General features: G+C 39.9%; 2 protein-coding genes and 1 pseudogene across 2 annotated transcripts; 1 reads left to right on the top strand and 2 right to left on the bottom strand.

Moving 5' to 3' along the window:
• Nucleotides 1–6,127: 6,127 nt before the first annotated feature.
• LOC139457386 (neural cell adhesion molecule 2-like) lies at nucleotides 6,128–10,858 on the bottom strand. Its single transcript, XM_071238790.1, has 4 exons — nucleotides 10,828–10,858; nucleotides 10,350–10,718; nucleotides 9,272–9,571; nucleotides 6,128–6,441 (listed from the first exon to the last, which is right to left on the bottom strand). The coding sequence occupies exons 1-4, from the start codon at nucleotides 10,856–10,858 to the stop codon at nucleotides 6,128–6,130; spliced, it is 1,014 nt and encodes a 337-aa protein (XP_071094891.1).
• Nucleotides 10,859–12,016: 1,158 nt separating this feature from the next.
• LOC139457385 (uncharacterized) lies at nucleotides 12,017–43,259 on the bottom strand (annotated as a pseudogene).
• Nucleotides 43,260–61,398: 18,139 nt separating this feature from the next.
• Nucleotides 61,399–62,391, top strand: LOC139457384 (uncharacterized). The gene is made up of 3 exons (XM_071238789.1): nucleotides 61,399–61,488; nucleotides 61,704–62,003; nucleotides 62,098–62,391. The coding sequence occupies exons 1-3, from the start codon at nucleotides 61,399–61,401 to the stop codon at nucleotides 62,389–62,391; spliced, it is 684 nt and encodes a 227-aa protein (XP_071094890.1).
• Nucleotides 62,392–117,020: the final 54,629 nt, after the last annotated feature.

Below are 117,020 nucleotides of genomic sequence, written 5' to 3'. Positions count from 1 at the left end.
GTGCATGGTTCTACAGTAACTGCGTTATATACCTGTAATGCATGGTTCTACAGTAACTGCGTTATTTAACTGTAGTGCATGGTTCTACAGTAACTGCGTTATATACCTGTAATGCATGGTTCTACAGTAACTGCGTTATTTAACTGTAGTGCATGGTTCTACAGTAACTGCGTTATATACCTGTAATGCATGGTTCTACAGTAACTGCGTTATTTAACTGTAGTGCATGGTTCTACAGTAACTGCGTTATATACCTGTAATGCATGGTTCTACAGTAACTGCGTTATTTAACTGTAGTGCATGGTTCTACAGTAGCTGCGTTATTTAACTGTAGTGCATGGTTCTACAGTAACTGCGTTACATACCTGTAATGCATGGTTCTACAGAGGTTGTGTCATATACCTGTAATGCATGGTTCTACAGTAGCTGCGTTATATACCTGTAATGCATGGTTCTACAGTAGCTGCGTTATTTAACTGTAGTGCATAGTTCTATATTAGCTGCGTTATATACCTGTAATGCATGGTTCTACATTAACTGCGTTATTTAACTGTAATGCATGGTTCTACAGTAGCAGCGTTATGTACCTGTAATGCATGGTTCTACAGTAGCTGCGTTACATACCTGTAATGCATGGTTCTACAGTAACTGCGTTATATACCTGTAATGCATGGTTCTACAGTGATTGCGTTATATACCTGTAATGCATGGTTTTACAGTAGCTGCGTTATATACCTGTAATGCATGGTTCTACAGTAGCTGCGTTATATACCTGTAATGCATGGTTCTACAGTGATTGCGTTATATACCTGTAATGCATGGTTCTATATTAGCTGCGTTGTTTACCTGTAATGCATGGTTCTACAGTAGCTGCGTTATATACCTGTAATGCATGGTTCTACAGTGATTGCGTTATATACCTGTAATGCATGGTTCTATATTAGGTGCGTTGTTTACCTGTAATGCATGGTTCTACAGTAGCTTGGCTACACCCATGTAATGTCTAGTGCATGGTTCTACACTGAGTTCTCACGTAATTAAGCTTAGTGGATTTCTCGTTGGTTCCTTATTCAAGTTAAGGCAACGTAGCTTTACACTGAACGGAACAGCAAATAATGTGCCTACAGTTCACCAATACTCTCACCTCGCCCAGGTATTCAGAGGACATTTTCTTATGTTATGTTATCTAATGTCGCCCTCATATTATATTGTCAGCTGCATTAAATACACTATTAATTAATGATCCAGGGCACTGAACAAGAAAACAATTCTTTTCCTTCATATCGATTTAATCACATCATCACATGATGAACACGAAAAAGTGCGACATGAACCAATCAGTGTGACTTGAACTTGAAATATACGACAACGCTATTCAAATCGATTTGGCAGTTTGAATGCCAAGTTTAACGTGCTGTAACGTCAAGAACTGGTCAAATGAACGTTTGTTTGTTGTTGAACGCAATATTCCAGCTGTATGACGTTGGTCTTTAAATAATACATTGAAAGCGTGTATAGTCAGTCATAGAATATAAAGTGTTATAAGAATTCATACTAGTTATTTTGCAGTTTGGGATTGTTCTTTGAGTAATCAAAAGCAGGGATAAAAGAGCGCTTTAGTTTAAGTGTGTTTTGAAAAATACTGAAGTGACATTTTAAAATAAATTTGCATCCGATATTGAAAAGAAAACATTTCAAGGCGACGAGGAAATGAGAAGAGGAAATGAGAGATGACACAGATTTAAGTTTGAAAACCCTATTTCCCTCATTTTTCCGTGTAACGAGGAGACACATGTGCATTATATGACAATATCACTGTGGTATGAATCATTTAACATTAAAAATCAACAGATTATAAGGTAAAATAGTGTAATTTTAACACTTTAACATTTTAACACCAACATTCGGCATTAATGTTCTCACATATACATATCTTATATAAAAAAACTAATGAAAAAGAACAAAAGCAATAAAGTAACATGTTGGAAAGATAGACTGTATTAAATATATACCATTCCCTAAATCTGCACAGTGAAAGAGAACATGGTTGGTATAATCACCCATAAAACAAGGAACAAAAGATTACTCTATTTACAGATATGGCAACGTATACTATGGTTGTCTGACTGACAGAGGCAGCGACAGTAACAAATGAAACAGGATTATAATATAATATAATTTCATATCATATCATATCATATACACATAAAGGAGTTTTGACAAACACAACATCTGGATTCTGTTTTATATATATCTAATACTTATACACCTTATGAAATCACTTGTTTTATCTATTATATACCATGTATATATACATATACACACACATACATACATACATACATACATACATACATACATACATACATACATACATACATACATACATACATACATACATACATATACATGTACATGTGTGTGTGTGTGTGTGTGTCTGTGTGTGTGTGTGTGTGTGTGTGTGTGTGTGTGTGTGTGTGTGTGTGTGTGTGTGTGTGTGTGTGTGTGTGTGTGTGTGTGTGTGTGTGTGGATGCATTCTTCTGGTTCGAAGTCATCGATCCACTGCATCCATCTCACGTCACCCTTCATCTGCTGCTGTTGTTGTAGTCTCGTAGTAAGCCCAAGAGTCAGCAGTAGAATTTAGACCCGTGGCTTGACTTTGACCAACTGACATCCTCGTCATTGACTGTATGATTGTGGAGCTCGCTGGTGGAACAATATTCTCTGTCACTCACTCCTGGCAGGTAGGCAGCTTGCCTGTGGTTTTGTAATAGAAGAGGTATGAATTATGGGTAAAGGAATGTAGGAAACAGCGGTTTCTCATTCAACACTTGAACACTGGGGACATTCTATTTCGATATTAGGGGCGGTCGGGTGGCCTAATGGTAAAAGCGTTCGCTCATCACACCGAAGACCCGGGTTCTATTCCTGACACGGGTACATTGTGTGAAGCCCATTTCTGGTGTCCCCCGCCGTGATATTGCTGGAATATTGCTAAAAGCGGCGTAAAACCATACTCACTCACTCACTCACTCATTATTTCGATAATCAAATAATTTGACTTTATACTTTGAAATTGAATTATAATATAAATGGAACATGAATGATATGTCTGTCAAATGTGTAGCCCAAACGATATACATGTAACGGAAAACCCAACGCGTTCACGAATCATTAAAAACGCTAAGTGGTTCCGTAATAACGTATATAGTTTTAATAGTTTTATATGTGGTGTAATATGGTTTGTTGTTTGTTTGTTGTTTAGCGCCGCAATCAGCAATATTCCAGCTATATGACGGCGGTCTGTAAATAATCGAGTCTGGACCAGACAATCCAGTGACTTACATCATGACCATCGATCCACGCAATTGGCAGACGATGACATGCATCAACCAAGTCAGCGGGCCTGACCACCCGATCCCGTAAGTCGCCCCTTATGACAACCATAGTCGCATTTTCGGCAAGCATGAGTTGCTGAAGACCTATCCTACCCCGGATCTTCACAGGTCATGTTGTGTAATAAGTTCAGTAAGAGACGCATTCTTTGAATCATTTGCCTGAAGTAGTCGAATGTTTATTAGATCGCAATAATACAGCATTCAATGTCTAAAGATTTATTATTTGGAACCAGTTTTAACTTTATTACTGATTTCCCGAAAGAAGAAGAACCGTGACACATTCCATATGTTTATGCAATGAAACAATCGTGTTTTTTGAGACAGATAACTTCTTAGTACCTGATGCTGGAGAAGGACAACCGGACACCCTCGGCAAAGACTGTGGCGTAGGGAGACTCGTTGCTGACACTTGACGCTCTGTTGTTCCGTACTGTCAGGTAGGCAGCGTACCTAGAGGTGACAAACTTACAGTAACAGAAATATTATATGAAAAACAAAACAAATTAATTACTCTTCCTCTGAACCTTTTCATTAAATGTCAACTTTTACTAAGTCAAAATCCTAGTGTTGACGAACTGAATTTATCGTTTTATCTTTTATTTGTTAGATAAATTGGACAAAGATCTGTTGACCCTTAAGGAATGTACATTCTTTATATTCTGTTGTGATATCTGTTTTATTTACCTTAATTTCCGATTTTCTGAAAAGCAAAACAAAGAACTATTACCAGTTACAAAGTAGTATAAAGTCCAGTACATACATTCGGCAAGTGTCACTGTTTTCAGGAAATATTTCTGTGATTACTCTGTGATCTTCCAAAGATCACTGGCACTTTCAGTCAAATGTTTGCAGCTTCAGTCAATGCCAACAACTTCCCGCTCACTCTCCTGCATCTATGTATCAGGCAGACAACAGCTTACCTCTCACTCTCCAGCATCTTCGTATCATGCAGACAACAGCTTACCTCTCACTCTCCTGCATCTACGTATCAGGCAGACAACAGCTACCTCTCACTCTCCTGCATCTACGTATCAGGCAGACAACAGCTTACCTCTCACTCTCCTGCATCTACGTATCAGCAGACAACAGCTACCTCTCACTCTCCTGCATCTACGTATCAGTCAGACAACGACTTACCTCTCACTCTCCTGCATCTACGTATCAGGCAGACAACAGCTTACCTCTCACTCTCCTGCACCTTCGTATCAGGCAGACAACAGCTTACCTCTTACTCTTCTGCATCTACGTATCGGGCAGACAACAGCTCACCTCTCACTCTCCCGCATCTACGTATCAGGCAGACAACAGCTTACCTCTCACTCTCCTGCATCTACGTATCAGGCAGAAAACAGCTCACCTCTCACTCTCCTCCATCTACGTTTCAGGCAGACAACAGCTTACCTCTCACTCTCCTGCATCTACGTATCAGGCAAACAACAGCTTACCTCTCACTCTCCTCCATCTTCCTATGAGGCAGACAACAGCTTACCTCTCACTCTCCTGCATCTATGTATCAGTCAGACAGCAGCTTACCTCTCACTCTCCTCCATCTATGTGACAGGCAGACAACAGCTTACCTCTCACTCTCCTCCATCTATGTATCAGGCAGACAACAGCTTACCTCTCACTCTCCTGCATCTATGTAACAGGCAGACAGCAGCTTACCTCTCACTCTCCTCCATCTTCCTATGAGGCAGACAACAGCTTACCTCTCACTCTCCTGCATCTATGTATCAGTCAGACAGCAGCTTACCTCTAACTCTCCTGCATCTATGTATCAGTCAGACAGCAGCTTACCTCTCACTCTCCTGCATCTATGTATCAGTCAGACAGCAGCTTACCTCTCACACTCCTCCATCTATGTAACAGGCAGACAACAGCTTACCTCTCACTCTCCTCCATCTATGTATCAGGCAGACAACAGCTTACCTCTCACTCTCCTGCATCTATGTAACAGGCAGACTAGAAGAACCACAACGGAGACCAGGAGGACACAGGTGACAGTGTACCCGACGATGTGTACTTGGACCCCGTCGTCTGGACCTGGCGATGGATGCATGGTATCAGATAGATGTGTTGGACTCGCATAATTTGTAATCAATTGTATTATTAGTGAGGTTGTATGATCATATTCGATAAATGTTACACTGTATCAAGGGAGTCAATGACAGCGAGGCTAAAACAAAGTTTGAAAAAGAATTTCAAAATGTTGATATGCAATGTTCAATGTTCAGTATGCTATGATATGACATGGTATGATATGATATCATTTTTTGTGTGTGTGGAAAAATGCAGTAAATGAGTGAGTGAGTGAATTAAAAGTTAATGTCGTGTCGGCATTATTTCAGCCATATAGCGACGAGACCAAGTTGATATATTCACAATCGAGTTATTCATGCAAAGTAATAGTTAAAAACAATTCATGAAACATATTTGAGCATACTATATTTAAAAACAATTCAAGGAACATTTTTTAGCATAAGAATGGATTAGGATAAATATCTTCAATACAGTTGTGTTTTTATTTGATTTTGAATCAACAGTTTGTTGAAACAGAATGTTTGAAACATTTTTGGGGAAAATCTGACAGTGAAGTATTACATTGGAGTGATGTTACTATCAGATTATAGCAAGGTCGACTTTCTAACCAATATTATGGGTGTTCCGGTAAGACGAGGTGAAAATGTAATAAGTTATTACAGGTTTTATCCAAATAAATGCTTGTATGTTACAGGTTCTGATACCAAGGTTTATCACCAGCAATGTTGGAGATGTTGAAAACGTCCTGCATCAGGCTCCGTGACGTGTTCCCATGTATGTTGTTGACGTGACAGATGTACTGTCCAGACACAGATCTGTCTACAGCTGGTATATACAACACAGCCTCCCTCTGTCCCGTGATCACCCTCTGTCTGGATGTGTCCCACCAGGTCACAGTGCAGGTGGGGTTACAGTCAGCAGAACATCTCACTGTGGCAGGTTTCCCTTCTTCTGCCTTTAGCCTGCCACTAGCGCCGTTAAACTGTATCTGGTCAGGTCCATCTGTGAGCAATCGAAATTGAAAGTCGAAAGATTAATATGTCGTGGCCCACTGATTGACATCAAGCTCATCACACGCATTAAAAGAAGATCCCGAACAGAGTGAATTAGGCTGAAATTGATTTCTCTTGAAGGTAAAGCCAGATATAAAGGGAGGTTATTCAAGGTAGAGGGCGCAACCGTGAGGGGTATATATAGGAATTGTAAGGCCCGGGTAGTTTAATCTCTCCTGTGGTGTCGCCGTTACAGTGCGGTCTGTTTATTTTATGTTTATGTCCGGTGCATTATGGTGATGAACATTTTCTGTTTCTGTGAAAATTTCAATGCAGAGTAAATGCCTCGGCGTGTGCCACAGGGAAGCCACACTGTGTGTTTGTTGTTTATATCTGGCTTGACGAGGTTTGGAAGAGAAGCGTCATGGGCGTCACATGTTCAGGGACGAATCAAGGTGTCTTTTAGATCTTATGGATGAGTCGTTTTTGGAGGGGTTTACAATGGCTTACATAGTTAATGATTGAGAATATTGTAAGGTCTAGTTTGAAAGTTTCACTACATAGCTCTGTAGAATCGACGCTTTAGTATAGTAACTCAGCCACCGGGAAATCCGTTTAGAATACATCTTTTCTTCCCAGAATTTTAACACGTGCAATAGATATCCTAGGAACAATAATATGCCACACTGTAAACTATCAGAATATGAATCAGTAATGGGAATTATGTTGTTTGGACTTGAAGACATCGAGCATTCTCCCGTCTTTGTAGAACTATAACATATACATGAAACTGATAACCATAAGTGTTGTCTGAATAAGGAATGTATGCTGTATGTATGGAATACTGTAAGGGACATTCTCTCGATCTCGCATTCTCGCGATCTCGACCTTTGGAAACGAGGTAAATATGCCGAAAACACGAGAATGCGAGATCGCGAGAACGCGAGATTTGGCCAAAATCTCGCGTTCTCGCGATCTCGCATTCTCGTGTTTTTGGTACATAGCCATTTTTGTCAAAAGTCGACAACGCGAGAATGCGACATTTGGACATGATGAAAAATCTCGCAATCTCGCAATCTCGACTTGTCAAATTAGGCCACAAAAACACGAAATCGCGAGAACGCGAGAATGCGACATTTCATTTTCTTGCGATCTCGCGTTCTCGTGTTCTCGCGTTTTAGACACTGTCCGTGCGCATGCGTAATATCATAAGGTCTGACTGTAACATACAAAACGCTCTTCACATGACCCGGTGGTATTCGACTATCATGTTCATGTTTGAATAGTCCACGTTTTCATCACAACTTTATTCTTGTTTAATGGCACCCCTGATCATTGGAACACATCTCCGTGACACTAAGCCACCGTGTAATCCGTTTAGGATACATCTTTTCAAAAGATATTCAAGCAACAACAATATACTACATTGTAAACTATCAGTATATTAAATAAATACTGATAAACGAAGGCTTCTTTAAACAGTTCCATTCTACAAGCACCGTCTCCTTGAATCAATATCTTGTTGTTGAGATGTGAAATTGTCAGCATCTAGTATTCTCCCGCCTTTGAAGACATATACTATTTACAAGAAACTGTTAACCACAATTGTCTTGTTGTATGAATAAGGAATCGGTACCACGGAATGAACTGTTTTCAGCAAGATATCGCTCAGTTGAGGTTAGGTCAACCAGGTATATGCTGTATGTCAGATACATAATGCTCTTCATGTGACCCAGTGGTGGTACTCGACTATCATGTTTGAATGAATATAAGCAGGAACACGATCCAACATTCTTATCATAACACGACCACATTCTAAACAAACAGATCAAAACAGTATCGACATAAATGCCAAGGTAAACATTTAAAGCCAATGTTGGTTGGTAAATGACCACTACTCATTCAAAATGTCATGAAATTTGTTTATGTTGAGAGGGCAGTCGGTCTCATGATCATTTGTATCGTTTGTTTGTAAGGATTTTAATATGTGACCTTGTTTGGAGCTTTGTGTTTTACCATGCTAAAACGTTCTCTAAAAATGCGTATTTTGGCTCTGTAGTAAAGTTCGCTGAAATAACCAGCCTGGGGAATATGAACTCACGCATGTATGTCACTCGTAATGATGACATCATAATTCGCCCAATGCATGTAATTTAGTATTGTTTTTTTTGTATTCTCTGTATTTATGCCAAGTGTTAAATGTCTGTCTTTGTTGATACATGTATTTAAAACTGTGTGACAAGAGGGATGACCTCAACAATCCAATAGTCAACATTCCCTTCATGTCGGGCAATATGCCCGCAGCTCCTTGGTGTCTACATTTCACAACATTTAAGTTACAATCGAGCATGATCTTTCTACCAAGATTTCAAAAACCTTCATGCAACGCTTGCTCTGAACCTGTTTGTCCAATGTTATAACATCAGCAAAGCTTGTCAAAACGTTTTAGGGTAAATATGTGCCGGATTTCCAAATCTGATGCATCAGTGACAAAAAGAATGTCTGATGCAATTTTGACTTGTAACATATGTTACCGTGTTTTGTTTCAAGTGAACAATTGACTTGACTTTGCATGTGTTTGTGACGGGTGCCACCGGTGGGGCAGGAAACGATTATCTTTTCGCAAACACCTGGAATCATCACTTTATATATATTTGATAGTAATTCATAAATATTTGTTTGTGATATAGTCGGAATCGTACAATCGACAGTTTTTGGCAGATCTTTTTCATGGCTATGGAAAAAGTTTTGTCGCTATTATTTACAAAAAATGTCCCTCAGCACCAAAGTTGAAGTATATTTTGTTTTTAATACCCAAAGCAAAGTAAGTTCTTACTCACAGTGAACCTCCAGTACATGTCCGTGACTCCAGTCAGACTCCAGCCTCTCCTCCACAGCCTGGCAGGTGTAGATGTCTCCCTGGTTCTCTCTGATGATGTGGGTTATTGTCAGGACATCTCCGCCTGTGTGAGACCCGTCACCAGATTCTAGCAGGGTCCTGTTCCTCCTCCAGGTGTAGGTCATGTTCAGTGGGGGGTGGTCCAGGGGCAGACTGTGGGAGAAGGAGGAGCATGTCAGGGTGACATTCTCACCTGATACAGCTGAGGCAGGTCCTGTGATGGAAGGTGTGGTCGGCTTCTCTGTTAAAATATTAATATTTCAAAATTAAACAAGGGTCATAATACTGAAGCGTTTTATATATCAAGTACATAGAGTAAGTGAGTGAGTGAGTGAGCATGGTTTCATGCCGCTTTGAGCAATATTCAAGTAATATCAGGGCGAGCGACACCAGAAATTGGCTTAACACATTGTACCCATGTGGGGATCGAATCCGGTTCTTCGGCGTGACAAGCGAACGCTTTAAAAACTTGATTACCCATCGCCCAATGTAAATGGAAATCGAATTAACAATGATTTATCGTGATAAACTACGGTTATAACGAACACGCTTATAACGAACTGACGGATATAACGAACTACTTTTTTGGTCCCGACTATTTGCTGTTGTTATGCTGTATATATGCTTATAACGAACTACGGTTAAAACGAACTAAAATTAGTAGTCCCTTTGAGTTCGTTTTAACCGTACTTTACTGTATGTTTTTTCGGGTGTCTTCATTAAGCTATGTTAGGGTTTTACAGCGATAATACCCATGGCACACTTTCCGTGACACAGCTGCACAAGACGTCGGCTTCTGCAATACCTCTCCTGACCCATTAACAGGTTGTGTCCCGCTCCTGTCCTTCCCCTCCTGACTGTTTTACTTCCTCGTCAACTCTATGTGTCTGCTGTTGATGATACTAGCAATATAAGCGTTACGGCGATACTTTTAAATGTTTTGTTTTCATAACTGCAATGTATTATAAAACACATTCATTTTTTTAACTAATATTCTGTGAGTCTCATAAAATACTTACGTGATACGACGAGGACCTGTCTACATCCAGGTACCATCTGATTTCTGCTTCCTTGACAGTAGTAAGAACCAGCGTCCTGTATAGTAACATTGTAGATGGTAAACCTCAGCTGTCCGGTCTGTGATGGGTCCTCCCCTATGTATCTGATCCTGGTCGTGTTGCCGGTGAGCCTGTTGTTGAGTACCCGTACCCGGTGTGACCTAGGCACGACCACTAACAGTCTAAAAGCTTCTGAACCATTCACCCATACGTAATATAGGGAGCTGACATTAGCTGGGTTCATGGTTATGTTAACATCGTAGCCAGCACGTGTGACTGTGTGGGGGTAATCAGCTGTCACGGAGGCCAGACCTGCACATAAAACAAATACTCATCATAGAAACTCATTGATAAATGAATATTGACAGTTGACAGAAAACAACAACATAAAAACAACTATATATAATGCCAAGTTCTGTTGACGAAGACAGATACATACCACATCCCGCCACAACGTAAAACAAGAACATAGTCGCCATGGCGTTCAGTTGATACTGACAGATTTCAGCTTCTGACGTACTATGAGAGTGATGTGTCACAAAATAGTTTCACTTGACTATTTCCGTATTGAATGAAGTATATCCTTGTTTACTCAAACAGTAGTGAATAGGCCAAGTACAGCTATTCCTGTATGGATGAATATTGAATGCTGTATTGTGATGCAACTTACTTGGCACCAGGCCTCTAAATGCTGTCGGGTTGAGTATACGTATATATCTAAATACTATGACTCTATAAGCCCTCTATTGTCCTCGCTTAATACTCTAATGCACTCCCAAACAAGGTGTAAGTGTAACTATTGATATCACATCACCAATATAGTGCAGGTGACTATAGTAGTGAACACATCTTCAACAGAGTTATAACTGGTGGCACTAAAGCAGAGCCAGTGACACTAAAACTGGGTGGCTGCTAAACGCAAGGGAGATGTACCCTCCATGTAAAGGGGGACAACTCAGTAGACACATGTGGATTTCAGAACTGAAAGTGTCTGCTGGAAGTTTTAATCCAAATCATGAAGCACAGATTATTTTTCTCTTTCTCCCCCTTTCTTTCTTTTCCCCATCTTTACTGTCTATACACAAGGTGTGCATGTATCCAGATGAACTCTGATTATGCTGACGTCTATTTTCTGTTATCTGAGCCAGGATCGTGTTGTTTTTCAGTATAATACTTTGTGATTCTGATAAGGTAAAGTCACTGTGTTGGACTGTATTAGCTCTCTATTGTTCACGCCGTATTCCAATGCACTCCAAAACAAGGTGTGAATGTAGCTATTAGTTTCACATCACCAATATAGTGCAGACGACAATAGCGGTGGTTATGTCTTCAACAGCTGGGGGCAACAATACAGAACCTGTGACACCAGAAATAGGTGGCTGTGAAATCAAGGGAAATTCACCACTGAAATTGTCTGCTTGTGGTTTAATCTTAATCATATAGCAGAGATTATTTTATCTAGCTTTCTTTTTCCCATCATTACTTTTTATCTGCAAAACATGCGCGTGTCCAAATTGGCAACAATTATGCTAGCGTCTATTTTCTGTCCTTTGTTGGGCGATACAGGCACGACACCTTGATGGCATACTGTTAATTATATCGTGTATGTTTGTCCTTTGTATTGCCCGTCATTCCGCCTGAAGAGCTATCCCAAGCTGGGCTCCGTTGACGGGTGCTAGATCTCTGTTGTACACCTTCCGTGCCGACAACATCCCACAGATGTCCTATTGGGGACATGTCAGGGGACTTAGCAGGCCAGTCCAATGTCCGTATGACATCTCGTCGGAGATAATCGGTGACGACCTGGGAACGATGTGGTCTTGCATTGTTATCTATCAATTCACAATGTCTACAGATAATTCTAGCAATTGGAACACAGGACGCACACTTTCGTCAACATATCGCTGGCCAGTTAAAAGTCCATTCCCAATAACCAAATTAGTGCGCCTGTCATGTGTGATACCGCCCCACACCATGACACTAAACCCCCCAACACCACCACCACCAACAACAACAACCCCCCACCCCACCCACCCATCCAAATACCGATCACCGAAATCGATGCTGTGCTAACCGTTCGCTCGATGCTACGTTCCCAACAACCTTTTCTGCCATCTGTGAATCGGTGGCAAAAAATTGATTCGTCTATAAACACGATGTAAGGCCAATAGACCACCCGAATCTTTACCACCTTTGGTGAGTTGTTAGGGTCACAGCCTTCACAAGACGCCTTGCTTTCACCTTCCTTTTATAGTATGGAATTCTCTACTGATGAGTGGAGCAGATCTGAATCTATTAAATAATGCAATAAATGTAATTAAACTAACTTTTCAAGGTGCCGTTTTTGTAAGGCCTGTCGCCCCCTGGTCTCATTTTGAATTGTGGTTTGATGGAATGTATGCATATGCTAATCTGCATATCACGTGACCAGACGTTTATTCTCATTTCAGAGCAGCCCGGCCTAATGGAAGCATGTCAGTGCGATTTACTTAATCATAAAAATACGCTATTTCAACTATGACAGTTAGGAGTATCACAATATATCTTCACACATTGAAGCGACCGTATCGCCAGCTAGCCCTACAGCCCTACATGGAGCCGCACAACCATTGTGATAAAGGATAAATATTCAAATCAAAATATATTTTTTTTACGTTTTAGGATATTTTTAATTAACTATTCTCCCACATTTGCAGTCTTGTAAAAAAAAAAACAGATAAAAAATATGCAATTTGACTGTATATGTATCCCCCAAATCGTCACATCTCGCTGGCCTGTGGCAGAAGTACAAGGTCGAGCACAATGAACTGTGTAGGATAGTGGATGATATCAGACCATATCTCCTAGGATTGCATTTTGACGTCATCAGGTACCAAGAAGTCACAATCAAATTATATCACTAAACTCTCTGCTGTTGAAGCGGGTTAGGTGTACTTTTTACACTCGAGACACTGGTTATTTCAGAGATGAACCTATTCTGTTGTAAATCTTGAGGTTGTTCATTAGATAGATTTATCTCCTATTCTACTATAAGATTATGTTGCTAACGCGTTCGTCTTTAAACGACATTTATCGATGTCTTATAAATGAGTCAATTTACAACCGAAAAGTTGTGTCTTCTAAAAAATCACTGGGTATAGTTAGAATAATGTCTCAACAATATGCTTTGTTTTCTTTCCTTATTTGTTATGTTGTTTAACGCCGTACTTAGCAATATTCCAGCCATATTGTGGGTGGATAAACATAATCGAGTAAGACAATCGACAAGACAATCCAGTGACTGACATCAAGAGCATTGATCTACGCAATCGGCATACGATGACATGCATCAACCCCAAGTCAGCAAGCCTGACCACCCGATCCTTTTAGTCACCTCTTACGACAAGCATGGGTTGCTGAAGACAATATCTGTCAAAAAAAAACATGTCTTGTACTTTCATCATAAGAGCATATATGTAGTTAGATATGTTTTGTTAGCGAGGACTAACGCTGAATTGTAAATTAAAACTTGTAACGTAAGTATTATTACCCTGCGAATATATGTCTTACAAAAAAAATTGTATGTGACATTTTCATGCTTTGGAGCAAGGCACATATATTAGTTTTTAATTTGTTTTCGACTTGTAACATCATTTGCACCTACAAAATTATATCAATGCAAAACATATACACATTTACTGTGATTTTGAACACAGAATATTTATTAATTATCTTTGAATGATCTCTGCTTTAAGGTATTCGTTCCATGGAGTGAGTGAGTGAGTGAGTTTAAGTTATCTCCACTTTGAAACTTGAACCTCAGTTATATGACGACGTTGTCAGCTTAATAAGTAAGAACAAACCGAAGTGTTACAAGAATCTTAAAAACTTTATTGAAAACCATGATCATACAATGTTGACAAACGTAGAAACATAAGCAGTGAGAATCTTGGAAACGAACCTAGCATCATGTGATCAGCCTATTATACCATTCGTCACCGCTCGCCCCTTTAAGTAACCTGCTAAAAACATAATCCTCTATCCATCATTACTCGTATATGATTTGTGCCAAAATACCACAAACCAATCACAATGCGCGTCAGGATTGAGGTACTATAATAAAACATAACCCAGGGTACTTTAATCAATTTTGACAATATGTGGACATTTAGTTTTTGTTTTAAAATGTGGATCGTTATTTCAGCATTACAAAGTATGGTTCTTCGGTTCTTCGGTCCAGAAAAACTAGAAGTAGTATCATACTACAAATATCTTGGCTTAACAATTTCATGTCGAAATTTATTTACAAAAGCATGTGAAGTACTTTCAAGGCAAGCAGATAAAGTCAATGTATTCAGCAAAGCAGTTTATTAGTCAGTTTAGTAATATACTTGTTGAATCGCTCTTTAGGATATTTGATGGTAAAATACAGCCAATACTGACGTATGGCTCGGAACATTGGGGAACCATATATCGCCACAGTATTGAGAAAATGCATACAAACATTTGTAAGTTTGTTCTTGGCGTCAGCTACCGGTCACCAAATAAGGCAATTTTAGTAGAATGCGGAAGGCATCCGATATATGTACACTATCAATGTAGAGTTATCTCATACTTGAAACGTTTGCTCAGACAACCAGATACATGATACTCTAGACAATGCTAGTACATGCTTAAGCGCCTTGATGAATTTGGGGATATAAACTGGGCCTCAGCTGTTAGAGAAATTCATGCCTATTCAATGTTTAAGATGGAAATAATACCAGAAATGTATTTAACAACTATTCGATGTTTATCTTTACACAGATGTTTAACGAAGTTCAGGTGTGGTATACATGCCCTCAAAATACATGCCCTCAATAACATCGATGTGCCCTTTTTGCAAATATTACCAAGAAGACGAATACCATATATTATTAATATGTCCAGTATATGAAGCTATAAGAATCAAATACCTGCCTAACTATTATTGTACGTATCCATCACAAAGAAAATTTGTAAAGTTTATGAACAGCAAAAATAGCCATATTCTTCTCAGACTTGCAGTTTGTGTTTACAAGATATTTGAAAGAAGGATAATACACTGAATATTAATAAAACTGTGTACACATATTCAGTTACAATCTAATCAGTATACAAGTGGTGCTCCACGACGAATTTTCCTACAACAAAATGTCATTGTACTATTGGCCTCATGGCCACACATACGAAATAAATCTGTCTGTCTGTCATTACAAAGTACATGGATAACATAATCTTGTGCAAATCCTCACCTGTGCGTTTGTTTATCTTAAGTTCAGATCACTCGACAACGAAATGTTCTTTTTCAGAAGTATTATGTTGTGATAAATATTTGAAACAGTGGTGCTCACAAACAAAGGTTCATAATCGGGACGCATCTATGATCATTGGGCCGCGGCAACAGTGAATTGCAGAACCTGGGGTGAATGGACAACCCGTGGCACTCACACTTGAATCATTAAGTGCCAAGTTACGTGTCTACTGTTTCAAATAAAAGCAAATATAACGATAAAAAAGTGACATGTCTATTGTTAAAGCGTAAATATTATAAAATATATTAAAAAAACATCATATTAATTTAACATCGAATAAAAAATTTTGTTTTTCACATTATTATTGTATAGCAAGTAAGAAGCTTCAAGCTTACAAATTACAGCCTGGCTCATAATGTATAAAGACTGCATTGCGCAAACGCAGCCGTTCACTAGATCTGCAATCAACAATCAAGTACACTGACGTGTTATATAAAAGGAGAAAATCGACCATTTCTCATAAATGTCAATGTGGTCCTCAGTTCGCTATATGGAAGCCAGCAAACGCCAGAGCCTCGCTGGTGGCCTTGTATCGCGCATCATGGTAAACTATTTCCTATAATGTTCCTCCGTGAAGGAAGCTGAAGGATAGACAAACATGTAGATGTGGAACTGTTCCCTCTCACGAGGCTGCATCTAGTACTGTGGTCCTCTGTAGAGGAAGCTGAAGGTTGGAAAGACGTGTAGATGTGGAACTGTTCCCTCTCACGAGACTGCACCTGATACTGTGGTCCTCTGTAGAGGAGCCTGAAGGGTGGAGAGACACCCCCTTACATTAATCTTCATCTGGTACTGTGGTACTCTGTAGAGGAAACTGAAGGGTGGAGAGACACCCCCTTACATTAATCTTCATCTGGTACTGTGGTCCTGTGTAGAGGAAACTGAAGGGTGGAGAGACATACCCTTACATTACTCTTCACCTGGCACTTAGGTCCTCTGTAGAGGAAGCTGAAAGGTGGAGAGACGTGTAGATGTGGAACTGTTCCCTCAGTAGTCGCTCATAATCATGCAGGGATAAGGCATCCTCGTCGTTGATGGCAGCACTGATGTCACAGGATAGCCTCTCGCCCACCACAGTGAGATATTCACCACACCTATTATTAGAACAATTACATCACAATTTAAAGATGACATTAACTTACACAGACGTATGCAGGTATGTTACTTAAATGCGGCTGGCAATGCAACCTATTATATGAAGTGAAATATAGCAAATTATCCATCTCGAACACAAAAACAACAACACCAGTTAACCCCTTTTGTACCAAAAGTACATTTGTGTGATTACCATCACAAGATGCACCAAATACTATCACTTCATCTTTTGCAACACATAAAACAAAATCCAGGCTCTGTTTATTCAGCGAGTGTCTTAGTTTTCTCAGGTAATTTGAGTAAAGGATGTTGTTTAACACTAGCCTGAGTGAGTGAGTGAGTGAGTGAGTGAGTGAGTGAGTGAGTGAGTGAGTGAGGTTTCACGCCGCTTTTAGCAATAGTCCAGCAATATCACAGTGGGGGACACCAAAAATGGGCTTCAGACATTGTACCCATATTGGGAATTGAACCCGGGTCTTCGGCGTGACGAGCGAACGCTTTAACCACTAGGCTACCCCACCGCCTCATTTAACACAAGAGACAGCAACAGGTCATGCATTTGGGGTTGTTCTAATGGTAAGTAGTTAAGCCGTATTGGATACATACTTCTCAAGCATTTAACCTGAAACAATACAAAATGTATGTACCTGATGTCTTGGTCATCTGAAAGTAAAGCAAAAAGAGCATTTGTAAAGTTCTGTAATAAAGGAATCTTTGTAATGTATTTTTTACTGAATAAGAACAACACTGGCAAAATGAGCCTTCAGCCTTTCTAGACATTTAAAGAAGGGAAACGTTTGTTTGTTTGTTTTTGTCTGTTGTTTCACTCCTTGCGTAGCAATATTCTGGCTATATGACAGGGTCTGAAATAATCGAGTCTGGACAACACTATCCATTGACTGACATCGTAAACATTGATCTGGGCAATTGGGATACGAGGACGTGCATTAACCAAGCCAGTGATTTTGACCGCCCGAACGCGTTACCTGCCTTTTATGACAAGCCTGCTAATAGGTTGAAGAAGACCAATTCTAACCAGGATCTTCATGGCGTGGCGTGGCGTGGCGTGGCGTGGCGTGGTGTGGTGTGGTGTGGTGTGGTGTGGTGTGGTGTGTGGGGTGATGAGACTAATGGTTGATTGCATTGTAAGAGAGTAATTTGTTTACTCACCTTTCAAGTCCTTGCAGACAAGAATAGCAACTGCTGCAACCACAACAGCCACAGCAGTGAGCATAACAGAGTAGACGGCTATGACAGGGACGATGTCGTCTACGTTTACGTCATCTTCTGGCGTAAGACAAAGGTGAATCACATGTTTATTCAAAAAGATAAGTCAATGCCTAACAATCAGGGACATTTTTTAAACATAGAGACTCTTCCTTTTATATTCCATGTTACTTTGAATATACAAATTGATATTCGGATATAGGCTATGTCTAGCGAATCTTTTATTTGTATACCTGAAATATCTTATGTGGGTGAACATTACTTATTTCAAGGAAACGAATTTGAGTCAACCACGATCCCTTTTAAGCTAATGCAGCCCTGTCTAGACCACAGATGTCACAACAACGAAGTTCAATAAAGGAAACGAATAATGAACAATGGCCATAACTTATGACGAGGAGTATGACCACTACAGCTAACAAACCAACTGAATCTTTTTCTCAAACATGACGTATTACACTACCCAGGTGATGAGTCATGATGATTCATTCCAAAGTGTCATAAAGAAGTATTATGACTTTTAAAATAAAGTACGTCCGCTGGTGTATTTGACTTATTCTACGATAGGTATAATAAAATCGTTATTGCTATCTTTTTGTTTTGAAATATTAAGCAATATATTTGACTCCTTTTGGTGCTTCTTGGCTTCAGACAGGAGTTAAATTGGCTTACAGAACGTCTTTCGATAAGTACCAAATACGGCAGTTCGAGTTATAGGGGCGTTACAAAATCGCATCAACAGACAACCTTTAGAGACCAACCTTCTATCTCCTGGTAGCTCCCTTCTTGGCCCTCATCCCGGGTATATGAGACCACGCTGATGAAAATGAAGATTTAACGTGATCGAAATAAGACGAAAAGATCGAGGCAAATTAACTGTGGAACACTATCAATTTACATTGTGCTCCATATTGCAGAGATGTAGTTTCGCTCTTATGCCATGCAAGGTCATATTACTGTACAGAGGTGAACAATCTATTCATTTCACTCGAATATCGATGGCAAATACTCACCGGTTATTAATGATTCCTCCCTCTGAAAGTTATAATGTTCTGCAGTTAATTATGTATAATAATGACTCTGCACTGATATAATAAAAATAAAGGTCCATCAGTGCTAAACTACATATATAAGCAAGAACTGTAATGATTCAAGACGACCCTTGTAACGTTAAAGAAACGTCATCGGAATTAATTCATATGGCGTTTGAAATACTAATGATGACTAACAAAACCAACCTTCTATTTCCTGGTAGCTCCCGTCTGTTTCCGTGTCCCGGATATACGTGACCACACTGATGTAAAGGATGTTGGAAGTGATTGAAAACGAAGGTACTAATCAAGGCAAACTCGTCATCAGATAATTTGTGATACACTTTCAGTTTAGATTTTGCTCGAAATGACATAGATAGTTTGGTTTTATAGTCATGCAAGGTCAAATTACTCTCTTTCAGATTATCCCGTTTGCCTTGGATAGCAGGTACTCACCGGTTATGGAAGTATCCCCTCCCTGAAAGTTATAATTTTGTGTTGATAATTATGTATACAAAATGTAAGATGAAATGCGATAGCTACACGAACTTTGCACAACGATATGTGACTGTTTACCCAAAATTGAGGAAAAGTGTCAAAGAAGTATTACTGTTGTCATGAAGGCAGTATAACTGTCGACTCTGAAGCTGAAGGTCCATCAGTGCTATACGTTTCTTCAAAGAAACAAGATCACGACAGAGAAGCAAAGCAATGATAAATGTATTAGGTGTTGTGTTATCTTTCCTATCTTAACAACAAAGAGGGTTTTGTCCATGAGATTGCCATAACATGTCCACAATTCCACGTATCCTATCGATCGTCACATGTTCATAGCAAAGTCATAGAAAAAGTGACAAACTACCTCTGAATGATATGAATCATACTTCATACAGTCTTTCTGTTTATCAATATTGTAGGTTTTGTAAGAGCGATGAAATCATGCTATGTTGATTTGAATAGAGACACAGAGAAGGAAGATATTTTCAAATAGAAACCACACCAGTTGCCTTTTGATTCACATTATCTAAGGTTTTCAAATAAGCTTAATTCATATTTATTCCTGTTACACCACATCTTCTGAAACACTGTATTTATAAGAGAGTACGGTCATTTATATGATCTCAGTTATAGTGTCTCTGAAAGGATATGAAACTCATCCATTTGACGCTGATCACAGATTCCCTTTCCTCAGGTAGTCTTGGTTTTGATCCTTGATGATTACTAATAATGACAATCAAGGACGTCTTTACATTTAATCAAAATTCAAACACAAGCAAAATTAACTAATGAGCTGTAGGATAGATCCACTTATTTAAATAACACAGGCTGATCATATCATATATTACTTGTTATGATGAAACACTTTCTGAGGTAAAAAGCAAGCTCATACAATTATTCATTACATTAAATAACATTTTGTGTTCCTTATGCATTGTTCTCAACTAGCAGTTATTTTATCACCATTCATTTGAAAGTGTTTACATTGATATTCTATCGTGACAACTATTTCCGCGTGACAATTCACTGAACTACCCACACACATCGCATAAGGTGATTACATTTATACTCCATGAAGGACTTTCAAGGACTAGCTTGTGTGGAATTTGCAGTTGTTTCAGTCGTGTAAATTAACCCACTTCTCATGCGCAGTTAATGTGACTGAGGGACGGCTTCTGATATCTTGTAAACAACACACCAGTGGTCAATAATTTGAACAACGACCCACACAGCCTGGTTAAATTCGATGTGCACGCATCTAATATCCTCCCATGTTCAAATAGGAGACAAACGAATTCTGTTTTTAATGCAGAGATTTCGAACGAAGATATGATACCTGTAAATTTCATTCGAACCGAACGGAATATCACTTTACACTCTCTCAGTATTTGTTTGTCAAGATTTCCGACGGAACACTGACACACTTGCTGGAAATACTGTAGGAACCGCAATACGTTATTCAACAAGTTGAATGAAAAAAGATCAATATTGGAATTTGCCAAACGAAAGTGAGGAAGAATTGCTTCTGAATAGGTATTTTCTTTTGCGGTTTTCTGCACTATCATGGTCTAACTTAGATTCGATACCGCCAGCGGACCAATAAGAATTGATGATTTTATAACGTCATGGTAGAATAGTTAATGTGACTCTCACGTTGTACTCAATCACTCTCACACTACACAGTATTACCTTTACGTGTCTGTTTTCTACAAACAACAACTATGACAACCACAGCGATGACGACGATCAGGACAGAACAGACAGCAGCCACAGGGACGAAGAAAACGTCGCTAACGTCGGTAACCTCATGTGCTGGAACATTCAAAATGGAAAGAATGCAGTTTGTCATGATTATAATGCCAGTGCCAGGTGTTCTGTATTTAACATGGCTGGCTGGAATATTTCATACCAGAGCCATTCCATATCTGCGTATTTTGGTTGGATGTGGTATTCTTTCATGTTATGCTTCTCAGTAGAGTTAGTGAATGGGTGAGAGTATGGCCTTACGTCACTTTCAGCAATATTCCAGTAATATCACAACTTCTTAGAAGACTTGAATCCAATATATAAGATATAAAATATGATGCCACTTGCGACGGTTATCTAAAATAACACTTTCAAGTGTCACTTAGTAATTGATTGATGGCTTACACTGCACATTCACAAGAACAACGTCACTGTCTTCGTCAACTCTACAGAACACAATACGTTCGGAAACAACAATGTCCTCAGTTGTGCAGGGGAAGTTGGAAATATACGGAAATATACCAAAAGTGTCGCGAATGTTGAGAGTCATTCGAACACTTTTGTCGAAGTAAAAAGTACATAAACAATGTGTTAGGATTTCTGTCGTCTGTTTTGCTTTTATTTGATTTTGAATTAACAGAATCATTTCTGTAATGTTCTTTTGCCACTAGCCTGTGTAGAAAGTTCTGGAAGCTAGATACACGATATAAGTGGGCGCGTGCCTATCTGTTCTTACAAATTTCAGCTGAAATTATGCACAGACCCGCTTATATGTGAAGATTACTTTTCACCCTGGATTCCTTGCCAAGGCCTATCTCGGAAGCTCGACCACTGTTGCGGCGTGGTGCTTATTATTATCGACATTATCATTTCCGTTGCTCACATATTTTATACTGACATTGAATAATGTACTACCATTCTATTGTGCATTGCCATTGTAATTGCTGTGATTTGTATTGATTTGTAAACTTAAGGAATTTTGTAATACATTTGCTGATTGTATATCATTTGTTAGTTGTTTGTTAGTTTCAAGTTCTTTTACGTACATATTTCTGGGTACACATATTCTTTCAATTTGGGAATCGACACATAACATTCTCAATAAATGGGTTGTCATAATGTATTATTTTTTAAATATCTGAGTATTCAAGTAAGATGAATGGAAATGTCATCAGTCTGTTATAGGTTTTATCCAAATAAATGCTGGCATGTTAATATTCAGTTACTAAAGTCTATTATCAGCAATGTTGGTTAAGTCTTACAGAAAACTTGCAGCGTCAGGTTCCGTGATGTACTTCCATGCGTGTTGTTGATGTGACAGATGTACTGTCCAGACACAGATCTGTCTACAGCTGGTATATACAACACAGCCTCCCTCTGTCCCGTGATCACCCTCTGTCTGGATGTGTCCCACCAGGTCACAGTGCAGGCGGGGTTACAGTCAGCAGAACATCTCACTGTGAGAGGGTCACCTTCTACTGCCACTAGCGCCGTTAAACTGTATCTGGTCAGGTCCATCTGGAATGTATGAAGTGCTCAGTAAGTCTACATTGTATCGCCAGATAACAATGGGAAATGCCACTGCACGCAATAACCGATCCAAAACCTGTCCAGTGATTTCTGAGAGACAAATGGGCAGTTTGAGAGAATACTAATATATACACGTGCAGTTTGTGTTTGTTATAAATTTGAAGAAGAAAAAAAAGTTACCTTAAACAGACGGATGGACCTACTGTCAACAGATGAATGAAACCCGTAATATAATTTCACGCAAGTTAACAAAAAAGTCATCGTCTGTAGGTGATTAGCAACAATGCAAATAACGTTTATATGTCATGATACCTGCAAGGAATTCTTTCAGGTAAAGTGTATTCAAGCAGAAAGTATTCTCAGACAAGGAATGCAAAGTGTTGCTTTGAAACAGAAGTAAACGGGGCGAGAGAAAAATGAGAGTAGCGCACAAATGGCAAGTAAAGATAAGGTAAGAGATCTATTCAGACACATTGCTAATGATCTCATATATGATGTGTTAATCCGGCATGGTCTTTGTATACCGTAAAGAAAGGTGAGACGTCCAAATCAATACCACGCAGTATAACGTTTTCAATGGATAGTTTACATAAATGAGAAGGCAAATGAAAAGTTGATGAGAGACAACAATGTGATTTATCATTTTAAAGTTTCACTTCATCGCTCTATAGAATCGACGCTTGAGTAAAGTATCTAAGCAACCGAGAAATCATTTTAGAATACATAGAATTTCAACCCGTGCTCTAGATATTCTGGGAACAACAGTACATTTGTATATCATATTGTAAACTATCAGTATTTGAAATCGGTACCGGAAAACGAATGCTTCTTAAAACAGTTCCATTCTAAAAGACCACCTCTGTGGTCTAGTTGTAGAGCGTCCGCCCGAGGAGAGGAAGGTCCGGGGTTCGATCTCCAGCTGCGTTATACCAAAAGCAGCACGTCGCTTTAAGTGCAATAATCTTGGACGCAACGTTAAACCCAATTTCACCTCGACTCCATTCTAAAAACACCGTCTCCTTGAATCAAATTGTTGAGTTGAGTTGTCAGCATGTAGAATTCCCCCGCCTTTGTAGAAATTTACTCAGTAAATGAAACTGATAACCACAATAATGAAATCAGTACCACGTAATGAACCGTTTTCAGCAAGATATCGCTCAGTGGAGGTTAGGTCAACAAGGTTTCGCTGTATGTTGTGTGGCTGTATGATACATAATGCTCTTCATATGACTCGGTGGTAGTCTACTATCATGTTCAGCCTTCATGTTTGAATTGTCAATCATTAATACAGCAGGAACATGATTAACGTTCTTATCGTAAAACCACCACTTTCTAAACAAACAGGTCCAAACAATATCGACTAATATATGTGCTAAGTTAAACATTTGAAGCCAATTTTGGTTGGTAAATGACCACATCTCAGAGAGTGCTGTGAACTTTTTGTAGTCATCATACATTTCGAATTCCCTTTTAAAACGCCTATGAAGCTGAAACCTTGCATGACTGATTTTGGCCATGGTGCCTTTAATTCCGATCCGACCCGACAATAAACTTTGATAATAATCATTCAGAACATAAACGTCCTCTGTAGACTTCATCAAATACAGCTGTTACAAAGATGTCGTTCAGAACCACAGTTGCAAAGACTAGGTATACTTCGTTCTCATACCTTAAACAAGGTAAGTTCTTACTCACAGTGAACATCCACTACATGTCCGTGACTCCAGTCAGACTCCAGCCCCTCCTCCACAGCCTGGCAGGTGTAGATGTCTCCCTGGTTCTCTCTGCTGATGTGGGTTATTGCCAGGTCCTCTCCGCCTGTGTGAGACCCGTCACCAGATTCTAGCAGGGTCCTGTTCCTCCTCCAGGTGTAGGTCATGGTCAGTGGGGGGTGGTCCGGGGGCAGACTCTGGGAGGAGGAGGAGCATGTCAGGGTGACATTCTCACCTGATACAGCTGAGGCAGGTCCTGTGATGGCAGGTGTGGTCGGCTTCTCTGTTAAACATATTGATCTTTCAAAATTAAAGCAAGGCCATAATATTGCATCACTTTATATACCAAGTACATAGAGTAAGTAAGTGAGTGAGTGAGTGAGTATGGTTTTATGTCGCTTTTAGCAATATTCCAGCAATATCACAGTGAGGGACATCAGAAATGGGCATAATGCATTGTACCCACGAGGGGATAGAACCAGGTCTTCGGCGTGACGGACCGCCTCTGTGGACTAGCGGTGTAGAACGTCCGCCCGGAGAGTGTAAAGTCCGGGGTTCGATCGTTATACCAAAAGATGTTAAAAGATGGTACTTGTTGTTACCCTGTCTGACGCTCAGCATGTAACACCGTCAAGAAGCAACAAGGAGACGACTTCAGAAACTGCAGGGTGTTTTTATTCCCAACGTAGTCTTCCCTGGACCACCTGAGACTGAGAGCTTGTCTGGGCTAGATGGGACCACGACAGGAACTGCAATGCCTTGTACTATGCTATCTATTTAATTTATCTGTCATCACCTGCTACATCCACAGTTGACATGTTAATAACTTTTAAGGTACACAGCGGCCTGATATAATCTTTAGTAATCGCTACTACCCACATGTGCAGTGATGCTAGTTCTATATCATAATATACGTACAATTATTAGTATATGTTATCGTGTCTTCTCTTATTAGGAATAAAGATTTCATTTGGCCATATTACCCTTGGTGCACTTTGTTACAAGCATTAAGGGGCTAAAACAAGGACTGGTCGGCTTGGAGTCAGTATACTGTGTCTGAGTGGGGTATGTACGGCATGGTATCTCAGTGAGCTAGCACTATAAATCGGCATCAGTCCGGACTAGTACAAGCAGCCACACAAACACACAAGCTCACGTGCATGTACGTCGCTACATAAGAGCAATAATCTTAGACGCGACGTTAAACCCAATTTCCCCTCACCTCACCTCACCTCACCTCACCTCACCTCACCTCACGAGCGAACGCTTTAACAACTAGGCTACCCCACCATGTCTCGACAATTATATTATTGCAATATTTGAACCACGTCATCTCTATATCTTATCATATGCAACACGTTGACTTTATTTCCCCAAATGTTGTCGGTTTTCCAATGTTATAACATAACGCAAATTAAATTGTCGAGATCCAGTTCAAATGTCTGATGAGTGAAAGTAAGATATATATTTTCGGGTTTTCTCTTCATCATGCTATGTCTTGGAGTTTAATTTGTAATCGATGGCAGGAGATTTTGAAATCCTAAATTCCAAAGGATAGCGATAGTCCCCATGTCACATTATCTGGGTAAAAACTGCACAGGTTATAAATGTGACGTCAATGATACCTAAACTCTCCTGGCCCATAACAAAGTAGTGTCCCGCTCATGTCCTTATTAAAGGTTTTACTTCCTCTAAAAATCAAACGGTCTGCTGCTAATGACAATACAAGCGTTCCAGCGATATTTTTTAATGTTTTGTTTTCATAACGGCTATGTAGTTTTATACGCATTCATTTCTTAACAAGTATTCTGTTAATCCCACATAATACTAACGTGATACAACGAGGATCTGCCAACATCCAGGTACCATCTGATTTCTGCTTCCTTGACAGTAGTAAGAACCAGCGTCCTGTACAGTAACATTGTAGATGGTAAACCTCAGCTGTCCGGTCTGTGATAGTGTGTCCTCCCCTGTGTATCTGATCCTGGTCGTGTAGCCGGTGTGACTGCTGTTGAGTACCAGTACACGGTGTGACTTAGGCACGACCACTAACAGTTTTACCGAACCATTCCTCCATACGAAATATGTGTTGCTGACATTAGCTGGGTTCATGGTTATGTTAACATCGTAGCCAGCACGTGTGACAGTGTAGGGGTAGTCAGCTGTCACGGAAGCCAGACCTGCACACAAAACAAATACACATCATAGAAACTCATTGATTAATGAATATTGACAGTTGACAGAAAACAACAACACAAAAACAACTATATATAATGCCAAGTTCTGTTGACGAAGACAGATACATACCACGCCCATACAGTCCTCCCGCCACAACGTAAAACAAGAACAAAGTCGCCATGGCGTTCAGTTAATACTGACAGATTTCAGCTTCTGACGTACTATGAGAGTGATGTGTCACAAAATAGTTTCACTTGACTATTTCCGTATTGAATGAATTATCTCCTTGTTTACTCAAACAGTAGTGAATAGGCCGAGTACAGCTATTCTTGTATGGATGAATATTGAATGCTGCATTGTGATGCAACTTACTTGGCACCAGGCCTCTAAATGCTGTCGGGTTTGGTATACATATGTATCTAATTACTATGACTCTATAAGCCCTCTATTGTCTTCGCTTAATTTATTACTTGCCCGTGAAGAGATCACCCGTTTAATAAACATACAGCTGTATTACACATTGTGTAATACCAAAACGCGTGCTTATGCACTCTCGGAACACGTTTCACGAACAAATATTGAAAGCTCTCAACATCCCTTGGCTTATTCAACGACATTGCGTGTGGAGATGATAGATCACTGAGAGGAGCTTACGCACACTCGATGACCCCAGCAACCTTGTTGCTAGGCTGACGTCACATGGCATTGTTTCGCCGAAGGATCTTGCAACAAAATTCCACAAATTACGTCATCGGGTATTGTGACGTGATTGTAAACTTTGAGTTGCAAGGCCCCGTTCCACAAGGCGATCGTACTGTAGCGCAACGACAGTCGTTGGTCTAAGTTAAAGTATGTGAGTTACGATAACCTTAACGCTACGATAATTTTGTGGAACGGACGCCTGAATTCTAAAGATGGACCGTTGTATGGTATATAATTCATACGTTTCAACTTTTGACATGTTTGAAATATTACTGTGTTAGGCTTAATTGGATTATGCCGTGGATCGTGTAGCTGTCAGCCTATTCACACTCAACAGTTTAATTCTAAAAACGTTATAAATGACAAGTAATAAATAAAATACTAAACTCGCTCCCGTGTAAAATCTTTTTTTTTTTCGCTCGTCAGATACCACAACTTTTCACTCGTTTCATAAAATTGGTATTACACAGGAGCTCGTTTAGTATTCTTTATTACTCTAATGCACTCCCAAACAAGGTGTAAGTGTAACTATTGATATCACATCATCAATATAATGCAGGTCATCTTAGTAGTGAACACATCTTCAACAGAGTTATAACTGGTGGCACTAATGCAGAGCCAGTGACACTTAAACTGGGTGGCTGCTAAACGCAAGGGAGATGTACCCTCCATGTAAAGGGGGACAACTCAGTAGACATTCTATCACGTGTGGTTTTCAGAACTGAAAGTGTCTGCTGGAAGTTTTAATCCAAGATACATACCACGCCCATACAGTCCTCCCGCCACAACGTAAAACAAGAACATAGTCGCCATGGCGTTCAGTTAATATTGACAGATTTCAGCTTCTGGTGTAATATTAGAGTGATGTGTCACAAAATAGTTTCACTTGACTATTTCCGTATTGAATGAAGTATATCCTTCTTTACTCAAACAGTAGTGAATAGGCCGAGTATAGCTATTCCTGTATGGATGAATATTGAATGCTGTATTGTGATGCAACTTACTTGGCACCAGGCCTCTAAATGCTGTCGGGTTGGGTATACATATATATCTAAATACTATGACTATATAAGCCCTCTATTGTCTTCCTATATTACTCTCTAATGCACCCCCAAACAAGGTATAAGTGTAACTATTGATATCACATCATCAATATAGTGCAGGTCATCTTAGTAGTGAACACATCTTCAACAGAGTTATAACTGGTGGCACTAATGCAGAGCCAGTGACATTAAAACTGGGTGGCTGCTTAAGGCATGGGAGATGTACCCTCCTCCATGTAAAGGGGGACAACCCAGTAGACATTCTATCACGTGTGGTTTTCAAAACTGAAAGTGTCTGCTGGAAGTTTTAATCCAAATCATGAAGCACAGATTATTTTTCTCTTTCTCCTCCTTTCTTTCTTTTCCCCATCATTACTGTCTATACACAAGGTGTGCATGTATCCAGATGAATACTGATTATGCTGACGTCTATTTTCTGTTATCTGAGCCAGGATCGTGTTGTTTTTCAGTATAATACTTTGTGATTCTGATAAGGTGAAGTCACTGTGTTGGACTGTATCAGCTCTCTACTGTTCACGCCTTACTCCAATGCACGTCAAAACAAGGTGTGAATGCAGCTATTAGTTTAACATCATCAATATAGTGCAGATGACAATAGCGGTTGTAATGTCGGCAACAATATAGAACCAGTGATACTAGTAATATGTGGCTGTGAATTCAAGGGAAATTCACCACTGAAACTGTCTGCTTGTGGTTATATCTTAATTATACAGCAGGGATTATTTTCTCTAGCTTTCTTTTCCCATCATTACTTTTTTTGTGCAAAACATTCGCGTGTCCAAATTGGCATCAATTATGCTGGCGTCTATTTTCTGTCATTTGTTGGGCGATACAGGCACGACACCTTGATTGCATAGTGTTAATTATATGGTGTATGTTTGTCTTTGATATTGCCCGTCATTCCGCCTGAAGAGCTATCCCAAGCTGGGCTACGTTGACGGGTGCTAGATCTCTGTTGTACACCTTCCGGGCCGACAACATCCCACAGATGTCCTATTGGGGACATGTCAGGGGACTTAGCAGGCCAGTCCAATGTCCGTATGACATCGCGTCGGAGATAATCGGTGACGACCTGGGAACGATGTGGTCTTGCATTGTCATCTTGCAGTTCACAATGTCTACAGATAATTCTAGCAATTGGAACACAGGACGCACACTTTCGTCAACATATCGCTGGCAAGTTAAAAGTCCATTCTCAATAACCAAATTAGTGATACCACCCCACAACATGACACTACCCCCCAAATGCCGATCATGGCGAATCGTTGTAACCGCTCTATGCTACGTCCAACAACGTTTTCTGCCATCTGTGAATCGGTGGCAAAAACTTGATTCGTCTGTAAACACGATGTAAGGTCCATGGCGCACAGCCCGTTCATGGTGTTGTCTAGACCACCCGAATCTTACCACCTTTGGTGAGTTGTTAGGGTCACACCCTTCAGAGGACGCCTTGCTTTCACCTTCCTGTTATAGTATGGAATTCTCTACTGATGATAGGAGCAGATTTGAATCTATTAAATAATGCAATTAATGTAATGAGACTACCTTATCAAGGTGTCTGTTTTTGGTCTCATTGCTGTGACATACCGTACATATGTTTCATCGCAAACTGGCTTCCACAGGAGCTATCACTTGGCTGAGATCCCAACACCGCCAGAAGCTAATTCGCATGTCACCTGTCCAGACGCTTCTCATGTTTGTAAGCAAATACGTTTAATATGATTTGAGAGCAGCCGGGGTAATGGAATTCTTTCAGTGCGATTTACATAATTATTAGAATACTACAACTGCGATAGTGAGGTGTTTGACAATATATCTTCACACATCGAAGTGACGATATCGCCATAAGGCTTCTCTGTCTGCACGGGGAGACGTATAACTATTGTAAACAAAAGTTAAATACGATATGGAAATAATTTTTCACGTTTTAGGATATTTTCGCAGTGACAGTTAACGAGTACCTCACATGTGTTGAACTACATGTGTAGACTTTCAAAAACTAAAACAGATGAAAAACATGCAATTTGTGTAATGAACTGAACGTGTATGTCGCAAATCGTCATATCTCGCTGGCCTGGGGCGGATGTAAAAATCAAAATGCGCGTAATGATTGAGGTACTTTAATAAAAACAATATCCTAAGTCAATTATGGCAATATGTATTCATTTAAACAGTTATGAAAAATATATATCATTTGGACATTGCAAAGTACACGCTTGAGAGAATTGTGTTGAGTGTTAACACAGATAGGACCATGCGTCATGAGAGATTCAAGTCCACACATTCACTTTACGGCCCAGTTGACATTGATATGTTCTTATAATGAGTTTTATCAATTCTGTTCCTTTTGCCTTGACAAACTGAATTTAATGATAATATGTAAGAAGCGACAAATATTTTCATATCTGAAATGGCCACTCGTTCCAAAACAAATATTCTCGAATATGACTGATTAACTTGATATTAAATATCATTACATACTAATGGTGATCAAATCAACTCATTAATACATACACATACATGTATATATGTTTCATCACATCTTTTGTATTATTTGTTTAATCAGGGCATGTCATACGGTGGTCTAGGTGAAACCCAGAAGGGTGGTGCTAACAACCAAATTATCATAATCCGGCCAAACAGGGATTCGAACAAACAATCATCGGATCCTGGTAAGTTTAAGGACGCAACAGCACACACCAAGCATTTAAACACTTATCTCTCTTGGGTTATTTATGAAGCAGATGAAGCGAGACATTAATCAATAGCTGATGATGAGCATGGGCGCGTCAGTTGATTTAAGAACCGATTTCGACAGGTTTTGAGTTATATCACGGCGTGTCATCTTAATAAGTTTTACAGGTCTTACAGTAAATTGCAGAGCCTCAGACAACTACTTTAAATGAATTATTAGGAGCCAAGTGTTTCAGATAAATAAAAATATAACGATCAAAGATGACCTGTGCAGGTTTGGTGGGGGTAGCGTTATGATGCGGGCGGATACCTCTCATCATGGCAGGACAGGTTTGGTCCATATCTAGGGCAATCTTACGGCTCAACGATACATCAACGAAATTCTCCCACCACACGTCCTTCCAAGGCAGCCAACGGCAACGGTGTCTTCCAGCAGGACAACGCTTGACCGCATACAGCACGGATCACAAGAGCCTGTCTACACAACAACAACAACCTTGATGTTCTCCCCCGGCCCTCCAGATGCCCACATTTGAAACCAATAGAGCACCTGTGGGTTGAAATTGCATAGACGGCTACGCCGACGTCAACCACAACCCCAGACGTTGCAGCAGTTGGCTTTTGCGTTGCAGGCCGAGTGGGCTACTATTCCCCAGGATGTGATACCCCTTCTCGTCTCTTCCATGGGCAGGAGATGTCAGGCCGCTATCGATTCCAACGGGGGACATACGTTTTCTTAATGGTATCTGACCTTCACCTTGGACTTTTCCTATGTACCGATAACTGAGATGACTACAGTCACCAAGTATTCTCTCCACAACATTTTGGCTCAGTGCCTTGTACTCTTCCTCGTATAAATGCATTTTCCAACCTCACACAAATTTGGCTTTGCGTTTCTTTTTTTGAGAAGTATATTAAATGAACGGAAAGTAGTGTGATTCTTTGAACAAACGGTCATCTTTTTTCCCTTTTTCATAAATGAAATGCCTAATTTGTAATACAATACAAAAAGATCACCAGCTAAAATAACTTCTTATATGCTCATGGGTATAGAATAGGTGGTGTTTTAATCACGTGTCTGAGTGAGTGAGTGAGTGGGGTTTAACGCCGCTTTTAACACTATTCCACTTATATACGGGTGTGGTGCTGACAAGCCTAAAAACATAATCGGGGCGAACCGGGATTCGAACCCACAATCATAGGTTTTTGGCGTGCCTTAGACGACTGGGCCAGCCGTGCCCCCAATCACGTGTCTGTAGTGTGAGTAAATCCGCACAGAAATTATGGAGGTTAAATATAACATGGAAGTAGCACCGTCCGTTTTCATTATGAGGAAAGGGAATACATGTATTTAAACTGATGAACTGACACTATTATTCTTTAATTATAATAATATAATATATATAATACATTTTGGAATCTAACTTGAGGTTGATAAATGTGTTCCTGTCAGAAATATTTGAGCGTAGAAAAGCATGATTAATGTTTTGCATGATAAACTAATTATCAATATATGCATGTCTGAGATTACGGATATGTGATTGTGGTGTATTTACGTTGGCTTGAGATCAACTTTGCCGATGAAGAACATGTGAGTTGTACATATGATCGAAACACCAGTCTATAAACCCTCTGCGCTACAATTAAAGGGGAAGTTATTATATTTCTGTCAGTAAAGTAATCAAGTGTGGGTTTATCACATCACATGAATGTTACAATCGTGAGAACAACGCATATCAGTTATAGAATTGTTTTGTGTGAAGATTTCCGTTTGGACCGGAACACTTAATGATGATTGTGATGTGAAACCAGGACATATTTCGCCACCTGCACCTGTCATTCAATAAAAAAAATGTAAAAAAGGCGACAGAGTAAACAAGACATATCAGTTGGTCTTCTCTGGTGGTCACTCGTTTAAAAAAAAATATACCCATATCAGATGAAGAAAGAGAATCCTGTTTTAAATGTCATTGTTTACGTTTTGCCTCGTACACGTACGGGGGCGGTCGGGTAGCCTAGTGGTTGAAGCGTTCACGCTGAAGACCTGGGTTCAATTCCCGACATGGGTACAATGTATGAAGCCCATTTCTGGTGTCCCCCGCCATGATATTGCTCGAATATTGCTCAAAGCGGCGTAAAACCATACTCACTCACTCATTCGTACATTTACGGCTCGGATCTTCCTGAAACTGGCATTCATTGTCCTCCACATTTCGTTCACCAAATATGAAATATAGAAACGTTAAAACGTATGAATGTGTTATGTGTTAACGATTGTGTTGACAATTTAGAATATCACCTGACGTATTCCATATACAGAGCCCATGGTAAACACCATGCTAGAAGCTTCATATACCACACGTGCTCTACAGGCCGCGAGTATTTGATGTTGTACCTGAACCGATGTGCGCCTGAAAGGTAGATGAAAAAGGATTAAAGTACATTTTCAACCGCAGTAATATTCATAATACATTAAGATCAATTTTATAAAATAATGAATTGAAAAGAATCAAATGATTTATATATATATATATTTCTGTGTTTGTGTGTCTATCGAAACTATATTATGACTATACCTTTCTTCCGTCGTCTTCTACGAACTGATATCACGACAACCACAGCGATGAGAACTATCAGGACAGAGCAGACAACGCGACAGGGACAGCGACGGATGGGGCAGCTTCAGCAGGCCCAGAATCAACAGCAGGAAGAACTAAAAGGTCATGGTGAAAATGTTCTTCAGCATTCAACTAAAAGTGGCAAAAAACGCGCCCTTACAACAGTACACTAAAGTCTTGCATTCTGTTTGAAAGTGCTCACAACGTTGTACACAGAGTCGTTAAACGCTGTTTCTGTTGTAAGTTATATGTCTTTTGAATCTGCTGTGCACTTGAAATACAAATGGGTATTCAGGCACACTAGCTGTTTTGGATGTGATCACTTATCGTTGAACATATATCTTGCAGCAAGATGTGTAGTACTCGTATTTTACCACGGTGTTTGTTAACAAAAACTGGTCGATTATTGTAGAAAACATCCAAGATGGCTTGCTTCTTATAATTTAAAAGAAATACTTGAGTTTGATATCACCGTGCGAAATGCACATGTTTAAATTAAACTGAAACATCTTTGGCCTTTAGTTCTCGAAATCATTAGCCTGAATATATATCCGGTCTTACAAAGAACATGAAAAGTTGGACTATGTATATGTGTTTCTGTTGTTTAAATATAAACTATGTAAAGAAGTCAATATTCTCAGTGGTACCGCCAGTCGTAAGCGACCTTTTCCTGACATCACACTTGGAAAGTGACGTGACGTCGTAGCAATTCTGTTCTGTGACATTTCATTCCCAATCACATTCTCGCTTACCAAATATTCGTATATTGCAGTTATGGGGTGTTTATAAAACTAACTGCTTAAATGGAAGGTAGTCTCAGATATTTCAATATTTATATGAACTTTTAAACTTTACCCTTAGAATTCGGTAGGAGATTGGTTGCTACCCACGGTACCAATAAAGGAGTGAGAATTCGATTCTATTCGTGTGTGTAGCATTATGAAACAATTATTTGATACATGGCAAATCTGTTCTTGAAGCAATGGTTGAAATCCACAAGAAAGCGTCTTTGCGAATACTTAATCTGCATTATTATTGAAGATAGATATTAAAAGGTTTATTATTTGTTTTGTGGGGGATAATGTTGTGTGGGTAGTACGTAGGATGTGATTCTTATCACGTTATGCAGTTTAATTTTAATATAATCTTACAATGCATATCCAGCGTCAGACTCCGTGATGTGTTCCCATGTATGTTGTTGACGAGGCACGTGTACTGCCCAGACACAGATCTGTCTACAGCTGGTATATACAACACAGCCTCCCTCTGTCCCGTGATCTCCCTCTGTCTGGATGTGTCCCACCAGGTCACAGTGCAGGCGGGGTTACAGTCAGCAGAACATCTCACTGTGAGAGGGTCACCTTCTACTGCAGACACGTTGTCTCTGCTGTCGTTAAACTGTACCGTGCCAGGTGCATCTGAATTAGACATAATCGAATCATATTTCTATCATAACAGATGCCAATATAACCATAATGTACTGTTGTTGTCGTCATCCCAGGTTAGAATGACTGTCCCCAGCAACCTATGCTTTTCGTAAGAGGCGACTATATAGATGGGTGGCCGTGGTGGTCAGACCCAGTGACTTGGTAGATCAGGTGGCCGTGGTGGTCAGGCCCAGTGACTTGGTAGATCAGGTGGCCGTGGTGGTCAGGCCCAGTGACTTGGTAGATCGGGTGGCCGTGGTGGTCAGGCCCAGTGACTTGGTAGATCGGGTGATCATGGTGGTCAGACCCAGTGAATTGGTAGATCGGGTGATCATGGTGGTCAGGCCCAGTGACTTGGTAGATCGGGTGATCATGGTGGTCAGACCCAGTGACTTGGTAGATCGGGTGGCCGTGGTGGTCAGGCCCAGTGACTTGGTAGATCGGGTGGCCTTGGTGGTCAGGCCCAGTGACTTGGTAGATCAGGTGGCCGTGGTGGTCAGGCCCAGTGACTTGGTAAATCGGGTGACCTTGGTGGTCAGGCCCAGTGACTTGGTAGATCAGGTGGCCTTGGTGGTCAGGCCCAGTGACTTGGTAGATCAGGTGGCCGTGGTGGTCAGTCCCAGTGACTTGGTAGATCAGGTGGCCGTGGTGGTCAGTCCCAGTGACTTGGTAGATCGGGTGGCCGTGGTGGTCAGGCCCAGTGACTTGGTAGATCAGGTGGCCGTGGTGGTCAGTCCCAGTGACTTGGTAGATCAGGTGGCCGTGGTGGTCAGTCCCAGTGACTTGGTAGATCGGGTGGCCGTGGTGGTCAGGCCCAGTGATTTGGTAGATCAGGTGGCCGTGGTGGTCAGGCCCAGTGACTTGGTAAATCGGGTGGCCGTGGTGGTCAGGCCCAGTGACTTGGTAGATCAGGTGGCCTTGGTGGTCAGTCCCAGTGACTTGGTAGATCGGGTGGCCGTGTTGGTCAGTCCCAGTGACTTGGTAGATCAGGTGGCCGTGGTGGTCAGTCCCAGTGACTTGGTAGATCAGGTGGCCATGGTGGTCAGGCCCAGTGACTTGGTAGATCAGGTGACCGTGGTGGTCATGCCCAGTGACTTGGTAGATCTGGTGGCCATGGTGGTCAGGCCCAGTTACTTGGTAGATCGGGTGACTGTGGAAGTCAGGCCTAGTGACTTGGTAGATCGGGTGACTGTGGTGGTCAGGCCCAGTGACTTGGTAGATCGGGTGACCGTGGAAGTCAGGCCCAGTGACTTGGTAGATCGGGTGACCATGGAAGTCAGGCCCAGTGACTTGGTAGATCGGGTGGCCGTGGTGGTCAGACCCAGTGACTTGGTTGATCGGGTGATCATGGTGGTCAGGCCCAGTGACTTGGTAGATCGGGTGGCCGTGGTGGTCAGGCCCAGTGACTTGGTAGATCAGGTGACCTTGGTGGTCAAGCCCAGTGACTTAGTAGATCGGGTGGCCGTGGTGGTCACTCCCAGTGACTTAGTAGATCGGGTGGCCGTGGTGGTCAGACCCAGTGACTTGGTTGATCGGGTGATCATGGTGGTCAGGCCCAGTGACTTGGTAGATCGGGTGGCCGTGGTGGTCAGGCCCAGTGACTTGGTAGATCAGGTGACCTTGGTGGTCAAGCCCAGTGACTTAGTAGATCGGGTGGCCGTGGTGGTCACTCCCAGTGACTTAGTAGATCGGGTGGCCGTGGTGGTCAAGCCCAGTGACTCGGTAGATCGGCATCATTCGAGGACGTGGATCGTTGTTCACAATTCCAATCACTGGCATGTCTGGTCAAAACTGGCATGCGTCATAAAGCTTGATTAATAGAAAATAAAGCCACATGGCTCTGTAGCTCACCTTTTGATGAAATCTATTTCTGACACTCCAACCGTATTTTTTGTCAATTATCTATAGTGAAATAAAGAAAGATCGGCGCAAAAGATTTATAGGAAAAAAAAAGAGAGCATTATTTGCCACACCCTTTGTGACAAAGATGTTGAGAGCAAATAAATGCCTTGACCAAATATGGTTTTCTTATAATCATTGCCAATTCCTGTGATCTGTGAATACGAATAAGATTTGTAGTTTCTTTGCAACATTTGAGTATTTATGTTTTAAATTAACACAATAACTTACAATATATCACATTGTTTTAAGCAAAGTAAGACATTTTCGTAAAGAAAAAGCTGCATGCCAAATTTTAGCTTCATCAGTCAAGCAGTATCAGAGGACTTAGTGTTTAGTGCATGTTAAAAGCGCAAAGGTCTTTCAACAGTGTCGGGAGTATTGGGGGGTCACAAGGTCATGTACCGTAAGTTGTCCGTCAGTAGAAACAAACTCTAAAGCAGCCAAAAGAAAAATGACACAAGGCCGTAACCGGATCAAAAATTAAAATATGCCCAATATTGCTGCATATCCAATTTCACAACGATACATGCAGAATTGGCTGAGTAATTAAATCCAAATGTTTATTGTATGAAACACCATTGACCCAAATACATTAAGTGCATACAATGCAGTACGGACTCATTTATAAATACATTCACTTACTTACATTTCTGCTTATTTGAAATATATCACAACAGATTTTAAATCTTGACAATTTGTGGTTGCAAATAAGGCGAACAATTTGTTGGAGTGAATGGCAACAGATAATGTGACCTGTAAAAGGCGGATTGGAATTCTGTGAACACTATTTGGCGACGCCATTGCTGGGATGATTCCTGCAAAGTTTTAGCTCCATGGGCCTTGTACTTCAGAGGAGATGTCACATACGCACAAGTGAACGAAGGACGGACAACGAATTACGACATATACTTGACCTTCGGTCAGGTGAGCTAAAAATCATCATTAAGTTGTGTCATGACTGGTCGCCTGAAGTAGGAAGTTGAATAAACCACCATGTTTGTACTCACAAATGTCACTGTACTATTTAAAGAAAACAACGAGAGGGATTTCACCGTGTACATATTGTTTACTTAAAATATACCTTTACATGTAGTTTTATAATTAAAAAATATATAAACACAAAGAGAAACATTATCATATTAAATGACATAAGCAGAATATACAAACATGCACCTTCTGTACAAGATACTTTTAATATAAATTCCACATAAACTAACTTCGACTCACACAGAACATTAAGATTGTATCCCTGACTCCAGTCTGACAGGACGCCCTCTTCTTCAGACTGACACGTGTAGACACCCTTGTCCCCCCTGGTGACGTTGTCTTTAGCCAGGACTGGGCCCTCCACGTGTATCCCGCTCTCCACCCTCCTGTTGTTTCTCCTCCAGGTGTAGGACGTGTTCAGGGTATACGGGTACAGAGACCGGTCTGGAGGAAGACTCCGGGAGGTGGAGGACGTGTTCAGGGTATACGGGTACAAAGACCGGTCTAGAGGAAGACTCCGGGAGGTGGAGGACGTGTCCAGGGTATACGGGTACAAAGACCGGTCTAGAGGAAGAGTCCGAGAGGTGGAGGACGTGTCCAGGGTATACGGGTACAGAGACCGGTCTAGAGGAAGACTCCGGGAGATGGAGGACGTGTTCAGGGTATACGGGTACAAAGACCGGTCTAGAGGAAGAGTCCGAGAGGTGGAGGACGTGTCCAGGGTATACGGGTACAGAGACCGGTCTAGAGGAAGACTCCGGGAGGTGTAGGACGTGTTCAGGGTATACGGGTACAGAGACCGGTCTAGAGGAAGACTCCGGGAGGTGTAGGACGTGTTCAGGGTATACGGGTACAGAGACCGGTCTAGAGGAAGACTCCGGGAGGTGGAGGAGCAGGTCAGCGTCACAGGACCACCTGATACAGGGTCGGCAGATGTCGTCCTGATGTTCGGTTGTGATTGTTTCTCTGAGAGCAACGGGACAAAATGACTATCTGATATCTATCGGCTTGTTGTATGACAGTGAATTTGGAGGGAACGAATGTATAAACACACTTCATTGGAACTCAAGCCCCAAGTGTCACAATGTCATTTGGATCTTTATTTGAATCGGTCGACGTGTCTTAGAACATTCCTGTGAAGATCGCGGATAAAAGGGATCTTGTCCTATAAGGCGAATGTCAATCTCTGGTCCGGACTCAATTAAACTCTTCGAAAAGAGAAACGCACAGGGTGTATGTAGTTAATTAAACCTGACTACACAAAGGATCCGGTATAAAAATTGCATATATGTTATTAGAAAATGTTGGTGGCCTGATATGCGACCAACGGTGCGTCAAAACGCAGCCATTGTCGATTTGCAATTACTTAAACGGCATTGTTTTCACACTTGTTCAAAAATGTCATGGAGGAAAACAGTTAAGCAAAATGCACGTGCAAGTTATTGCATTCGTAACTCGTGGTAGTGGCTATAAAATGGCAAGCTTAAGCCAATAATTTGTCATTCAATTGTCAACATTTTTCAAGTTCGAAAATGCCGCGACTCAGCGCTGCCGATCGGAACATGGCCATAGGACGTATCCAAAGAGGGGAATCGCAGTGTTCTGTTGCACGTCACTTCAACGTCCACCACATCTCTATTTGCCGCCTCTGGGATAGATACCCACAGTTCAATTCCACTGCAGACCGTCAGAGAACCGGCCGACCAAGTGTTACCACCCCTGCACAGGATCGCTACATTCGACTGTTCCAATCGGACCAGATTTCTTCTTCACCGGCGAGATGGAAGACAAGGTGTTTATCGTCGTCGAAATGAACGTTTTGCCCCACATTGTGTACGTTAATTTCGACAATTTCGGTGGCGGTAGTGTCACGGTGTGGGGGGCCATATCCTACACTACGAGCTCAGACTTGGTTGTGGTTCAGGGAAATTTGACAGAAAATCGCTGCATGAATCAAATTCTTCAACCTCACCGTCTTCCAATGATTGACCGCCAGAGGGAGATGTTTGAACAGGACAACGCTCCACCGCACACAGCTCTTGACACTGTAGACTACATACATAATGCTAACATCAACGACTTGCCCTGGCCGTCGAGATCTCAACCCAATCTAACACCTCTGGAATGAAGTCGATCGACTCGCACGTCAACGTCAGAACACGCCGCAGACTTGCATACGCGTTACAAGCATCCAGTCAGTGCCGTGGAGATGCAGAGCCGTGATTGCTGCCCGGGGCGTCACAAGAGATACTGAGTTCAGCGCAACCTTGTGGCCTTATGTGACATGAAAATTAACAGTTTTCAATGCCTTTGTACAACGACAACATGTGACTATCGAGCTCCAAAATCTCATATTTGTATCTATGATATTAAATTAAGTATATCGACTTTCTTTGGTACAATAAATTTACTATAAATCTAACTGTGCGTTTCTTCTTTTGAAGTGTGTATATACAGACCACGGTCATATCTGAACGGGGTATTCATGTGAAACTGCGGCATGGTGTCTCAGTGGCCCAGCACTATAAAACCGACATTAGCCCGGACCAACACACACACACACACACACACACACACACACACACACTGACAAAAGATCACAGTCAGAGTTAGCCGTAGTAAGTTATCCAGTGTATTATATCTCCAGAATATTACCTGGATAACCGAAGATGCAGTTTGCCACACAAATGAGTTGCAAGTACAACTGCCTTATCAACTATCTCTATCATGTTATCTCCCCACGACCACTTTCGTGAAAACATAGTGTCTTTAACCAAAATTCTAAACATACAATGAGAAAGATTTAAACCATCTTCAGTTATGGATGCATTTCCCCTTAGATCATTAACATGTCTGGTGCAATATTCTTTTGAGCGTGTGTATAATCAGCGTTCGATGTGAAATTGGCTATTTGCGGTATACTAATCATACTCAGATTATCTTGTTACTTACGCAGTACAATGAGAAGCTGAGTCCACGTGTTAGCAGACCAGTCACTGTCATAGGTAACACACTGGTACACTCCGGCGTCCTGCACGTCGACACTGTGGAAGAGGAGACTGACCACCGTCCTCCCTTGCAGGGATGTGACACTCAGCTGAATCCTTGTCCCGTTCACTGTATGTGTGTTGATAGTTGGAAACACATGTGTATAGTCAACCACGTCGAATAGGACCTTGGATTCATTAGGCCTGAGCTTCCCATTAGAAGGTGTGATAGACTTGATCTGAAACTCCGGAACTGATTGCTGCACATCCAGGACATGTGGACTCTTTCCCCGACACGGGCGACAGTGTTGTTGTGAGAGTCTGAAACAACACATAACAAACATAACGTACAATATAGTCCTCGCAACTTGGAATAGAATCATGAAATGTCACGATGTGAAAATAACCCATTCCACTGATAAAAAATATTACTTACAGTAATGACAAAAATTGCAAAATGCGCTTTCAAAAGAAATGTCCATTTTCTTAGCGATAAACATCATCACTGACTCTTGACTACGCAGAGGATCGACGGTCAGGTGTGCACGACTATATGTAGCATGGTGTTCAGTGTACGTGAATTACCAGCACGAACTGAAGGAAACGTAGGTGGAGATGTAGTATTTAAAGCCTATTTGCCAAGGTCACTGCTGTCTGGCTGTCTATTATTTACCGGACTGTAACCACGTGATCAAAACTCAATGATTATGTTTCGAGTAGCGAGGACTATAGACAGTTGGGGAAGTGAAATGTATGACAATAATCGCAATGACAGTTTCAAATCAAACTAATGTCCACAGCAGATTTAACATTACTAAATATAACGGTTTTTTTATCATCTGTATTGTGTGTCCAATAACAATTATCATACCTCCATGTCAAAATGATGTGGTCTGATTGGTCTTTAGGAGGGGAATACATTTCTCAGCGGGTAAATAAATCTCTTATACCCCGCCACGAGCAAGTCATGCATTATGTGAATTTCTGTGAGGCAGAATAAAAACCTTGCACACCGCTTCAAAGGAAAAAGTCAATGGAAGTCACGTGACATAGCGCAAGCTAACCCCAGCTCACTCGATCAGATGTTTTCTGTCAATTTAGAATTTGTTTTAACTCTTTACAATGTCATATTAAAACATAATGGTAAGATAAATTCTTTGCAGTTGTATCACTCAGGGTACATGTGGTTTTATGCGTCCCGTGTAAGGTTTTATACCACTCGCTTGCATAAAACCTACCGCGGGACGCATGAAACCACATGTACCCCGAATGATACTACTACAACTTACATTGTAAGCATGGGAGGCTGAACCATTGTATTGTTAATACATGTACATGTAATGATACTTAAAAAAACATTTATCGCAGTAGCCAACTATAAATACACTTATGATAGCTGTTATTGTGAATGCGAAGCGGCATGGACAAAAGTGCTTACAACACGGGGCCTATGTACAGATCTGAATATTCGTGTACTTCTGGGTGCAAGATCATCTCTTTGTAGATGCAGTAGGGGTGGCCTGACAGTTTCTTAGAATGTATTTCTATATCCTTGTCTGTTTTATACCTGTGCTTGTCGAGACGCGATTAAAGGGATCGGTGGTCAGGGTCAGTGATTTGGTTGATTGCATGTCATCAGACCCGTGAAGATCCTGGATAGATTAGGTCTTCAGCAACCCATGCTTGCCTCCACCCGAAAAAGGCGACTGTGCTTGTCGTGAAAGGCGACTAACGGGATCGGGTGGTCAGGCTCGCTGACTTGGTTGATGCATGTCATCGTATCCCATTACGTGGATCGATGCTCATGATGTCAATCAATGGATTGTCTGGTCCAGACTCGATTATTTACAGACTGTCGTCATATAGCTGGAATATTGCTGAGTGCGGCGTTAAACAACAAATCAACCAGCCAGCATGTCATCATGCCCCGACAGCAAGTACGTTGCTTATGGTATCAAGCACTGATTGACATTTTGCTGAATTACTACTGACTGTTGCGTAAACCAAATAACAAAAATTGCCTTTCTCTACAAACCAATGCATGAAAAAACAGGAATAAACGTTATGTTATGGCTTTGAACCATAACCCACTAGAATGTGGAATCAGATGTAAACACTTACCAACAAACTCCAGAAAGCCTCCATATAGAATTACAGACATTATTCTAGACAACGAATGTGTAAAGACATTTTGGAAACCATTTACATTGATTTAGTGTGTTGGCAGACAAAAAAATGAAATAGAAATACAATGTAGTTTGGAAAACCAGATGTAGTGTGTCACGAGTGTCATGAAATATCTCCGTGTAAACATGGGACAGAGTTCAAGACGCTATTAATAAGTTATACTTCCTGGAGTACACGAATATCGAATTTACACGTGTGACCAATCTAAATGGACGGTCTTATGAACAAGAGCTTCAGAAAGTAAACAAAAGTCTTACACATTGATTAGGACATTGAAAAAGTATTGAAGAAAAAACTAGAAAAAGGAGAGACGGTGCATCTGGAAAAATGCAGATGGGTTTAACTCTTGGTAAGATTGGCAAAAGTAAACAAGTGTGAATATGGGTATTAAACCATTAAATACCTAACAAAGTGAATATTATACGAATAAACATATATATTACAAACTTTTTCCCCCTTAAATCACCAGAAAGTGTCCAAATGTTAACTTACTCCTGGTGCATGTTTTACACACACACACACACACACACACACACACACACACCCAAAAAAAACAAAAAAAACAAAAAGGATCTTCGTTTCATCCCTGGACATCTTGGTAGGGTAATGTGATGTCTGAAGGATCCCACTGGCTAAAAGCCTCTGACTTTCAAATATACTGACACGTGGTCCCTTTGCATGGAACAGGTTACACATTAATATTATGATTATATCAGCACTTCATGCTTTGATGAAGGGAACAAGTGTTGCCTTGTATATTGAACAAAGTGTATAGACGTAGTGTTAACATGTCGTGCAACAATTTGTGACGTCACTACTAGGGCTGGTCAAAGCGTTCTAAGCCTAAGAAACAAAATCACCAATTGTGAAAGTGTTTCTTATTATATTTTTCAAACTAATCTCACTGCTTTTCAATACACTTCTCACTTCTCATGAAGATTTTCAATTCCAGTCAGGAAGAAGTTTTCTGAGCCACCCTGAAAAACCCATTCACGGCAGATTTGATGTCATCGTTGTCGTCATTGCACTTTCCACGAAGGTGTTCTTTCAGTTTACATAAACAGGTGGAAATCTCTCGGTGCCAGGCCTGGAAGATATTATTTTGTATGTAAACTTACAACTTGCCTAACACAAGGCTCGCACTTACTGTACAGTTACGCTATCTGGTCTGGCGAGTATGGAGGGTGAGGAAGCTCTTCGAACCAACATTGTCGCACAGCAGTCTTTGCAAGTCGAGAGGCGTGAGAAGAGGCATTGTGATGAAGTGGTAGAACTCCAGCAGTCAGCATTCCTAGCCGCTTTTCTTTGATAGAATCTCTCAGGCGATGAAGCACATCACCATAGTAGGTACCGGTGATCGTCTTTTGACTTTCTGAGTAATCAACAAGAGTCACAGCCTTTACATCCCAGAACACAGTGGCTATAGCTTTCTTCACTGATCTTGAGGACTTGAATTTCTTTGGTGCCGGAGAAGTGGAATGTGCCATTCTATGGATTGACGTTTCGACTCGGCATCAGAGTAGTTGGCCCTTGTTTCATCACTCGTTACTATATTTCATTTTGAATTTGACGAAATCCTCCTCAATTAGCGCTACATGATCTCTGGCATTGTCAGTTCTTTTTTCATTAATATCAGAATTAAGAAACTTTGGCACCCAACGAGCAGATATCTTATTCATCTGTAAATGTTCCTGAATCATAGTTTCAGTGGATCCATGAGCTTAGACCTGTATCTTCCTCAAGTTCAACAATGGTAATACGTCTATCTGAGACTAGAAGTTTTCCATCTTCTTGATTGAATCTTCACTGATGGAAGTTGAGGGACGTCCAGACCTAGGGCCATCATCAAGGCGTGTTCTCCCAGCCTTAAACATAGCTGGAATAGCTAGGGTACTTATCCCAATACATTTGTGACATACTGTCACGCATTTCTTGGTGAATACTTTTCTCAAGAGTCAAAAACTTGACGAGTGCTCGGTACTCGTTCTTTTCCATTTCTGTGTCCATTTGGACCGCTATCAGGTTGAACTGACTGTCAGTAATAATCCGACGGCCTCAACAGACCAAATGCAATGAACTACTCAAACAATGTACTACACTGATCAGTTCACTTTGTTATAGTCCATAGCTGACGTTAGTCAGGCTGAGAACGTTTTGACCAGCCCTCGACAAGCACGACTCACGTGGTCTCTCTATTTCTTCAACACTGCTGGCGGCCGCGTGAACTCCACATCATGATATGCCTGGTTTTCGATTAACTCAATATTTTTGAAGTTTTACTGAAATTATACCATCTGTAAATTCTCCCGATTATATATTGTGTATCACAAACTGAGTATAACTTCTTTGAGGTGCATTTGGAGGTTGGAATTCTAAGTAAGGATAAAAAATATGGATATGTATTAATTTAAGACATATAGTTATCACTTTCTTGATAACATTGTTAAAACCTACACCGAAACGCCGCTCCTAATTGTAATATCGAAGTTGTTCATCCAGATGTGTTATCCTTGCTTAAACTTGGTGTTCTTAAGAAGAAGTGTTATGTACACTATTCTGTGAATGCTTGCGACGAAAGTGCCTCAGACATAAAACTATGTGAATAGTATTTTAAATGACACATGTGAAGTCGACTTTTGTAATTACAATTTTCTGGAGATTCAAAATCTTGGGAACTGTCCTGAAGATCTTATGTCAGCGTTTCACTGCCTGTACTTTGTACTTTTCCTTTGTACTATTGATCCCTTCAATGAATCGAGGCAGAGATTTGCTTGGGCGAATATCAATATGGGAATGGTGTTAAGCAGGTAGTTGGACAGGCCTTTGAAAGTAAAATATCAAAAGTTGAACATTTACTAGTATAAAGATAGTAATGTTTGTTTCAAAGCTTTATCATATCAAAAATACTATTGTGTTCTTTACAAATTATTACTGCATTTTCCTGCCTTACTAATTTCGGTACGTTTTCTGGACGGTTGATATAAACAAATATGTCTTAACTAAGCTTAGGGGGCACGGGTGGCCCAGTCGTCTAAGGAGCCGCGATTCGCTGTGTAGAGTTCCGTCCCTAGGGCACCCCAGAAATCTATGATTGTGGGTTCGAATCCCGGTTCGCCCCGATTATGTTTCTAGGTTTGTCAGCACTATACCCGTGCTCGTGGGATTCACCGAAGTGGTAAACGTCTGAGACCTGCATCACTTCGGGCTTTACTCCCACATTAAGCTGACCTACTGTGATATAACTGTAATACTGTTAAAAGCGGCGTTCAACCCAACTCACCCACTCACTCACTCACTTAACTAGGCTTAAAATGGTAATCTCTCATTTGATAGACATGTCAGCTGTTCTCAGTTGTCACATAATGAGATTGGGGACATATGAAGAACTTAGCGTTTACAATAATGTATCATTGGGTTAACCAAGCTTGTTTTTTGTTATGATGCTGTTTGTTTAGCTTTAATAAATGCTTTATATCATCAGTGAAGATTATTTACTTATTTATTGTTTTCTACTTAATTGTGACATTGGTTGGTGATTCATCATGTAGATTTAGATCGCTCAGATAAACATTCCGCGGGTAACACCAATTATTCAATGGGTCAAACCATCATTCTTTTCAATGAAGACTCAGAATAGATCGGGGATTGTCGGGCGAGCAGGAGTTCGGTCAAGAAGACATCCTTTCAAAATCACTTATACTGTCATTAACAACCTTTCCACAAAGGGGCCGCCTCTGTGGTCTGGTGGTAGAGCACCCGCCCGGTTCAATTCCCGGGAGCGTCATACCAAAAGACGTTAAAAGACGGTACTTGTTGTTACCCTGTCTGGCGCTCGGCATTAAGGGGCTAAAACAAGGACTGGTCGGCTCGGAGTCAGTATACTGTATCTAAGTGGGGTATTCATGTTTAACTGCGGCATGGTATCTCAGTGTGCAAGCACTATAAATCGGCATCAGTCCGGACTAGTACAAGCAGCCACACAAACACACGTCACTATATACGTGCAATAATCTTGGACACTACGTTAAACCCCATTTCACCTCACCATCACCTCACCTTTCCACAGAGTATTCTCAATCGTAAACTGACTTTTCTTAAACTAAGACTATCACACATGAGGTGTAGCTGAACATAGCTTAGGTTCTCTCAATATGTAATCAATAAATCTATACACCCGTGAACAGAAGGAAACAGTTGTTCACGGTTTGTTTTTGTATAGCTCAACACACTCTTCGATTAAGTGCTCGTCCAAACACACCCGTCGCTATACCTCTTGTGCATGTTCTTTTTTCGTAAATATCGTGCTTTTCATGCTCTGTATGTGACAGACCACGACGTTGAACAGCGTAACATTTTAGTTGACATTTATTCGTTGTAGGACGAAGACGTCAGAACTCCAGTCAGGAGATTGCTTTTGGTAATATTACAATGAACTTTCATTATCGGGAAATTAAAACCACTTTATAATAGAAAGTGGTCAATTATTCACACTTTCGTTGAAAATACAGAAAAAAGTGTCATTTTCGGGGATTTAGTGAGTGAGTGGGTGGAGGTGTAGTAGGGTGTATGGATTTATACAACAGGGAGTGGGTTGAGGTGTAGTAGGGTGTATGGATTTATACGACAGGGAGTGGGTTGGGGTGTAGTATGGTGTATGGATTCATGAAACAGGGAGTGGGTTGGGGTGTAGTATGGTGTAAGGATTCATGAAACAGGGAGTGGGTGGAGGTGTAGTAGGATGTATGGATTCATGGAACAGGGAGTGGGTTGGGGTGTAGTATGGTGTATGGATTCATGAAACAGGGAGTGGGTTGGGGTGTAGTATGGTGTATGGATTCATGAAACAGGGAGTGGGTGGAGGTGTAGTAGGGTATATGGATTCATGAAACAGGGAGTGGGTTGGGGTGTAGTAGGGTGTATGGATTCATGAAACGGAGTGGGTGGAGGTGTAGTAGGGTATATGGATTCATGAAACGGAGTGGGTGGAGGTGTAGTAGGGTATATGGATTAATGAAACGGAGTGGGTGGAGGTGTAGTAGGGTGTATGGATTCATGGAACAGGGAGTGGGTGGAGGTGTAGTAGGGTGTATGGATTCATGGAACAGGGAGTGGGTGGAGGTGTAGTATGGTGTATGGATTCATGAAACGGAGTGGGTGGAGGTGTAGTAGGGTGTATGGATTCATGGAACAGGGAGTGGGTGGAGGTGTAGTAGGGTGTATGGATTCATGGAACAGGGAGTGGGTGGAGGTGTAGTATGGTGTATGGATTAATGAAACGGAGTGGGTGGAGGTGTAGTAGGGTGTATGGATTCATGGAACAGGGAGTGGGTTGGGGTGTAGTAGGGTGTATGGATTCATGGAACAGGGAGTGGGTGGAGGTGTAGTAGGGTATATGGATTCATGGAACAGGGAGTTGGTGCAGGTGTAGTAGGGTGTATGGATTCATGGAACAGGGAGTGGGTGGAGGTGTAGTAGGGTGTATGGATTCATGGAACAGGGAGGAGGTGGAGGTGTAGTAGGGTGTATGGATTCATGGAACAGGGAGTTGGTGCAGGTGTAGTAGGGTGTATGGATTCATGGAACAGGGAGTGGGTGGAGGTGTAGTAGGGTATATGGATTCATGGAACAGGGAGTGGGTGGAGGTGTAGTAGGGTGTATGGATTTATACGACAGGGAGTGGGTTGAGGTGTAGTAGGGTGTATGGATTTATACGACAGGGAGTGGGTTGAGGTGTAGTAGGGTGTATGGATTTATACAACAGGGAGTGGGTGGAGGTGTAGTAGGGTGTATGGATTTATACGACAGGGAGTGGGTGGAGGTGTAGTAGGGTGTATGGATTCATGGAACAGGGAGTGGGTGGAGGTGTAGTAGGGTGTATGGATTTATACAACAGGGAGTGGGTTGAGGTGTAGTAGGGTGTATGGATTCATGAAACAGGGAGTGGGTGGAGGTGTAGTAGGGTGTATGGATTTATACGACAGGGGGTGGGTGGAGGTGTAGTAGGGTGTATGGATTCATGGAACAGGGAGTGGGTTGGGGTGTAGTATGGTGTATGGATTCATGAAACAGGGAGTGGGTTGGGGTGTAGTATGGTGTATGGATTCATGAAACAGGGAGTGGGTGGAGGTGTAGTAGGGTATATGGATTCATGAAACAGGGAGTGGGTGGAGGTGTAGTAGGGTGTATGGATTCATGAAACAGGGAGTTGGTGCAGGTGTAGTATGGTGTATGGATTCATGGAACAGGGAGTGGGTGGAGGTGTAGTAGGGTATATGGATTCATGAAACAGGGAGTGGGTGGAGGTGTGGTAGGGTATATGGATTTATACAACAGGGAGTGGGTGGAGGTGTAGTATGGTGTATGGATTCATGAAACAGGGAGTGGGTGGAGGTGTAGTAGGGTGTATGGATTCATGAAACAGGGAGTGGGTGGAGGTGTAGTAGGGTGTATGGATTCATGAAACAGGGAGTTGGTGCAGGTGTAGTATGGTGTATGGATTCATGGAACAGGGAGTGGGTGGAGGTGTAGTAGGGTATATGGATTCATGGAACAGGGAGTGAGTGGGTGGAGGTGTAGTAGGGTGTATGGATTCATGGAACAGGGAGTGAGTGGGTGGAGGTGTAGTAGGATGTATGGATTCATGGAACAGGGAGTGGGTTGGGGTGTAGTATGGTGTATGGATTCATGAAACAGGGAGTGGGTGGAGGTGTAGTAGGATGTATGGATTCATGGAACAGGGAGTGGGTGGAGGTGTAGTAGGGTGTATGGATTCATGGAACAGGGAGGAGGTGGAGGTGTAGTAGGGTGTATGGATTCATGGAACAGGGAGTGGGTGGAGGTGTAGTAGGGTGTATGGATTCATGGAACAGGGAGTGGGTGGAGGTGTAGTATGGTGTATGGATTCATGAAACAGGGAGTTGGTGGAGGTGTAGTAGGGTGTATGGATTCATGGAACAGGGAGTGGGTGGAGGTGTAGTATGGTGTATGGATTCATGGAACAGGGAGTGGGTGGAGGTGTAGTAGGGTGTATGGATTCATGGAACAGGGAGTGGGTGGAGGTGTAGTAGGGTGTATGGATTCATGGAACAGGGAGTGAGTGGGTGGAGGTGTAGTAGGGTATATGGATTCATGGAACAGGGAGTTGGTGGAGGTGTAGTAGGATGTATGGATTCATGGAACAAGGAGTGGGTGGAGGTGTAGTAGGGTGTATGGATTCATGGAACAGGGAGTGGGTGGAGGTGTAGTAGGGTGTATGGATTCATGGAACAGGGAGTTGGTGGAGGTGTAGTAGGGTGTATGGATTCATGGAACAGGGAGTGGGTGGAGGTGTAGTATGGTGTATGGATTCATGAAACGGAGTGGGTGGAGGTGTAGTAGGGTGTATGGATTCATGGAACAGGGAGTTGGTGGAGGTGTAGTAGGGTGTATGGATTCATGGAACAGGGAGTGGGTGGAGGTGTAGTAGGGTGTATGGATTCATGGAACAGGGAGTGGGTGGAGGTGTAGTATGGTGTATGGATTCATGGAACAGGGAGTGGGTGGAGGTGTAGTAGGGTGTATGGATTCATGGAACAAGGAGTGGGTGGAGGTGTAGTAGGGTGTATGGATTCATGGAACAGGGAGTGGGTGGAGGTGTAGTAGGGTGTATGGATTCATGGAACAGGGAGTGGGTGGAGGTGTAGTAGGGTGTATGGATTCATGGAACAGGGAGTGGGTGGAGGTGTAGTAGGGTGTATGGATTCATGGAACAGGGAGTGGGTGGAGGTGTAGTAGGGTGTATGGATTCATGGAACAGGGAGTGGGTGGAGGTGTAGTAGGGTGTATGGATTCATGGAACAGGGAGTGGGTGGAGGTGTAGTAGGGTGTATGGATTCATGGAACAGGGAGTTGGTGGAGGTGTAGTAGGGTGTATGGATTCATGAAACAGGGAGTGGGTGGAGGTGTAGTAGGGTGTATGGATTCATGGAACAGGGAGTGGGTGGAGACAACTGCTATGTTCTATGCTGTCTGCTAGAGACAACTGCTATGATCTATGCTGTCTGCTAGAGACAACTGTTATGTTCTATGCTGTCGGCTAGAGACAACTGCTATGCTCTATGCTGTCTTCTAGAGACAACTGTTATGTTCTATGCTGTCTGCTGGAGACAACTGTTATGCTCTATGCTATCTGCTTGAGACAACTGTTATGCTGTAAGGTAAATGTTAGGACCAGTATGTTGTATGATGACTGCGAGAGATAGACCGTATGTTCTATCCTGACTGCTAGAGACAGCTGATATATTCTATGCTGACTGCCAGAGACAGACCGTATGCTCTCTGCTGACTGCTAGAAACATCTGGTATTCTTTCTGCTGACTGCTAGAAACATCCAGTATGCTCTCTGCTGACTGCTAGAAACATCCGGTATTCTTTCTGCTGACTGCTAGAACATCCGGTATTCTTTCTGCTGACTGCTAGAAACATCCGGTATGCTCTCTGCTCACTGCTAGAAACATCCGGTATGCTCTCTGCTCACTGCTAGAAACATCCGGTATACTCTCTGCTGACTGCTGGTGACGCCCCCATTCGTATGGCCACTGATGCAAAATTGTCCCGTCAAAACATTATGCTATTAAACACTGTTTATTAATGGTGCATTGTTATTAAACAGGAGATCTCTTCGGGGACAACTGAGGACAATATTACCCACAAAGACGGTAGTGACGACGTAAACAGGTGATCAAACACATTTTTATGAAACACGCCTGTCAAAACACTTCCAGGGACTACTTTGGATTCGTTTATTCATTCATTGATACATCATTTTTTTTAGACCTTAATCAATAACAGATACTTATAATGTAATTTTATTCACTGAAATCTGGTTGCGACCATCTTAGACTTTACTTTATTTTACTTCTAGTCGACTTTTTTCTAACAAAGTTTACTTTATAAACTGCTTCTTAAAAGGTTCTGCATAGAACACATTGAACATTGGCATTTCGTATCAGTAGCGTAGGTTGCATTTCTTTTGTTTTTTTGGCGCATGTCAACATTAACGCCGCTGGTCGGCAATAATTGATGTTTAGGTTTTGTCCCATATAACTCGCAAATACATGCAATTTGAAAGATACTGAAAGAAGCGTTAGTACAATATGTGAATAACCGCCATTCACTGCATTTACATCGCCGCAAGAACTTTTATGTCTTGTGTTGAAAGTCATCTGCGGTGTGTATACATGTACGTTTGTTTTTGTTAAACACTTTTATCCCCCGCCACAAAGTGGGAAGGGGATATCGGAATGGGAGCTGGTCGTCCGTCGTTCCATTATATTTTGCACCCGAGCAGCTCAGAGACCCTTCAATATATTCACTGAAACACAACTGTACACATCACACGTTTGTTTGTTTGTTTGTTGTTTAACGCCGCACACAATATTCCAGCTATATGACGGCGGTCTGTAAATAATAGAGTCTGGGCCAGACAATCCAGTGATTGACAACATGAGCATCTATCCACACAACTGGGATCGAAAACATGCATCAACCAAGCCTAGGGTATTCAATTTTCACTATGTATTTCGTTTTCAATATCTTCCTTATGCATAAAAAATACAACCAGTATATACATGCCTTGTGTGCAACCATAAAACATCACCATGCTTTTCTTGAATTCTTTCGGGCTTTTTTACACTGCACACTTACACACGCTCTCGCCCTCGTGTGTGAGGGAGTTAAACGTACTCACGGAAATGAAAAAAAACTGTTTTTCTCAATTTAAAAATCGACACAAAGTGTTACGTAGCTGTAAATACGAAATAACAAAACAACTCGAAAAGTACTAGTCTGGATTTGCTAGTTTGATCTCAGTGAACAATACAAAATGTACTTTACAGGAGGTAATTTGTCGGCACTTTCAACATTCAAAAATAAAACTAAGTCCAAATTGACATAGCAGAAACAGACTATAGGCATTATGCACCTGTTCTCACTTGTCGTCAAGGTGTCATAGGTCACCTTGATCTACTTACACCTGGTTATGCCCTGTTTCACAATAGTCTGTTTTATTCACAGTTTTACACACTTTTACGTGTAAAAAGGCATAAAAACATTTGATACGCTGTATTTGTGTAACGGTCCAATTAGTACTAATTTAGTTGTTTGAATATTTACATATTTTGTACATTAACTGCATTTATTTAAGATCTGAGGTAAAAAAAACAGGTTTTTTTCATTTCCGTGAGTACTTTAGTGAGTATGGTTTTGAGCTGCTTTTAGCAATCGTCCAGCAATATCACGGCGGGGGACACCAGAAATGGGCTTCAAACATTGTACCCAGGTGGGGAATCGAACCTAGGTCTTCGGTGTGACAAACGACTGCTTTCACCACTAGGCTACCCTAGAGCTGCATGGAGGATCGAACTCACGCTGCTAGCTTGAAGCTAAAGGGGCTAATGAGTTAGTCTATCACAGGGCCACAGGTGCTATCACAGGTGTGGCAAGGGGGCGAGGGGTGAAAATGGGGGCGAAAAAATGCCAGCGAAAATTTATCACCTACATATGAAAATTGATAAGTTTTATGCCATATAAAAGGGGTGAGGGGCGGTAAAATATGACACATTACTTAGGACCTCCCACACCTCCCTCCTCCCCAAATTGTCAGTCCTTTACTGCCAGTGTGTCTCTCAGAGAAAAGTACAGGACTCGCAAGGTCCCAGACACACGTCAGAAACCGTGAGTGTTGCCTGCAAAACGTCGCACAGACGTAGGATATACGCCGAGTCTTTGGGCTCTCCGGGCGTGTTATCAGACATAACCTCGGTGTCACAGGGACGACGTCGTGACGCATCGAAGACATCGCTGACAAAACTCACAACAACAGGTGTTCACGTTCTAGGTCACACTCGCTTTTCGCACAATGACGACAGAACAGCGAGCTTGTTATCGTTTACTTGTACCTTGTCTGCAGTCAATGTCAATATCGCCATGAGTAACATTCAAATGTCGACCAATGTTGAGATGCTCCTGCTTCCAATAAACCACCAGCATCTTCAGTTGTAACTAGGGGGCACAGCTTCCCCGGTCGTGTAAGGCGCCGTAATTTGCCGTGCAGAGTTGCGTCCCTTGGGCACGCCAGAAACCTATGATTGTGGGTTCGAATCCAGGTTTGCGCCGATTATATTTCTAGGTTTGTCAGCACCATACACATGCTCTTGGGTATCATCAAAGTGGTAAAACGTGTGTGACATGCATCACTTCGGGCTTTCCCCCCACAGGGTGTCACTGCTGCTCAAGAATGTCAGTTTTCACAAAATATTCGTGTGTTTCTAAAACTAGATGCACAAGATGCGTAAGAATCTCCAGCTACCTTAGGGCTATAGAGAAATGTGTTGAAGACAATTTCAGGCAAATTAAATATTATGGCACATGATGTCCACGTCGGTTTATGAAAAATACCCGTGACTCTTAACTTGAGTGTTAACCTCTAGACCTCGATCTGGCTCTCTAGACCTCGATCTGGCCCACAGCCGATCCAAGAGGGAAAGGATCCATGCTATAACAGAAATTGTTTGGGTACATGACGTTTAGTTGAGGTTACTCTGTGTGTGTGTGTGCGTGTGTGCGTGTGTGTGTGCGTGTGTGCGTGTGTGTGTGTGCGTGCGTGCGTGCGTGCGTGCGTGCGTGCGTGCGTGCGTGCGTGCGTGCGTGCGTGCGTGCGTGCGTGCGTGCGTGTGTGTGTTTCATATGAAGCATTGATGCTTCCAAACCCTACTCCTCTGAGCCTAATAGTCTAAGTTTCCATACTGATTACATCAATCTGCGTAATACATCCATTATCTGATATCTTCTTTGGTTGCGGCCACATACGATTGTACTTTTGATCGACCTTTTTCTCATAAAATGTACTTCATAAATTATTTCTTCAAAGGTTCTGCATTGACAACATTGAAAATTGATATTATATATCAACATCGTATGTTGCATTTATGTTGGTTGCTTGAACGTTGCTTGGCGGCAATGATTGATTTCTTGGGTATTGTTACATAACATTCGAATGCGGACGCTGTGTAAAGATATTGAAAGAAGCGTTAGTATAATATGTGAATAACCCCATTCCCTAGTTTTTTTATGGACGCAAAAGACTTTACGTCATGTCTTGCCAGTTGTCTGCGGTGGGGTTATAGTTGTTTAATCAAATTAGGAAGGGGATATAGGAATGGAAGCTAGCCGTCGTTCCATTATGTTTTGCACCCCAGCAACTTAAAGACCCTTCAGTATTTCTGGACCAAACTGTCTGCACATCTACAGCCATGAAAAATGCCTTTTGTTATTTCAGTATGTTAAATTTCATTTTTGCCCAGTGCTGTTTACGAAGTCTGTAAACCCGCCATGGACCCGTTCCACAAAGAGGACTTACGAATGTCAGAACACCCATACATTAGCATAGACATAATGAAACATAGCATAGACCCATACATTAGCATAGACTTAATGAAACGGGTAAGTATTAGGGAACAGGCTTATCGCCAAGCGTGCTTCGTGAAACCCGAGGCGAAAGGATTAAATGGAAACTATCAGGGAAAATCGAGCGCTCATGATCTACATCTTTTGTTTGTTTATGAACTCATTAACAAACTTAAGTCAACCCTGTCCCACCATTTGGGTTGACACAGGCGAAACGGCGGCGGCGGCGTTTGATTTTGTTTGTTTGTTGTTTAACGCCGCACTCAGCAATATTTCATCTATATAACGGCGGTCTGTAAATAATCTAATCTGGACCAGACACTGCAGTGATTAATATCATGCGCATCGATCTACGCAATTAGAATCGATGACATGCATCATCCAAGTCAGCGAGTCTGACCACCCGATTCCGTTAGTCGCCTCTTACGAAAAGCATAGTCACTGGCAAGCATGGGTTGCCGAAGATCTATTCTTCCCCGGATCTTCACGGGTCGGCGGCGTTTGAAGACAGCAGATGACTGGAAAAAACCTGCAGGCTTGAGGGATGTTCTGGAACCTTACGGGGCAATCTGAGCAGTTCCGATGAAACCTGGACTCATGTTTAAACATTATGATGTCACAGTCTTCTGAACCTCAGATGCCTCAGTTGGGCGTCGGGGCCGTTTGTTGTACGTACGGTACTGCCACTGATTGGTCTCAACCCAGGAATGGTCCGAGCTGTTAATGTGGCAGTTTGGTATCGATTCGTCGATGCGCCAACATACTATGGTTGTAGTGTTGACGTGACGTCACATGTGGGCGACCGGTTTAATATTATTCTCTATTTTACCAAACAGGTTTCAAGACTATGTGTACATTGTTCACACTTGTTTCAATACAATTAAAAGATACTTGATAATATTTTCAAAATAAAAACCATCAGACAGTAAGTCCCACATAAAGATGTGAGACATTTCACCTTTTCTTGGCATTGTCTATTACTTCAGCATTTAGGGCAAGCTTTAGACCAGCAAAATAATCTATGCATCCCATGCCCATGAGACCCGTGAAAATCCGGGGTAGAATAGGTCTTCAGCAACCCATGCTTGCCGTAAAAGGCGACTATGCTTGTGGTAAGAGGCGACTAACGGGATCGGGTGGTCAGGCTCGCAGACTTGGTTGATGCATGTCATCGATCCCAATCGCGTCGATCGATGCTCATGATGTCAATCACTGGATTGTTTGGTCCAGACTATATTATTTACAGAACGCCGTCAAACAGATGAAATATTGCTGAGCGCGGCGTTAAACAACAAACAAACAAATGTTACATGACAAGACAGAACATATTTATCTTGGGATGAGTGGCTGAGGAGCCTTTTTAGTAGTGACTATTTGGGCCAAAAAGAGTGAGTGAGTGAGTGAGTTTTTACGCCGCTTTTAGCAATATTCCAGCAATATCACGGCGGGGACACCAGAAATGGGCTTCACACATTGTACCCATATCGGGATTCGAAACCGGGTCTTCGGCGTGACGAGCGAACGCTTTAACCACTAGGCTACCCGACCGCCCTTGGGCTAAAAAGAACTATTGCGATAGTGATAGGTATTGCCAACCAACTATTGACATTAAAATATGTATTGTTTCATTCTATTGCAATAGCTATTGCAATAGTTCACATTTACTAAAGAATAGTGACATTTGTTCCGATATTGCAGCAGCGTCGAACGTCTGAACCAAGTTAATCCTTTGAGTTTTGTCTACACCTATATTTCTTGGGTATAGTGCGCACCCACCTTGGGGATGTAGTATTTTGGAGAATTCTTTCTTTGAGTATTGTTTTAATAGTAATAGATAACTTCATCGTATCCCTTCAGCGAATTCCGGTGAACGAACAGGTGATAAACCTTTCAATAAAGATGTGAATTGGCGATAAAACATGACTAGACAAGATGATTTACCAATTAAATTGTATTTTCTGTTCTGCTAGGCATTGTTGTATATGTTTGTTTGTTTGTTGTTTAACGCCGCACTCAGCAATATTCCAGCTACATGTCGGCGGTCATAATCGAGTCTGGACCAGACAATCCAGTGATTGACATCATGAACATCGATCCACGTAATTGAGATACGATGACGTGCATCAACAAAGTCAGCGAGCCTGACCACCCGATCCCGTTAGTCGGTGCTGAACACCTATTCTAACCAGGGTCTTCACGGGTCGTATTCATTGCTAGTACACTAATTCTATTACATTGTCATGAACAAACACATGCTTTTATTGCACGCTGCTAATATGACCAATTTGTGATTTGATCTAGTGCCATTGACTACAAATGAACAACTCGTTGTGTTTCGATGTCCCTGCCAGGTATGGTCTCCGTGAAGTCCAGTTATACAATGTACCGTATTCGACGTAATAAGCGCCCCGCTGTAATAAGCGCCCACGGCGATGTTTGCTGATATATTGGCTGGTGAACAATCCCAATTAGCACCCCTTCCGATTGATCAATGTACACAACACTTATTTATTCGCGTACAGTATAATACACACTCGTGTTATATGCACCCTTAATTATTGGCAATTAAATTCTGGGAACATATATCTGTCGTACATAAACATTTCAGGTTGTCACTATAAACCTCGAAATTTATCTTTCAACTCTGTTTTTTTCACCAAAGTAATATTCTAATAAGAGCCCCCTATTTCTAATTTTGAGAGCACCCTGGGCGCTTATTACGTCGAATGCGGTACCTTTTTTATAACGAGATAGCGTTTCAATAAGTCAGTACTTAAGCACTATATAAGCACTAAGCTCAACACTTTTCTACACGACCTGTTTTGATAGGAAAGTGATAGTAAAGTAACTTTAGGATACTAAAATCAATGAACATATAAGAAACAAACGCAAAAATAATTTGGGTACAAAATCGCTACATTCCCGGAGAAGCATGACCGTGGAATATGATTATGAACTGACCTACCAATAAAAGATGAAGTGTTTAAAAGATTGGGGATCTGATTAGAATCTTTGATTACTTAATATTTAAATATACTGATATTCATATTTTCTACATTACTATATCGGGATATGTTTAGATTTTCTTACATTAACAATCATAAAAAAGTTGCGAAAAATAAAAAAATGGAATGTCTAAGATAGTATGAGAAGTCGAAACAGCTCTGCAAATATTTTTTCTCAAACCCGACATTTCATAACCATTGCGTACCCAATTTAGTACTATTTAGTAACAAATAATTGCAAGCGACTATTTCATCAATCCGTCTCAAAAAGCAAAAAAATGATCCCATGTCCACTGTTTGGTGATCGAAAACTGAACTCCCGATGTTACTGACAGTGGTTAAACTCCTTACATCGATCAGTAGGAGTCCGCATGTCATTATTTATCATTTGCATGGAATGCTTAGAGTTTTAGAAAGCCTCGTTCAACCTTCTGTTCAAAAGACTAAAACGTGTTGAAGTGTTTCTGAAAAGCGATTTTTTCGCTTAATGAATGTCTTGTTTTGCCGTAACGTTCTTAAAAAATACGTTTCGCTTTATAAACGCTTTGTTTTACGCAAACGTTTCACGAAATGGATGATTGGGGGTTGCCTACGAAATCCCCACCACACAGTCTCCGACATGTATACTAGTGCGAAGGGGTGTTGTTTCTCTATTGTGTGACTACCTTCGGGTGGCCCAGTCGTCTAAGGCGCCGCGATTCGCTGTGCAGAGTTGCGTCCCTTGGGCACGCCAGAAACCTATGATTGTGGGTTCGAATCCCGATTCGCCCCGATAATGTTTCTAGATTTGCCAGCACCATACCCGTGCTCGTGGGTTTCACCGAAGTGGTAAACGTCTGAGACCTGCATCACTTCGGGCTTTCCTCCCACATTAAGCTGACACGCCGCGATATAACTGGAATACTGTTAAAGGCGGCGTTAAACCCAACTCACTCACTCACACTCACCCTTCCTTTCAACATTTAAATGACAATTATAGCCGCGCGCTATATAACGTGTCAAACCTTATTTCTACCGTGCCACAGTACCATTACTAACAAGGTAGAACTGTGAATTCATACACAAGTCATAATACTTCCATTCTTCAGTCAATAATTTGTGCATATGCATAACTATATGCGTGTCTTGTTATGGCCAACATGCTATCAAACAAAAGGTGGCATTCCCTACATGAGTACCGCGTTGCTTCGTCCCTGACGCCATCTTTGTCCCTCTGGGTGTCACCTCGTGGGGAGGCAAGAATCGACGCAAGACGCTACGAGAAAACAGTCCGTCCAGTTGTCAAAACGCTCGGAACGTTCTTAAACCTTTTGCTTTTTGAACGCAGGGTAGTTAAGTTTGATCGATATTTAATGACAGCTGTCACCGCTCTCCGACCCAGAGTTGGCCTATTGAGTTTTATTTTTTTATTTTCCATCATTCGCGGGGAAAGAACAAGCAATATTCATTTTAAAATACCACAGTAAATTTATGTAGGATCTAGCCATTCATGTTGTCGCTCACTGCCTTGTGGCCTCCCACTGTCAGAACTTTGATGGACAACGAACAATAAGATGCTGACAAACTTGAATTTCTTTGAATGCTACGTTACGCAAGCCAGCACTGTCACTTGGATTTGACCTTTTTTCGGATGTGAATACACAATGCCATTTAGAAAGTGGTCAAATGTAACTAATGTTATATTTGGGATGACACTTTCTTAGTAAAGTACAGATTCTAGTACTTTTTGGGTTGAGTCCCGTCCGGGATTCGAACCCACACCTGCCAGCGTGAGGCACCTAATCGCCAGCACACAAAGTGTATGTATAGGGGCCAAGGCACCAAAATCTAGCAATAAACCTTTTCCGTCAATTCTGTTGAACCTGGACCTTTTAATTACTGGACTACTTTCCGATGCTTGTCGACTTACGGGGTGAGGCTCGTTGACTTGTTGTAATCTCATTAAAATCATATCTTAGTTCTCGCTCCGGCTAAGCGGTAGCGAGAACTAAGATCTGATTTTAAATGAGACTGACTTGGTTGATGCATGTCATCGTATCCCAATTGTTTACATCGATGGTCATGATGTCGATTAGTGAACCAACGATTATTTACAGACCGCCGTCAGATATAGCTGAAATATTACTGATGAGTGCGGCGTTAAACAACAAACAAACCACCGCGTGACGATTGTCGTTTTTTCTGGGGTATTGTTTGAAACAAAAGCACTTTATGCTATATTCGCGGACATATGCTTTATTCTATGTAACAGTACATAGAAAACTATGACTGAGCTTGTGTCTTCGAATATCACGTGACCGCCTCCGTGGTCTGGTGGTAGAGCGTCCGCCCGGAGAGCGGAAGGTCCGGGGTTCGATCCCCGGCCGCGTCGGTTACATCCCATTAGTGAGACATCCCATTAGTGAGACACCCATTGTAAGACAGAGGAGTAGGTGGGATTAATCAGCTAACACAGCCAGTCTACCCACTTAACAATGGTCACAGCCCATGATTAGCGGATTAATTAATAAGAGTAGGCCAGTAATTCTGTTTGAATATTCTCAGGAAATAACTTAGTTAGGAGCTAGTAGGAGCTTACTAAAAAAGTTGAGATGCATGTTTTGATAAAACTTACTTATTACACATATAAATTCGCCCTAGTCTGTGAACATTTCATGCACAATCATGGCAGGTTTGCAGCAGGTTGAGTTCATTACCAGTCAAAGAGGTACTCTCCAGGTCCTCTTTCAGGGATATCTCCACTACAAGAACAAAGTAAGACAAACTGTTACTCATTGGCGATGTACCGTTAAGACCTGCATTGGCAGTCAGCTTCCATTGTCTACATGGATGGTACTTTCTCCGCCTGCCCAGATCTTTGGAATCAGCTTTACATACTGCATGCACGGAAAGGAAGCATTACCTATCCCCTAGTCTACGCATTGATGCCTGATCGTCGGACTACAACTTACCAACGCCTCTTTGCTCAGTTGAAGGTCCACATCCAACAACTACTGAACCAACCATTCAACCCAGAGACATTCCAGGTGGACTTTGAAGTTGCTGCCATTAGAGCCCTCCGGACAGAGTTTCAAGGTTCAGACATCAAGGGGTGTTTCTTCCACTTTACCCAGGCGATTTGGCGGAAAACACAGGAGCTTGGTCTTGCTGTTTTATACAGAGATAACTCACTTGTGGAACAGTGGATCCGACGAGCTGCTGCCTTGCCTCTGCTGCCTCTGCAACAGGTTCAGGATGCATGGATTGACTCCATGAACCAGTCTCCCGATGTACCCAAATGCTGAAGAATTCAACGACTACATAGTCACAAACTGGGTGGATTATGAAGCCAGATTCCCTCTTTCGCTGTGGAACCATCACCAGACATTCGGCCCAAGGACCAACAACAACCTGGAGGGTTTCCACAGTCGCCTCAATGCATCACTGAATCATCGTCATCCTAATCTCTACAGGTTCATCGAGATCATCAAGAAGATTGAGAAATCTGAGAAGACCAAGCTATTTCAGTTAGACCTAGGTGCAGCTCCATCAGCAAGAAAGCGTGTGTACAAGGAGAATGACAATCGACTTTCCAGACTGAAGGATCAGCTATCCCAGGGTGTCAAGACACCACTCCAGTTCTTGGATGCTGTTGGCAAACTTCTGAAGATGGACTAAGGTTGTGTCGTGTGACAACCTCGATGTGAACTGTGATGTGAACTGTGATATTAATTTTAACTGGATTTTAATGGATTTTAAGGGATGGATGAATTAAAATGTTGAATTAAATAAAGTAAAAGAGGGTATCAAACATTTTGAGTAATTTCTTTTGTCTATAATAAGACAAGTCCATTTTCATGATAGGGGTTAAGTACCTGATTAACATGTGCAACCATGTGTAAAACCAGGTATGTTTTAAGGTGTCTCACAACTGGGCTGTCTTACTAATGGGAGGAGACCGCCGCGTCATACCAAAAGACGTAAAAAGAGGGTACTTGTTGTTACCCTGTCTGGCGCTCGGCATTAAGAGGCTAAAACGAGGACTGGTCGGGTCGGAGTCAGTATACTGTGTCTGAGTGGGGTATTCGTGTTAAACTGCGGCATGATATCTCAGTGGGCTAGCACTATGAATCGGCATCAGTCCGGACTAGTACAAGCAGCCACACACACACATGCATGCACGTCGCTATATAAGTGTAATACTCTTGGACGCGACGTAAAACCCAATTTCACCTCACCTCACCTCGAATATTTCGAAAACACAGCGCCCTTTAGGAAAAGCTGTCAATTTAGAGTAGCGTCTCTTCTAAGTGAACTGAACTGAACTTTATGACTTTCTTCTAGCCGTGAAGAAGAACACATACATAAAGATTGGGGGTAGAAATCGGTCTTCGGCAACCTATGCTTGCCGTAAAAGACGACTATGCATGTTGTAACGGGATCGGGTGGCACGACTATGCATGTTGTAACGGAATCGGGTGGCCGGGGTCACTGACTTGGTTGATGCATGTCATCGTATCCCAATTGCGTGGATCGATGCTCATAACGTCAATCACTGGATTGTCTGGTCCAGATTCGATTATTTACAGACCGCCGTCATATTGCTTGAATATTGATGAGTGCAGCGTTAAACAACAAACAAACAACAGTCAGAGGGCAGGCAGTGTTGCAACATAGCAAACAATAGTTCAAACACTATATCAGTTAACATGTTATTTAAATTTTTGCATAATACCTTTATAAAAGTTACTAAAAGAATTTAATAATCCTATATTTAGTGGAAAATAACGACGTTGAGCCAACGTGAGAAATTAGCATGTGTCGGTAAGCTGCACGTCTATCGATCTCTTTAGAAATGTCATTGTCATGACATATGAAAATAATTAAATTGCTGTCAGGAAATATGGCCGATCGCTAAAAAAAGTAACCGAAAATGTGTCTGATCTATAGCTAGCTTATATCGACTGGATCCACAAACGAATATTGAAAAGGAATGGCATAGCTTAATTAGACCTATGTCAGTCTCTTTTCCAGCACATTTTTGTTTGATTCCACTAACCTTAATGTAAAAACACTTAGTTTCGTTATTATTTCAATTCATTTATAACTAGACCTGAAGTTTTCTTCTGAACTGACAACTGAACATTCAAGTTGAAATGACAGAAGACCAGTCGAGGTTGAAACAATGTTGTGAATTCAACATGTTTTCACGGGTCGCACTGATTACGATGTTTTAACGCGGTTGGTGAACATCGCGACCAGGAATCAACCATCGTTCAACCAAGAAACAATCCCGTGCTGCTTCTGGGTAAAACAAACGAAAACAGCTTTAATCTCAGATTAACAATAATCAAGTTAAAGGATTATCGCCGTCTTTGTAACGGACATGACTAAGTTCATTAGAAGAGTTTTCAAGTATTACTTTGATTTGTGAAAGAGTTGGTTGAAAACAATAATTACTGGAGAAATCTGGTATTTTATTGACCTAATAGATCTACTCCATACATGTTGGATTGATAAAACTGTGAGTACACGTACCATATAAGGCACGACAGCTGTGTGAGCAGCGCGTGGTCTTGGTATTTACAAAAACTTGAATTATATTTGATACGAAAAGTCAGCGACCGATATTTGTTTGCATTTAATGCCTCTGGCTTCTTTGAATGTGCACACAATCACCTGTCTCTGACACATTGCAAAAGTGTTATAATGCTACGTCCGATGTTCTTTCTTACTTCGTTTTCCACTTGACTAAAACCCAACAAAGTGTCACTCTCTCCTCAATATTGTTATTTACTGCATGGATATAGAGAGTTGCGTCACGCGGATTTGATTCCTTTATCCGACTTTGATTAGCACCTTTTGATGTAACCTGTAAGTGCACGTGCCGCCATGTTTTACGGCGTCTGCTCGCTGTTACATAAGAAGCAAAACCTACATTTACGTTTGTATTTGGCCGAAAAGGTAAGTACAGTAAAATTGAACAATTGGTTAAAACTGCAAAGTACTTTTATAGCGATGTTAGATGGTTGTGTGAGGAAAGAAAGATTCTACAAGATATTATAGAATTGCTCACCGCATGGCCTATGAAATGCTTATTTGCGTTTCTCAAAACTGTTAATGTGGCAAATGCCAATTTCGAGTTAAAGGTACAAACTTCTCGACAACACTGCAGTTTAACGGGCGCAGCTTGTCTGCTGCCGAGTGCGGCACTAATTGGCTTAGGCTGCCAGCTGTGGTTCTCAAGGTAGACATAGCAGTAAGCCGGCTATCGGGCGCAGCTAACAGGACGAGGGCCCTAATTGGCTCAGGCTGCCGGCCATGCCTCTCGCTTCGCTGATCTCGCATCTCTTCGATCGGGGGGTATTCGGGATTCGCCAACATCAATTTAAAGAGTTTAGTCTGGCGTACTGATTGGTAGAACAATAGAGGCGGGGGGAGCATATCAAACTTTTCGGTTAATATCTAGAACAAGTCATTTGAGTTTGTAACAAAATTTGGGTCAACTGCAGTATTTGGGTCTCCACTTTGGGGGTTTCTGTAAGGGAACTGCTTCCTTCGGCAGCTTTGCTGATATGTAAGTGCACACGCGCTAGCATGGCGAAATCTCTTAGGCGGCATTATTGAGCAAAAAGGACCCCAAAAATGAACTGGACATGAAAAGTATGGTCTCGAACGCTGTCCCTATAAGGGCCGAGAATTTTACAATAGAAATTGAAGCCATATTATCGGGGTGTCGACTTCCTGTTGTTTGTGGGTGGGACTTAAATGACGTAAGACATAACGTGTCTGATCAAGTGACTTTCCTTATGTGGACTCGTTACTATGAAAGCATCCACGCTCATAACTTCTTAATTCATAAACTGTGGCTTGTACAAATTAAACAGTCGACTTGGAGAGCAGTGAACACATCTTTGCATAGTGATAGGACAAATGCTGGAATGTATGACAATTATTTTGTTCAATACATTATCAGAAAAGAAATACATCCAGTCGTCTGCTATTTAGCCAAGTGATTTAGGCTTGTTCCCAAGATGTCCCGACAGTTCATCAGTGGCGGAATGCTTGGATAATATTAAATTTTGCAAAGTTTGAAAATAGATGGAAAGATTATTATTTTCCTAAAGGGTTCAAGGGGTTTCCGAACCAGCAACTTGAAACACATTGACAATCCAGTGAACATTTAAATGAATTAGTTGTTTAATATGCATGCAGTTTTGACAAAACCAGGTAAATCGTAGTTGGTTGTAATTAAGTGCTTTTTTCATGAAAGAACTTCGTTAGTATGTTAAACCTAGTGAACTGTAAAATTCATGTAGTGATCTCTCTGTACTGTACAACATAACACTATTTATAGCTATATGATCTGGATTATCCTTTTGTTATAATTTTTAGGTAATATAGATGAGGCACACCTAAATTAAACACCTGAAAAACAAGTCTAGTGGCCTTGGGTACACCCGATTGTTTCCTTATATTGAGCCCTGTCAGTGTTTAATTTGTCATCAACAGGAATAAGTTGAATTGGGGGGGAGGATTAACAACAGGGATTAGTGTCTTATAAATAATGACAATTAAGTTATGGAGACATATACATGTCATGGCTACAGGGTAATTAGCCTATGGAATCAAACATTCTTCAGACATTGGTTGACGTAAATCAGTTGCTATGACAACTTCCCTCCGTTCCACGAAGCTTGGACCCCAAGCTTAAACGAGTCCAAATTGATATGTGTGAACTTTCACACCAACAGAAACAACAGTGCAAAATGTGAACATAATCAGTTAGATGAGTTCATGATATCGTTGAAATCCTTGTGCAACAAATATACCTATCCAGTGACGGTATGAAAGTGATCATCTAGCCAATTTGATTTAGTGCTAGTTTGAAAGTGATCTTTGTAATGAGCATTTCACTACAAGGTAATTACCACTTTGCACAGATTTAATAAATATTTCATTGAAGGTTCTTTGAATTCAGTGATCTAGCTTCGCGGTGTGACTCAGTACCGAATAATGATAATGATAATGAGTTATGTCATAAAAAGTACAAATTAAACATCTCAGCAAAAATTGCGCATAAAGAAATTTGAAACCAGGAGACTTACTTTACCTCGCGACTCAAACGGTACTTGTGGGTACATTTGCCCTTTTAAGTACAATGGGTGCTCTTCCTGTGTCTTTGACGGAGCTTGCCCAGATATTATGGGTGCTATGCCCAAGAAAAAAAATAATCCTTAATTCCGACATCAAAACTCTGAAATGCTGAATACTGCTATGCTGTTAATTACTTAATACTGACATACAATAAACATATGTGTGGGGATGGCTTACCCAAAAATATCCCTAATCTGAATTCAAAGTCCTAGACAATACATTCAATTTTGTACCAAACTGTGCACATTAATAACTTCTCGTTTAGATTTTTGAAATTACGAGTCTAGCTTAAAGGTGTGACTCGATAACCCTACAGCTTAAGTTTGTCTGGGCCCTAGCTGCAACTATATGTCTGGCGTGGCCTTGAGACATTTCAAAGATTCCCTACACAATAACTTAGTACATTGCAAGTACATTGCATACAATTGACATTTGTAATATTCTTTTATTTCATACATACATGGTTGATGATCACTACAGATTCCGGGGTAGAATAGGTCTTCAGCAACCCATACTTGCCGTAAAAGGTGACTATGCCTGTTGTAAAAGGCGACTAACCGGATCGGGTGGTCAGGCTTGCTGACTTGGTTGATGCATGTTATCGATCCCAATTGCGTGGATCGATGCTCATGATATCAATCACTAGATTGTCTGGTCCAGACTCGATTATTTACAGACAGCCATCATATAGCTGGAATATTGCTGAGTGCAGCGTCAAACAACAAATAAACAAACAAAACTTATTTTGTACAATAAATACATGATGTATTTGCAGTGCAATGAATATTAAGTTATGCATACATTTCTTGGTTTGTGTCTCTACAAATACTAACTGGCTCAACCCTTGAAGATCTGGGATAGAATAGGTCTTCAGCAACCTGCGCTTGCCGTAAAAGGCAACAATGCTTGTTGTAAGAGGCCACTAACGGGATAGGGTGGTCAGGCTTGCTGACTTCGTTGATGCATGTTATCGCAATTCCAATTGCATAGATAGATGCTAATGATATCAATCACTGGATTGTGTGGTCTAGACCCAATTATTTACAGACCGCACCAGATAACTGGAATTTGGAACAAACAAACTAACTGGCCCATACGACTTTCACTGTGACTTTGTTCCTAATATATGTATTAGTTATCTCCAGACCAATAGTCACCCCTACATGACAGCAACATATTTTCAATCATCAAAATGAGATGAACTGCTAAATTAGCTCGTAATTATGATTCGTAAATTAGCTCTGTTGTACGCATGCTGACAAAACTGCATTGTGTATTTACGTGTGCTGTTATTATACATTAGAGTTTTTCATTTAATGCATGCGTTTCTGTTCGCAAGTTAATGGAAAGTAGTTGGGTTTTGAATATTTTTGGGGGTATTTTATGCAAAATCGCAATTTATGTGTAGCTCTAGGCACCCTGATTGAAAACAGATTGAACAATACTCGCTCACTCCTCCCACATCAAGAATAACCACTGTCATATAACTGAAAGACTGCTGAAAGCAACGTTAAACCCAACTCACTCGCTCACTCCGTCCACATCAAACATAAACACAAACATATAACTGAAAGACTGCTGAAGCAACATTAAACCCAACTCACTCGCTCACTCCTCCCACATCCAGCAAAACCACCATCATCTAACGGAGACTGCTTTAAGTGGCATTAAACCCATCTCATTAGCTCACTCCTCCTTCATCAAGCAAAACCACCATCCTATAACTGAAAGACTGCTGAAAGCAACATTATAACTGAAAGACTTTTTTGTGGTGTAAAACCAAACTCACTCAATCACTATCTGTTACGTGGTATGCACTCTTGTGACAAGAGTTGCTTCCCTTGGCGTATGTCAGCCATGCAAGTTCCAATAAACGTTGATGCTTTAACCTGAGTTGGCTATGGCTATCCAGACATGTGTACAGCATACACAGCACGTAACATGGTGGCAGCAGGTGACTTTCTCACTCCTCTATGATACCACGGCCTATTTCTGTCAGTTTTATGTCTGAAATGTTATAATGGAAGCCGAGGTGTTTCAGACCACGTGCGTTCGTCTGCTATCATTCAAATGTCTCAGCAGTGATGTCACTCGCTGAAATGAATGAACACTTGAATCTATTAGCTTAATTTGACCTGATAAGTGACATTCTGCACACTCGAGAGATTCCTGTCTGCATTTGTCGATGTCAACTAGCTACAAGTGTGTATTGTCTGTGAAGATAGTCTAGCCTTGCTTCAAGTCTGCAAATATGGCCGACAATCCTCCTCAAGCTCAACGGCCTGTTAGTGGTATAAAACCTCCATCATCCCTTGTTATTGAATCCAACATTGCTGAAAATTGGAAATCATTCAAACAGAAATGGACCAATTATTCTATACTTGTGAACCTGCCAGGATATGGAAGGGAATATCAAGTAGCTTTGCTCCTAAACACACTTGGTGATGAAGCCTTAAAAGTTTTCAATGGATTCCATTTTCAAACACCAGAAGCTGAGAGAACTGTCAAAGAAATTCTAGACAAATTCGAAGCATTTACTATTGGTGAAGTTAATGAGACATATGAGAGATACGTCTTCAATCTCAGAAAACAGAAGGAAGGAGAGACATTTGAAAATTTCTTAGGATCAATCCGTTCTCTTGTGAAAACCTGCAACTATTGTCAGAATTGTATCTCTTCAATAATAAGAGATAGACTCATCCTTGGAGTAAGAGATCCCGACACTCAGCAAGCACTGCTCAAAGAGAGGGACCTCACTCTAGAAAGATGTATCGACATCTGTAAAGCCACTGAAAATGCGTCAGTTCAGTCAAAGTTGATCAGACCTGAACCTATCAATAGAGTTGCAATAGACTCTTTGAGATTAAGGCAAAAGAAGCCTCTTCGTTCAAGTCAAAAGATGAATTCTCCATCGAGAAGTCAGAGACCCCAATCTCAGCATGAAAGAGACTGTAAATTCTGTGGTTATTCTCATATCATGGCTCGTAAAAGTTGTCCTGCATGGGGAAAAAAGTGCACGAAGTGTCACCAGCTGAATCATTTTGCACCAAAGTGTCCCAGCAAGAAGCAATACAGCAAAGTCAACAATGTTGAGCTTCCAGATGAAGATTGGATAAATTCTGTGCATGAAGATTCAAACACGGACAAGCCTGCTAAATGTAGAATGACCGTGGAGGGAAGAGATGTCTTCTTCACTATTGATCCTGGTGCTGCTGTTAATATCATTCCGTCTTCCATTATCCAGGACAAGTTGAAGAGTCTGAAACCTACAACTAAAAAGTTGAAGATGTGGAATGAGACTGACGTCACTCCTCTTGGTTGCCTAAACATTCTTGTTCAGAATCCTGCTAACAAGAAAAAGTATTCTGTTGAATTTGTTGTTGTGAAAGAGAACTTTGCACCTCTCCTAGGTGTCAAAACTGTTACACTCATGAACTTAGTCACAATTCATGAGAAGAATATTGAGCGTGTTGCCAATATTGAAGTTACTGAAAAGTTCAGTGATGTGCTGGATGGTAAACTTGGTACTTTTAGTGGTGTTGTTCATCTGTCAGTTGATAGTGAGGTGAGACCAGTTGTGATGCCAAACCGTCGTGTTCCTGTTGCACTGCGCTCAAAGTTGAACACTGAGTTAGACAGACTGGAGGAGTTAGGTGTGATTGCGCCTGTCAGTAAGCCAACCCCCTGGGTAAACCAAATCGCAATTACGCAAAAGAAATCAGGTGAACTTCGAATTTGTTTGGATCCACAAGAACTAAACAAAGCCCTTTGTAGAGAGCATTACACTCTGCCTGTGCTTGAAGATACCCTACATGAGCTAGGGAAGTCAAGAGTTTTCTCCAAAGCTGACTTGTCATCTGGATACTGGCATGTCCAACTCGATGAGGAGTCAAGTCTTCTTACGACCTTTCAAACCTGTTTTGGTCGTTATCGATTTCTCAGGTTGCCATTTGGACTTTCTGTGTCGTCAGAAATCTTCCAAAAGAAGTTGATTCAAGCCCTTGATGGTCTACCAGGTGTCGTCTGTATTGCTGACGATGTGCTGATTCATGGTCGGAACCTAGAAGAACATGATGCTCATCTTGAAGCATTTCTAGCAAGATGTCGCGAGAGCCATATCAAGCTGAACCCATCAAAACTTGAACTGCGATTGAGTGAAATCACCTTCATGGGACATTTGATAACCAAAGATGGTTTGAAGTCTGACCCCGAGAAGGTCCGAGCAATTCAAAACATGGTTCCACCAACAAATCTTGAAGAACTTCGACGTTACCTTGGTCTTGTGAACTACTTGTCAAAGTTCTTGCCAAACTTAACTGATGTGCTAGCTCCTCTGCGTAACCTTGTAAGAAAGGACGTTGCCTGGACATGGTCCAGTTCTCAACAAGAATCCTTCCAAAAGGTGAAGGACATGGTTACCAAGGCACCTGTATTGTCATATTATGATCCAGAGAAAGAGCTGACAGTTGAGAATGATGCGTGTGAACATGGCATTGGCTCAGTACTAATGCAGGAGGGAAAGCCTGTCGCTTATGCCAGTCGCTCGCTAACTGACACTGAGCAAAGATTTGCTCAGATAGAAAAGGAAATGCTCGCCGTGACCTTTGGTCTTGAGAAATTCCACCATTACACATATGGTAGAAGTGTAACTGTGATAACTGATCACAAGCCACTAGTGTCTATCGTCAAGAAGCCCTTGTCTAGAGCTCCCAATAGACTGCAGTCATTACTACTGAGGACCCAGCGATATGTGTTCGATCTTCAGTATCTACCTGGAACAGCTATTCCTATTGCTGATACACTTTCTAGAGCGCCATTGCCTGACAAACCGTCCTCTGAAACTGTGTATGTGAATAACGTCTATCATCTGCCGATCAAGGACAAGCTCATGAATGACATTAGAGTTGCAGCTGCATCTGATGAAACCCTCACCAAGTTGAAATCAACTATAATGGAAGGATGGCCAACACATAAGGAGAATCTGTCCTCTGAGCTTACTCCTTACTTCAGTTATAGAGATGAACTCACCATTCAAGATGGGATAATTCTTCGTGGACCTAGAGTTGTCATCCCACTTGCATTGAGAGATGAGATCAAGAGAAAACTTCATGTTGGTCACATGGGGATAAACTCTTGTCTACGCCGTGCAAAGACACTTGTGTTCTGGCCCTTGATGTCAAGTGACATAAGACAGTATATTGAGTCATGTGATATTTGTGCTCGTTTCAGTGATAAGCAATCACCAGAACCTCTGATTATGCATGAGATTCCTGATCATCCCTGGGAAAAGGTGGGAACTGATATTTTCACCATTGAAGGTAGGAATTACCTTGTGACTACTGACTACTACAGCAATTTCTTTGAAATTGACTTTCTGCCTGAAACCACTTCTGATGTTGTGGTTACCAAGTTGAAGCACCACTTTGCTCGTCATGGTATACCTAAAGTCGTCATCAGTGACGGAGGACCTCAGTATACCAGTGAGAAGTTCAAGAAGTTCAGTCAGTCTTGGGGTTTCTCTCATGAAACTTCCAGCCCCGGTAACAGTAAAGCTAATGGTGCTGCTGAAGCTGCCGTTAAAGTAGCTAAAAGGATGATGAAGAAATGTCTAGCTGCTAAAGAGGATCCTTACCTGGGATTGTTGAATGTGAGAAATACACCGACTGAAGGCGTACTAACAAGTCCAGCCCAAAGACTATTTGGTCGCCGAACGCGTACTCAGGTTCCTTGTACGTTAAAGACTATTCAACATGATTCTGGTCCGGATGACAAGCAACAACTTGAAGACAAAAGGATGCTTGTAGTTGAGAGACATAACCGGAAGTACTCTGGAAGACCTCTCAAACCCTTACGGGTTGGTGATACTGTCAGAATGCAACCCATTCAAACCGGCAGGAAGGAATGGAATGAAGCTACTGTGACAGCTAAGATCAAGCCAAGAACCTACTCTGTGAGATCTGATAATGGTCACTGTTTCAAACGGAATAGACAACAACTTCGTCTTGCCAGAAAGTCGCGAGTTGAGGATGATGATGTTAATCTTGAGGTTCCAACATTCCCAAACTGCCAGTCGCCAAGAAGATCTAGAGATGATGAACTTATCCAGGATAAGCAATGTGTTCAGTCTAGTGCTAACCTCTCTAATACTCAGACTGATTCTGTCATTCCAACAAGAGATGTTCCAGGGAATACCTCATCTCCAAAATCTGACATGTTCAAGACAAAGTCTGGGAGAGTAGTTAAGCCAGTTAAACGTCTTGATTTGTAATTCTTAGATGTGTTCTTTAACAGTTTTCCAAAGACTGGAATAATAATGTGTTTCTGATGTTGTTTAGTTAAAACTAATAATTTTGTCATTGCAAGTTGACAGCGAACTTTAATTCAGGAATTATGGGAAAGTGCTTTAACGGAATGTTATAGTGAACTGCATAGTGTATCCCAGTATATGGACCGACTCGGTAATGTCACTCATTTCTTGGATTAATGTACCTGTAGTTAAAGGTTTAATTACTTTATTTGTTTTCCTCAAAGGAAGGGAGATGTTACGTGGTATGCACTCTTGTGACAAGAGTTGCTTCCCTTGGCGTATGTCAGCCATGCAAGTTCCAATAAACGTTGATGCTTTAACCTGAGTTGGCTATGGCTATCCAGACATGTGTACAGCATACACAGCACGTAACACTATCTACTTGTTTATATTTCAAATGCAGGGAGCATAATTCCATGTGACGTGAAGTACACATTTCAGGTCTAATGTTACCAGGACTACTTTGTGGAAACAGTTCCTTGACTTTCAACTTATGAAGTTCTGTCATCCATAATTTAAGCTTTGTACATCAATGTGTGAAGATAGACGGCTGATTTCCAAAGCAAGTTGTGTGGTTTATGGAAGGATCCATGTGTGTATTCATTGGATGGATTAATTTCTTGGGAATTCAGAGTTTTTCAAAATTGGATTTTTTTACTTCCACTCAAGGAAATTGCAGCACATTGAAAAGGTCAGCGATTTTTTTTTATTTCAACTGTCAGAATAATCTAGTTAATTGCTTGATCGAAGTTTATTACTTATTTCATGGTTTCCCAGCAACCTATGACTTAGTTGATGGCATGGAAGGTTGCTCGTGATATGAATCATTGTTTTGTCTGGTTTTGTCTGTCTATTTAAGGTCCTGTGTCATATGGCTGGAATATTGCTGAGTGCGAGTAAAAAGATATAATTAATCTGCTTGACAGACGTGTTGTACAAGACTGCAAGGGTGACCTTGTTATATTTGTTATTATTAACTGTGACCTCGCTAAGTCACCTATAAAAGCATGCCTGCAGTTTTTTCTCATTCATAAACAAATCACCAGACTTCTTCGAGATTTACACTTTATAAACAAAACAATCACTTCACACGGTTCAGTTTGACAATTCAGTCTACGTTAGTTATATTTTGACATAGATATTGTAAAGACATAATGAGCTGATTCCGTATGTCAACGATTCATTCATTCGACTTCTTCTTCTGAACCATAGATTGGAAATAAATGAAATTTGGCTGGAAGAATCCCTAGGTGATGTGGATTCAAAATTGTACAAATGGTGGGGCTGACCCCCCAAAGGGCTGAGGGGCGGGGCCAAATAGGGGTAATTTCGCTATATTGCTTTAAACGACTTTTCCTCTAGAACTAAGAGATAGATATCAACCATATTTGGTTGGAAGCATTCTCTGGTGGAGAGGATTCAAAATTGTACAAATGGTGGGGCTGACACCCCAAGGGACTGAGGGGCGGGGCCAAATAGGGGTAATTTGGCTATATTGCTTTAAACAACTTTTTCTCTGAAACTAAGAAATAGATATCAACCATAATTTGGTTGTAAGCATTCTCCGGTGGTGGAAATTCACAATTGTACATATGGAGGGGCTGACCCCCAGGGGCTGAGGGGTGGGGCCTTAAAGAGTTTATGCCTGACACAGTTAAGATCCCCACTGTATAACCATATGTACAATTGCTGAGTATAATGAGAGGAATGCACATACGCTACCAGGACTGGCCCTTCTGTTCATCTGTGGGGCACTCAAGCGGTAGAAACTAACATGTTTAGTCCACTAGTCCTTATAATGATAACATATAGCAAAACCCTTAATAATGCCAAATTTCTATGAGTCCTTATGATACCTTAACTATTGGGCAGTTTGGCAAAGAGTACAGGACTAGTGCCAATTTCTAATGCTGCACTCCCAAAGGAGTTACAACTGTTACCCTATAATAAACAGATACATTGTATACATTTGTTTGTTATGAAGAGAGTAATACATTTATGCCCATAGGATTCGGCCTGGGGTCCAGCCTTGCCTCTGGAAACTTAGATCCTGGATCATAACATGGAAACAGTTCAGATCTTTATGCTACATTTGTATCTAGAGAAATACAAGTTCATGCTGTCAGATTTGCCATTCACCTATTTTAAATGCTGACAGAGTCAAAATTATGAAATATTTGCAGTATTATATACATGTACAATGAAGATGTATATTTTGTCATGATAGCGTAAATATCCAGGTACAGGCGCTATGGGCCTCTTGTAATATGTATACATTCATTTTCCATGTAACATGCCATCACGTTTTTGGATTGTTCTCCTACCCCGAGTACCTTGCAGTCAACCTAGTAGCTCTGCCACAGGCCAGATTGATTGTCTACCTAAACCATTGCTGACCAACAAGCTGAATAAAGACTCATGACCCCTCGAATGTTTCCACATTGACCTTTTGCACACATTTGTTATCTGGGATAAAAAACGAAGCTTCGAGTGCATAGCTCTATGCAGAGAGAGTCACATCAGCTGATGAGGAAATAAGAGTGTTGTGACGGGGAATTTCAACCATAATATGGTGTATATCCTAAATGGCGCTTTCAGAAGATATTACATATTTAAGTGAGCTTGCAATATACTGGAATTTTCATTTTGCTGTAAGGAACCTGGAAGTGAATCCAGTGATGTATTTCAAGATAAATATTTCAATAGATTGTACATATGCAGCCTTAGAAATTCGCACCAGTCCTGTAGTCCTTGCCAAACTGCCCGATAGTTAAGGTATCATAAGGACTAGTAGAAATTTGCCAGTTTTAAGAGTTTTGCTATATGTTATCATCATAAAGACTAGTGGTCTAAAAATGTAGTTTCTGTCGCTGCATGTGCTGGAGAAGTAATTATATTACATTCAATGATAGTTTATGCATCATAAAGCAACAACATAACATGCAACACTTCCGTGTATTGTGCTCTTTCGCTCAGTGACATGTTGCTTGCTGCTTGGCAAACTCAGATCATGTTTATTTCACAAGTAGTTGCTTTTGCTGCACCACACACTATCGTTTTGCCACAACACCAGAAAACATAAGGCTCACTTTCTGAAATACTTTTCGTCCCAAATATTACAATGTTAATGAATACGGAAATAGTAAAGTAACTCGTGTCTCAAATTAAAAATCCAGATGGGGTGGAAACTCTATACAGTATGTACAATGATAGATGAAACTACTTCTCCTTCAAACATGACTTACTCAACTAAATAATATTGTGTCATGCATAACAAAGTGAAATGTGTGAAAAGCTTAAAATCAAATAAAATCAAAATTCAAAAATATAAATTTCATATGAAGTAGGAGATATTAAAAACAACCCTTTGAAGACACTGACCTGATCATATGATAGATAATTAATAACCACATGGAGGATATAAATAAAATTATCCTGAACTTTATGAAAGTATCTTGATTAGATAGACAGATACACAATAAAAATGGATGAAAAGGAATCAACTTCAGCTTGTAATCAAACCAAGATATAAAAAAAATATATAATAATTATTTCGGTTGAATGAGACAGTCAAAAATCAAATTATCAGTAAGTATAAATCCCTGCAAACTTCAAAAAGAAGTTAAGATGTGTGATGTGTTTTTATGACATCACTTTGAAAGGAAAATATCGTTATTTAGTAGAAAGTAAGATAAATATTAAATATTATTTTCGGCGAAATCTTATGAATATGTGGATGATTAATTCTTCCCAGACTGTCAAGGGTGTGCTTAACTCCGTTCTGGTGATAGGTTGATTGTTAAATCAGTGACTAAATGTCATGTTTCCTGGTACGTTCATCGGTTTCTGCATTTTTTTACAGCCATGCACAGTTATAAGGAAGAGAAATGTGGATGGTTTCCGTGACTCAGGGATGTTTTTCATTCAACACGGACATTTTCATTTATTGTGGTAATTTCCTAATGATGTGAATTCGTTTCAATTTTTGACAGGATGCTGTTTATGCAAATTTCACCTCATTTCACTCTGATCACTTGTGGTACATTTTATTCTTGTTTCGTCACTATATGGCTGAAAAAAAATGCTGATGCAACATTAAATTATACTCACTTTTCCTTGTTTCATCTGTAAAAGATATTTTTAACGTTCATTCATTAATTTGACATTAAATGTCATGTTTAAGACAGAACAGTAATCAGGGTACAATAATTTTGTAATTATTTTCATTAAAGGAATCTTTATACTCCGTTTAGTATGGTACTCTGAAATATATATTTTATTCCATTTATGTATAAGTGAATCCACAAGGTACATGGTATTTTGCTGTTTACAGTCAGTGAAATTGATCATTTTGTGAAGATATCAATGAACCTGTGTAAAATCTAAGAGGTACAGCAACTGAAAAATGATGACTTTTCAAGATTGTTTCATGCTTTTTTCATGTTGCAACAATCTTTGCAATTCTCTGAAGGAGATATCTCCTTTTGCCTCACTCAAGTTCCTGTAAACAGATATGCAGTACATTAGTCAAACTTACTCATGACATTAATCATACAAAGTTTCATTGTGATGTAAGCATAAGTAGCATCAATGTAACTTTATTCATGCAACAATAGGCAAGACCATATGCATAAAACGCCATTATGCCAAAGCGATTCATATCCAGTGGCCTGTCTGAGACAGTCACACCAGTGGTTGACAGTATGAACAACAATCAACCCCATCATGGTAAAATGACAGATCAGAAAACTCACACATTGTAACCATCCTAACTAAGTGAGAATGCTATCTAATCCTAATTGGATGGCTGTTAAAATGAGCATGGTGTACTGGGGACCTCAGTGATTTTGACACAAAAGGCTGTATATAAAGTCAATGACTTGGACCCGAGAAATGTAAAAAGTCAATGGCAAAAGTCAATAAGTCAATATTGTGGGGCATGGAGCAAATGTGACACCTTTAAAATTAAAACATAAAAATATCTGCAAAATGTATTTGTTCAAACAGAATGTTTAAAGGTTAAGGCAACTTCTTGTGCATCTGTCAGTTCGGGTTACTTCAGTAAAAATTCAAAGTTAAATCAGTACTTTTACTGCCTTAAACTACACCAACCATTCCCCTGACACAAGGACAACTGCCACGATTGGTGACCTAAATTTATCTACTGTTCGCCACTTGGCTACCTAACATATATATTAATGGTGACAATAATTATTTCACAAACGAAAAATTTTCACTCACTTGTACTTGTTCTGTGGTATTTTGTACCCTGTTGAAAATTGCATTTCCACCAACTAAGGTTTTACAAAAAAACAATGTTGTGTTTCCGATTACCTGACCAACCTTATAAAAATGCTTCCAACTTTTTCACTATTAAATAACTTGACTGAATATACTCTACTGTTTTCTCGATCGCTAGTTTTCCCTTATTGCAATGGAACTTGTATATTGAAACCGCACTTATAGTCTGTGTCAATGAATATTTCATTGGCTCAATGCAGCGGTGTGAGGATTCAGTTATGCTAATGATAATACTGTGTGCAGTGCATCAAGTTTACTAACTTCCGACATGCGTAGACCGTTCTGCTTTACTTGACAACTTCATGTCAAAGTACTTTTCCATCCTCTCACACCAAAAATATGATCATTCCACCGAATGTTGTGAGTGAAGACTATGATGACAGTTGTGTTGGAATTATGATAGTGATGATGGACACGATTCCGAACATGGATGCAAATGAAAACACAGAAACTGCCAATCCCGATGACAGTCAAAACTAAATCGCCATAGGTTCTTGTGAAAAGAAAGTGAAAAAAAGGAACAGCTAATGAAGTATGAGTCTCTAAAATAGGATTCCAATACTTATGCCATGACTTCCACATACAAATGTATTGTTCTGCACAACCTGCATATACTGCGAGGCAAACTTTGTGGTTGGAAACATCTGGCTATACAGTCTGTAAAAGTGCGAAATGAAACACTTGCATTGCAGAGTTATTTGTCAAGACAATCCAAAAGAAATCCATAAGATTGGAATGAGAATGATTGTTTATTTAAAATGATTTTAATTTACCAGTGCATGTCATGAAATAATACATTGCATGATGTGAGGGTGACACAGAGCAACACATTCAGTGTTATGATTTTTGTCCCCTTTGAACTATAGATCTAAATAATTAGTAAATTGTTTTTCGAAAAAAGGGAATCCCTATTTTAAAAAATTCTGTAATTGGAACTGCAACATATTTTTTGTGTGCCCTTAAATTCTATTGTTAAAAAATGAAAATATTTACATGATAATGAAATGTACAATTGAATGCCCATCTTTATACTTCAACCAATCCAAACATATGTCCTATCTCAAACTCTCACTGAGTCAGTCTGGCTCCTTGGAAAAAAAGTTTTCCTAGCTTGGCTCCTAAAATATTCCTGTTAGGAGCCACTTGGCTCCCTGGTCAAAAAAGGAACTTTGAGGGTTGACAGGTGATATAGAATGAGATGTCGTATGATTCTGGATTCTGATTCAGAATAAATAACTGCAACTTGATAAATACCCCATATCCATCCATCCATCCATCCATTGGCATGCATGTCGGGCATCAACTTGTTCATGTTAGAAAACTTTAAAATGGGTTTACTGAGTTGATGTAACATAACATCAACATGTGTGACCCACTTCAACTGAAATTCTCGCACTCACTGATGTTGACTTATATAATTGTAAACTTGTATTTGTTAAAGTTAATGAATTAAAAGCAATAACACTTTTTTAAGTTTTGCATGTTGTTTTGTGTAAGTAGTGGAAATTGGCACTGTTCCTGTTGTCCTTGCCAAACTGCCCCACAGTTAGGGTATCATAAGGACTATTAGAAAATTGTCTTTAAAGGGTTTTGCTATATGTTATCTTTAGTGGACTAGTAAGTGAGTTAAAATTTAACGTCGCAACGGCATTATTTCAGCCATGTAGTGATTTTAGTGGACTAAAAATGTTAGTTTCTACTGCTGGCAAGTGTTACAAATATACTAAATTTGAATGGTAATAGCAAGCTATTTTACACCATCCGATGTGTCATGAAAAGGTCCCTTATGTACTGTTGCATACATCTCCCCAAGGCAAGGGACTTAACCTTTTGCCTGCTGAATTGTTTTAGCATAAGGTGCTGTGAAGAGGTTGGACGATTCGGTGCTCATTAAACAAGGGCCAACTGAAGAAATAGTTTGCACATTTATTCCTGGTAGAAAACTACACATTACTATGTAAAAAATTCCTGATGTTTTCAGTCATACCAAAGTTAAGACCAAAGTGAACACAAAATTTGTAAATTTTCGTGAACTTGCCTGAATTATGTTATTGAAGGTGGTTTATGTTTCATGTTATAAAATTTGCAGGAAACAATGAGTGACTCATAAATATTCACCAATCCTAATTTCAGGTGTTTTGGTTGAATATTTACGTTATAACGAAAATACAAATACCGTGTCATGATAGCAGACGTATGAAAATAAAAAAAGGCACGCTTCGCCCGACCTCGGCATAACTTATTGCTATTTTAATATCAACAAAGTTTACATTGCCTTCATATATATATGCCTTGGTGAAAGTTGACAATCTTCTCAATTGAAGAATGTTTCATTTGTCATTTTCCGTTTAATATGACGAGAGAAAATCGGAAATAAAGATTGTAAATTCTGACAGCAATTTTTCAATAAGAGCAAAGGTCACTGGATGTGATGTCACAGGCAGGGGTAGTCTGCTGATAATCTTTCGTTACAAAACAATTACAGTAAATTCTAAAATATTTCGCCTGTCACATACAGAATAAATACAAATCACCACATATTATATCAGTAATCACCACTAATATGAAATAACAAAGAAATTTTCACGATATAATTGGTGTATTTTTTTTATCCGTTTGACCTTGCATGCTCCTTACCAGAAATGGTAGAAGATGAATCGACATGCCACATGCAAGTTTCTCGGTATCTTTTATTTGAACTTTTGTTGATATGTAAGGATCACCATTAGATGTTACGTTGAATATAAAGGGATATGATTCATGTCTGATTTTGTTTTCACTATAATAATTGTGTCCCAGGCAATACGTCTCTTGACATCGTCGATCGGCAATGATCACCCACCCACAAGAGGTGTGCAAAAATAGGTGTGACAAAACATGTTTCAAAATAGCGTTCATGCGATGCCGAATATGATAGGATATACTCAGGTGCGTGATGTAAATATCAATAAAATACTACATACATACTTTTAGTGTTAGTTTCTAATTAAATGTGGGCTAGTTAAAGAATGTTTCCTTTTATAATACATTTATCGATTCTAGCATGATTTTTTAACAATTTCACAGAGCATTTTAAAACTTATTCAATCAATATAGAGACCGCTATGATTGCGTATTAATGATAGATTTGTTAATGCTTAATTATTTACAGCTGTTCACAGCTTCTGAAGTATTAAGTTATATTTTTATATGAAGTAGCAATTCTTTTCCATGATTATGTGTATGGACACTAAATATTGGTCAATCCATCAACAAAGTGTAACTGATCAAACTTCAGTTATTATTTTTAGTTTAAAAATTCTTTATTCAACAATTATTATCTTTCACCTGAACATCAATTATATGAGTAAGTAACGATTTGATATCATTATTTAAGTTTAGTATTCCATAACAAATGAAATAAAGAAATAGATCAGATCCTTATGAACATATACATACACAACTCATATGGACATTAATCTTGTGTATGAAGTGGTTTGTTCCCAAACAAAACAGTTCTTTATTATAATTGTAATATGAATACGATACATTAATTTCTTGTAACTGTACATGAAATTTTTCTGTGTTTCATAAGGATTTTTCTTAGATAAGACCAATGTCAGACCATCTGAGAAGTTAGATTGAATTATAACTTTAAAAGCCCTCATTTCTGAGGTGTCCATAATTTTCAGTTTTTTATTTCTGCTTTTAGGACAAAACATTAGCCATCTACTTGGTTTGGTTATGTAAACAAATACTTGTTTTAAAATGTGAAAAGGAATTCCACTGATGAGAAATCTTTTTTTATCCCATCGTTCCATGAAATCCTTTTGAAATGTGCTTTTTGAATGTAAAATTTCTTGAGAGTTTGTTCCCAAACGGGTATGTGCTATTGTACCCAGAATAATTTTGTATTACAGTTATGTAGTTTCAAAGGTACACATTACTTTTTTATTTAATTTATTATCACTTTCCTTTCAAATCACTAGAGTTAACTTCACTCAAGTACCACGTACATGTTGGTTAGTCATAATATGAACTTGATGAAATGTTTTATCATAATGTTCACCTCATTGTTTGCAATAAACATGAAAAAATAAATATGATCACAGATTTAGTTTTCTTGGGTACAAAATCACCAAGTACTTTTGGTACAATTTTTTTGTGTAACAAATTGCATAGGCCCTACTGTTACGACGTAAATTGTAATTAAATGGTAAATTGTAATACTTGCAGCAAATTGTAATAATTTTGACGTAAATTGTAATAACAACGTAAATTGTAATAAAATTTGACGTAAATTGTAATACGCAAATTGTAATAAAAATTGACGTAAATTGTAATAATCTCAACTTGCGGTAAATGTAATAACTTTTTACGTAAATTGTAACAACTTTATAAGTTTAGTGTCAAAGGCGTTAAATGACTAGAACCTATTCTTGTCAGGGTTGGTATAGGGTTTATCGTACAATCGTCATTAAAGTATGGGTGTGGGGGAGGATTGAGGTCGTTATCGTACATTGTTGTACATGTATAATTATATGTATATATTAACGCATTGGAATTTCATTTCTATGGTTGTCCAGAAGAGGATTAATTACTAGAATGAACTTAGTTTTCTTATTTATTTGAGAATTTGAGATTTATTTGTGTGTTTTGTACTAAATTGTAATATATCCTATTGACGATTTTCATCATAATTGTTCATATTTAACCTAATGTAATCATATTTCAATTGGTAAAGTAGGTAGTAATATACACAATGGAATAATTATAACGTAACAAACTTACACAAATATATTGATGTGTAAATGTGGAAAGTCTGACTTTTACTGACTGAAGCAAATTTATTTATTTTGCAACTGTATATTTGTACATATTTTTGTCAGAGAGGGGTTTACTAAGTTGCAAGAACTTGTCCCAAAAACAATTCTCATTTTGTTTTGTGAATAAAATATGTTTAAACTAAACTAAACTAGCAAATGGATGACATGGCTTTCTGCAGTAGTCTGTGTGCAAGCTGATTTATACATGTTCATATACATAATATCAATTTATTATTATTCAAGTTTCAATTTTTTAACATTGCTCGGAGGATGTAAAGCAAATAATGACAATGTCCTGGGCGATGTACATGTAGGTATGTGAACCCGCAAGGACTACCTTTATCAATTATTTTACGTGCAGCTTGTGTCATGTCTGTATTGTTAGAATGATACTCTAGCAACTGTACACATCAAAATTTATGACTGAAAGATCCATCCTCGGGTTAAAAATGATTGATTACATTAGGTAGTCTTTTCGACAAATAGGTTAATTGATTTATCATCCAATAGTAGCTTAGCTAGGAGTCTATTGCAATAACATTGAGATACGAGTTACAGAAGAGAGCTCTGTGCAATCGGACCCTGAAATTGTGTCGATTTGCATTGGAGGCTTACTTAATTTGATAAGGAGCACATGGCCGTTTCCTTGAAACAAACGAGACAATTCAATCGTATTTATACATTATATTTTGACGAAAAATTCAAATACAACAAATGAGTGACAGATCTCCTGTGCAATGTCAAAGGAAAAAAACCAGTCGTCAGCAAATGCAGCATAGATTTCCCATGCATGGGAAAGGAGAATACTTAATACATAACATTATATACAATGTTTTTATTAATATCAAAAGAGGGGCGTGGATATTCTTTACCTACATTGCATATACTATTAGATATTGTTTATTCTTGATCTCTGTGAACTTCTCACAGATAAAGAAATAATAATAAATAAATGCAAACCATGTTAACTTATGCAATATTTGTAGCAATGTATGATTAACATATGGATCATTAATATAACATAAAATATTTCCTTTCATAGGAAGAAGTATATTGAATGAAATAAATGAATAAATGTAACTGTCTGGATTCCTTTCATATGTCATGAAGAACTAACAACAACTTACTGACAACTTTTGCTGTGATAATAACTCCTTGCCCCAACAACAAAACAGAATCCATCATGATAACGGCACGAAATCATAATTCAAAGCATACACAAATAATATCCGGTATCTTCGGGCATGTCTTGTTGAGTTTCAAAATATATAAAATTTGTTGCAATCAATTATTGCTGAAATATATCTGTTTTGATCAAAATTGAAAGGATGGAAAATCTTTAATGAAATGGGTTTTGTCACTTACGTAAATATTCTCTTTGACCTTATACGAAGAGTATTCTAAGATCATTAAACTCGGCAATCGTTGGTTGATTGCGCCAAGCAACCTTGATATCAAATTTGGTACCTCACGTAGAATGCGGTAGATAATTTTCGAAACAGATAATTACGTTTTTTCATAAGTTATCCAGGGCTCGAAATTAACCATATTTTGCGTGCCATCGCACGCCTAAAATGAAAATGGCACGGCTAAATCATGATCTTCGTGCCTCGATGGCACGCTTGGAAAATAGGAATTAATAACCTACCTTTGCCATATAAGGCATATTTTAATGATAAATATAAATCTCGTCAGCAATAAATTAACTCTTTCAACACCGTAGGCCGGTTTTCCGGCCAAGAAACATCGAGTCCCCAGACACCGTAGGCCGGTTAACCGGCCAAGCCGTAGTCACGTCAAAATAGTATATATTTTTATGGACCTACATGTAATATCATTCATTTATCAAATCTATCAAATTTCACAATGTCTGAAATTCGTATTCCATTTCAATTTATCATTTTTTATCGATAAATTAAAAAATTATTCACCATTTCCTGCGATGTTAGTGAAAAAAAAATTCTCGGACACACATTTCAACAACGGATCCACATCGAACATGTCAAAGAGCAAAATAAAGACGTTTTAAACAAATCTTTAAATATATTATACAAAGTAATAGATATAAATAAAATCAACAAAAATATATCTAAAAGTAATCAAAATTACATCTAAGTTATTATTTCCATCTTTTCGTGCGATCGCGTGTAATGTAAGTCAAATGACATCTCGTCTTTCGTCGCCTTGAATTCTCGGCTCGGACACAATGTTTAATGTAAAAATATATGCATGAAAAATCTTTGTCACAGCTCGTAACCTAGCACGATACATTCACATAAGTTCCATATTTTTAATATATATCGTGATTTCCTGCTTAAAACGTTCAGAATAACACGATTTAACAAAAATCTTTTGCCAACTTCTGAAATTTATCAAACACGAGCTTGGTATCACAGCTGTAATTTGATTGGCTGCCTTTTTTCACATGCTCAAAATTGACCAATCACGAAACTTGTAGCAGATTTCGGCAAGAAAGCGTCATTAGAAACCAATTTTAATCCGATGAAATCTCTTGTTATATCTACGGGGAAAAACAGGCGATGTTACGAGCGTGTAGATGAAGGAATAAGCTTTCCTGGATGTGTCTTATGCCATTCTTCGACGAATGTGTTATTCATACGAAGCCTCGAAAACGGGGGTATTTCTTCATGTTACTGAGCAGTCAGTCGCTGTTATCGGGAAATGAGTGATGACAGAAACTATTTATAATTCTTCTTAAAATGATTTTCCAATTACCGGTACGTAAACAATGAAAATAAAACAGAAATAGGTAGATCTAAGTGGATTTTACTTCAGATGGGGCTGTCTGTCACAGTCATTAAATGGAAGTCAGTAAAGTAAGTTTAAATAAATCACTTACTATTATAATCACAGATGTCTCACTTACTTACAATTACATGAATTTATTAACATTTTGATTGAACTACTGACAGAGAGACACAAATCAACAACAAACACTTTAATGGTTGTTAAAGATTTTAATGCTGAAATGTAACAAATAATTGGCTGGGCACCCCATGATTTCCCAAGGCACACCTAAATTTTATACCTTGTGCCTTGTGGCACACTTGGCAAAAATTGCATTTCTAGCCCTGTTATCACTAATTTGTGACATATATAAGGACAAAAATTACTTCAGAAGATAATCTTCTCTGGGGGTTTAAGAGGATCAAAATAATTCCAGCTAACATCAAGCACTGTAATAAGATTTTGAAATTATAGCATACCTTCTTAACATTCCAATGAAAAGAATAGTGACTAACTAAGAAACCAAATTATATTAATCTCCGATACTATGCCCTCATCAGTTTACACACACACACATACATACACACATACACACAAACACACATATACACACCAACACACACACACATACATACAAACATGTATGTATGTATGTATATGTATATGTGTGTGTGTGTGTGTGTGTTTATGCATGCATGTATGTATGTATGTATGTATGTATGTATGTATGTATGTATGTATGTATGCCAGTAAATACGACCTCTATATGTCATTGGTATCAGATCTATGACTGCACTTCTACATATAGTTCCAAGTGAAAGATGAGTGACACTACTTTGTGAGAGGTCCCACAAAAATGCTGATATGAGCAATTAAAGGTTATACAAAATGTAACAGATCCAAGAAATTTATGATAATTCGTATACTCTTTGAAACTGTACAAGAGTTATCCAAGATACCGGATGTTATTTGTATATGCAGGGGATCTGTCAACTCATTTTTTGTATTTTAATTCTTCTTCAAAATAAAATGAATTGTATAAATATGATTAAACTCCCTCGTTTGTTTCAAGAAAAGAATCATGTACTCCTTATCGACACACTGGTTGACCAGCCTGTGTTTGTACCCTTCGTCATCACTCGTTCAGTCGTGTCGAACTGTTCAACGTACTGTTGAAGCAAGTCATGCAAAAAACATCTTGAATAGCCTTATAAGAGTATTGAACAATATGTCACAATTAAGTTATTTGTCGAATATACGGTTGTGTAACCCATCATTTTGAACCCGAGTATGGATCTTTCAGTCATTTAAATTTATCGATGTTGACACCACCCTTTATTGACGATTGTACGATAAAGCCTATACCAACCATCCCTAACTTAACAGTTTTGTACGTTTGTCATCATACACAGTATTTCTCGAATTGTACATGTGAAACGAAGCTCAACTGACAAAGATCATTTCTAGTCAATTGGCATCTTATGTTGTTGTTATTATGGCATATCATTATGTTATATTGCTCTCCGCTGTTGTCGTTTTCATTAAATAATTTTCAAATCATCGAGCGTTGAAACCTTTACAGTTTCAGATTTAGACTTATAAATTTGATGTCACGCATCAGCGGCAATCTCAAATAAATATGAAACAAATAAGAGTGAAGACTCAAAAAAATAGTAAACAGTTGACGAAAGATAGTAAATTACATATTTTCTTTTGAATTGAATTTATTTCGGAATTTTTTTCATGATAGCTTACCAACTTTTGCATATTTTGCTTCGATGTGTGTCATGCGGTACGTGTTTTAGTTTTCAGAAATGATGGCTAAAAGTGCAAGTATTTTGATTTTTTTCGTTAACTGCATTATTTTGTTAACGAGTCAGAGTGTGGCATTTTATATATATATATCCATTCCCTGTCAACTAAAGTTTGTTGCAAGACATCAATAGTGATAATCTGACTGTGGTTGCTGAGTTGTACGATCTGCCGATCCTTTTACACAAAATTTCGCCAAAATTAAGCTGAATAATATCAAATGAATTTTTGAATAAACTTAATAAAACATAAGTCCCAGGGGTTGAAAAATACCATTGCGCGACGCCCGTGCCAAGTAAGGTTTAGATGTCGGGCGTGTAATATATGTTTTCTAGCATGCCCGTTGACAAGTAGAGCACACAAAATGAACTGGGTCAAGTTTCACACGAATGGAATCATGTGATCATGTTACGGTATTTGATTGCCTAATATTTTGTTAGTGTCCCAGACTGACAATGTAATTGGCATACAGCTACGCCAACCAATGGGATTAATTCATTTCGATGTCTGGAAGGTCAACAACGAGAACCAGGCTTGTTTCATTGTTAAATCGTAGTAACACTTCCATATATGACACATGTTTGTTGGAAATGGAATTTCTTGGAAATTGTAATGCGAGGTTGAAACATTTTCCAACTTTAGATGCTTCGTTAGGCCTAACTTTGATGAAATATAATTTTGTCAAACTACAACAAACGGAACTTTTAACGAGTGAAAGTATGGCATTTATTTAATATGTGTTTCTTTTTGTTGTCAACTAAAGTTCATTCAAGGCTCTGACCGTGGTTGCTGTAAATAACGGCGAGTTGTGCGATCTATCGACCCCTTTACGCACGATTTCGGCAAAATTGATCGAAACTGTATTCAATGAAATTTTAAATAAAATTAATAAAATATGCTACAAACTTATGTCAAGGTACAAACGTGTGTTTTTTATAACCAGATAGTAATAAAAGGATTTAATTGCGGAATTTGTTGATTGGTATTTCCGGTGTTGCGTGCAGGTGGTAATGTTTTTGCGATGGGGAAATGACATCGTGTCAGTGACTTGAGTTTACTAAAAGTGTATATAAGTTTTGGGAACCATGTGTTACTGCACACAATAACCGAGTTAGCGCTATATTGAAGAGTGCAATAGCGAGGGATCACTGTAAGTAAATCTGTTCTTTCAAATGAGTAAGCTAGTAAAGGACAGAGTAGCTTCCCTTTGCCTCATTAGCACCCAAAGGGGTATCTGCAATAACAATTTATATTGCCAGTACCGCATATGGCCGATCATGTCTCAGTGGTCTATTTTAAGTTTCTTTGGCGGTGGGGACGAACTTAAAAGGAAGGCAGAGGGAAATTCCGAAAGTTGTGTATCGGCAAAGAATAAGAAGTATGACGAATGTAAACGAAAACGAACATTCATCGCTGGGTGGAAAGACCAGTTTCCTTGGGTTGCGTATGATGACACAGCGAAAGTCATGAAGTGCACCATTTGTTCCAAGTACCCAAACATACACGCTTGCAATCGTAAGAGAACGTTTATTGATGGATGTTCAAAGTTCAGAATTTTATTCTCAGTTCTGCAGCAGTAACATTTTACTGAATTTATAAGCTAGATTTTGGGCTAGTACATTTTAAAATAGGCAAGTGAGAATGTTGGTCATACTCTGTCAGTGTAAAACTTGAGTTTACTGAAAATGTACATACATTTTGGGAGGCATGCGTTACAAGTGCTATAACCGAGTAAGCGCTATATTAAAGGGCGCAATAGCGAGGGATCACTGTACGTAAATCTGCAGTATTTTGCTTCCAAGTGATATGAGCACACATCAAATCAGTAAGGAAGTGAAGGATAGAGTAGCCTCCCTACTAGGGTGCCTCATTAGCACCCAGAGGAGTATCTTCAATAACAATTTACATTGTCGGTATCGCACATGTCAGGACATGGAGGACAGGTATATCTCTGATTATCATTTCTACAGATGTATCATTTTGCTTTCAAAATAGTGCTAGTAAGAATGTTGATCATACGTGCTTTTGGTAAAGTAACATTTTTCATAAATTTTCAATAACCAACTCGAAACTCGGAATTATGGTTTAAGTTTCCCTCACTCGGGATGTTAACCAGCGATAGAAACTAACAGTTTTAGCCCACTAGTCCTGTAGTCCTTACCAAACTGCCCAATAGTAAAGGTATCCTAAGGACTAGTAGAAATTGGCCCAATTTAAGGGTTTTGCTATATGTTATCATTATAACGACTAGTGGACAAAAAACTGTTAGTTTCTAACCCTGTATTTAAATCATGCATTTACAACTTAATTAAGTTTCTTGTAAATAAAAAAATGTGAGCTAACACATTCATAATGTCCAGATTAAGGACCAAGGAAGGAAAAATGTGACGATTTTCGGCTAATATAAGATTTAATAAAATCCACGTACCTATTTCTTTTTTATTTTCATTGTTTACGTAATTGGAAAATTATTTTAAAAAGAATTATAACTAGTATCTGTTTTCACCCATTTCGCGATAGCTGCTTTCCGCTCAGTAACATGAGTGAGTGAGCATGGTTTTACACCGCTTTTAGCAATATTCCAGCAATATTACGGGGGGGGGAACACCAGAAATGGGCTTCACACATTGTACCCATGTTGGGAATCGAACCCGCGTCTTCAGCATGACGAGTGAACGCTTTAACCACTAGGCTACCAGACCGCCCCACTCAGTAATATGAAGAAATACCTCCGTTTTCGAAGCTTCATATGAATAACACGTTCGTCGAAGACTGCCATATGACACATCGCTAGAAAGCTTGTTATCTACATGCTCGTAACATCGCCTGTAATCTTTTCGTAGCTGTAACATACAATTTCATTGGATAAAAATTGCTTTTTAAAGACGCTTTCTTGCCAAAATTTGCTACAAGCTTCGTGATTGGTCAAATTTGAGCACATCACCTCAAGCAACCAATCAAATTACAGCTATGGTACCGTCATAGTGTATGATGAATTTCAGATTTTGACAAAAGATTTTTGTTAAATCGTGTTATTCTGAACATTTTAAGCAGGTAATTGCGATCTATATTAAAAATATGGAACTTTGTGGATGTATCCTTCTAGGTTACGAGCTGTGACAAAGATTTTTCATGCATATATTTTGGCATTAAACATGGAGGATTAAGCCGAGGACGAAAGCCGAGATGTCATTTGACGAACATTACACGCGATCACACGAAAAAATGGAAATAACTTCGCTGCAAGTTTGACAACTTTTAGATATATTTTTGTTGATCTTTTTAATTATTTTGTATAATATATTTAATGATTTGAATGAAAGTCTTTATTTCGCTCTTTGACATGTTTGATGTGGACCGGTTGTTGAAGTGTGTGTCCGAGAATTTTATTTTCAATAACATTGCGGGAAATAGTGAATAATTTTTTAATCTGTCGATAAAAAACAATCAATTGAAATGGAATACGTATTTCAGACATTGTGAAATGTGGTGGATTTAAAAAATGAATGGTATGACAGGTAGGTTAATAAAATTATATACTCTTTTGACGTGACTACAGTTTGACTGGTCTACTGGCCTGCGGTGTCTGGGAACTCAAGGCTTCTTGGCCGGTCTACCGGCCTACGGTGTTGAAAGAGTTAATTGCCTTGGGGAAAGGTAAACCGTAATTACTCGCAGCTAGTTGATAAAAAAAATTATGTTGACCATTATGTTTCATGTTGCCTTTCTTACTATTAGTTTGCCAACTCTACATGGACAAGTGGTTTATGTTGCTTCCAGTCATGTGATCATAAATATTCCTTTTTATTTGATGACCCCCGTGGGTATTCTAGGGTAGAACTTAGTCACCAGCAACCTGTGACATGTCATTGAAGCCGATTGTGTGGATGGTTGTTCACAGTATCAATCACTGGATTGTCTGGCCCAGACTTGACTCTTTACAGGTAGCCATCATGAAGGTGGAATATTGCTGTACACCATTATGTTTGATACGATAATAGAACCTTTCACATGTACTATACATCATATTTACAGGACGTGGAAAAGAGAGGGTTCTAATCTTTGCCATTATATGCACTCAAGGACAGCTGCATGAGTAATACAGGACTTTATGTGCTGTATATTTTTTGTGGCCTGTTGAAGAAGGCATACAGCCTTAATTCCTATAGAACCTACTCATAGGATCACTGGGATGGGCCTACTATTCATGAAAACGAGGAAGTATTAAACGGATGCATAACGACACACTCCACAGCAAACTTGCAAATACAGTGACATCACAGTTGGGGGTGATCTTGTTTGACTGCCATGACTGGATGACTGGATCTGCCGGTGTCAAGGGTGTCTTGTCGACACTTGTTGATAGTATCGCGTCTCACATCAAGATGTTTACAAGTAGCTGGAAACTGTATCTCTCTTTTGTGTGTTGCATTCTCATTGGAGGATTTCACAGTGCTGTTGGTAAGTGAATAGTTGTGTTTAATTATGGTGATGCACTGAAAACAGAGGAATGTTTTTGCATCCGTAACAATTGTTGCTGTGAATGAATATCAACAACACTACACATTAATCATGACATCCTCTAAATACTTGAATCATGAGAAAAATACAGTTGTTGATAACATGAGTAGTGATTCATGCCAATATTATGATAGTAATAACAAAAACACACTAAAACATGCTTATTGCACTGGAGTATTACATTGGGCAGTGGATCAATGTAAATTTAATTCCTTTCTCTGATCTCTTGGGAGTATACAACCTAAGCACTAGAAAGTTTTGCATTCACATCACCATCTGGGTAGCAGTGGGCAAGCAGAGGGCTGTTTTCTCCTCTTTCTTGAGGACAAAGGCGACAGCAGAAACTATTTCATTACTTTTTGTGACGGATCTGGGGGGTTCACCTATTTGGACATGTCACAGTTCGCCTTTTCTGAATAACAACCGAACAGGATATCTTTGTTCAACAATAATACTGTAATTTATTTACATGAATCAACCACTTAAACTATATTAATAAAGATATATATATATTCTATTTTACTTAATATTAAAATATGCAATGTATTATCTCAAAAAGCGCCAAATATGAATTGGTGGCAGCGTGTTAATACATACTTATAATATCATGCGACCAACTGCATTCACTCCTCATCTCAATCTCACTCATCTAACCGTAAAAGAAAGCAATGACCTCACAACCAGCTGATTGACTCTAACGGTAAACAAAGCGTGACGTCACAGCTGGTCATTGAACGAATTTTAACTTTGATATCATAACACAAAGCATACGGCTGATATAATAAATTCAGAAACTGAAGTAAAGGAAATTAAAATACGGCACTTTATGCAATAATTGTAATGTAACCGAGGGAACACAAATATCGATGACGTCATGATCACAAAATGGCGCGGCCGGGTAACCTGGCATGTCGCTCTGTGCACTCCGTCATCAAAATACAAACTTAAGGTAATTTACGGCAAATAAACATAATCCCTACGTCTATTAAGTTGTTACTCACGTAAACACAAATGTTATACACGAATTAACGTGGAATAGTTCCTGTAACTGAAGATAAACAATGAACGAAAACAGCACAATGCTGTGCGCGATATATGGGAACTCTTGCACCTAACACTTGTCATATAGGAATCGTGCTTGCCGGGAGTAGCCACCCATCCTTCTCTCAATGTTAGTGTTCATAGGTGGATCCAGAGGGGGCAGTCCAGATATCTGGACCCCCTCTTTTGAAAACCAAATGTTTGTTGTTGGTAGTAAAATTGACCGAAAGAGGATTTTGATATTGTGGACCCTTCCCTTTTAAAAATGCTGGATCAGCCCTTAAGTGTTGCTTGTTACCTGATTTGTTCCCTGTGTGCTATCCACAGGACCACATGCCAACAGGATTCGTTGATGCATAATCGACCTCACAACCTCGTATCATTTGTGTAATTGACATTTTACATCATTAAAAAATGTTTCAGTGTATTGATGTCAGTTACAGTAACAAGGTCCAAACAGGCTTGAAAAAGCCTTGAAATTTAAGGTTCTTCTTGAAAAGTCTTGATTTCTAGTGTCAACCTTGAAAAGCTTTGAAAATCCCCAAAATAGCTTGAAAAATATTGAATTTGTACAAAACGACTCATACATGTTTATGAAAGTATTATAATTTATGATACTTAATTTGTTTTATTTGTTGGTTGTGAAAATGGTGGATGAAAAAAAATATTGACAGACTGAGGCTAATAACTCAACTAAAAAAGCCTTGAAATGACAGTTCAAAGCCTTGAAAAGGCCTTGAATTTTAGTGTTCCTTATCTGTATGAACCTTGATTAACCTCAATCATGGTGGCCTCTAACAAAACGAATCTAAATCAGACACACCAGGTGTTAATCACACGAGCAATGACCCAAGCTGATGACTCCAAATCAGTCATTACAACCCAATCCACTCTTTGTCCACATGGGACCGTCCAACCGACGGCCAACTGACTGAGATGAAGATTACCGTACGGGCTCCGTTATACACGGGCAGTCATCACAAGCCGCACGGATGTTACTCATTCCGGAATCATGGACACCAGTGGTTGATGAACTACACGGAGAACAGTTTGAGTGTATGGACTATTATGAACATCTACCCCTACCGGGAGCTACCCACTGTCATTCGGAGACGGAATCGGACCTATATGAGGAGGTTAATCAGTCTGACCTTTCACCCCAGCTGTATGATACAGAGGGATACACCTTCGTTGAACTAATTGTGGAGTTATGTCATCTTATGCCTGTACTCCAACCTCCTATGACAGAAAATGCACCACCTTAGGTGCCGTGCTCCTACATCATCTCAACACATCTACCAGACATTGCCGTGGTCGAGTTATGCAGGCAAGGTGGTAGACCAGGCATCTGGAAATGTACTCAAACTCAGACATTATGAACGACTACCCTTACTTCCATTGAAGCGGAAGTTGTATAGAACTCATGACTCTCCACTTACGGATCATCATGTTTTGGACGAAGATTTTACGAAGTTAGTGTGTAACCCTAATACTTATATCACGTTACCTGCTTCATGGATCAAGGACCTGTCCATGGTGTCCAGACATTCAATGGACATTGCGCTTATATCAACTGGTTTTTCGCCGGAATCAGGCACATCATTCCACCGGTGCAGACATCATATGAAGGCATACCCAGAGTGAATCCTATGTCTATTAGGACGGATCAGGTCGGACTTATCCACAGCCTGCTAGACACCATAGTCAGAAAGCAGGAAGACTTACTATCCATCCAAGTCTGGATGTCTTCACAGCTACTCACAGCATCAACAACTACTAGCACAGATTCGTTCAAGAGCTGTTTCCAACCAAACCAAGAGGTTGAGAATGTCACAACTTATATCTGCTCCGGATACGTTCAACGGCAAATTGGGTTATGTCATAGACGAGGTCAGAAAAGATACATGGAACATTTTCAAGTATCAACTATCAACCTAGCAGCCAAGGCACATGGATCTTCCCATTCCCAGAAGCGTTCCTGGGATCAGAAGGACTCATCATATAAACAGCCTCCTAAGAATAAGTTGTCCCCTCTTGGGAGGATTTGGTCCAACCAAGTCAGGGGTATGCCAAGCGTCAATCTTCTCAGGAGTCTTTTTGTCAGTCTGACTACAAGAAACAAAGATCCTATCGCTGTGGCAGAGGTGAAACTAGATTCCGACTTCCTTGCCACCCACTCTGCTGTTATAAACCCTTTTGACCTGGTTATGTCTATAGACTGCAATTTATGCCTACCGTCTTTAAACATCCTTGTTGACAGCTTTTCCTGTCAGGGGAGAATAGTGGCACCAGAATGGACCTTACATCCCGAGAACTTTGTTTGGATAACCAAGTAATGGGACACACCACATCTAGATCTTTTGCCACCTGCCTAAACCATCCTTCCTACTGGAAGATGTTCACACACCTCGTATCTTCCCGAAGTGGAATCTTTCTGTTGTGCTATCGGCACTTTTAAAAGAACCTTACGAGTCCCTGGCTAAGGCCACCTTACACCAAAAATCCAGGAGAACCTCCTTCCTCTTTGCCATGGCGACAGCAGTAAGAGTTTCAGAACTCCATGCTCTGGACTATTCTAGTCTTACTCATGATCAACATTGGACCTCAATTACTCTAAGATCACTCCCACATTTTGTAGCCCAAACCAGTCTATCACCATGGGGCTGTTGGGCCATAGACATACCATTCCTGTCTTGGGGCTGACAGTGGATCACCAAGACTTCTTTGTCTCATCAGAGCTCTCAAATTCTACCTCTTGGCTACAGACCCACATAAACACTATCGAAGGAGACTATTCATATCCCTGCAAGGCTCTTTTCCAACAAGGACATGACCAAGGCTCCGGTAACGGGCTATCTTAAGCCTACCGTCGCAGTAAGTTTATACGCAGGCACAGAATTCCACTCCTTGTATTGGATCCTCCCAGAATGAGATCAGAGCCCTAGCCACGAGTCTCTCTTCATGGACATCCATTCAGTGGAACAGGTGGTGTCTAGCTATCAGTGGGCCTCACAAAACACTGTCACCTACTTCTACTTGTGTAACGTGCAGCCGGACTTAGAGGGCATATCTCCCTTTGGCCCATTGTTGCGGCACAAACTATCATCAACCAATAGTTTCCTCCTCCTATTAAAAAAAATGCGAGGATCCAACACCGGCTTCATCAGAGGGTGTGTACACCCTTGATTATCCTGTCAATTAGGTGTAGGATGGATTAGGAGCACCTTGAGTATCAACAGCTTCAAGAACTAGGTGCAGATGACCGGAAGTGACGTCAGAGCCGGAAGAGATAGAAACCGGAAGTGAGGTCATCACCGAAAGTGAGGTCAGAACAGGAAATAACAGAACAAGGTCCATCTAATCAGGAAATGACGTCTTTTGGTAGAAATAGACCATAAGAGACGTCATTATCCAATGAAAGGGAAGTGACAAACCGGAAGTGACTTCCAAACCAGAAGTGACGTCAGAACTGGAAGTGAGAACCGGAAGTGATGTCGGCACCGGAAATAGTGTCACAAATCCATCTTAACAGGAAATGACGTCATTTGGTAGAAATAGACCAGAAATGATGTCATTATTACTGACAAGATCAGCAAATATAATGTTAATTCTAATTGACTGATTCTTGATGCAATCTGATTTTCAAGCCCTGAAGAGAAATTTCGGAGGAAATTATCTCGGGTCAGGATTAGAATCAGTGATTAAGTGGTTTCCAGAAGAGGATTACTCTCAATTACACAGGGGGTTACTAGAGGCAAATCCCACCGGGTCCCTCTGGCAAAGATGTAATAGAGGTAGAGGATTCGCAAGAATGATCAAACAATAGTTATCATTGTTAATAATTCTAAGAATACTACATCTATTACATCAGAAGTACTCCCACCCACCTCCCCAATTCATCTACCTCTAGTGGTAAGATGTGGCAAAGAAGTGAGTAAATAGGGGTAATTTGGTTATATTGCTCTAAACGACTTCTTCTCTGGAACTAAAAGATAGATTTTAACCATATTTGGTTGGAAGCATCCCTAGGTGGTGGGGATTCAAAATTGTACAAATGGTGGGGCTGACCCCCCAAGGGGCTGAGGGCCGGGCTCGGGGCCAAATAGGAGTAATTTGGTGTTATTGTTTTAAACGACTTCTTCTCTGGAACTAAGCGATAGATATCAACCATATATTGTTGGAAGCATTCTCCGGTGATGAGAATTCAAAATTGTACAAATGGAAGGGCTGATCACCCGCCAAGGGACTGAGGGGCAGGGCGAAATAGGGGTAGTTTGGCTATATTGCTTTAGACGACTTCCTCCCTGGAACTAAGAGATAGTTATCAACCATATTTGGTTGGAAGCATTCTCCAATGGAGGGGATTCTAACTGGAGAAATAGAGGGGCTGAATCCTACCCCAACCCCGGGGACTAAGGGGTGGGGCTAAAAAGAGTTTATAACTTGGACACAGTTAAGATCCCCACCGTATAACCATATGTTGGTTGGTTGGTTTGTTGTTGAATGCCGCACTCAGCAATATTCCAGCTATATGATGGCGGTCTGTAAGTAATCGAGTCTGGACCAGACAATCCAGTGATTGATATCATGAGCATTGATCCACTCAATTTGGATCAATGACATGCATCAACCAAGTCAGCGAGCCTGACCACCCGATCCCATTAGTGAGTGTTCCTGCTGGCTTTTAAAACTGCCAGTCCAAGGGACTGGCAACTCTAAAATTTACCAGTCACCCCCCATTTTTACCATTCCCAACTTTGAACAAATAAGAAAAAAACGTAAGAAAATTACCTGGTTTTAATTCCTTCATAACTTTTGTTTGTTCTATGCAACGTACATGCAGTCACACTTTTCTCTTTTTTGTGTGGAATATTCCTCTTGCTCGTGCATAGTTCATTTCGTCATCAACAGCATGCATATTCAGGATCATTAGGTTATTCAACCTTCTTTGACTCAGTCTATTACGACTGGCTGTGTGGATTCTGTTTTGAACGCTGAACCCGCGCTCTGCTCACCGGAATGGTGATCGCAATGGTAGCAAGTTGTGCAAAATCGGGGAATATGTCAGCATATTCGTTTATCAGGACGTGGCATGTGTTCGCAAACGTAACAGTGCCCAGGCCAGCTGCAGCTCGCTTGAATTGCTGGAAGTCTCTCTTGCAACGATCTCGATTGAGTACCGGTAGGTGTGCTGTGACGTCATTATCGTCTGGACCAATGACTGGGCTGAAGTGATTCAGAAGTATGTCAAGGTGCCTGTGGGTATCTTAAGGGATTCAGAACGATGTCCAGTAACCGCAAGACACTAAGACTTTCAGCAGGAAAACGAGTGAGTAATGAATGAATCAAATGACAGACCTCGGATCTGCGTACGTCAACTTGACACCACGAAACTCGCCATCGACTACATTCTCATTCAAATGTCTTTCGTATTTTCCAGTTTCATTCAATAAAGTTTGTAGGCATCCAATGGTTGACTCCACCATAGGCTGTATCATAGCTAGGTTCAAGTTGTCCTTTTGAAAGACGGTGACAAGTTTTTCCATGTATGGCAGAACATCAGACAACATGTACGTTGTCGCAACAAATGAAAACGTTTTCAATTTTTTTTGCGAGATTCACCGTCACTCTGTTTTTACTCTGGGCTGCCTCTTCCTCAATTTCAATGACTAAAGCTGACCAATTTAATCTTGTAGAAGTAACAGCTTGAATCACGGATAACCACCTTACAGTACAGGGCTGTTTGACTCTGGAGAATTCTGTGTTGTCCAAAACTTTAGAAAGTTCTTTTAATCTGTCATACTGTGTCGCAGAGTACTGGTACAGTTTATACACGTCATTGACTGTTGTACGGTAATCTGATATGCACATCGATAGTTTAGCTGCATCCTGCGACGCCAGGGCAACACGATGTGCAATGCAGTGTACATGCACTAAGCACGGACGATCACTTGTTTTAAGTCTCACACCAACACCACTCCTGATGCCGGTCATGACACTCACCCCGTCTGATCCCAAACCAATTAGTTTGTTCATTGGCATATCCCATTCCTCCATCACCTCTCTGATCTTTGCAGTTATTATTTCTGCCGTTCCCCCATGAACAATATAGTTTCCCAGAAATATTGTCTCTGCCTTGCCGCCATTTACCATACAAGCGAAAATGATCAGTTTTTTTTCAACTGTAATGTTGACAGTTTCGTCAATAATCAAACCGATATATTTGCTATCTGAAAGTTTTTTTTACAACCCCTGATAATGACGAACAGCCACTTCTTTTCTGCAGTTCAATAAGACTTGAAAATTTGTCTGCGGCAATATTCTCTTTTGCCATATATAACACCGTTCTCATCATCACGGTTAGGGTGTCGTCTGTTTTTTCTTTAGCTACGGACATGTGGCCAGCCATGACTTTTTTATCTGACATAATAAAAACAGCGTCATGGTGACTGTTACTGTCTCTGTGCTCTTTTAGAGCCGACTTTTGCATGTAAATGCATTCCTTGGTGAACCCATTCAGCTTCCCTGCTACCTCACATATACGACAAAACATCGTCTCTGTTTCGGACTTGGGGCGTAACCATTTAAATTCATTCAACCAGTCATCGTGAAATTTCTTGATTTTTGTCATTTTACCTTTTGTGGCAGTTTTGGACTTTTTAATCCCCCCCATCACAATCTGTACTATCACTGGATGACTTTTCTAATTCATCATTTGTATGTTTGCGGGGATTCTCGGGGTTTGCCACCGAAAAAATTTAAAAGTTTCGTCTGCTTTGATGACGCCATGTTACATAATCTTGGAGCACGTGGTTTGAAATGACATTTCACTTTGGTTCGAGACTATGTCGCTAAAAATAGATATTTAACCTCCAAGCAAAGCGTAATGTTATGTCCTTGGGCTAAAAATAGACAACAGGGAAACCCTGCTGATTAGAGACTAGCTGGCTTCGTTCGAAAAATATACTTATTCAATATCATATGAAATACCGGTCCTAGCGTAATTTTACCGGTAAACGGGAACACTGCATAAGTCACCTATTACGACAAGCATAGTCGCCTTTTAGGGCAAGCATGGGTTCCTGAAGACCTATTCTATCCCGGATCTTCACGGGTATGTACAATTGAGAGTATAATGAGAAGAATGCACATATTCTACCAGGACTGGCCCTTCTGTTCATCTGTCTGGCACTCCTAAAGGAGTTAGAACCTTGACCATAACATGCAAACAGATATTATCCCCACCCGATAATAAACAGTTAAATTGTATACATTTGTTTGTTATGAAGAGAGTAATACCTTTGATATGATATATCCTGGATCATAACATGGAAACGGTTCATATCTTTTTGTTATAGAGAAATACACGTTCATGCTGTCAGATTTGCCATCCACCCATTTTAAATGCTGACAGAGTCAAAATTACGAAATATTTGCAGTATTATGTACATGTACAATGTAAATGTATATTTTGTCATCATTGCGTAAATGTCCAGGTGAGCGATACAGGCCCTATTGGCCTCTTGTTTTATTTACAACGAACTTAATCAAGTTGTAAATGCATTGTTCATATAATAATAAACATAACATGTGATAAACGTAACTTTCATATGTATAAACAGTAGGATTAGACCTTTCAAATGATGCATAACATGTAGTAGCAAAGATGTTTTACAAGCAGATCTTTTCCTTGATAAATGTTGGCATCCTCCATCACACAAGAGTCTCTGGTTGACTGTAGTTGAAAGAGTTAACAGACATACAGACTCCGAGTCAGATGCCTTGAATGAGGATTATTATTCAGAATATCAGAATTATTATCGGATAATATATAGCAAAACACCTTAAAAATGTTAAATTTCAACCAGTCCTTATGAAACCTTCACTAGTGGGCAGTTTGGCAAGGACTACAGGGCTAGTGCCAATTTCTACCGCTGTTAGGTCGAGTCAATCCATAGTCATCTTTGTCTGTGTAACAGGTTTTTTGTGGGGGACGTGGTCATCGGGATATTTTCTGTCCCATCCCAACAGTCAGTTTCAAAGGGATAGTGTTAAAACGGATTTAAAAGAACACTATCACAAATGATAAAAGTCAATTGAAATCTTTACTGGTTGTTGTTGTTTTTTATGGCAGTTACAATTTCAATACATACCAGTGTTTGTGTTGTGTTCCAAAATAACGGGTCCCCTGTGACACGGTAGCTGCGAAGCTATCTAGGGAGGTTTGGGGGGCATGCCCCGCCCCCGAAATGTTGTTAAATGTGGACCTGATATGGTCAACTTTAGGCCATTCTGAGCATAAATAAGTGTGTGGTACTTGACTCTTTCAACACCAGTCAATCAGAAGCTTTATCTGCTGTGACACCAAGTTCCCAGAGACTCTTGTGTGATAGATGAAGCCAACATTTATCAAGGAAAATATTTGCTTGTAAAACATTAGTCCTGCACCATGACTGTGGAATATATATATTTTGTAAAAACAACACCAATCTAAAAACGTATACAAAAGCAAGTCAAGCCAGCTCTAGCTAGGAAATCAGCAAAGGGGAAATTATATATTTATTTTTAGAGTCGAGAAGGGTATTGTGTAATATAAGATTTCATAGACTAAATGTTAGTCTAGTAAAACATCTTTGCAACTACATGTTATACACCATTTGAAAGGTCTAATCCTACTGTTTATACATATTTATGTTTATCACATTATTTAAATAAAGAATTTAAGTAAGTTGTAAATAAAAACAAATGTAAGCTAACACATTCAAACGTCCAGATTGAGGACCAAGGAAGGGTAAATTTGACGATTTTTGTCAAATATATACAAACATAAAATCCACTTACCTATTTCTTTTTTATTTTCATTGTTTACCTTATCGGGAAAGTATTTTATAAATAATTGTAAATAGTATCTATCATCACCAATTTCTCGATGCCTCCAGCTGTCAGTAACATGAAGAAATACGTCCGTTTTCGAAGCTTCGTATTAGAAAGTTTATTTTTTCATCTACACTAACCTCGCCAAGTCTTTGCGTCGCTGTAAGTTTGTCACGTGCTTTCTTGCTGCTACGAGGGTGGTGATTTTGACCGTTCAAACTAGAGTACATGGCCTAAGGCTGTCAATAAAATTACAGCAATGGCACGTGTGGGAATTTTGACTTTTTTTTTTTGTTATTCTGAACGTTTCAAGCAGGAAACTCTCCATCTATATTAAAAACATGGAACTTCGTGGATGTATCGTTCTGGGTTAGGAGCTGTGACAAAGGTTTTTCAGTCATATTGGAAACATCGTATCCGAGCCGAGATGTCATTTGATTTACATTATACGCGATCGCACGAAAAATTGAAATAATAACTTAGCTGTAATTTCGACAACTTATAGATATATTTTGGTTGATGTTATTTATTACTTTGTATACTAGATTTAAAGATTTGCTTGAAACGTCTTTGTTTTGCTCTTTGACATGTTCGATGTGGACCGTTGTCGAAGTGTGTGTCCGAGAATTTTATTTTCAATAACATCGTGGGAAATACTGAAATAGTGAATCATTTAATCTTTCGATAAAAAAATGATAAATTGAAATGGAATACGTATTTTAGACATTGTGAAATATGATTGATTTAATAAATGAATGATATGACAGGCAGGTTCATAAAATTATATAGATCTACCCTTTATTTTGACGACATGGCTGGTCTACCGGCCTACGGTGTTGGAAGAGTATATTTGCTCTTCAAGCAAACTTTCTTGAAACCTATTTTTCTTTTGACAAAGTTTTGGGGATGCCATTTGGACTTTAGTCCTTGACATTGACAAAATACTGTAAACAAGGTCTTCGATTGGCTTACGTTTCTATTTCCGTTTTGTACACCAATCAGCGATGCCATTACGGACACGACATGGAAGAGAAATGTCATCGGATACCTCTCAGTTTCCCGCGTTCCCGCCGAAATCTGGCTTGCACCGGAACCCCGCGAATATTGGATACACATTATCACATGGGTTTTGGGAGCTAGAGAAACAAGAAACAAAACAACAATAAGTTATGCGTGAAGTGAACTTTTTTCAAAATAAAAAACACCTAAGGGGATGCGTGAAGGTTGGTTTTTTGTATATCGGACGCCGTAAACGCAAACACTGCATACATGAAGTAACTGCAAGTCATACTCTATTTTAACGCTTGTCAGTTTTGACAGTTAGATAATTAATTTCTACAAATTCTAGCTTTTGTTTTTTTTATCTACTTGAAAAGAATAATAACCATGCGCAAAGGCAGAGCCAATAAGGCTGCACGGTAATTATTATAAAAAACTGTAAAATATGTCTAAGGAATCATTATATAATTTCTAAAAACTCACTGGGCCAAAAACTATAACTTACGTTGGGTCTGTTATTTCTGCAACTCATTTGGAATGAGATTATAATCAGGGTGAAGTCGCTTCTGGAAATACGTGTAGCAGAAGACGCAAAAAGAAGAATCAGCGTTAGAAATTGGCGCTAGTCCTATAGTCCTTGCCAAACTGCCCAATGGTAAAGGTATCATAAGGACTAGTAGAAATTTGCCCTTTTTAGGAGTTTTGCTATATGTTATCATTATAAGAACTAGTGGACGAAAACTGTTAGTTTCTAACCTTGCTAAGCGAAACAGCTGATTGCTATTGCCAGATATTATTTTTTACATGGAACCAGTCTGACCAGTCACCGTCAAGGGTCCCGTGCACGTGATCGCAAGAATAACGTGTTGACATAGAATCAACCAACAAAAACAAATATGACTTTTACGAGTCACAGTATGGCATATATGATATATTTATGAGTGAGTGAGTGAATATTGCTTAACGCCGCATCAGCAATTTTGCAGCTATTCGCGGCGAGATATATTTATGATCTCTGTCAACTAAATTTCGTATCAAGGCGTCAATAGCGGTAATCTGACCATGGTTGCTTTTAATAATGGTGAATTGTGCTATCTTCCGATCGCTTCACTTAAAACAATATGAAAAGGAATTTTGAATAAAATTAATGAAATAAGTTACAAACATAAGTCCAGATATTCAAAGAACACTTTTTATAGCCAGACAGTGTAATTACATGATTAATTTGCGTACTTCAGTATGGATTTGTTGACATGGTATTTCCGGTGTTACATGCTCACGGTAATGTCTTTCCATGGGGGAAAAAACATCAAAACTCATTATTTCGTGTATAATGCACACACCCTTCTACACAGCTGTGGTGGGGGCACGGGTGGCCCAGTCGTCTAAGGCGCCGCGATTCGCTGTGCAGAGTTGCGGCCCTTGGGCACGCCAGAAACCTATGATTGTGGGTTCGAATCCCGGTTCACCCCAGGTCTAGGTTTGTCAGCATCATACCTGTGCTCGTGGGTTTCACCGAAGTGGTAAACATCTGAGACCTGCATCACTTCGGGCTTTCCTCCCACATTAAGCTGACATGCCGTGATATGACTGGAATACTGTTAAAGGCGGCGTTAAACCCAACTCACTCACTCACTCACAGCTGTGGTTTTTGGAAAAAAAGTGCGCACTATACTCAAGAAAATACGGTACACAGTACAAATATTCATGCATGTGATGCTTCCTGTTCAAGGCAACAGTGATCATATCCACGTATGCGACACATTTAATTGTGGTAAAAGTATTCAACCAAGTTCTTGTATGACAGAAGTATGATAGTTAACGCACAAATAAGTAATAATAAACCGCTACTTTTGTGCTGCTTTATTAGCACAGAATTTATTTGACCCCTGATTGAAATAACACCAAACATTTAATCAAAGGGATATACTTAAGTGTGCACATTGTTTTTTTTGTTTATTCCTCCATAAGACCACACTTTTTTAACTTATCCCTGGTCGGCAGGGTGAGTGCGCAAAACAAATACAACACAATAGTATTTACATTTTATGATCAGAACCTACCTGTCATATAACTCATTTATTAAATCTATCACATTTCACAATGTCTGATATACATATTCCATTTCAATTTATTATTTTTTATCTATAGATTAAAAAATTATTAACTATTTCCCGCAATGTTATTGAAATTTATATTCACGGACACACACTTCGACAACGGGTAATTAGGGGTAATATAGGTAATAAAAGTCACAAAATGAAGGATTGCAGGGCATATGTGGAGGGAGGTGGGGAAGTATTGTGAACATGACATGCATACATTTTTATCTTATTTAAACCTTGTCTATTTATGTATATGGGTCCAGTGTTTGTTGTAACATAAGCTTGTAATGGTTTATCAAAGAGCTGTTCGCGCAGTTTCATCACAATGACATCGTAGGTAAAAAGACAGTCAATATCAGTTGTTTTAAGCAAGTAAAATTTGAAAACACAAAATCATTGTCAATATACCGGCACATCACAAACGTATCGCGATACATTATTGTTTCAATTTTGTATTGCGGTTTACCGGTATACCGGTAATACCATGCAGCCCTACCCATCACTGATTCATAAACAAACGATGATTTATATCAAGTAAATTACAACTGTATAATAATAAGATTGACAATGATCCACAGAGATTAATCAACCTTCCTTGAAAGTGTCAAGATGAGGAATGACGTATGGCTCATGGAAACTATCGGATGTGTTTTAGTGTAAAGATTGACAGACATAAACATTCTTGCATCAGATGTTTGTCGTCAACACTTATCTTTGTTCTAATGCTTGGTATTAATATTTATATTTCATGATCCTCAACTTTTTTTAAAGAGTATATTTCCACATCTCATCATTACAAGAATTACATATGACAAATAATAGTGATTTGCGCTTTACCACAGTTGTTAGTATCATTTCATACGTACATATACCATGTGTCCTTCCAGATATCTTGAAACAATGTTACCATGGGTGTTTAACAGGCTCCTTGGAATGATAAGTAAACTTGTTGTAGCACCCCTGGGTAGCCTTGTTTGGATTATTTACGAGTTGGACCAGAGCAGAAGTGTGTTAATATAAGTATCGGCAACCCCAAACATAAATGGTAATTGGATATTTTAGTTTGTGCAACAACAACAGTACTTACGCGTTCATATTTAATATACCAATTACAGGTCAATCACCTCATTACGTTTGGGGGCTCTCGGTTGCTAACCTCGTTTGGGCGTCATAAGCCACTCCATACTCAGAGCATGGAAGGCTTGTGGCCCCCAAAGAACTTACGCTATTTCGGTACTGTCCGGTCAGCACGACCAGTACTAGCTTAACTCTAGGGATCGTCCGGGTCATCGGACCCCAGGACCGGCATATCCCTCTCACAGCTACACAGTCCGGGTCCATAATACCCCAGGACATTGTTATCTTACCCGGGTCTCCACAACCCCAGGGTGTCAACTCGGGTCACTTCGACCCCAGGGTCTCTTAGGCAACCGAGGCAGCCCCCATGTTGTGCCAAATGTTTATGTAAATATCTGTATATAATAAAACTTCCTGCTATGTAATACATTTCATGTGGTTTGTGGCACAAAATGCACATTTCATACGTACATATACCATGTGTCCTTCCAGATATCTTGAAACAATGTTACCATGGGTGTTTAACAGGCTCCTTGGAATGATAAGTAAACTTGTTGTAGCGCCCCTGGGTAGCCTTGTTTGGATTATTTACGAGTTGGACCAGAGCAGAAGTGTGTTAATTTAAGTATCGGCAACCCCAAACAAGTTAGGCTCAACAAGTTCGCCAGGTAAAATTATACATTGAACACACAAATGTCTAAACAACAAAGATTTAATAACTTTACAATATTTTAATATATCTAGCACATAAACTTTCTGTCTTAAACTATTGCAGCGATTATAATTATGATTACTTCTAATTTACATTTAATATTTACCCGAATGTGATGGAAGTTGAAATCTGTGACCCGCCTCAAGCCAAAACAAAATATGGATCCCTCCCCCTTGTGCGATGACGTCATTATCAATCACACTAATTGGCGCCATGTCTAAAAATAGATAACCTCCCATTGTATCACTTGTCATACCATTATCTTTTACAATATAACTTTGTGCTATTTGTTGATAGACTATATGACTTATGCTTCAAATCCATCAACTCTATTTTATTTAAGCAACAATGGGCCTGACTAAAAAGCATAAAAATCCATTATGTTGAGGTGATTCCAGTGGCCTCTCTGGGACAGTCACACCAGTGGTTGACAGTATGACTAACAATCCACCGCTTTGAGGTAAAATGACACAAATCAAAGAACTCACACATTGTAACTGTCAAAATGAGACCTATCCTGGCATCAAATTCCCGCGGGGACCAAGCTATGTTAGTAAATAAAAACAATAGGCAACAGGGCTTGAAAAATACCATTGCCCGACGCCCGTGCCAAGGTTTAGATGTCTGGCGTGTAATATACGTTTTCTAGCATGCCCGTGGACAAGTAGAGCACACAAAATGAACTGGGTCAAGTTTCACGCGAATGTAATCATGTGATCATGTTACGGTTTTTGATTGGCTAATATTTTGTTACTGTCCCAGACTGACAATGGAATTTGCATACAGCTACGCCAGTCAACCAATGGGATAAATACATTTCGATGTCAGGCAGGTCAACAACGAGAACCAGGCTTGTTTCATTGTTAATCGTAGTAACACTTCCATATATGGCACATGTTTCTTGGAAATGGAATTTCTTGGAAATTGTAACGCGAGGTTGAAACATTTTCCAACTTTAGATGCTTCGTTAGGCCTAGCTTTGATGAAATATAATTTTGTCGAACTACAACAAACGGGACTTTTAACGAGTGAAAGTATGGCATTTATTTAATATGTGTTTCTTGTCGTTGTCAACTAAAGTTCATTCGAGGCGCTGACTGTGGTTTCTGTAAATAACGGCGAGTTTTGCAATCTATCGACCCCTTTATGCACGATTTCGGCAAAATTGATCTAAACTGTATTTAATGAAATTTTAAATAAAATTAATAAAATATGCTACAAACATATGTCAAGGTACAAACGTGTTTTTTTTATAACCAGATAGTAATAATAGGATTTAATTGCGGAATTTGTTGATTGGTATTTCTGGTGTTGTGTGCAAGTGGTAATGTTTTTGCAATGGGGAAATGACATCGTGTCGGTGACTTGAGTTTACTAAAAGTGTATATATATTTTGGGAACCACGTGTTATGGCACACAATAACCGAGTTAGCGCTATATTGAAGAGTGCAATAGCGAGGGATCACTGAGTAAGCTAGTAAAGGACAGAGTAGCCTCCCATCATTAGCACCCAGAGGGGTATCTGCAATAACAATTTATATTGCCAGTACCGCACATGGCTGATCATGTCTCAGCGGTCTATTTTAAGTTTCTTTGGCGGTGGGGACGAACTTAAAAGGAAGGCAGAGGGAATTTCCGAAAGTTGTATATCGGCAAAGAATAAGAAGTATGACGAATGTAAACGAAAACGAACATTCATCGCTGGGTGGAAAGACCAGTTTCCTTGGGTTGCGTATGATGACACAGCGAAAGTCATGAATTGCACCATTTGTTCCAAGTACCCAAACATACACGCTTGCAATCGTAAGAGAACGTTTATTGATGGATGTTCAAATTTCAGAATTTTATTCTCAGTTCTGCAGCAGTAACATTTTACTGAATTTATTAGCTTGATTTTGGGCTAGTACATTTTAAAATAGGGCAAGTGAGAAAATGTTGGTCATACTTGCCCTTGGTCAAGTAACACTTTTAATAATTTTTCAACCCCTGGGCAATTGATAAAAAGTTTCAGACTGAATAGGTTGATATATAGAAAATGTCATTATGATACTCCTTTCTATTTAATGACCTTTTGGGAATTCTTGGTTAGAATTGGTCCAAAGAGGTGACCAAATGGATTGGGTGGTCAGATTCATTGACTTGGTTGATAGTGTGACTCTTTGCTCATAATTTGTCACTGGATTGTCGATTATTTACAGACTGCCATCATATTGCTGCAATATTGCTGAGTGTAGCATTAAACACAAATCATAAAACCTTTTACATGTACTATACAACACATTTACAGGAGATGGACAAGATAGGGTTCTAATCTTTACCTTTATGTGCAAGGACAGCAGCATAACTAATACAGGACATTCATAAGTAACAGGACATCATGTGTATACTTGGTGGTGACCTGGTCAAGAAGGCACACTGTATCAATTTCTATAAAACTAAATTATAGTTATGAACAGACAATTCCATTTAGAAAGTGGTCAAATGTAACAAATGTTATATTTGGGATTACACTTTCTTTGAAAAGTACAGATTCTCGTAATTTATTTGGATTGAGTCTTGTCCGAAACCTAATCGCCAGCACACAAAGTCAGCATCTAACCCACTCAGCCACTGAGGTTTCCACAAAAATGAAAGTCCGACAACTGGTAGCCTAGATCACTTACTTTGTGTACCCGAACAGGACTCAATTTAAAAAAAAGTATGAGAATCTGTACTTTACGAAGAAAGTGTTATCCCAAATATAACATTTGTTACATTATAGTTTTCACTGGAGCGGGCCCACTATTCATGAAAATGAGGAAGTATTAAATAAATGCATTATGAAACGCTCCATGGCCAACTTTCATAGTGACATCGCAGTCGGGGATGGTTTAGTTATGACTGGATATCTGAATCTACTCGTGTCAATGGTGTCTTGTGGATACTTGTTGAAAGTAGGACTGACATCAAGATGGACCATATAAGTAGCTGGAAACTGTATCTCTCTGTTGTGTGTTGCATTCTTGTTAGAGGACTTCATAACGTGAATGTTAAGTCAATACTCATATGTTCAGTTCTAGTAATGTACTATGAAGTTAAGGACATTTTTGCATTCTTAAGAATTGCTTGAGTGAGTGAACATCATGAATAGTGAGTCATGCTAATATAATGAAATACAAATACATCCTGAAGCATATTCATTGTGCTATGCTATTGCTCTCGGCAACAGATGGATGTGCAGTTCAATTCCTTTGTCAGCTCACTTGCGAGTATATAACCTTGTATCATATTTTTGTTCCGCCCAAATGTAATTCCAACCCGGAATAAATATCAGGATCAAATACATAAAATTGCGGTGAAAAGTTCGAGTTGACAGGAACAAATGTTTGGGTGTATAGTGTTAATTTGCAACATGAAAAAAAGGGAAACAGGGAAACTTACATTCCCAAAACATAATCTAGGAGGAAAGCAAAAGAATATTATGTAAAAGGAAAGCATGAAACAAATCCTGATAGTTAATTAATGATAAAGGTAAATGCAGGGATCCTGAAATCCGTCTGTGCACCGGACTTTTCTGATTTTGACTGCAAAATGTCCGAATTGAAGTAGTGCAATTTTAAAATTTGGTCAACATCAATCACCACAGGCAAACTGACCTACATCGCTATAGGTTGATCTATTAGATCTATGTATCTATCAAGTGTTGTACGCTATAAGTGATGATTTACCATTTAATTGTATTTCCTGCTCTCCAAGGCATTGTTTTATATGCAGAGATGAAGATGACCGTGTGTATTTTCTCGTAAACTAAGCCAGAAATAGCAATCAGCTGTGCACACGTTCTCACAACAATCTACCGTTGATTCAGTCAAAAAGTACCCAATGATACAACTTAGAGACTTTTGATGCAATGGTCGGAACAAACTGTATCTAAAATTATTATTTAATCAGGAATAATACATTTGAAAATCGTGTTGTTTTAGTTGCAGCTTTTACTATATGCATTTATGATTATAAGAACCATAAGCGTAGCACTTTGGTACAGCTGGTTGCTATTGCAGGATATTTTTACGTATGGACCAATTTGACCAGTCACTGTAGGGACTTCCCGCGCTACGTATATTTCGATTGCGAAAACGTAATGTTGACATAAATAAGTCACATTGCCACAAATATGACTTATAACGAGTCAAAGTATGTCATTTATGACATACAGTGATTCCTCTACATATCGCGCCTCGATGTACCGCTACTCCGGATGCACCATGGAGTAAACCTTCGCTCCCAAAAATGCATGAAGAATTTCCCCCTAAAAGCGCGTTATTGCAAATAAAGTGACAAATAAACTGATGAGATTTAATTCCCAGTTGAAGTACACGTGTGTATATGTAAAACAATTACGTTCATTGTATCCGGCTGCATGTGATCGAAACCATTCTGCCTTTTGTTTCGGTTTTGAAAAACATATTGTACACAGATCTGGCATTATTCTCACATAAAATCAAATCACAGCAACAAGAAACTTAAGCTGCATTGTTTGATTTAATACTCATCTCAGCTTGTTGTGATTGGTAAGACAACACATGAGATGTCTTCTAACTTCAAACCGGTCGCGTGTAATGCAATAACAACAATAGATACAATTCCAATCTGGACTTGAGTAACTGTAAGAGACCTAAAAAACCCATTGGAACTTCATTGTTTAAATAGCGTAATTGTGAAGGGTATAAAATAAATCTTAGTTTATTAGTCTTTACCATTTCAATCATGGCAACCGCTGCGAGTAATTCTAAGTGACAGGCGTACAATTTAAAAGACAAGTTGGAGATTGTGAGGTGGGTGAGAGAGGGTGAATCGCATGCTAGCGTCAAGGCCAGTGCAGGCCGGTTGTGGAGATTCCAGAAACGACATGGTATCAAGTCATTTACAGTGACCGGGGAGCGGAGATCGGCTGATGACGATGCTGCTAACGTGTTTCCCGCCATCCTAAGAGAGTTAATTGAATCTGAGGGTTACGATGAATAACAGATTTTCAACTGTGACAAGACCGGCCTGTATTACAAGCTTTTGCCAGACAAAATGCTAGGCACCAAAGATGACAAGACACAGTTTTGCTTACATGCAACAAGCCTGGGACTCACAAGTTGAAGCCTTTGGTGATCGGCAGCGACCAGAATCCAAGGTGCTTTCATCATGTAAACAGAGAAACACTGCCTGCACACTACAGCGGCTCTGCAAATGCATGGATGACAGCCAAGATTTTTGAAGATTGTTATTTTCGCAAGTTTGTCCCAGCTGTCCGTGACGGAATTTGGAGGAGAAAGCCATACTCCTATTGGATAACTGCCCTGCCCATCCCCCAGCAAGTACTTTGCAGTCGCATGATGGGCTTATAAAGGCATTCCTATTGCCGAAAAACACAACTTCCCTTATCCAACAGCTCGACCAAGGAACAATAAAAGCGTACAGGGCAGATTCTTGTGAGTGCGTTGGTGGAAAGAGGATTGGCCCCCGTTGCGTACATGAAGACAGTGACATTGAAGGATGCTATACCTCTCACAGACAAAGCCTTGATGAAGGTGACACCAGCCACCATCAACAACTGCTGGATGAAGGGACTTGGGCGAGCATTTGGGGCTGATGAAGACTTCATGGGATTTCAAGAAGACGTCACCGATGCTGTTCGAAAGTTTCGCGAGTATACAAAAACACCCAGCATCGATGTATCCCCACAGACTGCCACAGTTTGGAACACGTGCGACGACGACCTGCCAATTGTGGAGCTTCTAAATGACAGAGAATTGGTTGCTGCAGCTGTGCCCTACGAAATCATTGATGATGAAGAGGATGACAACAGTGACGATGACTCTGTTCGAGATGCCATTAATGAGTCGTAGTGCTTATTGCGGCACATAGAAAAAAGTGCCAGATACGAGCAACTTCATGTGATGCAAGTTCGCTGTATACTCTCTCAACAGAGAACAGAGGAACGGGACAGTCAAAAACAAACAATAATCAGTGCCTTTTTCAGTAAATAAAAATGTGTTCATTACTACATGTACACATACCAGTTGCATGGTCGAAACTGCCACTTTCAAGTGTTTCAACGCAACATGTTTCCCTGTACATAATTATTACTGATAATAGAACAAAATATATCTCTCATCCACTCAAATCTACGTTTGTGTTTGTTTGATTTTTATAAATTGATCAAATAACCGTGTAGTTACACACATAATGTCCATGTACATAAAGCGCATACAGAGAGCTGGCTGTGTCTGGGTTTTTCATAACTTTGACACATCATCATTCATTAACCAATCACAGCCTTGGTCTCACATTATTTTGGTTACGAGGCTTGTTCGGCTTTGTAATGCACTGTCATCGATTGATAATGTGAGTAGGTCGGCGATCGGACCATGTTTCTTACAAGAAATATAACAACAGTTTGTTTCCGTGTATAGAATCTACATGTAAACATCCAGTCGTAAAATATACTACTCAAAATTTGATAAGGATCACTAGGTGATATGTGTGTAAGTTACCACAAACATAACAAAAGACATGACTCTGACTCAGAAACGTGTTTAATCATGTTATGAATGAAAATTCATGAACGGCATGAACTTGTATCAATATGGAATGTTTGAAATCTGCAAACACCAAAAGGCATTTCATTAAAAAATGTTAACAGCAGACAAGAGAAAGAATTACACAGTTATGAGGGATAGTCCATCATTACACTTAGTCGATGAAGTGTCAATATCGAGTATGACCTCCCCTTGCATCAATGACGGCCTGACAACGTCGAGATATGCTGTCAATAAGCACCCGGATGTTCCCAATGGGAAGGTTGTTCCACTCTTCCACGAGGGCATGTCCGAGCTCTGCCAAAGTCGTGGGTTGTGCTGTACGGCGTGAAAGGGCAACCTGCAGCATGTTCCAGACATGCTCAATCGGGTTCAAGTCCGGCGAGCGCGCTGGCCAATCCATGCGGACAATTGTCTCCTGCTCAAGGTACTGCTCAACCACCCTGGCGCGATGAGGACGGGCGTTATCATCCATCAGGATGAACTCAGGGCCAACAGCACCAGCGTAGGGTCTGACGTACACATCGAGGATCTCATCCCGGTACCTCACCCCCGTCATTGTTCCTCTCTCCAGGACATGAAGATCTGTCCTTCCATCTCTGTTGATTCCACCCCAGACCATGATGGAACCACCACCATAACGGTCATGTTCACTGATGTTGGCATCATGGAAACGTTCACGTTGTCGTCGCCACACCCGCTGCCTCCTGTCTGTAAAGTCCAAACAATACCTGGACTCATCGGTGAACAGAACTGGAACCCAATCGTTCCGTGTCCAAGTGACATGATCTTCAGCCCATTCCAATCGCTCCCGCCCGTGTCGAACAGTCCGGGGGATTCGGACACATGCCCTTCTCGAGTAGAGACCTGCATTGTGAAGACGATTCCGTATCGTCTGAGTGGACACATTCACCCCCGAGGCGTTCAGGAGGTCGTTACGTAGGCTGGTTGCTGTTCAGAAGGGATGACGTCGTGCCTGAAGAGCCACAAAATGATCTTGGGCGTTGGGTTGTCGACCTCTGACGACCACCCCCATGTCGGTGTGCTGCTGTACCAAAATTTTGCTGTCGGGACCAGGCCCTGCTTACAACGCTCTGGCTGACGTTTAGTGCATTGGCAACGTCACGTTGTGAATAGCCAGCATCAAGCATTCCAATACATCTGCCCAGTTGTTCTGTCGTCAGGCGACGCCTTACACGTTGAGGGGGCATTGCGTAGATAAACGTAGTGTAAACACTCAACTGAGTTTAAAGTTTCAGAATGAATCAGACACCGTTGCTGATTGGAAATTGTGCAATGGTAGCAAAAGCATGAACTGTGATGTGAAACGCATTTCCCATGGCATGAAATGCACGTGCAAGTGTGTTGGAGACGTTTTTGATTTCACTTGAACACAATATTGCCAGTTATGCAGTTATTTTGTTTTTATTTTTTTACACATTCATTTTGAATAATCGTCCACGATCAGCGCCACTGTTCCATTCACTACCATCATTACATAATGTGAACATCAGCAATGAATATCTGAACAACGCTCTTTCCTAGAACAGGGGGTCGGGATTTTGGATCCCGATGACAGCGGTTTATCGAGGAATCACTGTATATATTCATTCTCTGGCAACCAAAGTTTGTTTCAAGGCATCAATAGCGGTAATCTGATCGTGGTTGCTGTAAAGAACAGTGAGTTGTGCGATCTACCGCTCACTTCACAAACGATTTTGCAAAATTTAATGTAAACAATATTGAAAGGAATTTTGAATAAAATTGATAAAATAGATAAAATATATTACAAACATAAGTCCAGATATACAATGAACATGATTTTATAACCAGATGGTATAATAATGGAATTGCGTATTTCATTTTGAATTTGTTGACTGGTATTTCTGGTGTTAAGTACTTGCGGTGATCAGCTGATAATGTTTTTTGAGAAAAACATCGTGTCAGTGTCAACCTTGAGTTCATTAAAAATGTAAGTAAAATTGGGAGTCAATTGTTACCGCATGCTATTACCGAGGTATTGAAGGGTGCAATAGCGAGGGAACACTATAAAAGTTATGAAACTGGCACTTGAGTTTATTCCTTTTGTTCATACATCCAGCACCTCAGATATGAGATGGGCATGACAAAAAAATATTTGCCCGGATCCCTTGGTAAATGTGAAATATGTAATGATGACAGAAACAGATAGAATGCAGACCCCAAAACACAACCTTAATCGGAAGTCCTTCTGCACGAGAATTCCATGAAATGACTCTTTATGTCAAATAAATTAAACAATGAGGCAGTTGACAGTGAATACTACGGCTGTCGGGATAAAGTATCTTGAAGAAGAATTTTTTTAACCATGGTAACACATATATATAAAAAAGTGTTTTAATGAATTTTTTTTTTTTTTCAAAATATTTACAGAAATGTCAAATAGGAATTTACACACATAGAGCATTTGTTCTAACTGGAACAAATATATTGCAAGTATTTGTTCCATGTTAAATTCATGAATCCTTTCTCTTTTCCACCTCCCTCTCTTACCCCTTCTCCCCCCCCAAAAACAAACCAAAACCCAAAACAAAGTAACCATTTTTTAATATAGCCCCCGCACAAAATCCAACTTTTAGACACTTGAAAGTTCCTGTTTGACCGGAAGAAATTTCAGTGTGATAGGAACCAAGACATTCTAACACCGGAGAAATGTTTCAGTGTGTTGGTGTCTGTTACTAGGGAGGTCAGGCTTATTTTGTACATAAATTATTTTGTACAGGTTTATGAATCTACATTTAGTTTATGTGAAAATGAATAAAAAACACTTTTCCTTTTTAATTTATGTCAACAACTTTTTGAGATATGGCTGTTTTAAGGAGTGTAAAAGGCGGCCATTTTGTTTTCCAAGATGGCCGCCATTAAGTTTGCATATTTTTCAGGATTAAAAAGCTCCGGGAAAATAAACTGAAAAGGTATTTTCCTATTTTTAATACATTATTTACCTGGAAAGAAACAGTCTCAACCAAGCCATTAACAATCAGCTCCTTGACTGTATCATAACTTTTAATTTTAACATTTAAAAACATGGAAAATGGCCATTCATATGCACAACAATAGCCAAAATTACCATACTTTGAATGGTGTTAGAAGTGCATTGACAATTCATTTGCATTTTAAGATCCCTGATGTGATTCAACAATAATATTTATTCACAATAAATAAAGTAAAAAACAATCAATTCCTTCATTATCATTTTCAAAAATCATCACGAAAATGTACCTTTATCAATTTTCATTT

Source organism: Haliotis cracherodii, unplaced genomic scaffold, assembly GCF_022045235.1.
Source record: "Haliotis cracherodii isolate W230 unplaced genomic scaffold, xgHalCrac1.p SCAF_12, whole genome shotgun sequence".
In the NCBI taxonomy this organism is placed as follows: Eukaryota; Metazoa; Mollusca; class Gastropoda; order Lepetellida; family Haliotidae; genus Haliotis; species Haliotis cracherodii.
The sequence above is the reverse complement of the archived record's forward strand: the minus strand, read 5'-3'. Positions and strand labels throughout refer to the sequence as shown.

What these genes read in the sequence shown, in the direction of transcription:
- LOC139457386 (XM_071238790.1), bottom strand. Translation starts at nt 10,858, where the DNA reads ATGTTCTTGTTTTACGTTGTGGCGGGATGTG. An exon ending in ACAGGTCCTCGTCGTATCAC is followed by an intron (nt 9,572 to 10,349) that starts GTAAGTATTTTA and finishes ATATTTTAACAG; the next exon opens with AGAAGCCGACCACACCTTCC. An exon ending in ACATGTACTGGAGGTTCACT is followed by an intron (nt 6,442 to 9,271) that starts GTGAGTAAGAAC and finishes GATTGCTCACAG; the next exon opens with ATGGACCTGACCAGATACAG.
- LOC139457384 (XM_071238789.1), top strand. Translation starts at nt 61,399, where the DNA reads ATGGCAGGTTTGCAGCAGGTTGAGTTCATTACCAGTCAAAGAGGTACT. An exon ending in ATCTCCACTACAAGAACAAA is followed by an intron (nt 61,489 to 61,703) that starts GTAAGACAAACT and finishes CTCTTTGCTCAG; the next exon opens with TTGAAGGTCCACATCCAACA. An exon ending in CCATGAACCAGTCTCCCGAT is followed by an intron (nt 62,004 to 62,097) that starts GTACCCAAATGC and finishes AACCATCACCAG; the next exon opens with ACATTCGGCCCAAGGACCAA.